Here is a 136,500-nt window from a genome sequence, read left to right as displayed (position 1 = left end):
TTAAAGAAAAGCAAAAAAAAAAAAAAAAGACAACGCAGAAAAAACATGCCGTGAAAACAGAGTGAAAATGCAAATGTAATAACTGACTCAAGCCCCCCCCCCCCCCCCCCCCGGCCTCCTCCTTCAGTTTTAAGACGGAGAAATAAGATGACGAAAGGGGCAATTTGTGGAGATAAAATTTACTTTTTGTGTCGCCAGCTGACGGGTCGGGCGCAGTCTTCAATCTACAGCAGGGAAGGAGACTCGTCGAGCAAACATGAGAGCGTCAAGGAAAGTGCACAAAATGAACGATGCAACCGTTGACTATGATGAAAGGTCATGGGATTGAAATAAAGTGAGGTAAACGACTGTTTATGGCCGAGATCACGGAAGACTGGTTGAGAACAAAAATGCATGCAGCTCCAACTCTGCCCCCATCCCATCTCTCACCCCCATTTTTCTTGGCCAATTATAATTGAAACGCAGGATAACCCTATACAGATTGATTTATATCACATTGATATCCATATCTCAGAGCTGAAAACATAGATTTAAAACTAAAAGATACAGTGCCATTAATTGAAATAGGCTTAATGACGGAAAATATTTTGCTTCAGTTATCGACAAAGTTGTCCCGAGCACATCGTTTCGTTCGAGATCAAAGCGGCGCTTTTCATCACCAGCTAGACAGGTGCAGGCCGGCGGCGCCTCAGGCAGAATCTTCAGCACAGTCGTTATATCGGAGGTAGACAAGCACAATCTTGGTAGTTTCCTTTTTAAATCCACAATTGTTCAGCATTTTCTGTAATCAATCTGCATTACAGCACAATTACTTCACTGGGAGATATTCCCTTCCCTTTTGAACATTATTATCGGAAGTTTCTAATCATTATTTTTCGTCCTTCAGCATTTTGCCTTATGTACTTGGACTCCATTTAATCTTTTGATTCAACATGAAGAATTACACATGTATAGACATCATTATGTAAAAGGCAAAATAAGTTTGTTCTATGTTATCACCACAAATTAGAGGAAATTTAGAAAGCGTTATTTTGAAAAAGAAAAGAAAAGGAAATATAATAAGATGGTTCGCTGACATTTTTGGTTAATAATGGAATATGTCTTACTCGAGTAGTATAAACATTCTGATCTGGTTTCACTTTACTTTACGACATAATTATTGACTATTGTCTGTCAGTTCCTTGTTCTAAATTGATAGATAGATAGATAGATAGATAGATAGATAGATAGAGAGAGATGGATAGATAGATATAGACAGCGTGAGATAGAGAGAGGAAGAGAGAGACATAGAGAGTTAGAATCACAAAACGTCGTATACACACTGCTAATACAGTAATACACGTGAATACATGTACACTCACATTTTTGTCATCTTCCCCTGTGTCTTCTGTCCTTAATATTCTTTACCACAATAAGAGAACATATATGTATATATATATATACAGAGAACCTCTGTCGAATATATAATATGATTATATATACATATATATATGTATATGTATATAAACATGTATATGCATATATATATATATATATATATATATATATATATATATAATCTACTATATATAAAATCATATTATATATTCGACAGAGGTTCTCTCAAAATGTCAGACACAAAGTGTGTTGGTAAACTGATGCAAAACTTTTGTTGACATGGCTAACAAATTAAACCTGTTTTATCGACCGTCACGATGACCGCCTACCACGCCACAGCCTAATGCAGTTTGATGTTTGGGTATGCCGTTTTACCTTTCGCCTTTCGTGTGACCGAAGGACGAACACTCGCGAGGGAGAGAGAGAGAGAGAGAGAGAGAGAGAAAGGGGGGGGGGATTTTGAATATCGAGAAAGATTTGGTGTAGAATTACACTGGTTGCTGAAAGCGCAAACTTCCTTTGGACCATTGCAAATTACGCCTCAAATAACCAGGGAAAGGAGGAACATTAACACAACGTTGCGGGGTACTTGTTGCACATGATCTTAAAGATAAAGAAGAAAGAAAGTTGTGAACTACAAAGTCACCATCCCTTATCTTGACAACCATGTAAACTGAGTTGAGAGATCTGTAGGCGACAAGACTTGCTCGTAGACGACTGCATACTGTTTTTTTTTTGTTTTTTTCGCCTTGTAATTTTAGAGTAATTCACAAATTTTACTAGCTATGCTTTTCTTGTGAATTCCCCTTTTCCATTTAGAGTTACAAAATAAGATTGTTTTGCTTACTTGCTTATTTATCTAAACACCAAAGTTGATGTCATTATGATATTGTATTCATGTTTTGTTGAAACTTATGTGATTCAAAGTTCCTTAAAATATTATGTACTCATGTAAGCTTTATATATATTGCTTTGTATTACTTATATGGAAATAAAATCATTTGAATTGCATTGAATTGAATTGAATTGAATTGAGTTGAATTGAACTCCTCTTAAGGACAGAAGCAACATATTGTGGTGCAGGGTTTAAAGAACATGGATTAAGAAAAGACATTTACGTGCAACACTAAGTAGGGAATTCCTTGCATACAGAAAGCCACTTTGAGTAAACTGTCGCAAAATCAAAAAGTCACTTGCCGCAGAAGGGGATTTATTTAGATATATTTATTTTGACCAGGTTTCTTTTTATTTTAAATGTAGGATTTGAAAGAGTGCATCAATGAGCCATCCGATGACGAAAAAAAAATGGGAGTTTTGATTTACATTTGATTGATGACGCACTCTATCAAAATCTGCAATAAAACCAAAATGGCTAAAAATATCACTAAATCCCTTTTGCGGGCATCCAGTGGATCAAGTGGAAATCTAAAGCGATATCGAGCTTGAAGCAGAGCTCATGAACAGCATCCCTCTCTTGAAACATATTTGAAACTCTGAAACTTTGATACTGGAGAGAGACATTTACATGTAGGCTACATCAAAACTTTTACAAGGACAGTATCACGGAGAAGCGGTTTTGTGAGAACATATTAATGTCTTAAGCTTCAGAATGAAAAACACCTTCATGCAGATTCGAAAATGGTAGTGAGGTTGTCATTTGTTGTTGTTGTTTTTTTCTTTTCTTTGTAGAAGCTAGACTGCTGCCTAGCATAAGCTCTAAATGTCACTTTCACTAAAGACGCCAGTTTTACAAAACACAAAATAACCACGTTATACCTGATACGTTTGAACGTTTCAAATTTACCAATGCATCATTCGCGCTCGTACTCGTCCCATTTCACTAACCTGCTTACCTCCAAGAACAGCATAGAGAAAACTATCGTCCTTACTCACATACTCACATACACATACACACACACACACACACACACACATACACATACACACATACACTCTCTCTCCACTGATATATATATATATATATATATATATATATATATATATATATAATTATATATATAATACTCAGTCTGTAAATCACGTAACAAAACGCAAACTGCCTCAAAATTTGTCTATCAAGAATAAACTTTTGGTGTTCAGCATACGTTTTCAGAGAGTTTTTCTGTTGATGCATATATAAGTTATATAACATATTTGAATATAATCACATTCAATTTATCCACTCTTTACGAATCAAAAACAAATCGTCCATACACTATTGCTGGAAACGAGCACTCACACTCCTACTGACTTCCATAATGAGAATTCCAATACAAAGGATATATAAACATCCGTCCTACAGTTTTATATTCCCCAGCCCTTCATCAACGTTCTTCCCTGCTCCCTGTCCTTTCTGAAGGGGCTCACAAATATTCCCCATCAGCAAACTCTTCATCATAGGTCCAACCTGTTTGCTTAGGCGAGAGTGCATAGAATAACACAGAGGCTAAAACACTCCATGTTTAAATACCTAAACATCTAGGTCACTTTTAGACTACTTTTAAAGTCGACTCGCAGTTTCATCGCTGTCATTTTAAATCAACGTGTTTATCATCATCAAAAAGCGGTAGTTTATTTTCATGCTGAACCTATAGATCAAATCGTAAGAGCCATGTTGTCAACAATTCCTATGTAAAGAATAACTGAGTAGATATGCAATAAGCGTCAACTTTGATGGACGATCTACATCGTAATGGCATCATTTCTTGTAATAAATATGACATGACATCCTGTAAATTAGAAAAGCTGTATATCATAAACACGATAAATATGGTATGGGTGCAGCGTTGTTCTTTTTTTCTCCACGCATATAGCTTTAAAGGACACCTGGCAACCAAATATTGGTTGATTTCTGCAAACCACAAATTCAGGAACTATTTAATTGAAATTCGTATCACTTTTTTTTTTTTTTTGGGGGGGGGTATTATTTTATTTGCACCATTTTTTGTTTTTGTTTTTGTTTTTCTCCTTGTTTCGGTCATTGTTGTGCCCGTGCTCCTCATCTTAATCTTTAACTCGATTTTAACTGGGACCTACGCTCAACAAGCTCGCTTTTAAGTAGGTTCCTTCATATTTCTTTAGCATTCATTCACAGATTCCAAACTTCATGGATCGACCACTATATGTTTTATATATTTGTAATATTTTATGTATGTCTCCAGCTGGATATCATGTATTTCATTTAATTTTGTTATATTTGATGTATTTTTTTCATTGAGAGATATGAAAATAAATTGATATTGAAATTGAAATAGAAATCAAATTCCACCCCCTTAAAAACTGTCTTGACTTTTGTGATATCACAATCTGTAGCCCTCTGAAATAAGCATAAAAATGATAAACTTAAGCACGTTACCTTGGCTGATAACTCACACTTGCAAAGCATGTCTCATCGAATTACAAATCAAAACTTTTCACTGCTTTGTAAAAATTCAACAGGATTGAATCCATGTGCCAAGAACAGACGTGTAGCTGCACTGTGCACCTGGTTATGACAAGGAGCATACCACTTGGTACTGTCATACTTATTTCTGCTGGCTTTAGTATTGATGATATCACCAATGGTAAGGATTTTTTTTTTTAGGGATGAAGATTAATTGGTGCAACAAATAAAGATATTAGATGAATGAACATTAATTTTGATTGATATGTTGATGAAACAATTCTTGAATTTGTAATGTGAAGACCTGTTCACTAGCAGAAATCATCATAGGATCTAAATACACAGGGCAGTCAGGGGACCTTTAAGGAAGTGATGTCCCCCATTACCGGATCTTGAAAGATTATTGGACAATGACAACGAGGATGGGGACTTTCGGTGGTATTTATGCGGTGAACGAGAACGAGTTACTCTCAGGAGACTTTCTTGCATTGCTCATTATTTATATACACGCATCAATTACAGGCATCTATCTTATGTTGTTTTTTTGTCCAGTTTAGTTGTAATCCCCTTGGCCTTACATACATACAAACACACGCAAGCACATATATGTTATGTATATGTATGTATATATGTATATATACATATAAAGAGAGAGAGAGAGAGGCCATGTCATTGCATGTTATGTTAAAAAATGTTTAAGTACAAATAAGAGGCACATCAGTTGACCTTTGGTTGAGTGTTAATATAGCTTAGAACATGCATCAGTTTAGAATAAAATATATTCGAGCAAACAGTTTTCTTCTTCATAGAGCTGAAGATGGTTTCATTTTAGCTTGCAGCAGCACGTTATAAATTCATATTGTGGATGATTTCGATTAAAAAAATAAATCAAGCAAATAATTTCAATTACCTCTCACAATAATATTCTGAGATTCTTCTCATTTTCATTTGCTCCTCCTCCACCTCCACTTCCATCTCCTTTTTGTCTCCACATATCATTGTTTTGGGGGAGAGAAGGGGAATTGTATGGGGACGGGTTCGACTGTCAAGAAATTCCATCATTTAGATTGTAGTCATCTAATTTGCATTCACGCCAGACCCTCGCGGGAAATTGCCTTCGACCGCCGAGTGGAATGGCGACAAAGCGAAGCCCGGGATATTCTATAGATCCTCTCTGCCTTCTTGAGCATTCACGAGAGGACTCGCTGTCCGACAGCAACCGCCAACGAACAAGGAACAACAGCTGTAACACCAATAGGAGCAACAAGAGGAGCAACAACATGGGAGCCATTTCATAAAAAGCTGTTTGCAATCCATTCTTGACAGGCCTCCACAATCACCAACAACTGACAGACACATAATTCACTTGTTTCCATATTGTAGTAAAATGCACTCAAACCACTTCCTCTCGCGCTTCTTATCATTCTCTCTTCTCTTTTCAATCGCTGTCCTCCTATTTTTTTTTTTGTCTCTTTGTATTTCTCCACTTATTTACTCAGAGCCTATGCATTTTGTTTTCCCTCGATGGTGGTCCCCTGTATTCCTTATCTATCATCGACAACAAGATTAATGACAACATTACTTGTCAGGCAAATATCTCCTTTGTAATATTTAGTATAAGTAATATTGTACCATGTATGTCATAGTTGTGCAGACAATATTATGTCATGTAATTTAAGTAGCACGGTATGCGTAATTTTGTTTGTGTTTGTAAATGCAAAAGCAAAGATGTAGATAACTTCAACCCAAAAGTTGCAATGGGACATATTACTGATAAAAATGTTAAAACGTTCCCGACTGATACACAGCTATGTCGTTCTCTGGCTTCAGCTGTTGCTACCATAGTAACTGCTATATGAAATTGAACCATAATATAGGTGACTCCAAAGATCTTTTGGACGGACGTGGAACCTCGAGTAGTTAAGATCTCTGAATACATGTTTGCTCTATGTAGTATCAGATAACAGGCTAAAGAGGAGCAAATTTATCCATAATAGTGAATATCTGCGAGAAGCACTGTCGGCCCTTTTCTCGACTACTCTCAATGCCCTATTTTTCATTTTTTTTTTTCGGGGGTCGGGACAATATTTTCTTTTCACATTTCAAACATTTCAGCATCTTTGGGCGCCTCCAGGTCTGTAACTCTTCCTCTCTCAATGAGACTGGTTTACTAAAGTGATCAGGAAATCACTTCAACAAACAACTGTCAGCCTTTGGTCATATACTGAAAATAGATCAAAATAGGTCGACTTAGATTCTGATCAATTCTGAAATACGTCAATGGAACATTTAATCCCTTAACATTATGTTTAAAAAAATGTCTTTAACTCTACGAGTACAGAATTGGAAAGGTACGTGACTCTGGGCAATGCCATTACTATATACTGAAGATAATGATAAACAGCAATGTAATAACAGATGTAGCGAAGCAGTCTTAAACCACTCCGCTGGGGGAAAGAAAATGTTTTTCGAAGGGGACTCTTGAGAAATAGGTAATGCCGAGACATTGAAGTGGATCTGACTCTTCCTCCTTTACGAGACAAAGGAGGAAAAGAAAGCAAACTCACAAACACTGAGTAAGAATGGAATTTCAATTGTTTTATCTGCACCGAATAAGGCTTCGTCTGTTGGAAAAGAAAAAAAAACCGTCCGCAACACAACAAAGCACTTCCGAATATTCTCTTCACGAATTAATGACAGCGGTCCGCAACGTTTCCTGTTGACGTTATAACATGTGATTTTGCTCGTGTCGTCAATCTGCAAAAATGTTGGGTGCATGCATGGGCCATCGCGTATACTCCTTAGAAGCGGTTGCTGCGGGATTTCGAATATGCCGCTCGGTTTTCTATGAGTCTATTATGGTTTGCATTGTTCTTGGTTGTTGGTTGTTTTTTGTTTGTTTGTTTGTTTATCTGATAGTTATAGTTAGCTAGTTTGTTTGTCTTTGTTATTATGTGTAACCACCCGTATAGATGGGAAATGATTATAGCTTCAATTACCCAAAAGTTATGGCACCTCACCCCATACAGCTTTGTGATCTCCATCGTCACGATATCAAATGTCGCCATGTTGGAAACTCTCAATCCGAGTAAGGAGCCCTGCCCCCGCATTTTACTTTTCCCTGATGTCTTTAGCTGTTGAGGAATTTCCGTTTCCCGGCAAATGCACGTCGCCTTTCCGTTTTAGCTTTGATTGTAAACATATCAAATACTACGTCATTTCAGAGTAAGATGTATTGGTATCTCTGGATTTAAATAAGAAAGAGTATAACACAAGACTCAAACAATACTATCCTTTCGTTACTCAAGGCAAGCAAGGTGAGTGGCAATGCCTAACTTAGGGCAATATCGGTGTACTTCGAGGATATCGCTATCAAATTTGCCAAATCCCTTGCCTTCGCTAACACATCGCTTACAGAAAAGAACTCTCGAACCTTTGAATGCAAAGTATCAATACCACTCCATTTAATTACGGAATGCGTCAATAGTCACACCGTGTGCATGTAGGTGATAATAATTCACCCCACGAGGTCTAAGAGTTATTGATGTAATTTCTCCTTGTCATTTTTCAGCATCAAGTGAACTAGCGTATGCCAAGAAAAGAAAGCACAGAAAAAAGAAAGATTTTCAACGCAAGATAAAAAAAAACAATAAAAGAGAAAAAGCAATACATCAATTAAACCATGAAAAGTCAAGATCACAGAATGCAAAATAAAAGTGGCAAAAACAAACGACAAAAATAACCTCTGTAAGGCGTCACTCAGAAAAGCTTTTATAGAAATTCTATTCAAATGACTCATGTACAACTACAAGCACTGGTTGTTGTACGGCAGCCGTTTTGATTTACACTTTTTGCTTCAAACAAAGTCGCTGTGACTGTATTATAGTAGCTGATTTTTCTCCCTCCAGATGCCTCTTCGATCTAAAATTACAGTAGTTCGGAAATATGTAATGATAATCAAGACTGAAAGAAATACAGCGCTTTATCTTGTCTTTCATAGGCCGCTTTCTTGTTTTTTAATTTAACTGAAATCAAACTACCAAAAAAAAAAAATGATTTCTATCTCAATGACGATAACATCATGATGCACAATGTGTTACAAAGTAAACTTATCTGCTCAGAACATACTAGTCAATCAAATTAAATGTTCTATATAGCTAGCCGGCAGGCAGAAGAAAACATCGGAACACGTGCCTCTTGTAATGTAAGGACGGTGTCTCAAAGAATTCAGAAGTTTCGCAGCATCACAATAGAGTCCTCGTTCAAGATAACTCTTTAAAGCCACATTGTGCTAAAGAATTATTTTCCGTCTTTTCTTTGTTGGAATATATCACCGTCTCTTGTCTACTGACAATGTCGTTACGTCGGTGGCACGACATTTCCTCCTGCGACAATTGATCCGGTCTTATTTTCTCCAAGGACTTAGGGTTATAATAGGGTTTTAGGTTTAGTGGATGTGAGGATTAGGATAAGGGTTATGGTTATGTTTATGGGTACAGTATTTATGTTTGGTTTTGTGTGAAGATATTTCATGACAGCAGTTGTCGCAGGAACACAGTAATGTAATAGAACCTGTTATGTCATCTTTATATCACAATCCAGTATCACTTTAAACTTAAATCACTTACACTTTAACGTTAAGCATTTACCCTTTCTATATGCGTCAAAATTGATTTCCTAGAACTCGATTTTGCCGTCCTGACGATTTTTCATTTTTCATCTTTTCCAAACAGCTCTTATGATATGTGTTAGCGTTTCACTGATACAGAAAGATGATCCTGAGTGTTCATGTGTGTATGTCCGTGTGTGCGTGTGTGCGTGCGTGTGTGCGCGCGTGCATGCGTGCGGGTGTGGGTGTGTAAGTGTGGGTGTGGATGTGTAGGTGTGTTCATGTCTATTTTTTTTATATGTATGTGTGTGCAATGTGCATCTATTTTCGTGGTCGTAAGTACCGTCTCGTATGTCGTTTTGAGCGAATGCGGAGGGAGCTACTGCATCGATCGCGTTAATTAGATTTGATTTAACATGGTTGCGCGAGGACCCATGATAGTTTGAGCTTGAATTCACCCCGGAGTCAGATGGGATATCAACTATCGGTAAACATTTGCAGTGGTCTAGTGTTTAAAGAAAAGAGTTCAACGTATAGTTGTCAGAAGAACTCTTCAAAATAAGATTTTAACTGCCATGTTGGTTTCACTTCACTTGACATTCTCAACTATCTCGGCAGTATTGCACAGCAAACCAACTCAAAAAGTTTCAGACGCAACTTTGGTTCGTTGAAAATATGATTTTCTTTTAACATCAATTTAATAATGTGCCCTGGGTTTCTCTTTTGTGTGTGTGTGTGTGTGTGTGTGTGTGTGTGTGTGTGTGTGTGTATGGTTCTTATAGATGGGTGGGTGGTAGTTTTCTATAGGTTTCCATTTTCTATGGTTCTTTAGAACGGAGAGGGAGGGGAGATGGAGGCGTGTCAGTCATTGTGTGGAGACAGATCCATACACCAACCAGCATCCAAAGAGACTATAATTGGATGAAAGTTAACCATCAAGATTAACTATTTTTCATGATCATAAACACTGCTATATAAACATTATAATTTTTTTTAGACAAATTCTTCTCCAGTCATATTTTCTGCCACAGATTTAGTTAAATCGAAAACTATTTGATCAAGTAATCAGCCATTTCTTTCGAGTCAATAAACATCAATTGTCATGGCAATGATCTCGAAAGAGCTCATCCTATTATAAGCATTCCTTTTCCTTATATTAGATGCTCTACATCTTCTATGCGTTTGAGTGTGTACAGTATGGGTAAAAGAATTGCAGAGACCCATCGAGACAGACAAAATTAAAAAATAAGGTAGCAGCAGTAATAAGATACAAATTGAACGTCTGATGCAAACAAGATATGATCATCGCAAATCTATGTTCTGGTTAATTTCAACAGATGTCGCCGATATATATATCCGCTGGTAACTATGGAAAATAAGAAACAAGTAAACCTCATTTTGATATTGGTACTGACGACTTGGGACCGTTCTTAGATCCCCTCGACGGAAAATATTGTCCCGCCTGTCGATATTCATCTCTTCTTACGTCCGGCAGTTAACTTCCTGGCGCGTCGCTCGTGGCGTCTTAAGCTCTACAGCTCAAGAGAACCAAAGAATGTATATAAAGAAAGAGAAATAGAGGGATTGATAAGGATAGATAGTCAGAGACAGTGAGGTACTCAGAGGGAGAGGAAAAAAGAGAGGGAGAGACGGAATATATAGAAGAGGGAGAGAAAATCAGAAGACAAAAGAGAGAGAGGGAAAGTTTGTGTTCGCACGTGTGTGTCAGAGACAGAAAGGAAAATATAGACAGTGATGGCAAAAAGGGGAAAAAGTATGGATAAGAAGGTAAACAGTCCATATCCGGTGTTTGCAGAGATGCTTTAAGGAAGAATGAGAGAGGGGAAAGGATGATTTCGAGAGAATGAAAAAGGAGAAGATGAATAGAGAGGAGGGGGGGGGGGTTGTTAGGGATGATTGATGAGAGATTGATTTCCTCTTGACTTTCTCACAGAGGAGAGCAATTAGTGTCTAAAATGGCACGTAACGTTTCGACCTTTTCGCAGGAATGTTTAAACATTTCAGGAACTGGAGCGTTTTCTTTCTCTTTTCGTTTGTTATTATTTTCACGACTTGCCGCCTCATGGTTTCGTCATTTGCCTTTGCATCTTAAATGAGTGCTGTGCTTAAATTTGCAATATTTTTTCCACATTTCTTTGTTTTCTCCTTATTCACCGTAAAATCGTCAAATAAGATACCCGTGAAAATGAGCAAAAGGATATGGGATTCCATCGGGATTCGAACCCGAGACCTCCGGAGTGTTCTTACCAGAAGCCCCTTAATTCTCAATGCTTGTGTGGTCAAAAGCTTGTATAAACCTGACATAAACCCGAAGGATAGAAATCAATTTAGGAATAATGCGAGGGATCACCGAAGTGATGCATTTAAATGCATTTGATATTATGTATATATTTTGGTCAGTTTCTCTTTGCTTGCATTCAAAATGATAACAAATTGCAATTGGAAAAATAAACTAAATCGAAACTAATGGACTGCCCTGCTCAGCTCGGCCTTCATCATTCATGGGCGTGCCGGTCTTCCGAGGGGTCAAACCTCAAGCAAAAAGTTACACTAGTTAATAGTTGACTGCAATCGTTAACTGGCATTCACACACACAAAAAATGCATATTGTGCTTTTGTGGACTATAAAAAAAAACCCATTTGATTTAGTTGATCGAAGCTCGCTTTGGATTAAATTACTGATAAGACTGAAGCACGGGATTATCAGAAAATTGTTGCGTGTAATAATCAAAATTTATAGCAACGCTCTATCTTGCATTTCGCAGCGAAAATTTGTGTGTCAAAAAATGCTGGTATTGACAGCACGATGCATTTCTTGAGTTCTTTTCCATTTTGTATACATGAGTGCTTGATCATGTCAAGAAGACGAGAAAAAACATCATACCTTGAAAAAAAAATCTTCCTCCATAACCCCTCCGTGTTGGTCAAACCAGCTTTTGTCGCATGAGCTAGCGGCACAGCGCCAAAGACATTATGGTCAACAAACAGCCAGTGACAACAACAAACACAAAAATGTGAAGACAGGGAAAAAGGACGCACACACACACACACACACATGAATTCAAACAACATATACTACATCACATTCGATTTCAGTGATTACTACGGGTCCTTCACACGCATGTACGATAGATTGATATCCTACACAATTAAGAGCTTGATATGCTTCTAGATGCAAGCAGTCACGACCGAGCATTTTGATCGAATGCTTGCATTTTTTTTTTACTCTTCCTCACACCGTCTTTGATGTATAGATTTGTCTTCCTCAATGGTTCGAAGGGAAAGTGCTTCGGAGGGCGTTGCTCTGCATTAAACTGAAAGAAGAAGTCGTTCTTTTCCTTATTCCCTCTTTTTTTCTGGTTGGGCAACGTAGTTCATTGTCGACTTTTTGCAAGACGTTTTAGTCAGCAGATCAAAACGGAGACAAACCGCCTTTGATTCAGTGAACATGTAGTCTACATTGGCTTCTGACGATAAAGATTAAAATAAATCTCTTTGTAAGGCCTTTGGGTGTCGTTTGATAGCGACAGTAACGAATTAGACACTTTAAAATTATCAACCATTGTTAATACATTGGCAGATTTGTCAGCAATGCTTATCATCTTTCCAAGCAATGCTAAACCATAGCGTAGATTAAACTGAGGAACAAGATACAACCAGATTCTTCCGTCGAAATGTTTTCCTCGTCACGTACGCCCATGATTTGTTTAATCATAGCTACTACTAAAACACTGATCAATTCAGTGCTTATTTACGTCGATGTTGGGCAATTTGTCAATCAGTTGCAATGAAAACACCTCGGCGGAAGAATTTCATGAATTTGAATAATTACGCAGTACCCGCTGCATGCTATGAGGATTAGAATCAACACTTGCTGTCGGGCGGAAGCTCGATGGTCTAGTGGAGATGACGCCTGTCCGGAGATCAGGAGGTCTTAGGTTCGAATCCTGCTCGAGTATGTACGCCCATGATTTTTTATCATGGCTACTACTAAAACACTGATCAATTCAGTGTTTATTTACGTCGATGACAGGGCACTTTGTCAATAAGTTGCAATGAAAATATCTCGACGGAAGAATTTCATGCATTTGAATAAGATACAACCAACTTCATGACTTAACAAGTGTAACTACCAGGACTACTCTTTCGAGTTGAAATGAAACTAAAATGGAAAAATAAAACCCGAATATGTATGTGTGTATGATATATATATATATATATATATATATATATATATATATATATATTTGTGTGTGTGTGTGTGTGTGTGTGTGTGTGTGTGTGTAACATATCTGCGTGTGAAGGGTTTTAATGCAGAAACAGATGAACGGTATCTTTATTTCTTTTTCAGTGTGACAAATTAAATCATCAAATAAAGAAAAAGAAAAACCCTTCTATGATACTGTACTTGTTGCATAACAAAAAAATAAATCTTTTGGAAGATATTCGAATTATCACATATACATTGGTACTTTCTTTTTTTAGCAGCTGTAATGTAAGATATGACAAACTGATGAAAATAGATATATGTTTTTGCATTTAAACTCTTCACACATATAAACTGTCTGAATATATAAATATGCATGATTATATAATTATATTTGTGTGTGTGTGTGTGTGGTGTGTGTAATATGATTACAAAAAATTATACAGATATAAAGCCAAAATAAGGGCGAATACAGAAATACAGAAGAGAGAGAGAGAGAGAGAGGAAAGGAAGATAGAGAGAGAGAAAAAAAAGGTCGCAATTGTTTTGGGGAACGTTTATAGAAAGGCATATCCACTTCTACTTTGACGAATCGTGGCATTTAGATTAAACTAGAAGGAGAACTTTTCATATTCCTTGCGTTCCGTGACATTTCCATGCAGTTTTCATGGATGAGAACTGAGAGTAAAATATTGATAACTTTGTCCGTCGTGGCGGCATAGAGAAAGGACTCCCATGCAAGCTAGTTGGTATTATACCTACTACGTATAGCCGACGAGGGGGGGGGGGAGCACTTTTGCAGAAGGCCGTCAGACAACCACAGCTCCTAGAGGCAAAAGAGGCACGTGTACAGTAGGCCTATAGCAAAACCCAAACAGCGAATTACTATCACCAATGGCGTAACCACCCAATTTATTCATGACGAATACGAACGCAGAGGCTTTCCCCTGTATTTTAGTTTGTCAGCGATTACTATGCAGATCTAAGCCTGACTGTGTGTGAGTTACAGAGTGTGCGATGATACACTGTAGGCCTATATAATTTTGTAACAACGGTAGCGGCAACGGGTAATTCGAACGTTGCATTTGATTTAGTTATTATGGAGTGAATATGCCGTAGTCAACGTTTTGATGACAACTTGCTTGAGTTCAGCTTGTTTCCCAGTTTGATGCTGTTGCGGTTGCGTCAGCAACATAATTACAGGGGACGGGGGAGGACGAATCAGTTGCAAACTCAATTTTTCATCATTTACATGGAAATATATCAATTAATGATTATCATTATGGGAATTTCAGGCTTTGGCGGCCATCTTTGTGTCTTCTTGAATATCTCAAAATTTTCAAAGAAATAAGAATTGCATCATTCAGATTCGGATTCAGCAACCTCAAAATAAGGGTAAAACCACCAAAAGAAATTTAGGCAACCGCTAAAACAAGATTCGGCCCAAAATCTGACTTTGGCACACAAACTACTAGTATAAGGATTGCATGAATAATCAATCATCACAGATACGTATCTCAGTGAATTTAAAAACCAACATACCTGTTGGAATAGATAATGACCTTTTCTGCTGATGTGCAAAGTGAAACTACGAACTGGCTTATTGTAATTGTATATCTAGAAATGCTTCTTCAGTGTAAGCATTGCTCTCCCAGAAGGCTTTGGCATCGTTGTCAGCGATTCTTTACACCTCTGTCTGTATATCCATAGCAACGAACCAAGATAGGGAATTCCGGAATCAGTGACCCTCACTTCCTCTGGTGTATAAATCCACCTGCTATAGACGCCTCCACGCACGAACGGGTTAATGATGACGTTTTGATTTCCTGAAAGTGGTGACAGCTTCGCGTATAAAGTTACCCCTAAATGAACAGCATCAAAACGTTATAAAGTGTGCGTGTCCTTGTGACCAGTGATTCGATGATTACACTCTCAAGTTGTGTACGGCGTGACTACTTTTACCTTTCCTTTCTAACTTAGAACATAGAGTTGTGTAACGAGTGATAATGTAATCGATCACGGTTAAGCGAAAAATGTGGCGAAGTGAACGACATTAGCGACATGCTCCTGTACGATAGTGAATATTTGTCAGAGTTCAGACATCACTCTTTTGTAAGAACTTGGGTAACAGGTATGTACATGCATGTATGTTTTTTTGGTATATATGTGTATGTATGATAACTGAATGAATATATACATATATATATATATATATATATATATGATTTTATAAAAGGGAATATGCAAACAGACATACTATTGTAAAAATTCATAACAAGTTATACAAATACGCGTATGCGTATAATATTTGCAGGCATTCTGTTATAAATCAGTGATTAGTTGACATTTTTACTTGAATTCCTTACTGGAAAATAGGCCTACAAATCAAGAAGCATTCCCAAACCAGGAGTTGATAATATAACATCATCGTTAAAGGTTAGCAAAACCATAAAAAGGGTATAGATGTAAACATGGACGATCGAGACAGCCCTCCTCCCACAATTTAAGAAACCTGCACTTTTGTTTTCATTTTATTTGGCGGGAACCGTGCTCAAGGACACGCCTGAGCCCATACAATACTGACTGACATGGAGGAAAACTCTCTCCTACAGCCAGTCACCAAATCAATGTAGGTCAATTATGTGGCGACATTTGTTTTCCCTACGTCTCTTAGGTTCATAACCGTTACCAGGCAAGTTGCCCCGCACGGAGAGTAAAATAAATCGATACTGGCCTGTCCCTTATGAAGCTGATCAGGAACCAAGTAATTATTGCGCAGGGGAGAATGGCGGTTCTATAGGCACGAACCCCCAGGGACGGTATTGTTTGCGTTTTATTGTATAGCGACAATATCCTAAGAGTTCATATCTGGGTTTTTTTTTTCATTTCTTTTATACAACCTGATGCTGATGAACATTTTCTGCATGGTTGTCTTGCGTTTAATTGTGTACTGTACCAACTTCGTGGGCACACTCGCTCATCTAAACTCTGATTTAATTCTTCATTCAATTCTGTGTGAAATGTAGGCCTAAAAGCCAGAGTAGACCACCCCCACCCGACATAAATCAAACGTTAATCATAAAAGGAGTGCTTTGGAGTGTGGCTGCTTGAGGACACTGATATAATTGCACTCGCGCATGTTTACGTTTGGTCTATCATAACCGATGGAATCAAGCCATTAAAGTATCTGGGCTTTATTTAGGAAAACATAGCTGACAGGGCATACTTTTTTTAGGTCTGAAATGTTGAAATCAAGTTTTTGATTGATTCGGTGAATAGCCCATATTCAGCGACGCCATCTTCCATGGGGTCCAGAATATCAAAATTACAAATGCAATACAATATAAAAATATGAAAAAATTGCATATTACAATTGGTCCATGCAAATTACAAAGGAAAAGATAGGGAAAAAGGAGGTACCATATAGGATTACAAATAATAGCCTGTATTACCTGAAATAATTACAAGTTACCTGTATTAATTGAAAACTTTAACGCCACCGAGACTATTTCCAGACTGCTGAAATATCGCCCAGATTTTGCATTTAGCGTATCTCTATTTGAAAAAAAAAAAAATATATATATATATTCACTCCAAATTCACCACGATTTCACTCTGAATTCACTCCTTTGTGAGTGAACGTTTTCACTCGTTTTATATGTATGTACATGTATATATATATATATATATATATATATATACATACATATATATATATAAACATATACATATATATATATATATATATATATATATATATATATATATTATTCGGCAATACAACATACTATCATTTCTGTTAGAACTACTTATCAATATCTACTCTAAATTTCACTTGCCTGATCAGATATTTTGGTATGGTATATTACTAATCCAAAGATCTGCTCTTATTTCAGCGATAAAGATGATGATCATGATCATGATCTTTACGATAATTACTTCTTTGTAACTGATTTCCAAATTGCTCTATACATCGTCGTAAATAAGCACTGAATTGATCAGTGTTTTGGTAGTTTCTTTTTGCCATTAAGCACTGATCAATTCAGTGTTGTTTTTACGTCGTTGTGTAAGGGCAATTTGTCAATCAGTTGAAATAAAAACAACTCGACGCAAGAATTTCATCAATTTGAATTAATTCCTTGCGTCACAAGATTGGGTGGGAGTCTTCCTCCCCCCCCCCCCCCCAGGTCTAGTAGACGAATCTTCTGTTTGAAAGACACACCCACCTCTCTCCCTCTCTTTCTTTCTGAGCATGCAGCGAGTAAACCCATCTCCCTTTGCTTGCCAGAAGATCTGGCGGCGTCTAAGCCGGGATCTTCTTTTAGACTTTCAAGCCAAGCGTAAACCCCAAACTGTCCCGGCCTCGATTCTCGATGACGGATAGGAAATAATCGCGGATATTTTTCTTTAAAATCCTTCCACCTGTTTGCCCATTGAGTGAAGCTTATTTCCGGATCGAGGTCGACTCTGTAGCACTTCATAGTTATTTCTAGTGTCCCTTCTATTTTCTTTTCTTGCCAGCACATTATCTCGAAAATAGCTGAATATGCGAGCTATTGTAGGTCCCCACATCACACTTTTCGTACAAAAGTATTAGAATGTGTAGGACGACTGAAAACAACTCCGTGATCGAGTTTCTGTTATAGAAGTGAGATTTACAAAATTGACTTTAGCGCACCAATTTCAAAGTCGCAATCACAGGGAGGGGATTCCCTGAGAACTTTAGCCAATGTTCCCTGCATTATGAGCTAAATCAATTTGAAAATACCCCGGCCAACCTACCCACCAACAAATAAACAAACAAACAATAGGCACACTCAATGACGAAATACAAATGACAATGGTCAAAATGATGAATTAGGGTGAAGAGCCTCACTATTATTTCTGTTTTTCATGTTATTGAAATGAGAGCATATGTCATTCTCATGAGCGAATCGATTTGAACCAACTTTTGGCAAAAACACAAAACGACTATTTTGTGGCAGTTGCTGATTATCGCGAAAAAAACAAACCAAAACAAAATTAAATTAGTCTTACACATAACGTCCTGCCCCCACTAAAAATTGTCCGTGTCGGTGATGATAGCTTACGTGAGCTTCTGCAGAGTGTTTTAGGCTCGGTTATTGTTGTCGTTGTTGTTGTTGTTGTTGTTGTTGTTGTTGTTGTTGTTGTTGTTGTTGCTAGTGTTTTTATTTCGATGGTCCATTCTCCAAGAGGGATGGACATTAATCACTTGTAAATTACTGAACCAGCGATTCATAGCAGATATCATTTGTACGGTTACTCTCAAAATGATATTAGATCATCGTGCTTGGAATACCAATTACTTTGCGTACGTGATGAGGCTTTTCAAAAGTTTATGGAATGACAGACAAATAAAATCTCAGCCTCAAAGGTCCAATGGACCTGATGAATGCATCCAAACATCCAAGTTTACCTTGTCATGAAGACTAATAAACTTTAGTAAAATTCCACGGGAAAAATTATCTGAAATATTATTTCGCATACACTAAGTTAACCTATATGACAAGCATCACCGAAGACATTGTTTAAGGGTATTGACATAATCAGCTTTCTACAGATTAGCATAATATTTATCAAGGAAAACCGCAGGGAAGTCAAACCACATGTTCGCTGTTGTCAAGTATTCTTAGTTTTTTTCTTTGTGGTGGCTAAACACCGAGGTCAAATATGGTAGAAGTAAGCACGGTGTAAGGATTTAACAGCGCATTGTAATTCCGCAACCATGACGACAAGAAAATAACAGTATGCATAAACTCGTCGATATTATATTGCATACACCGACTGTTTCCTGACTATCAAGAGAAGCTGAAAAATTTGCATTCGTCTCCTTCAATACAAAGATGAATAATGAAAATAAAGCGTTTACAACCTCACATCACAGGAAAAAAAATTTCTCCTTTAATTCTTTCTTATGTGTAAGATAAATCCCCCTTTTGATGGCGAGTGCGTTAAGGTTAAAGCTGTCAAAGAACAATTTTCTACATATGCCACGTCTTGTGGAAAAGAAGAAGATGACAGTACTTACACATAGGTATGATTGATCGCACAAGGCGTTTACTTTTGGTGTTAAATCTTAAAATTGGATTTTTGGTCATCACCATCGAGCTCCAGTACTGGGTAACAAAATCTGGTTTGTTTGTGTTGTTTTTCCCCTCTCACAATCTTCATTATATATGCCATTTACATTTGAAATTTCTTGTACAGTTAAGAGTGAAATTCCATCCTCTTCTTCCATCATTCATATCTGCAAGAGAGCATGTGTGTGCATTTACAAAACTTCTCGCAATTTTATGGTAAAGTCAACATGGTCAACCTGGAAAGTATCACTAAAAGTGTTCGGATCTATGTATTTGTTGGCACTCCGCTATAATTTGTTTTGATTGATATATTTGCCATATGATTACAATATATATACGATGCATTCCCTACTGACAAATAAAGAATATAGAGAGATGGACAGAAAAGCATCTTTTTTTATGATCTTGCAGGCAGCGATAGGTACAGAACTAACAACCACATGTAATTTCAATTTATTTTCCTTTTTCTCAATGGCAAGTACATCAAATATAACCAAATAGAATGGAACATGAAATCCACCTTGGATGCGCAAACAAATACTAATATCAAACAACTGGTCGGTGTTTTTCATTATATTGTACAACCATGTGGCTAACATGGCTAATGCAGGACAGAAGTCGTTACATTGCCTGAAGGGACGTCACATCAGGCAATATCAGGCAAGAATTTAACTAGCTGCCGAGGGGGCTAGAATAAAATGATGTGTATCTTTAGACCTTTGTAATAACAATTAAAAAAAGTTAATCTTTCCTTGTCTATCTTTGCAATATAATACTTCGACGGTCCCTTGGGAGTTATATTTTCCCCTCGATACAATATCTTCCCGAAGAGCGCATCGCTGAGGGAAAATATAATCTGTTAGGAAAAAATAGTTCCCGCGGGAAAGTGAAGTATTATTACACCTCTAAAAAGGCAGTGTTGTAAAATATTGTAATGGTAGTTTCATCAAACTTTAAATCAAGATTGAAATGTAGATGAATATGATAGGACCTACTTAAAAGCAAGCTTCTTAAGCGTACAGCTTCTTATGCGTAGATCCCTGAAGTGGTCGTGTATAGACACGGAGCACGAACGCAAGTGTGGAGCAAAGTAAAGAAAAGAACATGATAAAAGTAACAATCATTACTAGGGGGTATAAGCATATACTTTAAAAGAATAAAAGAGAAAAACATAAACCCCCATGCTGTTGCCAAATTCACTGTTGTTACGATTGCAACGCCGAAACAACTATTCGCCTGGAAAAAAGGTGACTTAATAAGATTGAGCCATTTTAGAAGTATTTTGTGCGTGGTGCTCAGAAAATGTAATGAAAGTATCATAGAAAAAAAAAGCGAAATATACGTAACATTCAAGAGCAATCTATCACTATCTATAAGGGAGTATTATCAGTTCTGATAAGATACGCGTTCAACGCTCACATCGCACTTATGCAGCGACGTTCCTACGTAAGGCAAGAGATCGGAAGATAGAAAATGATACTAGATAGTGTAAATGTATATAGAGGGGTAGAAGTGTAAAGGGATAATAAGACTGTGTGTTCATAAGATAATGTGATGGAACGAAAGTGCAATGACAAAGCACGTTTCGAAAACAATTCACAATTTCAGCGTTTATGGCATGTTATTTTCATATTATATAACTGGTAGTGTCTCAAGTAACATGTCAATTATTTAAATTCTTTTTTAAAACCCTCTACCGACTATGTGAAAAAAAAAATGGAGGAGGGCACGTGCGCCCACATTAAATTTAATCCCCTCCCCCTTTACGGAATTCCTGGATCCGCCCCTGCGATCAATTACGAATGCGGGTTCAAATACAGGCAATGACAGAGCTATTCATATACCGCGCATTAAGTGGCCTGTATTATGCCTGATAATAAAGTAAACCTTTAGCCATCTCATGTGAAAAAGGAAGAAGTTTTTTTTTTTTTTTTTTTTTTTTTTTTTTTGGTTGTCCATGATGGGTGCATGTTTTTCCCTCACTGCTCCTATAGTTGCACACCCCCATCCATAAGTCGAGCATCCAAAAGCCATCGTTACATCACGCAGGCAAGTTCGATTACACCGTGAAATGCTTGATATATAGCAATGAGGGTTAGGCGTAATGTAGCTGACCGATATTATATATATATATATATATATATATATATATATATATATATATATATACATGCATAAGTATATATGTGCATATATATGTATATACATTAATGTATATTGTAATGCAATTGTACTTTATTCTTCTGACTTTTATTTCGACATGCAATCATCATACGTGTAATGTCAACTTTAACTAACACATTTCCTTGAAACCAGTGGTTGATATTTCTCAGTAAACAAAGAAAACTATGATATCACATTTAAGTTTTAGTCGTTTACCCACCTCATCTCGTCATAGATACACTGATATGACTCGTTTTCTCTTGCCGTCAGTTTTTTTTTTCATTCTACAGCAAACCTACTTTGCTTTAAAAGTTCATTATCCACCAAAGAGCATCGTCCGAGATTTCATGATGCTATACAAAAAATCGGATACAAGCGATCTGTGATCCCCCCCCCCCCCCGGGCTCGGTATTGTGCTTGTGTTTGTGTGCACCTTTCTATACTTAAACCCCATTCAGTTCCACTAGAAAGGCATTCACCCACTCTCTTCATACTCAGGCATGTGTAAAGGGAAGTCTTTCATAGATATTTCATACAAGGAATAAAGTGAGAGAGAGGGTGAAAGTGTGTGTGTGTGTGTGTGTGTGTCTGTATGTCAGTGACTGAAAGCGAAGGGCACAGAGATAGAAAGGCGAGATAAAGTGATAGATAAGAACAGAGAGGAAGGGAGAGAGTAGGGAGAGAGAGAAAAAAAAGCAAATAGGTGAAGTACGCGGAGAGACAGAACAAGGTTAAGACCCAGATTTTATCAGAGTGGAGCAAACACTCTTTGCCAGATGAAAAGGAAATATGGGAAAAGTTCTAGACAGAGAGAAGATTGATGAAGATCGACGAGGAAAAAAGAAAAAGACTCAGAAATGAAGAAAGGAGAGACTGACGAAAATATATCAGGCGTATACATCAACAGGATTAAAGATATGGAGAAAAAACTTGAAAGTTCCTCATTGAACACATCGATTAAATAATTGAGCTTTCCCAAGGAAATGTCCTCATTCTGGTATATAGTTTCCATGCTGGTTCATTAAGGGAACCATTATTGCGGTTAATTGCAAGGTCTCTCATCTTGACCCATCTGCTTCCAAAAGGCCGCCAAAATTTGCGCATCTATCCGGGAAAGTGACAGAATGCAGTCACTACAACGGTCAAACGCTCTAACGACTTTGATGCATGGAAATAATCGGCCTGTTGAAAACGTGAACAGACCCCTTTAAAATTGAGATTATAATAAAAGAATACAGTCTGGGGGAGGAAAATATCCAAGAAAATTAGTGCGAGTTAGAGAGAAAAAAAGACACCCACGCTTACAAATGAATGCAAGACGTTTACTCGCAGTGTCAAATCGCGGTATGTATATATAAATGCAGTAATTTTGTTTTCAGGAAGATGTGGAGGACATCTCAACATAAAAACAAACAAGTAGACACACACACACAGAAATCAATTGAAATTAGCAAAATCTACGACAGGTTGTTTGCCTCTAAGAAATTAAATATGACATCTATCTATTACATTCAATCCCTCTCTCTGCTACGCATGAAAATTTCGAGTGTTCACCTACTGACTTATACTGCTATCTACTAAAGATATGAAGTTATTAGCGTTTGTCATCTCACAGACTATAAAGTCGGCAACTTGAGCGATAAAAAACACGCCAGGTCAAAGGTAGAAACCATAAACTCTGTCTTCTTTGAGTATTCTATGTCATATCTTTTCCTTTTTTATGTGAGGGTTCGATGTGTGTATGTGTGCGTGTGTGTGTTTGTGTGTATGACATTACGCGACAGGGTGTTAGCAGCAATAAATCAATAAATAATTGAACGATATCATTGTCATTGCTCGCAGGAGCTCTTCATTACTCACCGCACTGTTAATTTCATTGAGATCCACACAATCCACACGTTATCGTCTAGTTTATATATTGCAACAGCTGAAAACGCCGCAAAATAATTTTCTCGTACGTTTACGGCATCATTATGCCCTGAGTGTCACTAACACAAAAATTAGAGAAACGAAGTCATGCTCTTTAAGGTTCCATATGTTTCACTCGCTCTCCCATGGTATACTCTTTCCTTTTCTATACACTTCGGACCGAAACACTCACACAATTTCTGAAATCCTGACATGGGTCACCTTAATAGTCGAATAATTCCTATATTAATAGTGCATTTTGGGAGGTGTTTAGGGTGCTTCTTTTGAAGATACCCTGTTTGCTCAAGCACGCAATAACCATTTGGATATTGTGCTTTTCTCAACGTTTAGCGAGTCCGCCAATTATAAGCAATAAAGTCTGAGACAAGGTTGGGAAGCCTTTAGCAAATAATACATAACATTTTACAAGTCTGCTATCATCTATGAGGACACAATTAGTTACAACTGATCCAAAAAGCTCTCATATTTAGAGGTGACAGTCATAACGCTCTTCCAAGCATGGCAAGAACATAAGCATCATTGCTATAGAGCGACAGTTCCCTAAACATGTTAGGCGTTGCTCGTGTAATTCGAATGAAAATACATGTAGAATAAAAGATAATCTGAAGACGTACCTTTTTTTCTTGAGAATCATTTTCATGCTTTCATCAAAACCAGGCGACAAATCTAGTTTGATGCATGTGCTTGGAAAGTTTGTTGAGTTCACAGTGAATTGCCTTCTCAGACGTTTTCAGCACTAACCCTGAGATACGAAGATTGTACTGATGATGGCGGGTTTCCTTCTTCCTCTGCTTTCAGACGATGTTTATGTCGGAGGATGTTTGAGCAGGAAATCCGTCCTGATCCACAAACTGATCGTCAAAAATGACTGGAATGAGAAACGATGAAGAGCTTCACTGGAATAACACTTTAAATTAACTGTCAACATTTGCTGAGCGCCGTGATTTCCCGCCTATAGTTTCATCGCAGACGACTCCACAGGTTGCTTATGTGGGCGCGATACGAGCGCGTTTTTTTCACAGTATCGTCTGTCGCACCGATCGCATGTTTCTTCTGTTCAACCGTCTGCTAGCTACTGCTTGATGAGGCCCTCAAAATGTGTGCCTGCGTTCCTCTCTAGCTTCTCGCACAAGAATCACTTCTGACCCCCCCCCCCTTTTTTTTTTTTCCGGCGTAACGCCTTAGCTTTTATCGGAATATTTGTGGCGAGGAATAATCCGTCCTTCACTTTTTACATTGAACTGTACCTCCGTGTATTTATCTCTCTGCTGTGAAGCAAATAATATTCTGAAGAAACGAAGAGAAAAGAATGTGTGTCCACATCCAATCATCATATAACATGATATCTAAGCATTAAAAAACTTCAAAAAGAAAGCAGAAACAGCTTATTTTTATGTACCTGATGTACAACCCACCAAAAAAGAAACACCAACAACAGCATTAAATAGGTAATGCATTAAACGTTTGAAGACTTATTGACAGCAAAAACAAACAAACAAACAAACAAACAAACAAACAAACAAACAAACAAAAGACAGAAATTGAAATGACGGAATAAACTTTGTGAATGGATTTCCTGGGCTGAGACACATGCAATATGAATACACCTATATCTTTGGAATACGTTTAGCAGTGTCTTGTCTTGCTAAATAGAATATACGTAACGGTTAGACCCATGGGGCCTAAAGATCATCTCGTATTACACATCGAAATCTGATGTGCGTGTACTGTAACGAAGATAAAGGATTTAAAAGAAGAAAACTGTATTTCGACATTCTCTTTAAAACTAATGATCCTCTGTATCATAGTTCCGTTTTAAAACACGGGTAAGAAGAACGAATAGGGCGTCCAATGATAGACTAAATCTTTGCAAATAGTCGTACAATTTTCATTCCTGGTGGTGCGAGGAAAGACAACTCCATAACGCTCACATTGTTTTCCAGTTGCATTTGGAAATACGAAGCTCTCAAAGCTACCGACATGCCTACGGCTGCGGATGAATGGTAGGCCTACGTCTACGCCGCTGTGAATAATTGCTTCCAAACTGCAATTAATTAGGTTGCCCACCGGCTATTTCCACACGATATGACTACACAATTAAATGTGGCGTGATATCTATCTAGTGCTGCTGGCAGAGAAAAATAAGGACATACATCCACACAATAACTGCACACATCGTTACAAATCAATGTAGGTATATGAATTATACTGCGATATCTCACAAAAATTATATCAGTGTGGATAGGACTCTCTGTGCCCTTGATAGCTGAATAAAATAATGGTCACATTGACTAAGTGACCTATATAGGAACAATTAGGCCTACTTGGATATACAGCCACAACCGTCTGAGTTAGCTTATCAGATTTGAAAAGCGTTCTACCCACGACCTGTAGATGGGATGAATTTGAAAGAGACAAAGATTTGTTGGTAATTAAAGTGATCAAGGTTGCGTCTGTGTCAATGAACACAAATACACGTGGCACACAACACGCTATCATACACGCATAAATTATTGACACGAATGAGTGCATGTATACATGGATACATGTGTACACACACGATAGTAATATACATGAATAACATGTAATAATGAATGTACAGTGTGTCTATGATCTTCCCATTGAATGAATCAACATAGATTACGGCAAAAAAAAATACAAACAAACAAACAACAACCAAACAAAACAAAAAACGAATTCCACTTATATGACTAAGATCTTATTGCTCAATCACTGTCGTACATTAAATCAACCCTAGTGCAAGACACTAGTTTTAGCAGTTTTTTCTAGAACTTTTTTGTTTTGTTTTTGAAAAGCGTGATTAAGTATGTCTTGACAATAAAGGCCTCTCTCATTTCTTAAAACCCTTTGTACAAACTACACTGTCAACTCTTGTAACTTTTGAAAGGATGATGCTACTGCTTTGAAAGTTTTTATTAGTCATGAATAGAAAATGTTAATGGAGCATGCTTAATTTCAGCTTCATCTGATGTGTGCTTTCTTTCCAACATTAGGGGAGTCTTGTGTTGAGTTATACATCAAAATCAAAGTTTAAAGCCTGCTCTTTCAGAATCTGTTTAAGATTCAACTTTGATGAATAATTTCGGAGCTGGCAAAAGATACCTGCTATCGTCAGTTAAGGTTACCAAGGTAACACTTGTGTGCAAGTAGGATTCGCAAATAACATGACGTAACATTTAAAATGGAAACATCTTTGTGAAAAGGATAGTGAGTGAATTTCAAATAAGAGGAAATCGAGGAAGAGAGAGTGCGCGTGCGTGTGAGTAAGCCTATGTGTGTGTGTGTGTTTCTCTTTCATTTATTTACTTTTCCCCTCATTCAAATTTAAGTCGATATCCAATGAGACTATCAATGGTCCCTCAACACCAAGTTTTTATGACACTGAATAAAGTAAAGCGTTGTTATCGAGAGTAGGGCCTTAGTTGTGTTTATTTCGGTAGACAAATTGTTTGATTTTTATGTTTAACTCGAATGCATCTCTTTTGCAGTGGGTTATAAAGACCTGAGTTAGACTAGTCTTTGGCGAGAGGACCAAGAATCGACGATTTGAATGTAGTTTGGATAGAAGGTATTTCGACTGATTTTGTCAGCTATATGTAAGGATCTCTTTGATGAAAATTTCGAGGGTTTTAATCACGTGGGGTGGACAGTTACAAGACATCATTCTATGCCAGTGCGAACCAGTGTGCCCTGGAAGCAGGTGACACCTTTATTTTGTATGTCATTGTCCCGCTAATGACAAACCACTAGCAATCTTAATTTCAACTCGCAAGGGTATTCATATTGCCTGCACACGTAGCGGTGTGCAGCGTGCGCAGTATGCAAACTATTGAATCCTCATCAAGCTGTGGCCTCATCCTTGAATAGTCTGTACGTGCGCGTTTCTCTTTCTTTCTTCACCGCAGTCAGTCGTTCGTCGCATGGTACTCAGTGCATGCATTATGCATGTCTGGCGAAACTTGAGAGATTTGGTCATATGCCTGCAGGGGGTACCACGGACACGGCAGGCTGTTTTGAGTTTAGTGGCTGATAAAAGAGATCGCGACCAAAAAACAGTGCGGTTTCTATGGATATGGAGGCCTTACGGTTTCTTCCGCACGAAAATTGCAATAAATTTCTTGAGAGAGGGGGGAGGGGGAGGGGAAGCATGCTAGGGAAAGTAAGAAAGAGGCGTCTCGGGGAAAATACTGAGTTGGCCTAAATGCGCTCAAAACATAAAAGCGTTATTCTAGAAGGCCCGTTTTATTCTATTAATTCATCGGCATTATAATATGTGATCATCGTAACTATGAGGAGTCAGTGGGTCGTTAATGTTTGTCATCCTGTGATGTTTTTTACGAAGATAAATAAGAGATCTGTCTGTCCTCCCCTACTTCCAATCATATGGGACTTACATATGTACACACACAGAGTCACTGACACATATTATATATATATATATATATATATATATATATATATATATATATATATATATATATATATATATATATATATATATATATATATATATAATTATGTATTACACACATGTATATATGTATATAAATATACATATATATATATATATATATATATATATATATATATATATATATGTGTGTGTGTGTGTGTGTGTACACACACATGTATGTATATAAATATATATACATACATATATATGTATATATATATTATATATATATATATATATATATATATATATATATATATATCTATATATATAGGGCCTACAGTTTCCTTTTAATCACTATGATTCATTAGCAATTTATATTGAGTCAATATCATTAAAAGTGATACTTCCTGCGTGAATTTGAAGGGCCCTTCACAAAATTGTGGTACCATTTGCAGGATTAGGTCTGTCGTAGGCACATAAATCACGCTTGGACATGTTATATTATTCTGACCATATATTATATATGAATTTGAACACACTTGGATGTGTATACAGATGTCAGACAATATGTAGTTCAGATAATGTGGACATAAACGTTCATTATATGCATACTCGCTATTATAGATCTCTCGACAAAAGATAAACGTGGCCGAGAGCTCAAGAACAAAAGAACCCATATACATCTAATCGGCTTCCTTCCCCCCACCCCCACCCTCTCTCTCTCTAGTATAAAAGCCAGTTACTATTTACTATGGACTTAAAGGTACATGTACAAGAGATGCAAGAACAAAACAACAACAGCATAACAGGAACAAGAGCAGAAGCTTGACTTTTGCCAGATGGTGATAAATCATTTACTTTGCTATATATACAATCACAAAAAAAAAGAAGGAAACGGCAATTTCTGCAAAACACTGTAACATCACACGCCTCCCCAACATCTGAATTTGTATGAGAGTATTGAATACAACAAAGTTCAAATGTCACTTCACGCAACTTCTTAGGTTTCCGACTATAAGTGGGCTGTGCAACTATGACCCTGACGTAGGCTAGTAGACATCATATCTTTAAACGCGTGCACACAACAAATATGTCTTTAAGAAAAGCAATCGGGGCAAGCCTAAGTATATCGCATAGTGTAGGTGTCAAACACATCGTTAGCATCTACCTATGCTCCTGGGCCAGCTGACTAAAAAAAAAAAAAAGCCTGTAGTGCACACGGAAAAAAAAAAAATCAGACCACTACAAATCCATCAAACAAAACCAACTTTCAATAGCAGCACCTTACTGGCTGCATCACAGCTAAGATTATTGATATTTCATTAATCTGTCATGATTTAATACAACAATAAACTGACAATTCGCTTTCCACCACTAGCTCACCAAGAGAATATTCCATTTAGGTTCTATTTGCATAATTACACATAAAAATTTCATATTTATACATCTGTCATATCACAAAGTATTTACCACACACAAACATAAATGCCAAGCACATTATGGTGGAAAAGTATCATTCCATTGCTAATACATTTGATAACTTTTATGAATAGAACGGATGGGTACAACATTATGTATACAATCTTACATATTCAATACATCTCTGTGCTTGCATGAATTAATTAACTGTCTCCTCCCTCCCTATAACCAACAAACTAACTAACTCACTCTCATGTGGATATGTACATTAAAGGGCAAGTTAAAACCAAAGACAAAAACAGTCATTTTGGCTTCTAAGTTCAATGGTTGAGCTGCAGTTTAGTGTTTAGGGAAGAACATTTGTTATTACAATTGACATTTCTATGACTATTGCTTGTGGTCAATTTTTTCCTGACTGCTCTTTCGAATTTGGTTATGTTGACACTTGAGCAACTTCTGACATCATCAAAATTATGTGCTCCTACTCACATGCTTTTTCAAAACTTACATACAAATACACCCTAATCCTTCAGGATTTATCATTCCTGTCGTAAGCGCAGTTTTCCCTACGAATTCACAAATTTGTCTGGTTGCAAGAGACCAATCAAGAAGAGAAAAAGAAATTTTACAAATCTAGTCTGTACTACAATTAGGTTTCCTGAGAGTAGGAACAACATTTAGACAAGCAATGAAGCTGGTAGTACACTTACATTGGTATCATGCCGTTCTCTTCTAAATAAAGAGACTCTTTCTTTTCTGTATTTCAGCTCAATTTTGCTATAAACTTGAAACGCCTTGAAATGGGCATTGCCATAGGAACCTTAGCCTTAGCACCGATGACAGGTTAGTGAAAACAAAATGCTGAGAAGAAACGGTCAAATTGCTTTAGCGAGGCTCCCTAAAATCAATGAAATATACAGTGATATTCCATCATGTGGCTAAACATGCCCACGATCTCTGTACACATGGGGACACACGTGAATACTGCCTTGCTCAATGCGCAGCATATACACGGCGTAACACGGTCGTTTCCCTGTATTGTTTCATGAACAGCAAAGGGGAAATAATAATCATAGCACAAACCACAACTACTCCAGCCTACGGCCATTCTATCAAGCTACCTGCAAGGAAGCACAGTGGGCATTTTAAACACCACGATATACATAGTTTTTGACAGTGCCACCGTTCAAATCAAATCACCATGTCATAAAAGTAACCTGGTTCAGTTTGTGTTCCTACGTGTATGTGTATTTCTAATTCCACCTCTACAGTCCTATGCATGTATCTTCAATAATTCGAATAATAGCCTCAAGCCAAAATATGTCTCCACCATCTATGGCATGGATGTATGAAATAGTATTAGAGAGAGAGAGAGAGAGAGAGAGAGAAGAAAAAACAACAACAACAACATAAATCACACAAGAATCAAATACAAAAATTTTTAAAACCTATCCAAGGTCTGGCTGCTCATACGCTGCCTGAATAACAGATTCATATACATGTATCACCAAAACTGGCCATACCTGTCAGTACCACAAGCGAGAACAGGATGAGAAAATTTAGTCAGTGGCACGGAGAGTTACATACATGGCTGTTCATAACAATCATACAACACAGGAAATGTATAGAATTAAAACATTTGCTTGACTGCTCAGTACACAAAATCTTACATTAAAAAACAAACAAACCAATAACGACATTAACATATCTTTTTTTGAAATGGGGATAAAAAGTTTTGTAAACTCTACATTCTGGCAGAATAGAGAAATATTTACATTCTTGTCCCACTAAATAAATAATGTCAAACTGAATGACTATCTCAGTATGTTTAAAGAAATGAATGGCTACCACATCAAAATGTGCCCTCCACACTGCAAATGAAACCAAACTGATGTGTCAACACTACAGAATGCATGGGAAAAAAAAAAAAACACTGTAGAGGCAAGGTGGTACGACACTAATCCCTGATGTAGGAAACAAATATTTCAAGAATGGTAACACAAGTACACATACATCTGTCAGGACTATTTCACAATGTAACCAGTAGCCCTGAGCGGAACAGATGGGGGGACAGCGACTCAATTTGTGTGTCTCCATAAAAATCACAAGTTCCCAAATTCTTGCAAACTTTAAGCACTTAAAAATCACAGAAATGACAAGAGACAAATTGAATGTCACATCCAATACAGCATTTCTGGATCAAATGTCAATCCTCAAGTACGCATTACCTCTCCTTAGGGGATAGCTCCACTCAAGCCGCCACATTCTGGTAAACATTTGCCTAAACCAATGCCAATGAAATACCCCATGACACACCACATGAGAAGAGTTTGTTGTTATGGATTTAATTCCTCATTCAAAGGCTGCCCTGGCATTCTCAAACAGACGTCTTCCTCGACTAAAAATCGCTACTTTCTATATACTTGACCACAACAGCTCCACTGGTCAAGAAGAAACGTGTTTTCTTTGACTGGTAGCTTTTGACCAGCCATCAGTACAATCGTCCCTTTGACCCCTTTCTTCTTATTCAGAGATTTACAAACATTGCAACAATTCATAAGAAGTGTGTGCCTACCAGCACTGTCTGATGTACTGTAAATGTGAATATTTTTGCTCGAGTAATCATTCATGGTGGGCTGGGTAAGATGAATTTTGTGTGTTTTTAATTCTGCAGAATCTACAAACATTTAAAAGTGGTACATATCAAAAGCAAAATGTTTGTGTGCTTTTATTTTCGCAGTAGCTTCTGGTTGCGCAAAACACAAACATTCCCACTTTAACAGAACATGTTCTGCTCCCTGTGTTTGTGTAAAATACACAAAAACAGAGACCTCTCACATACTGTATTGTTCTTCTTCATAAAGACCGTCCTCATACATTACTCTTACATAACTGACACAAGAAGCTGGCCTTCAAGGTTTAGAGAAAGAGGGTAAACATTTAAGAAATGTCAGTGACTCCTCTGATAATTCTCATGCTTGAGGTTTCTGGAGCAAATGAGAAAGGTCAAAACTACAAGCACTGTCCACATGTTTATTTTTTGCACCGACGCAAAAATAATTTCCTGTTCGAGTGTTGCGGGTTTTTTTCCCCATTCATCCACATGTTTATTTTTGCACAGACACAAAAAAAATTTCCTGTTCGAGTGTTGTGGTTTTTTTTTTTTCCCCATTCATCCACATGTTTATTTTCGCACAGATGCAAAAACAATTTTCTGTTTGTTTTTTTTTTTTTCTCCTTTCATTTTAGATATGCTGGAATAGCAAATTTCCATATCAGCATGTGGATATCAAAAGGCACAAAAATCTACAACAAATGATAACCATGCAGCACCACCATAACCATGGTGTTACACAGCAAATCAAATGAATTCTCATAGATGGAGAATAGGGAAGTGGGAAGAGCAGCAGCTCAAGCCCATGGGTTGGAATAATTGCACCTCTGAAATATGATAACATAAATTGTGTAGTAAAAAAGTTTATAGTGTTGTCAGAGAGACATCCTTGATTTCAGACTTTCTTTTTTTCTCTGCAGCATTCTGCTCCTTCAGCCCGCATACTGCACTAAAAAACTGTACGAACATACTGCAGCATCCACGTAGACGTACCTCGAAAGCACAAACAAACAATCGTTACCATGTTTAAATCCCTGAATAGCCACCCTACTCCCTCTTAAACACACAAAAAAAAACAGACAATGCAACAAATCAACAATCACAAAAACCCTGCACAAGGAATTGTACACCATGTGCAGGCATCCATTAAAGAAGAAGAAGAAGGAAAAAAAAAGGATTTTCACTTCCATGTTAGCTACTGCACTGTATCCATGACTGCATACTCTCATGAAATAATTACAATAATCACACTGCATTCTCGGTTATGTACAAAGTTGTGCGTTTCATGACTTTCTGCTCACTCACGGAGAATGAACTTTTGCAGAATTATGTACAACGGGGGGAAAGTATTTGCAAACTAGAATAGATTTAGAACTCTTGCGTAAGGGGGAAACAGTTCCCGACACAATGTACAGCTTTTGTTGGGCGCAGGACATGATCAAAGACGGAGAAAGTATTTCACTAGACACACAGGTGAACACACAGCCAGACAGGTCAACTCACTTCACCAGTCCAGATAATATTTGCCCAAAAGGCGCGGTCAGACTGGCAAAAGATCGAGAAGTTTAAGATCGCGATCTTTAAGATCTTGAAGTTTTGCCAGTGTGACCGCAAACTTCCCGCGAAACTTCTTGATCTGTATGCAGGCGGTGCCTCCGAAGCGCAACGCCATTGTCATGTACAGATGTGTTTCGTTACGTCACAATCACTAGCCATTGGACGGCGCATTCTTGCTTGCGCATGTACTGATGGCCCAAACTTCGCGATCTTAAACTTCGCGATCTTTTGCCAGTCTGACCGCGCCTACAGTGAAAATTTAAGATCCCCTCGAGGACAATTCCCTGTATCATGGTGTGACTTCTTCCCTGTATCTAACTTTTGTTGAGACCAGTCAGCATATTCTTACCCAACCTCTGACGGCAGACTTAATAGGGATAACTATTATAAATGAACACTAATCTATTTATTACATTTTGGTTTCTTTACGTTTGTTTGTCTGTTTTTAAAAACTCCTTTGTGGAGTTGGGCTGGAGAGCTGCTTTTAATTCTGTGTACTTTTATAGACAGACAGTATTGGCTCTTTAGGCACATTTCACTTTACAAGTGTATGTGCACTTTGGTCAACTGCCTCGAAGATCACGTGGGGATACGTAGTTTAGCCAATCTACATAATTCCAGTCTACTGTTTTTAATAAACACTGGTTGTAGGATACTACATATCTCCTCTTCAATCTTGTAGTTATAGCTACAAAACTGCACCCAATACTCATCAGTTATCAAGTCTTCTTCTTGTATATATCATGTGATTTTATATAATTCATGAAGGAGCAAATTCTATTGTGGGGGAGAAACCCCATAATTTGGGAAGACACTTCACGCAGTTGCCAACAGTCAGCTAATATTCAACAGGCTCAAAGGCCACACAAGGCAGCAATGACGTAGTATTTCAATAAGGTTTAACATAGGGAGTTTTGGATAGCCATACATGTTAGCTAATATAGATGCACACACGATTTCAGTGTCTACCACCTCAAAAAAGAAACCAGAAGAAAAATCTACGACCTAAACACCTGCCATAAATAAATTCAGTTAACATTTATTGAAATAAATACATAGACGACATATCAACTTGTGATAATTTTCTTCCTCCTTTATCATTTTGGCCACATTTGCAAATATACTATCTACAGTTTTTTCTTTGTCTATGTACACAGCGCTATGTGGTGCTTGAATGTCTAATGTGTCAAGATGAATTTTGTTTCTTTGTTTGTTTTTAAAGCCTACAAATAAGGAGAAGAGATGAATGTGAGATTACCAAATGAGCAAAATTTCTTTCATGATTCCTTGATCTGCAAGACTGGGTTGCTTTGGGTGCTCTTCTCATGAAAAAAAAAAAATTAATGTCATCTGTCCCCATCAGAACACAATTAGTTTTTAGCATAGAAGACAGACAAGATTTTACTCTATCTCAAAATAGATAAAAAATATGCACTATGTCACTCATTTTGGTTCACGAATATGATGGCAAAATATGGTAACGAGCATGGCTTTCTTGAATGACTAGTCGTCTTTGTCGAAAAGCGCCAAGACGTCGCTGAGGGCTTTCTCGATGTTGTCACCGAATCTGTACGCATCCTGCAAGATACAAAAATGGAGAGGAAAGATTGCATTATCAGTGCTGCATTCTCAGATGTTTCATGAACATGCATGGCGTCACCACAGCGATAAATATCACTAGAGAACAGAAATTGCAAAATCCTGACCCAATGCATAGATTTTCAGTGTTATGCTGTCATACTGCTCAAGTTTACGACACTGTCGACTTTAGCTAAAAAAAGATGTCTTCATTCAGTTAAGCAGGACAATTTGACATTTGAGAGCTGTACAGCGGCCAAATACTTGAAAATTGTATCGGTAGAGAAATAAATTGGCATGCTCTTGTAAGAGCTTGCTATTTCAAGGCTAGAGTGCAATGAGCTTTTTTTTTTCATTTTCTGTTTGATTTTCAGCAAAGAAACTATTATCACTCTGAGAATCACTAGCTATGAAGATGTTGCTTTCTTGTGGGTCTCTTATCAATATTCTATATTTATAAACCACTAATAATTGTAACAAAGAGGTAATGCTTTCCAATAACCCGATGAGTCAAGGAAATATGCATATGTATATCAGTGTCACATCACTACAGTAACCCAAAAGACTTTCCCTTCAAATTTCTCCTTCATCTTCTTGTGCTTAAGACTACAGCACCAATGAATATTCAGAACATTCAGCACTATAAAAAACACCATAGTGATACTATAAAACATGCACACTAGTAATAATGGGCATAGTATTTATGTGCCCAGCATGCAATGAATTGGAATAGTGGATTCATTTTTTTTTCTTTGATTTTCTACTGGACAAAGTGAAGAATTCAGTGAGGCTCAAACCCATCACAAACTGATTGGTAGGCAGTACCTCAACTGTATGTCTGTACTTGATGGAAATGCTGCAACGAACAGGGAACACCTGAGCAGATGCATTTGATTTTTGCCACATCTCCATGTGTAGTTTAAGCAATGTTGCTGCCCCTCTGCTAAGCATGCCAGGCAAAATTGGCTCTGGCTTTTGCCTGATAAAGACAATTTGATTTTGTTGAAACTATAGATATCATATACTGACTACAGCCCACAGGTCAGTGTCACGGAAGAGTTACAAATCATATTATGATGCAACAGGGTCAGAAACTATGACAACAACCAGTAAACAACCAATCAGCTGTAAGCATTTAAGTCGATGATGTAATATCTGCAATTATTTTGACGTGAGTAACTGCAAACAACTTTCTTAACCCATTGAGGACGGACTGATTTCGCTACAACACGCATTTCCCATAGACACCTAGCCAAGTATACTCAGGACTCGTCCTCAATGGGTTAATAACCCCCTCCCCCCCCCCCCCCCCTTACAGACAACAACAGGATAGAGAACATAAGCTTACAGTGTGTGAAGAGCTCTTCTTGCAGGAGATGTGGAAGAAGATGAGGTTTTCTCCGGCGATGATGTATGACACTCCGTAGCCATCGTCGGCAACCTGCAGGGAAAAGACAGAGCGACACTAAATGATTTACTAGCACGACATTGTTTCACCATTTACCCCAATTAGCAACTCTATCCATGTTTGTCGTGTGTTTGTTTTTGCTTTTTTATATATCTTATGGACCTTGAAGGCCTGTAAGAAGTACTAAAGATGCAGTTCTGGTGGGAAATGTCCAAAATCAATTAGAGAAAGGGGCAATCCATTTTCCTCAGCAATATGTCAGGCACTGGGTTCTCCACAATATGTGAGAATGGTAACAAATAAATGTAAAAGAGATTCTAATAGGAATGTTTGTTCCTTATTCCAAGGATGTCCAATGTCAAGTTATTGCTTTTTGAATAGGAGGACAAACAACTGACTTCAAAAACACCCCATCAGCAATTTTTAGAGAAATTGTAACATACAATGTACACCATAATGCTGTGTTCATTGGACAATAAAAGGTATTGTATGTAGTTTTGGTCGAGACCTATCTTCAGGTTTCTAACTTCTTTTGGTGAGATAATGAGAATCTTCTTATGAAATATGAAAGTGGATGTAATGGAAAGAGGAATTCAATGTTTAAGATAATCATATGAGCACAGACATATCGATATGATATGACCATTAAAAAAAACACTAGGTACAGTTATTGACTCTTTCCCTAACAGACTTGAAAGCTATCCCTGATAACATCTGGACTACGTTACTGTTAAAATCATATAGTTAGCATCTGCTTTGACTTGAAAGAATGGTAAAAAACAAATGAAACAAGCAAACTTTGTTTTCTCATTTAAGGCATTGTTTATTTTGTAAATATCATGCATCTTGTCTTCACAACTTATTGTGTGATTATATTTATTTTGATATATTTAGAATATAAATATTGCTTTTTTAGCATGATATGTTTTGTACACTCATATTCTTTGTTGAAAATGACAATGAAAATGAATAAATGGAGTGAAATGAAATTAAATGTTTTGACAGGATGATTGAAACGGATTTGCCTACCGGTCCGAATCCTCCGCCAGCAGACAGGCATTCGGGGTTCTTGTTGACATCGACCCGGCCGGTCTGGGAGGGCGGGGTCTGGCTGGAAGAGAGGAGCCATGGCTCGCTGAGAACCTGAAGGAGAGATGAGAAAAAAAACGCAAGGTGTGAGCGGCAAAAATCAGTAACATCTTACATGCTACAACTGCATAGCGAAATGTAATGTGCCGAGGTTAGATTAGACATTTTCCTGTTTTCCCCCCTTCGTATTTCAGTCTTGTTTGTTCCAGTCCTCGTCCTGGTGAACATAAAGCTATCAGACGCTGTTCTCATGGTGTCTGGTCAGGCTAGACTATCAATATTTTCTATTGCTGCACACTATGGATGGCCTCCAAGTTTTGATATGGTCTATCACATGCCGTCTTGTTTTGTTGCCTTCACCCCGTTTTATTACAGCATACAAGGTTTCTCATTAGCACCGGGACTGTCGTAGCAAATTTCTGGACAGTTTGAAATTCTGACACGGCATCCACGGCAATCACGGCCTGTCACGTTTCCCTATCCCGTCTCACCGCATTGTTTCACGTCCATCCCGTTTTGTTCACGGTGGCCTGAAACGCAACTACTGTGGCTGTAATTCTTGAGTTACACTGGACTGTATACCAAACATGTCACAAAATCACATTGCCTCACATGAGACAGATATGGCAACTAAAAAAGAAGTGAAGCTTTTATGCTTAGCTGACTTCAGTAGTGCCAATTAAGTTGAACACCTTTTTGTATGTCCTCTTTTTATACCTGGTAAGAATATATCCAGACATTTTGGAAAAAAAAAATCACAAAACCCATACAGACATTACAAATTTAGATTGGCTAAAGGCCAGTCATATAATTGAGACAAGACAGAATCTACAAGGAACAGCCGAATTCTCTTCAAGACAAGCATTCCCATTTTTATAATCTTTTTCACTTTAACATACTTTGTAAATGTATTCTCCTCTAGAAGTGCCTTGCTCACTAGTGATGGCTAGACTGAAATTAAATTTTGACACTATTTTGTCTTAATTTGTTATATCATCATCATTGCTTTTTTTAAACATCATACAAGCTAGTATGATCAAGTCTGTGTTATGTGTTTGTGTGTGTGCAAGTGTGCTGGTCTGTTTGTGTGTGAGTTTGTGTGTGTGTGTGTGTGTGTGTGTGTGTGTGTGTGTGTGTGCGTGTGTTTGTACAAAATCAATCAGAAGGGCTATTACAAGGCAGCCACTGCTTTACTGCAGGGAGCAAATGACTCGAGCTCCCTCCTGAGAAGTGCACATACCTTGCTGAGGAAGGGTGAGTCAAGGTTGAGGTACTTGGAGACCACGTAGAGGCAGAAGAGGTGCCTGTCCACTCCCTTGCCGCACATAGCATCACGGTAACCGGCCACGTGTGCGCCCACGGCCTGTCTGAATTTGGCCAGTCTCTCCGCTTTCTGCCTCGTCATAAAAGAGCAAAATCAAGGTGAGAATTAGTCATAAAATTCCGTCTTATTTTGAGATACACAGTTGCCTGTGAATCTTTCTTTTCTTTCTTCCTCTGTCTTTCTGTCTGTCTGTCTGTCTGTCTCTAAAATCTATAGAATCTGACCTCTGTTAGACACATAGTTCCATTTACATTCAAGTGACCATAAAGCTTTGAAAAAAATGCACCAAATGTTTCCTGGCTGTCGCCATCATCTTACAAGACTGGTTTTATCATCTCACTTCCTCTTACTCTCACTGATGGTGTAATTTGCATTGCTTTCTCCACACCTTTCAGTATCACTGCTTTATTTGTCTTTGTTGACCAGAAAATATACAGTGCACTCCCGTTATACCGAACACGGTTATAACGAAATCCAATAACAACGAAGTAAAAATTCAGGCTGCAACATTATTCGTTTCATGTTCTTTATTGTTTATTTGTTCAGTTGTAACGAAATTTTGATATAACGAAAGAAAACTGCCTGTCCCAAGGACTTCATTACAACGGAGGTCTACTATATAAATATGTGGGAGCGCTGTGGTATAGTGGATACAATCCCAGACTCCCATTCGGAGGACCCTCAGGTTACTTAGAGGTCTTAAATCCTCAAGCAAAACATGTAATGGTGCATAGATTTAGAATGGTTCATGAAATGAATTTCTAAATATCTGCTATTTTATTTGACTAATTATGAGCAGAAAAGTACATAGACAACATAATACTTAGCAGCTTGAAGGCCAGATTCAAAGTCTTTGATGAAAAACTAGAAACAAAAAGAGAAAAGAATTGAGGGGCAAAAAATCCAGGGTGCATAAAATCTCACCGTGCTGTTGGGATCGTCCATTGCCCGCGCAAAGTCGCACGATTCCACAGTGCATGACCTCACGGTCTCTGTGCGTCCTTCGCGATACAGTCTGGTCATTGATGACTCGTAGGTCAGGCAGAATTTCTTGGCATCCTATAAAACCGTACACAGGAAGAAGGAAAACAAGGAAAAGTAGAAATTACGCGGTGCGTAATATATGTCCCCGCCGGAAGTAGCATTTAGTAGCAAAATGTACAATATAGGTAAAAAATCAAGGTCAAAGGTCAAAGAAGTCAAAGGTCAAAATTCTGTGTAGAAGTTTTGAAGCCCTCACCTAGTGCCATCACATAAAGGAAACAGAATCGAAATCGGGTTAGAAATGGCGAAGGAGTAGCATTTTGTAGCCAATGTACAATATAGGTCAAAAATCAAGGTCAGAGGTCAAAGAAGTCAAAGGTCAAAATTCTGTGTAGAAGTTTTGAAGCCCTCACCTAGTGCCATCACATAAAGCAAACGGAAGTGAAATCGGGTTAGAAATGGCGAAGGAGTAGCATTTTGTAGCAAAATGAACAATACAGGTCAAAAATCAAGGTCAAAGGTCAAAGAAGTCAAAGGTCAAAATTCTGTGTAGAAGTTTTGAAGCCCTCACCTAGTGCCATCACATAAAGCAAACGGAATCGAAATTGGGTTAAAAATGGCGAAGGAGTAGCATTTTATAGCAAAATGTACAATATAGGTCAAAAAATCAAGGTCAAAGGTCAAAGAAGTCAAAGGTCAAAATTCTGTGTAGAAGTTTTGAAGCCCTCACCTAGTGCCATCACATAAAGCAAACGGAATCGAAATCGGGTTAGAAATGGCGAAGGAGTAGCATTTTGTAGCGAAATGTACAATATAGGTCAAAGGTCAAGGTCAAAGGTCACGACTGAAATTCTGTGTAGAAGTTTCAAAGCTCCCATGTAGTGCTATCATATAAAGCAAACAGAATCAAAATTGGCTCATAAATGACAGAGAAGTAGCAAATTGAAGATTTTGATCACACACGGACGCACACACGGACGGACACACGGACGGACGGACGGACGGACGGACACACGGACACACGGACACACGGACACACACACGTACGGAGCCCGTTTCATAGTCCCCTGCTCGAACTCGTTCGGCGGGGACAACAAAAATAGGTACTGCAGACATGAGAAGAATACAATAAACGGTATCCACATTTCTGTTTGCTGGTACACATGTACCACAAACAGAGCAAATTAATTGTATATCTACATTCTTGTAAAACACACTACAAACAAGGCAGCACCTACTAAGATGTGATTCATGTGCTTTGCACTTGCCAAAGGCCTAAAAGATACAGTACAGACAATGCATGCCAACTGGATTTCAAGAACTACAGTGTATTCGGTAAGGACAAGTGAATATAGGGAGTTTTTGTCATGTATACACAAATCAGTGGATGTATCTTTCAGGTGAAAATGAGTAAATTGTAATTCAATCACCTGCTTAGTATTCAATGTGAATTTATGGTTAAAACCAAAGCCTTGTCCAATTTAACATTACCACTTGTTCACTAGGTAGGAAAGGTCAGAGAGCTGTTATGTTGCTTTTCAAGAAAAAAATATTATGTGTTCAACTTGGACATAGACGAGGGGAGTTTTGCAATGTATTTAAATTTGTGGATGCCTCTCTCTGGTGATACAGCAAATACTTGAAATTCTTGCAACTGTTTTGAACCTTTTGCAAATATCTTATCAAAAGCAGCACCTAATCCAATCTATATCTATTAGTTGTTGCCGAGTAGGACAAGACAAGACAAACTTTCTCGTTGCCAATGAAAATCTTTTGCTCTTGAGTTGCGCATATAATTTGCAACTTCCTTTAATATTGGAAAGCACTAAGACTTTATTTATTGCATACTGTAATAGTGAAAATTTTCAAGGCATAGCAATTTATGCCCACTTCGCACAACAAGAAACTAGCACTAAAATAAAATTGCTGGGATATTTTTGCTTGTAGCATGTAATATTATTTGATCTCTGATGCTGCAGAATCAAAAACACAAGAAATTCATGTACCCGACTAAGAGCAAAAAATTACTTATGCAAAAATGTCCATGTTTACAGAAGTCCTCAAGGAAAAAAAAAAAAATCTGAATTAATCTACATACATTAGGAAATGGAGGTCAACCAACTCTGATGCCCTCCTGATTCTAGCAGGATGCCAGTAAACTCACCCTGTAGTAAGCTAGCTGCATGGCAAGCTGGATGAATGCATCAGGACTGACTCTGCACTTCTTCATGGGGCCCTTGCCAAACTTGTTGTGGACTCGGACGTGAATCTGGACATCGTCCACCAGTTTCTTGGCCACCTGGTAGCTGTTGTCGATGATGTCGCTGAGCTGGGTAGGATAGAATGAAGAGAACAGATGTGAACATTGCATTAAAGGCAACACCGTTGATTCCTCATGAGGTACAAACACAGAGGGTACTCATATTAATGTGATCGCAATCCCTCTGCACGTACATGTGACTGGCCATGTGGTTCCAGCATTCGCTTGACTTCGGTTTACTCTACGAATTGTACATTTTCAATGTTAGCAGTATGGAGCTCTTGTCATTCATGACGGTAAATATGCAACTCCAGGAAATAACACAAGTCATTTGGTGCCAATAGTTTACTACAAGCTCTGAAATATTAATTCAAGGATAAGCCAACATGTTTTGGTCGGGTCAAGAGATATGGATGCATACTGAAGGTGAAATAATATTCTCAACTTTCACACTGTGTGGTGCGATACAAATCATCTTTACTGACATACACTGACTGAGAGACTGGCCTATTGTATAAGTTTTGTATGAAAACAACAATCTTCCTCAAATCTTCCCTGAGCTTTAACACAGGTAACCTCATGAATGTACAACTCAGCACACTGAAGACCTTGACTTAGATCTTTCACTGTCACCCACTCAAAGACGTACTATGAGTGATACGTAATGACACACTCAGTGTTTCAAGTCATACCAGAGTGATTCACAGGGCAATCATGACCCTACCTCACTAGGGATCTCCCACTCCAACCTCTGAGGGGGCTTGAGGACCCTGGATGACTCCCCCTTGGTATGGCCCTCTGGAGTGTATCCCATGACCAGCATGTCTTCCACGATGGCATCCTCAAAGGCATGTGAGTAGATCGGGGCATCCGCACTTTTGGGGGGAAACGGAAAGGGGGCCATGAGGAAAACAGAATGTATATATGAGAAACTTGTCTTTATGTATTTATGGGCACCACGCCTTACACACAAATTTAGGGATTGAACAAGACATTGTTCTGCACTGCAAGGGAAAGTCTGGAACATAGTCAAAGTGTGGAAGATATGACGAAGGTAAGTTAAGTTATTTGGCAGAGTAGAGTCTTTTTAAAAAACATTATTTTTTTAGTTCCTTTCTTCAATAATAATCTACATTAACTGCAATTTTACCTCCAATATCATTTTGGGCTCTCTCTCTCAATCTTGTAATAGTAACAAATGTCATTTGAAAGTGTCATATCATTTGAAAGTTGCCACAGCAATTGGATAAAGATAAAATCTCACAAAGTGGTATCTGTAAGTGGTACAACTTTACTTTTGAATACTGTTTTGTGAACAATAGATGTAGTGTTGATACGTCCCTTGATAATATCTGTGCAGTATCAGTGGGAGTCTACAAGATCTACCGAGGTGTTGCTGCTGGTGAACTTTGAACCAGCGACCTTATGGAAGCGTGCAGATGGTTCCCCAAGGAACCACACGGCCTCCTCACACTCATCAGGTACTCACAGCGAGTGCTCGGCATTCACACCCATGTGTCCGTTCTTGAAGATGATGAGGTTGAAGCACTTGTCAAACCACCTGTCGCATACGTTGCCGTGCAGGAGGGAAGCAGCATACCTATCCAATCGGCCATCAGCCTTGTCCTGGTAATGATAAAAGAGTCTGCTTTAACAAATATAATTCCAAACTCACACTCAAATCTATACACTTTATAGAATGTGTTAGTCTGATATTGTTGCAGGAGAGACGCTCAGTATTGCAATATTAGTTTGAAAAGGTAGGCAGATGAAAAAATAGGGAATGATATTTGGCAAGTTTCAACAGTGCACAGAAACTAGGGATATAATGTTTCATCAGTTCTTGTAGCAAATGACACTTCACAGCACTGTTAGCCACCAGGAATTAAATCTTAAGACTTTGACCTTTGGACAATTATCATCTGAAAAAAGTATTCCAATTATCATGTGCATGCTACATAATTAGATACATCTGCATACAATGCACTACATGCAAAGACACCACCATATGAGCATATAAACAAAGCAATTGAATATTCTCTGATGTGACATCTAAATCTAACAAAAATACACCACAAAGGTTTCCCTTGCATAATTTCATCAAATTCTAGGTAAAATAAACAGTAAACAATGCATAGAAAACACAAAAATAACAAGACAGACTTGTAGAGCCATATGAATAGAGGAACTGCTGTTTTTGCTGTGATTTACAAAAAAATATTAGAAAACAAACAAACAAACAAACAAACCTGCAAAACAAACATACATTTGAGTGAAAGATATTTCAATAGAAAGTCCAGACTTTCATGCAATATGATATTTGTAACATTAGTCTTTGGTAGGAATTGATTTTCCTTATGCCAATTTACCTTGCTTCTGAAAAAAAAAAAATAGTTATGGTCTAATTTGCAAAATGAGATAAATTTCTGTGAATTTGAAGAAAAAGGAGACCCATAACTAAATCCTTTAATATCAAAAGCAGAGGCCTAGAAGATCTCAAAATTCTTCGACCAACCTCTATCTACAGCATTTCTGTTTTTCCATACTAGTAACCCCTACTTTCTGAATTTCATATGCCGCTTAAAGGGATACTACAGTATTGGTGGAGATGAGAATTGGGCTTTTAACTTTTTGCGAGATACCAAGAAAACACTTATGATATAGTACAGAGCATACCATTTTAAGAGGAATTCAGAGTTTATTTGATGAAAATCGGGTTTGGAATGACTGAAACATCCAAAAACAAAGTAAAACAAAGCGATCGTAATAAAGTGTGGGTCCCACACTTTATTAGAATCGCTCTTTTTTTGGATATCTCAGCCATTTCAAAACCAATTTTCATCAAATAAACGTTGAATTCCTTATAGAATTACATGCTCTTTCATATTTCATAAGAGGTTTCTCATTATATCACCAAAAATGTTAGAAACCTGAAATTAGGTCTCAACCAAAACTGTACGATCCCTTTAAAAGAGAATGATTTCATGCCATGCACTGGTACAGAAATGATGAAGTATCTACATACATTGTATTAATCCTCCTAAATTCACTAGCATTCATCTACTGTCGGCACAGCCATGCCATGATAATGATGTGTTGTGCAGCACCAGCAAGCATGTCCCATTGCTAACTTGTTAAGTTTTTCTTTTCCTTCCTTCTTGAATATGAGAGTATGATGATAGGCAATACAACAAAAATTCTAAAAGTGGCCATTTTGTGGTCTGGTTTCGAGATTTCGTCAGAGCCTACAGAGTGTCAGGCATTTTTTTTTCTCTCTATACATGTTATGTGTCAGCGGAGAGGAGACTACAACTATGTGATGAAACAGACTTGCAAACACATTGTGAGTTAAATATTAGAAGCAAGACACCAATAATGGCTTGTTCTTTAAAAGAAAGAAAAACAACAAAGAAACAATGACAGAAAAGATCACAAAGAAATGAATAAATGCACTTTTTGAAGAAGCAAAGCGCAATAGATAACATTTAAAACAAAGCATTTGATTGAATTTTTTTTGCACGTACACAAGGACATTGCAACAAGACAATTCCCCAAATTCCACGCAAAATCTATAGCTACAGCTGTAGGAGCAACATAAGCGCAATTGAGAAATTTTATGCGAGTGTTACAAAGTCTGTTCCGATTTGGAAGAAATGAGCATATCAACTACATAGCTAGAAACAAAATTACACAGCTAAAAAGAAGACAAAACAACTGGAAGGTGACTTGCAGATACCTTTGATATGCAGGATTGATTCCACAGAATTATAATAATAAAAAAAAAATCACATAAAGTGAAGTCAAGTGGACATACAAGTATTGCATAATGTACATATGTAAGCCGTCATACTGGAGGGGAATACCAGATAGGTAATCTATGGGTCCCATATAAAAAGAAAGAAAGAAAGAAAAAAGGTCACGTGGGACTATGTCAAAATCTTATCCAGTTCACTGTCAAGGAATTTTCTAAACATTACAGAACAACAATCATACACTTCACAAACAGACGTGTGCACTCAGGCTCCATATACAGTGTGCATACAAATTCCTACACTTGCGCGAAGTACGGTTATGCATATAACTATTAGAGGCATACTACGGCAAAACACACTCTCATGCATTTCGAATTCAATGTATCTCTCGTCGGCACCAAGGGTCAAAGAGTAGTAAAGCTTTTAGCAATACGCACATTCCCAAAAAGAATACTTCTTCTTCTTCTTTTATATTTCTGTTCATCAGTTCATCCTGGATCGTGATTCAGATACACGTAATAATCTATAAAGCTGGTCTGACGGAACATTACATTACAAATCTCAATTTTCAGGGGGAAAACTTTTAGACTTAAACTGAAATGCTGTGTCTAACTGCTTATGAGTACCAGAAGATTATTTTAGAATTGCCTCCGTTCCACTTCTAGAAAATGGTTCGTTAGGATTGATACAGCTAATTCAAGCCTTTAAAGGACACAACAGAACAAAAAGAAATTGCCCTGACCGCCACTTCATTGAAGCATTTGCTATGGGTTCCTTACATTTCTCAAGCTTTGCATAATTAGTCATTTGAGGGTGTTGTTTATCCCTAAAAGGATTTTGTGTGTGTGTTCCTTTTTTATTTTAATCAAACAGGATCGAAAGTAATACATAGGCGCACACGAACTTTATGCAAAAAGACTATGAAAATAATACAAAAAGATCATAGACTTCTGATGGGAAACCAAAAGAACAAAAATACTGTAAAACATGATATATTCGCGGCATGAAATTTTCGCGAATTGGAGCTGACAGCCTTTTTCGCTGCATGAAATTTTCGCGAAGTGCCACTGGCGTTCAATGCATATATAGTGTAAACAAGAACTTTCGCGTGCATTTTAATTTCGCGAATCTTGGCGCTCGCGAAATTCGCGAAATTAAAGTGCACGCGAAAATTCCTCGTTTTACAGTAATGATGTATGAAAGTCAACTCTGCAACTACCTCCCTGCAAAGACCTCTAAATCTGAGCCCATGTTGATGAACCCGTCTACAAAGATGACTAAATCTGTGTCCATGTCAATGAACTTGTCTACAAAGACCACTAAATCTGAGCCAATGTCCATGAACCTGTCTACAAAGATGACTAAATCTGCGCCACTGTCAATGAACTTGTCTATAAAGACCACTTAATCTGTGCCCATGTCCATGAACCTGACAACAAAGGCCACCTGTCCAAGATGACTGCTTATTTTTTTGTCTTCCTTTGGTGGCAGGTACAGATGACTTAAAGTTTGAGGTATCTGGTACATGATTGCAGCAGAAAATGTGCAAATAAAATTTCTCCCATCTAGTGTAGCATTTGGCAAGCCATTAACATAACACACCATGGTAAATACTCTGTTATGAAGAAGTGATGATAGCAAGCTAATTATGTACTCTAAAAAAAAAAAAAGTACATACAGTGCCCAGATATTAATTTTTGGTTTCTTTTGCCACAGGAACAGCCACAGCCAAAAATAGATGAATAAAGAAGAAACATTTGAAATTCAAACACAAACAAAAATGCAATATATGAAAACAGCTCAACAATTTCACCAAACTGCATTTACAGCTACTGGTATACAGACTATATCAAACCAGATAAAACACTATAATATATAAACAAACGCAATAATAATGAACTTGCATGATAGCTTGCACACAATTTTGAAATACAAAAATTGTCATAAACTTACGTGAACATGTGGGAGGAAGAGTAAAGGGCAATGGATGTATTATTAATACCTGGTATAAACTCTTACGACTTTTCTTTTTTGATGGTCCAAGATGTGGAAAGGCATTTCTTAAATCGTATGATCACAATAAACATGATGTATGCCGAGTGCAGTGTACAACATGCATCCAGGAGAGTGAGAGAACTTAAGGAAACCAACTAATTGTGACTTTTTGCAACTACCTGTTTGCCTATGTGCTGCTTGCCTCATCCATGAACAAAATACATTTAAATCAGAGAACAAAACTGAATTTTCAAGCATTTAGTAAGATCGAGTATTTAGAGACGGTATAACATTAAATTCATTGGTGAAGATTATGGAGATACCCATGTTGTATGTGATATAAAGAGTGCTACAAATTCTTCTCAGCTCACTGAAAAAAATGCAATGTTTTTATTTCCTCCTCCTCATCACTGCCCCCTCCCTGAGCCCCCACCCCCCCCCCAAAAAAAAAACTACAAAAGATGTCGTATACAAGCATTGAGGACAGTGTCGTCTCAGACAGCACCAACAAGAATTTTTTTTATTACCATTGTTATTACTTATTCATAATTTGCTTTAGGTACACACATACATAATATGAACAACATAAAAGAAAGTCAGAACTTTCATGATTTTTTTCTTTAAAGTTATCCCTGGTTGTAAATCACAAATGATACACTCAGAAATACACACTGCAAGGTTAACAGGTTATTCCAGAATTAACACAAATTCACACCACTAAAACACCGAGACTCATGTATGCCATTCCGACAGGCTTCAACCGTAACTCCCTCCTTCAAATCATTGTATACGTACGACGTAGAAACAACAACACACACAATGTATGACATGCCAATGACGCCGTAATGTTACGAACGTCAAGAACGTGCCCATTTTGAGGAAAAAACACACACGAGGCATATCATTGACGACAACTTTACCTTTGTTGCAAACGGGTCTCCCTTGTACCATGCGGGTACCTTCTGATGCTTGAGGAACTCTCGCAGCGGCTCCTTCAGAGTCAACGAATGACCACAGAGGGAGCCATATCAAAATGAGTGGGGAGGATGAGTAGAAGATGAGTCAAGGCACGGTGAAGAGAGAAGATTAGATTGAGAGTGATTACCACGTGAGAAATTATGTGGGTTAATTGAGCGTAAACCCCTGAAAACAAAGCGGACATGGAAGTATGATTATATAAAACATTTTGCCTTCAGAGATTCACCGCTTTGATATGGAATGGAATGCAAAGCGGTACAACTATATCTCTACTAGGCCTTAAAATCTTGGTTTCTGTGACAATCTGAGGGAGCACTGAATCTTTATCAATTTGAGCATGCTCACTCTTCTCTAGAAACTCGGTGAATGAGAATATTCTGCAGAAAATTAGTTTTTACTTGATGCCGATGATTATTTTCCAAATGCACACTGTGGGAAAGAATAACTTGATGATTACGGTTATGATGTACTTAATTATACTCACCATTCTATATGTACAGCATATGAGGAACACATAGTCAACAAAAGCAAAACTGATTAAAAAAACAGAAGCTTATTGTGTTTTCATTTGTGGCTAAATGATAGACTGGTTTACTAAAATATTCAAGCTTGATGCTTAAATATCTTTAATGGGAAGGACAGTTCTTAACATATACAAAATCTTGTTCAAGCCTTGCCAAAACATAGCAATGACTGAGGCATGGAAACCGAATTTCAAGTATTAAAGTGCATAAAGAATACAAAAGTGCATAGAATAATTTGTTACAAGGTCCTCAGCGAGACATATCCATTAATTTGAATACATTAGTAAACCAGTCTACAATTTAAAAAAAAAGAAGAAGAAAATAAAAAATAAGCTACCAAGGCATACCTACAGGACATTTCACTTTGACCACATACACCAATGCAATGTGTAATGCAGGTCTGATCTACATTGTAACAGACACAACACTTCAAGTGATTGTGAAACAAATCAAGTTTGATACACCAGTAAATTTCCCCCAACTATCAGGTGAGAGATTTCATTGTTTAATAAAAAAACAAAAAAATTGAAATAAAATATAAGAAGTGACACACATACATGCCATGTATACAACACACAAAAACAAAAACAAAGCAGAACAGAAAGAAAGGGAATACTGCACACTGAGTTATGATTGTAACATAGACCACAAAGCTAATGACTCTGAAAAACACAAACAAACAAACATTTCATGTAAGAGGTGCTCGGGAGTACCAAAAGTATGCTTTCATGGCAAGTGATAAACACTACATACTGACCAAGGACTGGGCATACATTTCTCTTGTGGTCATCAGGTGGACACATACTTCCACATCTACTCTGAGAGCTGTGTATATGAATAAATGTTTTTACTGTTGTATTTTGTTTTGTTTTGCCTTGTTTTGGTCCCCCCCCCCCCCCCCCAAGATACATGTACATCACCAGAAGGGAAGTTGGCCTCATGTACAACAGTCTGGGGAAGGAAAGGGGTAGGTGGACGTGATTTCCCTAGCATTTTCATATGTCTTGCTCATATTTTCTCATCTGATGTGTGCCTCCAACTATAGGAAACTGAAACTACTACTACGCTTATCTAAGCCATTTCTATCTCTATAGAAAATATGTTTGGGAATGCACTGTACATTTAACTTTTTATGTGCTATGCTCCCAAGCTCAACTTATTTGATGGAGTGGGAGTTAACATCATTGATTTATGATTCACACGAGTAGATTGTTGTTTCCTTTTCAGTCATATGCTTTGCAGGGTACGTACTACATGGTCAGTATACCAGCTGGCAATCTTCATACCCAGAGGATTTATGCACACTTGTGGTGGTGCATCAATTGTGATCATTGGCAAATTTGACAGCATGTTAACATTCCCTGATGTTACCAAATAGACAGTTCGTGGCATACAGTGTAGTTACTTCAAAGCCCTAGCAGTCCACTAGGAGTGGGGGGAGGGGGGGGGGGGGGGAGGGGAGGGGGGCAAGGTCAACGATATCGGTGTTAAAATTAGACAGATTTTGTCACTGTGTGGATAAGCTTCCCCATAGCAATTGCCTATCTCTCTGTTTAACCCATTGAAGATGAGCCCCAAATATACTCGGGCAGGTGTCTATGGGAAATACGTGTTACAGCAATATTGCCTGTCCTCAATGGGTTAATGTGTACAGCTCTTGGGATACCAGTCAAGAATGGGAAATGAATGTCCAGTCCTAGTCAGCAATGTAGGAAAAAGAGGTTAAATCCCCTCTGCCCAAAGCGCACCCACGAGCTACTTTTTGAGAATTTCATTTGAGTGAGAAGCTTGCCGTCTGTCCGCGTGGTCTTGAGAGATCGTACGGAAACATATTAAAGCATATGACAAGATATTGCAATGGAGTAATAATAAAAAGATATATAAGAGGAACCAATGAATGAGAGGAAGAGATGCCTCGCCTCTGATCACTTACGATGTCGTATTCATGTTCCTCTTCATCCAGGACGACAACAAAGGCGGCTGTTTCTATGGCAGCAAGGGATGTCTTATTGATGCCCGTTGTGAAGAAGCGCTGGCGTGCTGCAGCCCATGGAATTCTGCGCAAAGCAAATGTTATAATGTAATCATGATCAGTGAAATTGCTGGTAATCAACTCTTTTTCTTAATCATCTACCTACTGTAAAAGTGGATATTTTCGCGCGACTAATTTTTCGCGCTTGGCCGTGTCAGAAGACTTTCGCATGTTTTTAATTCCGCGGAATCAAGACATCAAGTACTGGAACATATGGCATCCCAAAATATTCGCGTGCTTTTATTTTCGCGCTAGCTTCTTGTTGCGCGAAATGCGCGAAAATTTCAACACCGCGAAAATTTCCACTTTTACAGTATGTCACAGTTATCAGTCATTTCCACTGATTCATTTCAAATTACTCAGCAAAGGGGTGGGGTGGGGGAAATCAAAGAATGGATGTCAAAATAAAAACAGTGGACACACAATGCCACATCTGTGCCACAAACAAAAACAAGAGAGGATTTTAAAGAAATATAGAGTATTCGCTGATGATTTGTCAACTATAAGAGAGACAGAGAACAGTTCACAGGTTGACAGGAAAAATGTTTTATCTGCAACACAGTTGGCACAATGACAATAGCTATTCCTTAATCATTCTCATATCAACTCACATCAACAATTTCTTCTATCGAGATCATGTCTTCTACAGCAATCATTACTTTTTTCATAACCTAACACTACCAGCAATAATACCACAATCATCATAATAATCATCACTATCTATTACTCCAAGTTTATTACTAGCATCATCATAATCACAGCCATCATTACTATCATCTTAACCATCACCAACACCATCCCCCCAACACCACCATCACCACCACCACCACCACCGTCACAATCATCACCATCACTATCACTATCATCGCCATCGTCAGCATCATAATCACAATCACCACCGTCATCACAACCATCAAGCACCATCACCAATACACTGTATCATCATCATCACCATCATCATCACCCAACAACCCAACAACCCCCACCACCACCATCATCATCATCATCATCATCATAGTTATCATCGTCATCGTCATCATTGTCATCATCATCATCATCATCATCATCATCATCATCATCAACTCTACCTTTCTCCAGCTGTCAGCGAGGCAAGTCTCTTCTCTTTGGTGGCTTCTGATGTGTCATCCAGGATCTGCTGGTATTGCCTTTTGGAGGAAAGTTGAAAAATCAGATAATACTAGAAGACGACAACAAGCGAAAACCATCAACTGAGTGGCTTCTTTTCAATGTTATTGTCACATGCTGATAATTGATTGGCAATGAATAGCTATTATATGTCAGTCCATCTATGGGCTCAGATATCCCTGAAAAGTAATGAAAGTTAGCTTGAGAGGGGCGAATAACAAAGCAAATCCACATGAGATTACAAATCAAATCAAGAAGCAGACTTAATTTCAAAACAAAACAAAACAAAACAAAAATAATTTCAAAAAAGTGGTAGAGAAAAGGGAGCAGAGTAGAACTGTAAACAGTGAAAACTGTTGCAGCTGAAAGTCCCCTGGAAGTCGACACTTACTTTTCAAGTTCACATGGCTGAATCATGCTGCCATTGGATTGGATGATGATCTTGTAAAAGCGCCCTCTAGACATGGCCACGATGTGGTTGCTTGTTGCATGGTGAACCAGTCTAGAACCAAACAGAACACATTGGCATATCACTATAATGCTCCATCAGAGTTGAGTCAAATTTTACATAATTGTATATCTTTCAAGAGAGGGTTAGTTTTGGTTTAGATGGGGATTTAGGTTTTAACTGTTTGTGAGATGATTAGGAACCGCTTTTATGAAATGTGGGACCCCCTTTTACTAGGACCACTTTGTATTACTTTGTTTTTTATATCTCAGCCATTTCAAAACTAACCCATCAAATAAACACTTAACTCCTCTTAGAATGGTATGCTTGTTAATATTTCATAAAAGTGGTATCTAATTATCTCACAAAAATTTAAAGCCTGAATCCCCATCTCAACCAAAACCATGCCATCCCTTTAACCTCTCACACCCCACACACAAAGAAGAAAAGAAGTTTAATAGTACTGTCAAAATATCTCAAATTGGTAAGTGAAACATTTGTGCAGAAAATCAGCTTCCTACATCAAGTTGCTTTGACTGGCTTTAAATGAACCAATGCACAGAAGTTAACACAACAGTAATGCTGGCATTAAATGAATTATCTTTTCTCCTTTATTCAAGAATTCCCAAATCAGACACTTGTTGTACAAGTGAATTATATCACCACTTTGGAGTCTCAATTAATATCTCTTCAGCAAGATATGATTGTTACTAACAGATGTGTTAAGCATGCAGTATTTTCCAGGTAATAAACTATAAGTCAGTGCCATATGGTTAATATAACAAACAAAGCATGATGAGTCCATTATTTTCCAGTTTGAAGTATCTGTAGAAAACTTGTGTCTGAAAAAAAAAATATCACCAGGCAATAATACTGATTTTGTTAAAAAGTTTATTCTGTCAACCCAACCGGGAACAGACGGTGGCAAGACAAATTACACTTTTAAATGCCAGTGAGCACTTTTGGGTGTTCAGAGACATCTTTGTGATAGTTAGATCTGAGTCTGGTATGCAAAGTTATTCATTTGGCATGTTGTCATTAATAATGGAATGACAGGAATGCTACAATATCAATAGTACTGCTACATATCAAAACAGATGAAGTTTAATGCCATGGTGTCTGAGGCAAAGCATGTGAGGGGGGAAGAAGGATGGGGTAATTAACCCGACCACACCCACTTGTCGGTTTCCAGTCCAGGGATGCGGGTGGTGTTGAAGACTCTCTCATACTGCTGGGAGCACAGCGGCACGGCTCTCTGCACCATGATGGGCTTGATCAACTCGTGGTCAATCTTCTTGCGAAACTTGAGCAGCGCCACCGTCACATTGGCTGCGCGGGCCGCCTGGTAGAAGGTTGGCTTGAGGGCGATGCCATCCTGGGAAGAGAAAGAGGAAGAGGGGATGGCTGGTGTTCACATGCATTGAGTCGTAAAGCATCATCTAGATGTGATGTGCTTGCTGGCATTTTGCAAGAGACACATGGCTGCATTTTAACCCTAATCAGGTCGGGCCTTTTTTGGCTATGCTAAATCCAGGGGGAGGTAGATTCCCCCCCCCCCCCCCCCCCCCCCAACAATTTCAGGGTTAAGAATATGGACATTCTTCATAAGCCTTTGAATCTCAAAGATATTGTGTCACTTCAGTGAATCAGATGGACAGAGTTGGAAATACAGTAACAACGGTTCCACAATTTTGAAAAATGAGAATGTGCTACAGTTGTATTAAAATGTCTGAACACGCTCTAATGAGTTGTTGCTTAATGCACTGATGAACCCAGTATGGCATGAGATAATGTTTCTTGAAGGCCTGTACACAATAAAATATTATTGACTTTAATACTCAAAAGATTACAGAAATACTCATTCAGTGATGTAGATGACTGCATTTATCACACATCTATCCTCCGAAGATCTGAATAGAAATTCCCTATAAAATAACACACGTCCAGTCAGAACTTAGCAAAACGCCCTCACTCACCATGCCGTAGTAGTTGCTGTTGACCATGATGGGAGAGCGCCCCCGCAGGTAGACATACTCTTCCCACCAGTCGCTGACGTAGTTGGTCGACCACAGCCACTTGAGCTGGAGGTAGCGCTGCAGGCGGTGACCGATGGTGCTCTCAAACTCCTTTGCGAGTCTCTCCATGTCGGCATACTTTTCCGGTGGAAGGTAGCCCTTTACCGACCTCAAGTACTGAAGGAGAAAAAACAAAACAAAAACAGAGAAGTATGACTTCTTTGTCCAGCTTGGACTAGACAATAGCAAATATTTGCGCTGAGATAAAATGTATCTAGTACTACGAACCACGTGATACCCAAAGATTACAAATCACAGTAACAAAGCATGTGTGCTTCTACCATGGTAGGATGACATTGCAAATACCATGCAGTACCATGACAAATTGTTCTCCTGATACAAATCCTGGCTAAGAATTAGTTTGTCAAATATAGAATGTTCAACTTTCATCAATAATTTCCTGTAAACATATAGGGATAACATCTTCTTTTCATATGGCACAATGTGCCCTGTTGATACCATTTGCTGACTATTGCTAGTCACCGGAGGCAAACCATGAAGGCTTGGCATCATTCGCCCATTTTCCTTGTTCTGGTAGGTAGATGGACCACTTTACTGGGCAGGCACCTTGCTCTTTGTGATGAATGAATGAAGTGGGTTCTTTTACATGTGTGAGTCGTGAGTAAACTCACAAATGGACCTCCATCTAATGTCCTATCAGAGGGACAAAGTGTTTTTGCCTCTTCCTAAAGAGGATGGTGTGATTTCTCACAACATGGCTCAGCTTAGTCCACTGCCTGGACTGTTTTGTGTGATCATTTACCGCGCGCACACACCGCTACAGCACGCGTATGCCCCACCGTATGCTCGTGTATTAATTTGCCGCGCACGCACGCATCTCGACCTCCAAAACAGTCCAGTCTGGTTTGCCAAGTCTCCCCGAAATATTTCGGAAAAGATTGGCCCCACCCCCATCCCTCATTCATTTCGAGCATCCTGATTGGTCGATGAGATCGCGTCCAGCAGGCAATTTGTGGGATCGAAAAAAGTCGATCGATCTCTAATCTTGTAGTCTTATTGCAAACAGGTATATTGCATGTAGCAATATAACATACGTATTTTACGCCAATATTTGTATTAATCTCTACATATATTGATGGAATTTCAAAAATTATTTTTCTTTTTATTAAAAATTGCTCAAATTATATATCTTAGAGATCATAAGAGGAGAATGAAATTAGAACGTACATAAACCGTGCGTAAGATTAAGACTAACTTCTACTCGTTTCCATAACTGTTATAAATTAAATTATAAATATCACAATAACCAGCATTTTAAATCTATTTTTCGACAGAAAAAAAATATTTTAGAAATTACAAATAAAAAAATTGATAAATACATGTACGTGTAGAAAAGATATTCGCCCATTTAAAGCATCGTGACTTATCGTACATGTCAATTTCGAGGTGGCTTTTACTTCTCGATCGGGGATCCCCCGGATCGCGTGTACAGCATACAGCTTGTGCAACAAATGTGCTTTTCGTATTGATTCCGAGTCTTGCGTTTTCCGACCAAAATCTGTGCAGCATTTCAAGTATTTCCTCCAAACCTTGTTTACATGATCAATGGATGTCAACATTGATCAGCGTCTCCGCGTCGCTTGTCTGACAGTGATAATGAGAAGAGCATTCAATGCAATGTGCTACTGAGAAGCTTGGATTCGTTGACGGTTTCGGGGAGCAGCAGCAGAACCAGAAGTCACTTCTGAGAACTTAGAAGTCCCTACTACACGTAGAGTCTACTCGTTTCTCCGTGCGTGGTCATAGACTCATGATTTTGTTTATCTCCATGCCGACTGGTTTCGGCAATAGTGTGGTGTTCCAACTTCCAAGCTGCACCGTTGTGCGTTGATATTCTTCGCAAACTAGATCTACATGATGGACCAGACTCTCCGAAAGCTGTGGCTCTTGTCATGCCTTTGAAGTCTTTAATTTCGGACCAGATGAGCAGGGCTATGGATCTTGCTTGGCCTGCGTGACAAAGTCGAAGACTCAAGCGGCCTAGCGGTAAGCTAATCATTTAACGTTAGATCTATCCAGTTTCTACAAATGATTCGTCAAGGCAACTTTCATTACGTGTCTCTTGTCTTGAATTACAAACTGCATCCTGTAGGCCCCTAGTTGAACAACAAAAAAATGATTGTAAAACTAAATGTAGTTAAATGTCTGGCCTCTGGGCCGGGTAGGGTAAACACATGTCAGGCTTCTACTACAGTACTACTCTTGTGAGTGTTCCTAGGTGTACTGAGCTGAGTCAAATCCTGTGTAATTGTAATAGATTGTCAACACCGTAACTGCACTGGTTTAATTGTTTTGTACAGTACAGTAACTACTGTAACTTTCTCGCATACAAATGCAATTACACATAGGCCTACTGCCTTAGCTTAATCTGTGAGACACAGCCTGTGTCTCGTCGGCTTTGCTCCTCTACACAGACAGAGGAGCAATCGAGACACACGCTGAGGCCCACAGACTAATTCTTCATGTGCATGTACATTGAGAAAAAACTCAAATAGGAACATGCTTCAGTATGCAAATGTACTCATACTGAAAGGGGACAACTTTGCACAACAGGGAATGACACTAGAACCAGACAGGGTTTGCCTTTTGAACACTTTAATTCGGTCTTCGGTACCGAATTGTCAACATAGGTCCTCTGAGGACAGTCGCCATCTTTCGTTCTTCTTTCCGCCCTCTCTCGGCGTATCTGTTACAATCGTTTACACATTATGTTCCCTTACAATACTTGTTCATCTATAGATTAAAATTATGCAGTCTTATGGCTATGCGATATGCATTGAAGAGACTGCAGGCATTATTAAACTCACATGTGCAATGTAGAAAATGTTTTTTATTTTAATCTTACTGTTTTTTTTTTCTTATTTTTCAAATAGGGGGACTGCATCTGGAGACACCAAAGCATTTCGAGCAGTGTATGGAAAATTTGGTGAATTACGATCGGAACTCAAGTCGTCAGTCCCGCTGTTGCCCTGACAGCCACTGCAACCAGAGATGTGCGTAGCGGTATCATCGAAAACTTTGGTCTTCGCAATTATGTGTGGGTAAATCAGTTGCCGGACAAGCAAAATATAAAACATGTTGTCAAGTCTGCTGCAAGAGATTTAGATACAATGTTCAAGTGGCTGGCAGATGACTTGAAGATCCATGGTGCATGTTGTGAAAGGATGATAAGAAAAATGTGCAGTAATGTGTATGCGACCTTTATGGCACTGCTTCCAGAAGGTTGCCACAGGTATGTTAATAAGTTTATATGTACCACCAGAACATGGAAACTGATATCCAAAAGGAAATTGTTGACAGCATGTTAGCAACAGATGGTGAAATCAGAGTTCTGATAGCTACCATTGCATCTGGCCTGGGTGTTGACGTAAGCAACGTACACAGTACGGTTTTGTGTGGATGCCCAAGTGATCTAGACGATTATATCCACTTTTTAAAAGCACTCAATTTTCAGGACTTATCAGATATACTGGTAACATGAAGAATCATGTGCAGCTGTACAGCTGTACATCGTAGCTGAGATTTTCTTTTTTTTTTTTATGAAAAATGTCACGTATACACGTGTACATGTAGCTTAGCTTGTACCTTTGGGATTTGAAAATTGTTTTTTAGAGAATTCATATGATTGTTTTAAAACAAGAATCCACTGCGGGTGTTTTTCCTCCTTAAGGTTTGTAATGGTGAGTGGTTGGTACATTGGTTTCTGGTGTACCTGAATTTTTGCAGTTCCATGCTACATGTACAATAATTTTCTTTTTATCACTGCAATTACTGTACATTGCTCTTATTCATAGAAGCAAATACAATGTACATTTGTACACACCTACTTTTCATACTGTACTTTGTTTTTTAGGCGTGAATATTTTCATTTTCATTGGACATGTTGATGGGTACATATCATAATTACAAGTGATAAAATTATGGAAAAGTTGAAATATTTTAGTTCAAGGTTGTGTTTTTGTGATGTAGTGGATTACATGTACATGTACATGTACATACAGACCATGCCAAGTGGGGATGGGCTGTGTGTTTTGGGTGTTTGGGTGGGTGTTTGAAAATTGAACTGAAAATGCTGTTTGTCTGCACACGTATGTTCATCTATGCATACATGTACATACAAGTGTACAAATGTGTAGAGTGTGTTTTTGAGTTGTACAACTACCAAGAACTTGTTTACATATAATACTTTCTTTACATACAAAATCATTCATGAGAAGTACAGTATGTTCTTTGGCCCATTTTGATAAAACTAAAACTAGTTCTGTTAATGCACATGAACATTTGTACCTATAGTTTGAACTGTGTAGCAATGAATTTATTTTCTTTTTTGAAGTTCGAAGTTTTTTTTAAAACGAATTGCTGCAACAAATGGAAAAACAAAGATTTCGTTTCATAAAACCAAATCCTGTGTTTTTGATGTGTATGAGAGTCTACTACACATGGTAATCAGACTGAAACTATCAAATTATTTCTCTGACATCAAAATTCAGAGTCAAACAGTTTACAATGTATTTTGTTTGAAATAATGCACTGTTGTTGAACAATGATCATGAACTATCATGAATATACAGTAAATGTATTGTATATTACAGTACTGGTACATGTACATGTACAAATGAAAGTGTATAATGAAGGAATTTCAAGAGAATGGAGAAACAACTGAAATATGCCTAATATTTTATCAACTATAGAACATTTAACTTCAGTTCCTTATGAGTACTTGGTGGCACAGAATATCCAACTTTAAAGACACTTATAAAAATACACCTGAGGAATTATTTTGAATGTCCTTCCCAGAGTGACAACTTTTTGAACTCATTATTGACAGTTGGGAGTGGGATGCTAGCTTTGAAACTTCCTTGGTAGTTGGTACAACATTAACAGTTTTACCATCATGGCCAAATTTTTATAATGAAGGCTTAAAAAGTAATGTGATTAAAAAAATGTACAAGTTATACATATGCTCAAATTACACTACTCGTAGTCCATTTGTTTTCACTTTGCGGTCTGCTCTTACTGTACATGAAATTATGAAGACTACACAGTGTATTTAACAGTACATATATTGCACATAATGTACATGTACACTGTACATTGGACATTTCAAAGTACAATAGTGATAAATTGATGTATTTCCTGACCACACCTCAACACTGAAAAAAAAATCTAAACTTATTTACCAATAATCAGGTGCCATAAATGTGAAAAAAGTAAAGTCTACTCCACTGTACAGCTGTATGTACAAAGTACATATACAATGTTTTAATTTGGATGTGATTTGTAATAGGGGGTTTAATCAAATTGCTAACATGTGAGTGTGTGTGTGTGTGTGTGCATGTGTTTGTGTATGTTTGTGTGTGTGTATGTTTGTGTGTGTGTGTGTGTGTGCACATGCGTGTGTGTGTTTGTGTGTGTTGTGTGCATGGCCCACACATTTCCCAAGCATAATTTCACACTGATATCCCCCTTAAATGTTTGTGAATTAGAAAAAAACAAGTTGCTTTGTCAGACTGTCTTTTGATATGAATAGGCCTACTTATTTAATAATGTATATATACATGGAGCTACTATTTTGAGCAAATACAGGTATGGTTTGCCAAAAAAAAAAGGAAGATATATATTGTTATATATATATATATATATATATATGTAACCTTTATATGCATATGCAGAAGGGCAGTTCAACCAAAACTGTTCACTTGTAATGCCAGAGACAAATGGACCAATATCTGTCTTCATCTTGGTTTACTAAGTTTATCTTTACTATAGCCGCCGGAAGTGGGGGGGGGGGACAGCCGCCCCCCCCCCAATCCAAAAAGTGGGGGGCAAAACGCATTTTTGCCCCCCCCCCAAAAAAAAAGCCCCCCCCCCCAAAAAAAAAAAAAAAAAAGTAATAATAATAATGATAATAAAAATAAATGAATAAACAAAGAAAATAAAATAAATATGTATATATAATTATATGAATAAAAGGGAAAAAAATATGGCTACAAACGGCAGCTTTTGGACTGTAAAATGTCAAAATTTTCAAGCTCGCTCGCTTCGCTCGCTCGCATCCAGCAGTTGAGCCCGGTGCGCCTCCCCCTTAATTTCTAAAGCGAAAAACATAGCTACGACGACAGTTGTTGGACTCTAGAATGTCAAAATTTTCAAGCTCGCTCGCTTCGCTCGCTCGCATTGAATCGTTATGCCATTCTCCTAATGTTGCTGACAGTAATTGCCAGTAGTTGCGCCCGATGCCCCCACCCCTTCATTTCCAAAGCGAAAGATAAATATAGCTACAAACGGGAGTTTTTGGACTGTAAAATGTGAAAATTTTCAAGCTCGCTTGCTTCGCTCGCTCGCATTGAATCGTTATGCCATTCTCCTAATGTTGCTGACAGTAATTGCAAGTAGTTGCGCCCGATGCCCCCACCCCTTCATTTCCAAAGCGAAAGATAAATATAGCTACAAACGGGAGTTTTTGGACTGTAAAATGTGAAAATTTTCAAGCTCGCTCGCTTCGCTCGCTCGCATTGAATCGTTATGCCACTCTCCTAATGTTGCTGCCAGTAATTGCCAGCAGTTGCGTCCGATGCGCCGCCCCATTAATTTCCAAAGTGAAAGATAAAGCTAAAAACCCCAGTTTTGGGACTGTAGAATGTCAAAATTTTCAAGCTTGCTCGCTTCGCTCGCTCGCATTGAATCGTTATGCCACTCTCCTAATGTTGCTGCCAGTAATTGCCAGCAGTTGCGTCCGATGCCCCCCTTAATTTCCAAAGCGAAAGATATAGCTACAAACGGGAGTTTTTGGACTGTAAAATGTCAAAATTTTCAAGCTCGCTCGCTTCGCTCGCTCGCATTGAATTGTTATACCACTCTCCTAATGTTGCTGCCAGTAATTGCCAGCAGTTGCGTCTGATGCCCCCCCTTAAATTCCAAAGCGAAAGATAGAGCTACAAACGGGAGTTTTGGGACTGTAAAATGTCAAAATTCTCAAGCTCGCTCGCTTTGAATCGTTATGCCATTCTCCTAATGTTGCTGCCAGTAATTGCCAGCAGTTGCGCCCGATGCGCCGCCCCATTAATTTCCAAAGTGAAAGATAAAGCTAAAAACCCCAGTTTTGGGACTGTAGAATGTCAAAATTTCAAGCTTGCTCGCTTCGCTCGCTCGCATTGACTCGTTATGCCATTCTCCTAATGTTGCTGCCAATAATTGCCAGCAGTTGCGCCCGATGCGCCCACATTTATTTCAAAGCGAAATATGTAGCTACAATTAAAACTCCAGTTTTGGAACTGTAGAATATCAAAAATTTCAAGCTCGCTCCCTTCGCTCGCTCGCATTTTATTGTTATGCCATTCACCTTATGTTGCTGACAGTATATAATTTGTCGATTGTTTCACACCGTCATTCCATAATCCATGTAAGGAAAACTTACAATGTTCCTCAATGACTGCGTTGTTAAATGTATCACATTCCGTAATGTATTGTAGTCCCATTATTGCTCACGCACACACGCACAAGCATACAGACCGTCAAAATTACTTTATGGTTCCCCCCATGTTTCGACCCACCGTACGCCACTTTACATATATATATATATATATATATATATATATATAATGTGTGTGCGTGTGTGTGTGTGTATGTGTATATTGTGTAACATTGCATGGTCTAATCTTGAGCCCCCTCCAATGTTTGCCCCCCCCCCCCCCCCCCCCAATCCAAAACTGCTTCCGGCGCGCCTGATCATGAAGACTAACAAACAAAAAACTGAGTGACGGGGTATTCTTACAACAGGGATATTGGTCTGATTGTCTCTGTTACAGGAATTATCAAAGTGAATAGTGTCGGTCTAACTGCCCAGTAGGCCCTACATGAAGTGGTGATAAAACTATAAAAGTTGTACAAACTTAGCGCAATTCTTTAAATTAAGACTGCTCTCTAAAAAAGGCACCTTCTGGTTCCTTACATGTACTTCAAAACTTTGCACTACAAATTGTGTAATGTGGTTGTACCCTATCCCCTTCACCTCCACCACCCCTAATCAGAATATGCTTGATATCTTGTATACCATAGCTACGTAGCGGTTCATAGAACCTACATCTCACAGCCCTGAGCTTACATTACAAAATTACATTGTTATTTAGTGGGCCACAAGTGCCTATGTCAATTAAAGAATTTCTTTAATTTCTGAATATTTCATCATACAATATTATTAAGGAAGAATAATTGATGACAAAATTATTTCCCTTAATGAATATGATTGGCACAATCCCCCCCCCAAAAAAAAACATATTGATCCCCTTTACCAACAATAACATCGCCAAACAAATCTTCCAACTTTTCTTGAGGTCCACATCTCACGACCTTCACAGAGTTCTTTGCAGTTTTATGTAGTGTTTGGAAGTTAGAAGTGGCACATCACAAATCATACATCGGCGAGCTGGCGATTTGTAGCTCGCCATTTTCAATCTCAAGAATAATATTCAAGTCATCATCGAATCTGGGCACAACAAAGTCCAAAACACCACGTGAAAGTAGGTCGGACATGACTGCAACCATAACTTTCAGCCAGTCAAAAACGTTGCACGAATCAGCTGTTCAACAATGCATGGTACGGATCACTGAAGAACTGAGTACATGATTGTATCGCATTGCATTGTGATCAAAGAGTTCGCTCTTTGATTGTGATAATGTGTGTTGTGCAAAAATGCAGGCATCTCTGTGCACATAATTAGTAATTGTTGCAGATCGCACTGTATTCACGGTGCAATGCACACAGCTGGCTGTAGATCGGTCGATCCCACATAACTTTTCTGTGATCGATCCCTTAGTTTTCATGCATACGCAATGAGCTTGCGAGAGATAGGGCATTACGTAAGCATACCTAATATGAACTTTTGACCCTACGCACTGTCAAACCATTCTGGACGTTTTTTTCGGACAGGTTTGTTGGCATCGAGCTGTTACAGGGGATAGCGCGATAAGCTGTGGAGCGGCGCGTGGATGCGTAATGATAGAAAACGTCCAGAATCTGGACTAGGCTCAGCTAGACTTAGGACTCAAGCCTGGGTCATTTGGATTGGGAGGCAGACGTGCTACTGACTGAGCCAAATCACCGCCCTTTACAGAAAAGACATGTTACTCTGACAGAATGGCATGATTTTTTTTTTTAAAATTGTTGCAACCACGTAATTAAAAACCAAGGGGAGTATCACTAGTTTGTTGAGTGTGCATCGCTTTATGGAATAGATTTCTCTGGTTAATTTTCTAATTCTTTAATATAACCTACATACACACAATCATTTCTTTTACATCACATTTCAACTTTGTCAATTCTGGTGACCAGTTCACCATCAACTTAACATCATCTTGATGCTAGACACACGCACTCACCCTTCTCATGGTATCCTCCAGCTTTGGTAGGGGCAGATTGGGCAGAGATGCCTGGTAGCTGTAGAGGCTTGGGTGCCTAGCACAGAATACCCTCAGTAGCATCTGGTGGGGGGGGGGGGGGGGGGGGGGGGGGAGATAAATGAATCAGAGTGACAATGATTAGCTGTCTCACTTCCCTTGTTAGTATCATTACTCTTACCGTTCATTTGATTGCTTTACCTGATCTGTCAATTGCAGCAAGACCCTTTTTAACCCTTTGATTACTTTACCAGATCAACCGGTTTCAGTGACGCTCTTTCTTTCCTATCATTTCCTCACCTGGTCTACGACACAACATTGAAGTTTACACCGCTTCAGCGTGTCAAGTCCAGGAAACCACATTTCAGTGGTTTGTCGGGATATCCTTGTTCGAATGCAGAAGTTTCAAAAGCCTCTCAAATATCAAAACATTTACACATGTAATCAATCTATAAAATGGCTACAAATATGCACACATTGTAAGAATAATTTCCTGTCCTCTTCCCTTGTAAACAAAGCACATTTGTGTGATTTTTTTTCCTAAATTTTGTGGAGATTCAATGAATATAACCAGCTCTATTCTAAATAATCTCTCGCCATTACAAGACATGCAGCAAATTCAGACTTGCCAATCCACTAATGACAAGATGATGATATCTGCAGCAAATATCTCTGGATTTGATGGGTTGAACAGAATATACTCACATCACGGAGAGGGAGTACTGTTCGACTACCAACAACCACAAATTATACGAAACTACAATGAGAGTTACTACAACTAATACCACCACTACAACAAATACTACTACTTCCACTTCAACTTACTACAACAACCATCATGCCCAACACATCATCTACCATTTATAGCAACTTGTGGCACTACAGCACCTACTGCTGCTCAGTGGTGCTGCTTCATGTACTACTACTACTACTACTGCTACTTCTACAACCACTACTTCTACTACTACTACTACTACTATTACTACTGCTGCTGCTACATACTACGAATACATGTACTACTACTACTGCTACTTCTACAACCACTACTTCTACTACTACTACTACTATTATAAGATGTACTACTGCTGCTGCTGCTGCTACTACTACTATGAATACATGTACACCATACTACTACTACTAAGTACCACTACTACTACTATTACTACTACTACTACTACTACTACTACTACTACTACTACTACTACTACTACTACTACTACTACTACTATTACTACTACTATTAGTACTTCTGCTACTGCCATATAAGGGATGGGGACATTCAGAACAAAGACTCACCAGCCAAAGCTTCGTCCTTAACCTCATCTTGCCGTGCTCCTCGTACATGAATCCGCGGTAGGAGAGCAGCAGCTTCAGCGAGTACCGCAGCGTGTAGATGATGGCCAGCCAAAGGAGTGTGACGAAGATCAGGACGGCCAGGTAGCGGGTGGTGAATCCGCCGAGGAGGCTCCTAGGATCGATGGAACAAGTGATAGAGGAGAGAGTAAATACAGAGAACTCCCTCTATTGTATGATTAACATCATTACAGCAAAACTCCTGTTAAAACGGAGTAAAAATTCATGTCCCAAAACTATCATCTAGATATATCTTTGTATATTTTATTGTTTGGCTATAACAAAATTTCAATATAATGGAAGAATACTGCCTGTCCTGAAAACCTTGCAATAATTGGAGTCGCCTGTACAGAGATGGGAGAGGCACAATTGTGCAGAACATTAGAACATCGGCTGTTGATGACAATTTTGTTGTTTCTGTCACGTCAATTCAATTCAATTGACTAAGTGTGTGTAATTTTGAGGCCTTTCTCACACTTATTCACACAATGTTTTGTGTTTAACCTACTACACATACAGCTGCACTTCTTGGTTTTCAACCTGTGTATTCAAATCAAGTGTTAATCGTGTGTCACCGTAATCATCAAGTGTTAATCCTCCACTGCTTAAACATAGACTCGTGTTTTAAGTCCTCTTACATTTTTCAGAAAGTCTAAAAGAGGTGCTTGTGGCCATCTTTGTATACTTACACTGGAAGGAGACGGTCTCTCACAGTATCAATCATTCCCAACGATGGGTCCATGCGGGCCAGCGTGCATGCCATGACGGCGACTAAAACAGCTAGCCAGCTAGCTGGGCTTGCAGGGTAAGTGGTGGTCACCATATGCATCTGTGGGAAGAATGTGTATTGATTTTGACTTTCTGACCAACATCACCAATTAAAACCTACAGTATCTCCAAGGTACAATGGTAATTTTTTAGCAAAGCAAAGCAGAGCCAAAACAGAAGAACAAAGAGATTTGTTTGATTACTATTAAACCATAACAAATGTTTTACTTGAACAACTAAAATCCTGTATGCATAAAGTGCGACTTTTTTAATTTTGTGATGCAAAGTCACATATTAAAAAAATACATTGTGTGAATCATCATTTCTTTCAAATGGCAGGAAAAAAAAAAGAAAAAAAAAGAACAGAAAATAAGAGAGCTTCCTGGTATTTGTGATGCAAAGTCACATATAAAAAAAAATACATTGTGTGAATCATCATTTCTTTCAAATGGCAGGGAAAAAAAGAAAGAAAAAAGAACAGAAAATAAGAGAGCTTCCTGGTATAAAAAAGAAACTTCACTGGTACTGTATTTGCCCAACGGCATGACACGCCTAAAAATGCCCAAGTTTGGTGATGCTGCTGAAGGTAAGAACACATGGGACAAAGCGGGGGGAATTCCCCAAAAATATAGATTTTATCCATTGCTGCCCACTATGCACAAGCTAGGCAGACTCCTATATGAGTTGCCCTTTTCAACCAAGAGCTACATGTAGGCACTGAATGACTTTGTTCATGTGAACTCTAAGATGAAGGAAAAGTCAAGATCTCTTTTTGGAACAGACACAACTGTTAAAATCCTGTACATGTTTGCATTGTAGGGTGCATACTGTAGCATTAGAGCAAAGCATGGCAGTGCTGACCAGGATACATTTTTAATGTGACACAATTGAGAACAATAATCACAGAATGTCACACAAGACTTTGGATTAAAGGGCCACAACGAGAAAGAGAAAATGAATAAAACAGAGCTGCTTTTCGCATGCTATTTCAATATTTTCTCTGCAATCTCAGTAGGGCAGGCAGTGTTCAAAAGGAATTTGTGTCTTCTTTAAATCACTATCCTTTTTACCATTCAACATTCATGAGCTTTTGCGCTTTATCATTAAAAATAGCATCCTATCATACAATTTTCCCAATGCCTAAAGAAGTTTGGCAGCACTTTGAAAAAAACTGATTGTTGTGTAACACGCAACAGATGATTAAATATTGAGAACAAAGTACCTTCATAAAAACAGGATTGTCTCGCTGGTACCAAATGTCTTCTGATTCATTGCATTGCTTGTAACTGCAGCATATACCCTAGCTTTTCAACGAAACATTCATTTAAGTGGAATATACAAGGTTGGCTAAATTTACTGGTTGTAAGCACTACTAGATTGAACTCTGGTGTGGGATGAAAATTCGCACACATGCACACAACCTCTCCTCTCCGGAGGCCTGGCGTCACACCCACCTGAAACCTCCTGAGCTTCTCGGCCCATGATCGCTTGCCGCTCTCGAAGATGGCCTTGAGGACTTCATGGTTGACATTGAGGTCGATGCCCTCGGGGGTGACCGTGAACTGGAAGGCGACGGCCGCGTGCGCTTCAGCCATGATGGGGCGGATGGACTGATTCACAAGCTTGGGGAAGAAATCTGGCCAGAGAAAAAAGTGAGAAAAAATTTAGGGGGATGTGACAAAGAGACTTGTTTGAAATGAAACACATTCAACATGGGTAAACTTCACTGCACTTGGAGAGGAGCTCGAGCTACTTTAAAAAAAAAAAAAGCCACACTTGAGTGACATTTGGTAATTCCTATCTTATCTAATATGACAATATAGAGCACTGTATACAGAAGGGAGGTATCACTAAACATTCTTGTATATCAGGTACAGTACTTACACTTTGTAGATACAACTGTACAGCATCAAATACTGCAAGAACATCCACCAAGAAACTGATCGGTAATATCACATGGAAGTAAAAGTATTACAGTTAAACTAATTCTGTAACTTTTAAACATTGCATATTTACCCTATGAATTGCATCATATGGTAAACAGGGAAAAGATATTTCCTAACGGTCATGTGCTCATAATAAAGGGAGACAAAACATCAAAGCATAGCTCAAGCTACATGTACCTCTTTAATTTTGGCCATAACAACCGTCCTCTCGAAATGACTTGCTATAATGACACACAACTCTCGTCAATGGTTTCCGAAGCACCAAACCAAAATAGCTCATTAAGTCACAGTTTAAAATGTAGCTGAATAGCCCGGCATCACAACATGCGCCATCCATTATTACATCGTGCATTTACTCCAGATCTGAACCATGGCAAAGTGCCAACATTCTTCATCCTGTTGCTGTATACTATCATTTTATCAGCGCTCCTTTCTGGTCAAGACCAGACAATGCGCTAAATCTGATGTTCAAGCACATTAATGCAGCTTTGACAAAGCACTGAACATCAGTCAATCATGTCTTATCTCCAAGCAGTTATCTGAATGCATACATGAGATAACTTCAATGTATGTACAGTACTTCCTCATTGTGTAATGAATGAAGAACGTAAGATTACAAAGGCTGATAGGATTTGCCGCAGCCGAATTCCTGTGTTTGTCCTCTCCTCATTCACAGAAATGATTGACAAAAAAACAAAAACAAATATATTAATGTAGGTCAAGTTCAGTATTACCTTACACGTAGGCTCATTTCTGCTGTTGACTATCACTATGTACAGTATGTAATTAATCATCAAGGAATAATAATGTGCATGCAACGTTCTGTGTATTTCACTGTTCGAGGGTACTCTGATTAATTGCTGCCATTTCCCTCTTTAGGGCGAAAATGCACATATACAAACCTACATTGGAAATGTGTCTTCTTTCTTGCCCTTTGTTAATAATCAACACAAATTCACAATCTCCGGCCAAAAGCAACTGACATGTTAATTTCACACACATGTTCAAACACATAATACATGCATACATTACTATACACATGTGCTGTATGTGACACTAAAAACTTTTTCTCTAGTAATGGCACTGCAAGTTAGTTTATTTCATTTCTCAAAAAACTAGAAATGTCGCTACAGCGACTGGTTATACCCCCGCCGAACAACATTTCATAAGCTTGGTCAAAACAACATTTCATAAGCTTTGGTCAAAAAACTGAGGAAGTAGTTAAATCCGCAAGATCTTTCCTTGATCTTCTGCCATTACTATGCCGTTACCATGGCAACGTACTTTCGGGTACTGTCGAAAAATGCATCTTGCACATCTACAACCAAAGGCACACATCTGTACCAAGTTTCATGGAAATTGGGCAAAAACTGAGGAAGTAGTTTGCAACACAAAATTTTCCATCATTTTGGCTCATAATATATGAGCTGTTACCATGGCAACATACTTTTTGTCACTGTCAAGAAATGTGTCATGCTGACCTATATCCTAAGACAAACATTCAATATGAATTCCATGAGAATTGGAAGAACACTGATGAAGCAGTTTTGCCATGAAGCATTTTGCCCTATATTTTACCAATAACATGCCGTTACCATGGCAACGCACTTTTTGCCACTGCGGAAATATGTGTCTTGCACATTAACATATTCAGATGAACATCTGTACCTAATTTCATAAAATTGATCAAACACTGTGGGAGGAGTTCGCGACGCAAGATTTGTACCCATTTTTGCCCATAATATGCCGTTACCATGGCAACGTACTTTTGGGTACTGTCAAAAAATACGTCTTGCACATCTACAACCCAAGGCACACATCTGTGCCAAGTTTTATGGGAATCGGTTGAAAACTGAGGAAGTAGTTCGCGACACAAGATTTGCAACGGACCGACCGCCCGACCGACCGCCCGACCGTCCGCTGATTCCTATATACCCCCTTCAAACTTCGTTTGGCGGGGGTATAAAAATCCCCTGATTTACTGCTCTTCGTTGAACTGATTTCATTTCAATTTTGAACAGCTAAATATTGTACCTTTACCCATTACACACAGTTTTTATCCATTCCGCAACTACAGCACTTGCAAAGGGGTTATCCTTTAGTCTTGGATCATATACAGATACATAATATCTCTTTAAAGTTTCAAAGGGGGGGGGGGGTGAGACAAACTTGAGTGTGTGTGTGTGGGGGGGGGGTAGGGGTGGGTGGTAATGATTAGTACTCTGCAAATGCCCTCGAAAGTAGAAACTGTAGGATTAATTGAGCCTTACTAAAGGAATCATATAGAATTACTTTAATAACTCATTACGGTATAATCCCCCCCCCCCCAAAAAAAAAAAAAAAAGATAAATAAATAAATGAAATAAAATAAAATAAAATAAAAAATAAAATAAAACACAACAAAATAAATAAAATAAATAAAATAAATGAATAAATAAATAAAAATCCATCTGTGACATAAGTACTAAGATACAAGCTAAAACAACAACAAAAGGCATCTCCTAGAGTTTGAAAATGACAAACAGAAAGTTCAAGATGGCAGAAAAAGAGAATGAGATAGAAAGATAGAGAGAGAGAGAGAGAGAGAGAGAGAGAGGAAGAAGACAGAGGTGAAGAAAAAGAGAAAAAAGAAAGGGAAGATAAAAGGATCTATATAGAAAGATATACAGAGAAAGACAGACAGACAGACAGAAAATGAGTCCAAGACATACACTGTAGAGACAGGGAAGAGTCAAAGGCTGTGTTTATCATCTCCCCCCTGTTTAAACAGCTTTCAAAAGCCGTTTCCAAAGCCCTTTAGAAACGGCTTCCAAAATAGTTGCGTTTATCAACTCTTCGCGAACACGATAACTGGCCTGTTACTGCACAGCTGCATTGCACAATTCGACTCGAGGAGAAGAGGTCATATACGACGTGCAATGATCGTAACTGCAGTACAAAGCCATTTCAAAACAGCTTTGCGTTTATCTCGCTTCAAAAGGCTTCTAGAAACAGGTTTCTGGAAACCTGTTTAGGAAACCTGTTTCGGAAAGCACAAATGCAGCTTTCAAAAAGGCTTTCCGAAAAGGCTTTCAAAACAGCTTTGCATTTATCATCTCGTAAAAATTCCCTAAAAGCCGTTTGGAAAACCTGTTTCTGCCGAGAAAAAGAGTTGATAAACGCACCCAAAGTCAGAGGGAACCACACACTAAGGGACTGTGGGGGTGGGGTGGGGGATGTTACCATTGATACATACTTTAACCCTCTAACCACCCTCCCCACATCAAAAAAAAAAAGAAAGAAAGAAGAAGTTGTATGTACATTGTAGAAACAAATACTTTAAAACAGATCTTACAGCTAACAAACTCTACTGTACTGCCTATAAGCATAGGTAGACTACAAAGTACTGTAGAAAATGTACGCCAAATATTTCTCAAGGTTTCTGTTTTTGCGAATTTTGCGAGTCAGGTGCTATTCATGAATTTAGAGACAAGCGAAAATATTTACTCTGATCCCAACATGAATGCTATGTGCACAATAATGATTATAGCTAGGCCTATTGACAGTGAGGGAGAAATAAAATTATTTTTTTGAAATGCACTAGGGTGCGTACATGTACATTGTGTGCAAGTGCATGTGTGTGTGTTTGTTTTTGTGTATGGATGTTTAAAATGCATTTTAAATACAGTGCAACTTTGAACAGGAAAAGGGTTGAATTTAATCAAAGATACAGTTCGGAGAAAAACCTACTTTGTACAGTGTAAACATTGTGACCAACTACCACTGTACATTAATCACCAATTTAAAAAAAATGAGACAGTCTATGTCTATTACGTATACTTATGACTTCATTGCTGAGAAACCAACACCACACTGTTATGCCAGAGCTACCAAGTTTCACGCATTCTGCATGAGACTCAAGCATTTACAATTTGTAGGGGCCATCTCACGATCTCACGCATGGCACCCATTTTTCTCACGCATCGGGCAAAGTCTGCCACTTGGGCCTATAATAATGAGCATATCTCAAAAGATTAAAGTGATAGTTGCAATTGAAGGTATATTTCCCTTTTGTCTTCCAAAATAAGTAAAAAATAGTCACTTTTAAAGTATGCACCTGATCGCACCATTAAGAGCTAAAAATTGAAAAAGCTCCCTACCGTGGGAGGCCACAGGGGGGAAAAACCCCTCCCACACCCTTGCTCGCACGCACATTCGCATGCCGAGATGCCGAGTCATGAAAATCTCACTCATAAAATTTTTTTGAACTTGGCATCCCTGTTATGCCTAGGCCTACTCTGTACAAACACTACAGCTAAAAGTTATTTGAAATATCATTGTACAGAAAACAGTTTCCTGCAACTATACTTTTGTATTATTGCTGCTGCTGTGTCCATGTAATGTCTGTGGTATTTTAACATGGTACATGTAGTCTGTTGAAGATTAATTAAAGGACAAGTCCACCTTCATAAACATGAGGATTGAGAGAATGCAGCAATATTAGTAGAACACATCAGTGAAAGTTTGAGGAAAATTGGACAATCCGTTCAAAAGTTACGAATATTTTAAGTATCTGCACAGTCACTGCTGGAAGAGAAGACTACTACAGTGCATGATGTCACATGCATACAACTATATAAGGAAAATAAAAAGAGAATTTCACAAAACTTTACTTCTTGAATAAAGTGCACAGTTCTTCGACTTGCTACTGACGTATGTTAAGGGTAATATTAGTCCCCCTGCCTTCTGAAAGAGAGAAGTCGAGTGTTCTTTTGTTACGGGAGAAAAATGGAAATATGTTGAATTTTCTTTATTCTTTCTTTATATCGTCTTACTCATGTGACATCACAAGCTATAGTAGTCTTTTCATCCAGCCGTGACTGAGCAGAAACTTCAAAAATTCATAACTTTTTAACGGATTGTGCGATTTTGCTCAAACTCTTACTGATGTGGTCAACTAATATTGCTGCATTCACTCAACCCACATGTCTATGAAGGTGAACTTGTCCTTTAACAACACACACACACATACATAATTGTACACCCAAACATTTTCTATCATAGTACCTGTGAGAACTAATTCAATCACTTTGCAAGAGCACTGAGATGATGTCCAAGAGTACAATATGTGCATATCATGTGATCTGCAGTGTTGGCCCATATTCGGGAAGGTCATCTATCGTTTGACCACGGTTTACACTTTTATAGTCCATGGACTGAACACCTCCCTGGAAGTATCTTTGACATGCACATGTACACGAGTGTATCGATCAACACACGATTGTTATTGGATCAATGGATGTCTGTCAGCAGACACAATCTGCCACATGCATATCCGCAGTTCAGAAATTTGCATAAACCATGGTCTAAATTTAAACGACTTTCATGAATATGGTTACTTGTGACCATTTGATGCAATGTACGGTATACATCGTGTACATATGTGACCTGCTACAACAAAAGGATCTTAAAGTCGCTGACGGCTGAGGCAAGAAATCGAGATTGAAGTCACATCATCAAAATTGGTCCACAACAATCAGATTTCTATTTCTGGCATAATTTTGTAGACTAATGTTTTGTCTATCATCTGCCAAAATTTCAAAGCCGAATGATGAAAGGAAAGGCAAAAAATCAGCGTTTTTCTGGGCCATGATTTTCCGACTTTCAATGTAACAGAGACGTGTCCAAAGATTTGGATTTAGCGCCACAGCTAGACTCCGCCCCTACAACTGTAGCAACGCGGGAATTATCTTATTGGTCAGTGTGTGGTATCCTGATTACTGATTTGTCGTGCGTAGACCGCTGGTGTTAAGCTTGAATGAACATCGCGGAGGTCTCTAGGAGCATGCCTTCGATAATCAAGCGGTGAAAACTGTCTCGCCTCCACTTGATCATGATAGCGTCGGAAGGAAAACTTTGAAGGCGTTTTTCTCAAAACTCTGATTTCCTCAACCAATTGACATGCGCCAATAAAATCATTGGTATTTCCGCAATCGATTACTTTTATGAGTTGTGCTATATATGAAATTAAGTAGAAGAGTAAGGGAATGATGTCATGCCATTCTCAGAAAATTGTCCTCCCCCGACTTTCGGATCCTTTTGTTGTACCGGGTCACATATGTATCTAAAAGGATTTTAGTGCCCTGCACTGTACGTATATTCTTGTCTATTTGTGACCCACATCACAATTCAAGTGCTTCCAGTTCCTGCATTGTATAGTCTTGCAATCTACAGTACATCTGGAAAAGATTAAGAGTGATTAGTTCGTGTAAATTCAACACTGGCACTGTAAGGTGGCACGTTGGTCAGTCTCCCTGGTCAGTCACCGCCTTCAGTATACTACAGTAGATCTTTAGGTACCAGTAAACCCTGCAATCAAGTTAATGGCAGGTCTTACAAAAGCTTCTAGGATCTGAGACAACTCGCTAGGCATGTGAAGGTCAGTACAATGACAGGCTCTCTGCGCTATCTGTTTTGCAAGCTGACATTTCACTACAGTGCATTTCTTCTATTCACCGGCACACTTGGCGTCACGCCAGAAGATCAGCGCAACCGACTTTAAAGGTCTACTGACATCTTTGTGTGGGGACAGACATCCCGGGCCCCCAAACAAAATGATTGATTCCCTATTAAAGCTATACAAAGTTACAATGTATAGGCCTAAGCCTCCTATGTACGATTGTTAGTGTGTGCTTCACTAGTAATGTTATGTTGTTGTTTTGGGGTTGGGTTTTTTGTTTTTTGTTTTGTTTGTTTGTTTGTTTGTTTGTTTGTTTGTTTTGTTGTTTGTTTGTTTTTTTTTTTGGGGGGGGGGGGATTCATGCACTGATAGATACAGGAATGCCAAAAGGTACACAGCAACCTACAGCACATACCAAAATGTGATATACTGATTACTGTAATCATTCCATCATTAGGCCTACTGTATTTATGCATTTAAACCGCTCAAAGAATTGTTCTTAATTTCAGTGCTGTTCTATGTTGAGTCAGCTGGACCAACCAAAAGTACTGAACCTAAATAGAAATGTGGACTTCAGATCAGATAAATGTTGATAATGTGCGTGCTGTCCTAAATGTGTACAATGTATGTACTGTACACAAAGTATAACAGATAAACAAAGAGTGTAATTGCAATATGTATTTAAAGCATGCTAAGTTACACAACTGCTAAATTTCAGTCACATAATCTACAATGTGTACACTGTATCTTCTGTTATCTCAGACACAGCCGATAAGACAAAGTTTCTCCGCCCATATCAAACAAGTTAATGATAGTCATTGAACAGAAGTTCATTACCAGAGGTAATACAACCCTGTGTATGGAATCTAAAGCTGCAGCGAACAAGAAAGTATAATGATTACAGTACTAGTATCAAGTGTCACTTAATAGGGAAGTGGGTGTCAAAGAGTTTGAACCTATCTCTACCGACTTAGGAGACACAGAATCTGTGTGCTCGAAGGACATCAACATTGTCAACCCCAGAAAAAAAAAGGAAATAAAAAATTGACAACCACAGCTGTACCTGAGCATTGCTTTTGCTTGTTCAGCAAATCATTGCAGAGAAAGTATGTGTAGCACCCAACTCATGAAATTCATAAGAATGAAAACTCAGTGAAATACATAAATTTGGCATCCGACAGAGACTTAAAAAGAAAGGAAAGCAGAACTAAATGTATAATTACCCATCATGATCACAAGTACAAATTGTAACAAAAAACCTGTAGAAGCTAATGACTGTTGCAGTACATCTGATCGCTCCCAATTTCTGTGAAGGGCTGTTGTAAACTGACAATCATTTTCAGAAGTCCTATACACTGTGCATTAGAGCAATATGTCCTTCCTTTCAGGCAGAGTTTGATGAAATGATGCAATTACTCACCAGATGGCATATATATGCTACAAACTCATCGCAAATAAAAATGACAAAATCTTAGTTCATTTCTTCTACTTATAGTTTCAAACTTCCTGAAATGCCGCAATACTAGCTAAGGAAAACATACATGTGATAAAATTCACTTATGATCCTCTTTTCTTTTAGGGGATAGACCCATGGCACTGGTGGTCTTGCCTACGGATGTGGCTAGAGCGTGTCTGCTGACATACATCACATGTACATATTAGGAAACTGGGAGAAATTCAGGAAGTTGTAGGCTGACAGGCTTTTTTTATGAAAGTATAGATATTAGATAAGGATACAATGTACACCTACACATGTCTGGTATACTGTAATCTGAAAACCTTGTCACCAGAAAATCTACCAGCACACAGAACATCGTTTTGCCAGCTACACATACAAGCATGCAATTTTGGTACACACGTGGTACAGTACACGGGGTGTACACAAACAAACACACACACACACACACACACGAACAAATATGAAAATTGAAGACAACAATATAATTTGATGATAAAAAGATAAATGACAATCAAATACTTGTGTGTCTTTACCACCATCAAGGAAGTTATGTTTTGCTGGTGCTAGTTTGTCTGTTTCTCTGTTTGATTGTTGGTAAATTAGCAAAATACAATTTGTAACTCAAAATATTGTGAATGAATTTGAATGAAATTTTCAGGAAAAGTTAACAATTAAGGAACAGATGAGGCCCTTGTTGTACAGGGCCCCATTTTTTTTTCTCTCTCTTCTTTCTTTAAAACACAACATGATTACATTTTGATGGTGTTCAGGATCACCCTCTAGATCCAGGAATGCTTAGAAATTTTTGAAGGATATTCTAATAATATCATTGGGATATACATTGTAGGGCTGCTTGGTGGGAGTTTGAGCTCTCCAAGTACTTTTCTAATTACCTCCGCCAAGGGAGAAGGTTATGTTTTTATTGGCATTGGTTTGTTTGTTTGTTTGTTTGTTTGTTTGTTGGTTGGTTGGTTGGTTGGTTTGTCTGTGTGCAAAATAAGTCAAAAACTTGGGAATGGCTTGCAATGGATAAAACTGGAATACAGGAAAGGATGAGAATATGACACAAGGAGCAGATGATTAAATTTTGGAAGTGATCTGGGAATTTTTATGGATTATATGAACTCAAGGATTTTCAATATTTTGGCAGGTACATGTAGGGTCAATGAACTTGGGAGTTCAAGCTGCTCATTTTTTTAAAGGTTTGCATACACCCACTGAAGTGCGTGCTCTGGTTTCTGCAAGGGCGAGGTGCGCCGTGCAGCTGGAAGTTGATGACATAATGAAAGGCTGCTATACTGGGAAATTGGGCAGTCTTCAGCATGCATACGTACTGTATGGGTGGAAATCACTGAATCTCTATGGAAGAAGAAGATCAGTGGTGGAAATGAGCTGCTTGGCGGAGGTCTGCGCTCTCAGAGTGCTTTTCTAGTCTAGCTTGTACAGTAAGTATGACATAGAATAATAAAAGCAATGGAACCTTCTGCAGATGAAAACAAGAGCTCAAAGTACAACATATTTTTAGGCAAAAAGTAAGCATAACAAAATACTGAATACTGCATAGTTTTTGTCCATTCATGTTTTTGATTGGTTCACAATATATTATACAAGCATGCTCAGTTCTGTTTTTCTCTATACATAAATTCTTTGCCAGTATACATACATTGTATGTGTACATCTTTATCTGTTAACTATCATTTACCCTTTGCACAGTCTAAAGAAAGTCCTTATTCATTGTGTTATGTTTTGTTGGGGGGAAAGAAAAGAATAAAAATAAAATGAATTGAATTGAATTGACCGTTACAGACAGCAAACTAGCATTGCAATACTTTGCATAAAACATAGTGTACATGTACATCATGCATATTAGATTCAATAGTCATCACTTGGGGTTATTGGAATGCCATAGTACAATTGTACATCATATCAAACACAGAATAGCATTAGGTACACTACAAATCAGTATCGGAATGTTATCAGCATCACTTTTATATTACTCACCACTGCTTCAAGCTTCACTTACAGATACACAGAGTAAATTTTTGCTATTTTGTTTTACAATTTAAATTAAAACTGACAACCTTCCTTATTAAAACTACATGCAGGTATTAACTGCGCTACAGCCGGAACACTGATAACAGCTAGGATGTGCATTGCTAGATTACACTGTTGTATGTTAGTATGATCTCACCCCAGCTACTGGCCCCACAAGAAAAGAGAGACTTGCTGAAAATGACTTCCTTTCACAAGTTTCACTTTTAGTCTTGATCCACTTTCCCCTGTGTGAACACTTGGTGGAAAACATCATGCTAAACGGCTGCTTGTGTAACCAGCTCCAGGATATTGTCCATTCATAGACAACAGTTATCAGTTTTTGGATTGCGATGCACAAAATTTGGTTCATTCGCTGCCGTTCACGCATGACCAAAAACTCTCACTTCGCTGCAAGCAAAGCACGTTAAATTTCGGAACTGTCCATGTTGATGACAGAAGGATGATTATGTGCACCTTTATGATATGTATCATGGGCTAAAAGGGGCAGGTTAGATCGTGGGGTAAAAGAAAAATATCGTACATTTTTTTTTTTTTTTTTGCTTGCTGTTCCTACACAGTGTGAGGCATTTTATCATGAGGGTTTCCACGAAAATTGTCTGATTTTTACATTGCAATGAAAAGCACAAAAGCATTTTTTTTTTTGATTTAAATTTTGCATTGCATTGGAAAAAAAAAAATCATTTGTCCAACCTGCTGGTTTTGTGTGTGCGTAAAAAGGGTCTATTGTATGGACTACACATTGTATGCCCCCCCCCCCCCCCCCCCATGCCTTTCACTGAGGATTTGGAGTCTCATAACAGGGGAAGTTCTGAAAATAGAAGCAGCCAATACATCCTGGAGACCTGGCAAGGTTGAAAAAAAAAAATCAAATTCTACTTGACATTCTACTTGAAGGTGAAGCAAACTACCTGATAGAATTAAAACATTGGAAACTGGTTTTATTTCTTTTGTTTCAACATGATCCTTTGTTATTTCTGGTCATTTTGTCTTCTGTAGATAGTGCAAAATTGCTTCTTGGTATCTCATTTTTGTTTTGTTTTTTTGTTTTAATTCTCTTTTGGTATAACAAGTACACGTACATGCCAATTGTAAATATCCAACAGGAAGTGAATTATGACGTTGAAAAAGAGAAAATTCAGCAGAGCTGCTTCTCATTCTCACTGCACACATTGTGTGGTACATGTGGACACTACTATCGCAGAATCTATGAACTCCCAGAATTTCCTGAAGAGAAGTCTCCCAACAGTCAGTTGCTGTGACATTGTCACTGACTTTCATCCTTTCGCTGTTCGATAAGAGGGCACACTGACTTGCGTACCCCTTTTATTCAACCCTGTTAGCATGCCTGACTTCCACCCTGGACAATATCAAGTGACACAGCTACAGGCAGTAACATTAGTAGTCTCTGTTCCAGGCTACACGTACGTGTATTAAATGGCATTTTTTTTAACCCGTTAAGGACTAGTCCCGAGTATACTCGGGCAAGTGTCCATGGAAAATGCGTGTTGTAGCAAAATCAGTTTCCTCCTCAATGGGTTTGTTCTATCTAATCACAGTATTGGCAGTGGGAGAGGCACCAATTGCATTTTTGTTGGGCAAAAACAGCAAATGGTAAATTTTGCAATTAATTCTCATTTCAGAAAAGTTCATAAATGATACTTGAGAGGATGCTGTACAGGTAGGATAGGAAACTGTTCAACTTGCATCATGATATCACTTCACAAAAACAAAGTCAAGCTTTCAGGATTTCTAGTGTTTTGATGCTTTCTTAGAAGGAAAGTTTATCACAGGCACACACAAAGGCAGCCAACTTCATTTGTTTGTTTGTTTGTTTTTTTTTTTTCCTTTGGGGTTTATTGAAGGGGGAACAAAAGGAAAACATTCTTTTAATTTCTTTGTAAAAAAAAATATTTTTATTTTTTATTTTCTCAGGGAGAACAAGCACTTTTTCCTAGATAGAAAGAAACAAAAATAAAGGACCTCTTTGGTTTCCGATACTAGGCTCAGACAGGGTGGGGTTTCAGGTTAAATAAATGTAAGAACTGACACATGCTGTTCTAAAACTAAATACCATTTTGTTTGAAATAATCTGGTAGATATTGAAACTGCTCAAGAGAAGAAAGGGACCCCTAGCCTCGAACAGCCTTTCCTTTGCATATGAAACACACACAAGTTGGAGATGGCACCAACATATTGTACTGTATATCATTTCACTTCAACAAAAAAGCATGCAACCAAACAAATCTCGTCATTACTTCATAACAAAAGTATTCAAATGGTCTCCTGATCATTGACCAAAGAGCATGAATATAATTCACAATCTAGAATACTACAGGGCATTTCTGTGAATCATGTGAATTTTACAGTGACTATTAAAACCCCAATGACAATGTACCTACTGCAGTTACAGAGTATCCGAAAGGAACTTACTATTTGCCATCTTGACATCCGATTCAGTCAAAAGAGCAACAAATGCACAGATCCTCTTAAAAGTGATGTGTTTGCTGACATATACCAAGCTGTGATATCCAAGGAGGGGAAGCAGTCCTTGATGCAATGTTGGAGAAATCTTTAGGGGCAATCAAGTGCTGGTTTTGATGGATTCACTGCAGAACTTTCTTCCTGTCTCTTCAAGAATATTTTTCCACCAAAATGGTCCTACAATATTAACAACTTTACAGCTCTGTAGCTTTGTGATATTGTGCAGCATGTACGACTGTACAATGTACTCTCACTAAACAAATCCACAACTGCCTATGTACTGTAAAAGTTACAAGTGTAATGAACCACAAATGCACAGCAGACAGTGGTCCCACCCAGAAGATATCAATTCCATCAGCACTTGACGGGACTGCTGTGATAATCCATTAAAGTACTGCATTCATCATATGGCCACAAAATTAGCCCATGTGTTGTTATTTTTAACTAAATTTTATAAGTATCCAGTTTAAAGAAGAGGAAATGTAACTCCACGATGACAAATTCGCTAAAGCTCTAGGGGCAATTTTCCCCAGTCTGAAAGCCAGCGTCCATATGGCAGGCCGATGGAATTTCAAGCACTGTTAACAAAGCCAGCTTAACTCCTTCCGGAAGAAAGGCCAAGTTTTTGAAAGACGGCTTGAAAGTCAAATGCAATGAAGATGGCAACTCAAATTTCCGTTGCAATGCAAATTCCAACAAACATCACTGAAATGCAGGCACTTTTAGAAATAAAACAGGAGGAACTGTTGAAATTAGCTTCCTCAAAATGCACATAACATGCATCTCAATACTTTACTAGATATCATCTTTTATTCTAGAACTATTGTACACTCCATTGTATGTGCAGGCTGACAGACAAAGTGTCCAAAATCCTATGGATACCTGGAAGGAGACTTGTGTGAAACGTAATACATGTACTTCCAAACTGTTTAAGTGGTAGAAGAGTCAAAGTAAAAACTTCATCATGAATAAATCATGAGGCTACTGGCCAATCACATCCTGCCTTTCACGCTTGACTGAACACAAGACAAGCTGCGCTGAATTTGCTTCGCGGAAACCGAACGTGTGAGACGCGCACACACACTCACTTACATGTGCACACACAAAATAAAAATTCTATTTAATTTGTCAGTGGGTAGCTTCATACACTGTACTGTACCAGCAGGTCTTCGTTGTATACCCCTACATCTGACAGGAAGGAAACAATAATTTTTGTAGTCCTTGAGAAAGGATGGGGGTGGGGGCAAAAAAATAAATGGGATAAGATTGTACATTAAACTACTGTCCCCATAAATTCAAAAATAAACTCTCTTGACAGCTTACAAAGCTTACAATCTCAGTTTTTTTTTTTTTATTGATTCGTCACTTAATCTACAAACAAATTCATTCATTATTGTTAAACATTTTGTTCATTTGTATGTTTATGAACCATAAATGTGACATTTCTGTCAACTAGAATATAATGCAATAGTATAATGACTCTATATGATATTTTTGAATATGATCTACATTATAAACGGTAGGTGAAGAAAATTGCCAACATGACTATTTGAAAAAAAAAAAAATATTGGTATGCCCATCTCCAGTTCCACTGGAGGTTTCTTCTCTCAACAACATTCGCTATTAAAATGTACACTGTAGAAAAGTTCACACAGCCACCAGTATTTACTGTAATTTGAATTACGATGCAAAAACCATTTTTTTCCCCTTTCATGATCGGCAAATCACTATCAGCATACCACTATCAAATGTGCAATGTTTCTGAAATAGTTGTGATTATTTGCGTGCACGAACAATGTGCAAAATGGTACTGCTTTTTCATATCTCTGTTTGTTTGTTTGTTTTTTTTTTTTATATCCCACAATAAAAGGCGGGTGTGAGACACTTTCGAACAGATAAGGTCAAAGTCAGGTCAAACTCCAAGACTCATGCATATGTGCAGTTTAGCCTTGCTCAAACTGGTGCATTTTTTTTCTCATGTACTGTACATTGTACACTGTACCTGTACTTGTGAAGCAGAGCGTATAAAAAGCGTGTATTGAATTGCCATTCAAATCATGCTTTTTCAGTGTTTGTGACTGCGCCTAATGATGAATTGTTTCAAAGAATCGACAGCAATGCTTCAAAGTCCCTTAAAGGAGAATGAATCCCAAATATGCAGCAATATTAGAAGAGCATATCAGCGACGTTTTAGGAAAATCAGACAGTACGTTCAATCGTGAACTTTTGAATGTGGCGCAGCCATCTGTCACGGGATGAGAAGACTTCAACATTTTGTAATGTCACGTCTGAACATCAATAAAACATAGCCGTAACAACTATAAACAAGTTGAGGGAGCGTGTACTTCTCATGAAAAATTACATCTTGTGGAATTCTCTTTTTAAATACTTTCTTTATCTCATTGTACATATGTGACATCACAAACTGTAGTAGTCTTCTAAATCCAATCCAGAGATGGCTACACTAACACTAAAAATTCAGAGCTTTTCAACAGATTGTCTGAGTTTTCTCATACTTTTATGATCCCATCAAACAGAAAACAGACTTTGAAGGCAAGCAGCCTACACTGTGAACACAACATCAATACAGGTACAGTTGTACATTGTAAGAAAGTGTAAGATTTCTTTTCTGTATCCACTACCCCCTCCTCCCCCTCCTCCCCCCCCCCCCCAAAAAAAAAGGAAAGAAATTAACTGACTCCATAAGCAGCTCAAACCTTGAAGGAATAATAAAAATGTCACACTCATGAGAACCCGCGATAAACAAAAATGATTATCAAACCAAGACAGCTTAACTTTACAATTTCACATGAATTTAAGTTAGCTACAAGTTATACATTGTAGGATAATATGACTGCCAAGATAGCAGAGCCCTACAGGAAATGATTTTCCAAATTACAAAAAACATGGAAATACATGGATTGTACTTGTGGTGAAGCTTGACCACTGTGAGTGCTGAATTACATTTTACTTCCAATAAATCAACCTGTCTCATTTAGGCATCTCACAATATGCATGCACAGAGAGTTATACAGTATGTAGTGTACAGTTCTGAGTTCTCCATCAGCCATGAACACAGCTAGTACAGTATACTTTATCATCAAGGGAAGTACCGTGTAAGTAGCCAGCCCCTTCTGTTTTTCACTTGAAATTTGTGTGGATGTTCACAATGTACAGTATGAAACCAGGGTCACTGTATGCAGCACGCTGCATTTCCGGATTTTATCATCAAGTGGCGTTTACTATCAAATAAAGCAACGAGACATATCTTTGCTGATAAGTACCATTCTAACGATAAGGGCGACTTCACCTTAACTCAGCTGAAGCTGTCGTTTATTGTGAGGTATAATGAAATGGTGATATGGATCCTAATTAAATGATTGGCTGAGAGCTGTATCACATAACCCATCTTTAATTTTGCTGAAGGCCCAACTTTACTTTTCAGTGCCACTCAGGCAATAGTTTACTAATGATCACTTGCCTGCACTCAGCTGCATTGCTTGTGTATTTGAAATTAGTATGCATTAAAATTGTTTAAAAGTGTGTGGTTACAAGAGTGTAGGTGAGCTTTGTGCAGGTGTTGACCTGGGAATCTTGCAAAATGGCTGCCTTGGAATTTATCATGTCATTTTATAACACAATTAATGCACATTTAATACTTAGTTAGGCATTACTAAAGTTATCCACTCTCCATATCATTTGAATTGTCCACAACATATTCGGCTTTGCCTTGTGTGTTTCAGACTGTTCCAAAGTTACAATCAAGCAGATAATTTACACTAATGTCATGTGCAATATAATGCATTATTTGTGTGATATGTTGGATACTGTATAATATTTTCCAGATCACAACTACTGTCAACAAAACTACATAGTATATTGGCAAGGAACACAAACTCTGGAGAGCATGTACATGGTTATTTCCAATGAAATTCACTCTGAAAATTAATGGACTTTCTGTCATGCAGGCAGACACAATGCAAAGTAGCGACATGAACTACCAGCATTGAATCTTTATCCCTTCAGAGTGTACCAGTAAGATTATGCTACTAAAATTACCAGTAGATCTGGTGTCAGAAAGGTACTCTGTGTTACAAAGTCACTTTGAACATGTATACAGAGTGTATGATGGCTTTTGGTCTCTTTTTTCAACTACCCTCCACACGCCCAAACTCTTGCTGTATGTGAAACAAATTGCAACAACAACAACAACAAAAGAAAGCCATACATGTAAATGAAAATTCCCCTCCCCCCCAAAAAAAAGTATATATATACAGTATATAATAAAATATAATATAATTAATTAATAATCAAAATGAGATGATGAGGAGCAATTTATGATTTAAAACAACTCTATACTTTACAAAGCAATTGCCACACTGGTGCTCCAGAGATGTAATTTGTCCACGCTCTACAAGGTATCTCTGAAATTTACTAATAGCCCACAAAGAAATACAAGTCTACCACTGGTAAAAGAATCGTCATAAATCTTGATCTTTTTATGGATAGTACATGTATATACTCCAAGCACTGGTTTAATACTGAGATAAAGTGCATGTTGTCAAAAAAATAATAATAATAATCTCTATAAATCCTTCAGGAGATGGGTAAAGTCCTACATGTAATGTCCTGGAAAGATATCACTTTGTGAAATTTTGTTTTATACTCCCTTTACTGCTCTGCTCACTGTGACATCATACGCTGTGGTAGACTTCTCATTAATGGACAGGGCAGCACATGGAATTAAACAAACCTTTGAAAATTCATACATTTTAAATTGTCCCACTTTGTATGTTTTTAAATGGTTCACTATCTCTTTGCCTTCACTGATACATGCATACATGTACACCTGTATGTGGAATACACTTGTATACAGTGTACCACTATTAAACCAGTGAAAATTTGAGCAAAGAAAATGGGATTCTCTTGGGATTCAACTGGAGACCTCCAGATCACCGACTGAGCTATAAAAAGTCCTATTCATAGTGCAGTGTTCGTCCCAGACACCCTTAATTCTCAATGCTCATGACCGTGGTCAGAAGCTTTTCTAGTGCGTGTGTATGTACAATGCAACACACACACGTTATCCTGACGTAAACCCGAAGCATGTCAATCAAGTTGATTTAAAATTAATAACAAAGTGGAGGAAGATTCATCTGTTCTGTTTGCCTAAAATGCTAAAATGCACCATAAATTCTGAACTCAGGAAGTCTATAAGTTGTCTTAACTTTGTATATTTGAATTTTAAAAAAAAAAATTACGGGGGGGGGGGGGGGGGCGAAGAAGTAATGTATACTCAGTACTGACTAATTGTCTAGCGTAAAGTCTTCCTTTACCGACACTACGACCGTCAATACCGGTACATATAATGCATAGATTACAAAATGAGGCATCTTAATATCTTTTCCTCCTATCCACACTTATCTGATGTATTATCAATCAAGCAAACACCCTCCTGGCACTGACATCTCGCGACGAACTTTGATACTATTTAAGATCAAGCAGTGGACACACACATTCCTGAGTAAAGTGTGCACATTTGTGTACATGGAGATTACTGTCTAGCCTTGGCAGAAAGTAACCTTCACGGGATGTGTACACACTAACACCTGTCCGAGTGAACATGATTCAAGTTGACATTGGCACAGGTGCGGATCGAGGCACAGTAAGTTTTGAAGGTAAAAGAGTTGACAGAAATTACTCGTCCTGTAAAGAACCCAGCAGCATGGGGAAACAGGGGTGATCCCCTTAAATCAATCTTAATTTGTCGCCAACTGGAGTACATTTAGGCTGCATTTATCCAAAAAATTTCTGAGGCAGAATTACGATCCTAAATGCATTTGAGGCATTTTCAGAGGTTAGATAAACGCAACCGTGTTTTGAAACGCGTTTAGAAACGCCGTTTTCAAACGCCTTTCAAAGGGCGTTTTGAAACATGTTTGAGACCACGCAATGCCATTTTGACACACATTTATATCTCAAGGTCAAATCCCAGCTGTTTCCGGTTGTGTTCTCTACACACTGTTTGTGTGTGACTGAGGAGGCATGTTTGGTGGTATGCAGTTGACCTTTACTTCCCAGTTCAAACTGCGCAAAGCAGCTGTGTAGTGACACCACTCGAATCGCGATTGTATGATGGTTAGATAAACGCGGCACACCCCGAGAATCGCGTTCCAAATCACATTTGCAAACGCCGTTCCAAATGCATTTTGAAATGTGATTCTCTCTCTCAAGTTAGATAAACGCAGCCTACATGTAACCACCAAGAGTGCACATCCCTGGGGTGGATCCAGGAATTTGATAAAGAGGGGGTGCCTTTTTAGAGGGGGCGTGCGCCCCCATTTTTTCTTTAATTTTTTTGTTTTAACAAGAAATAAAGGGAGGCATGCCCACTGCGCTACCCCCTGGATCCGCCACTGCATCCACACATACAGTATGTCCCCAACACATTGTAAATATGCATCAAAGTGTACTCTCATTGGTAATGGTCAACTCCTGTTGAAATTCTTCTGCTGTGTGTACTGGTGTACATAAAATTTGTATATATATACATGTAGATCAGTAAATAAAGCTGTACAATGTACATAATTTGTCACAAAGATTATTGAATGTATTTGAGCCAGGCAAGCCTTCCTACTCTGTGATGTCCCACACTACCAGTTCCCTCTTCACGCACCGAAAAGTGATAGATCAACCTTGCATTTGACTTGACTTTAAAGGGACTGTACAGTACTGGTTGAGGTGGAGATTCAACTTTATAACACTCCTAAGTGAGATAATAAGAAACCTCTTATGAAATATGAAAGGGCATGTTATTTTAGGAAGGATTCAACGTTTATTTGATGAAAATTGGTTTTCAAATGGCTGAGATATCCAAAAAAGTGATAATGATAAAAGACTACAGGCCACGCCTTTAATTAGGATCTCTTTGTTTCACCTTGTTTTTGGATATCTCAGCCATTTCAAAACCAATTTTCATCAAATAAACTTTTGATACCCCTTAGAATTGCAAGCTCTTTGACATCTCATAGAGTGTATGGAACAATATTACACTGACAGAGTACTTGATAATTAGAATCTGAATGAGAAAGTTATGGAACTGCAGTTTTGGCCCATTTCTCATAACATACAGCTTTATAAAACAGAGTGACAACCACCTTTAATACAAACAGGATGAGGTGACAATATCACTGCTTCATAAGTCTCCCTTCCCAAATTCTCTTTTTCAAACCAGAATTAAAATACAGAACTTGCATCCTTTGCATCATATCACTGTAATACATGTATGTCATATTCAAATTCATGAAATGAATGACCTATTATGTTTAATCGTACTGTACATGTATGGTGATGGCAATGGTGACTTGAAGGGAGTACAAAGTGTCACAATTGGTACATCATGGAATACTATACATACTTCTTGTTTTGTATAACCTGTTGGCAAAACTGAATGAGACAAAATAATCACCTCTGATAATTGTTATGTGGTTGTCACTTTTATACAGCACTATGTACAAATGTATGATTGTACATGTACACTGTGTACAACCTGTAGATGTAACTGTTCCATGAGAACATGTATACATGCACACAAGTTTAAATGTAAAATTTTATCATTCAACTTCTTTTCTGACTTTTAAAGTACTTCTGCCATAGTTTGTTTGATTATACTCTATCTGCAAAGTCACTTGAATATTGAGTTGCATCGCACATATATACTAAACTTCTGAGATCAATAAATACTGTACATCAATTCAAAGAGAAAAATCCTTGCTTACTTGTAAAGAAAGAAAAAAATAATAGAACCCACCCCCCCCCCTAAATTTTACAAGGACTCTGATTTACTGGGGGACTTTGTACAGGAAGAATTGTAATGGTCTTTACTTCTGTTGAGGCACCACATATATAACAGTAATTGTTTGACTTGGCATTGATCAAACACTTTATGGCTACTTTACAGGACTTCATGTTCATTTTGTACATGTACCTGACCCCTGGTGTAATCAGCAGTTGTGACTGACCAGGGGCGGATCCAGGAATTCCGTAAAGGGGGGGGGGGGGAATATTTCTGGTGCTACAATGTACTTCTGGGTTTCATCTCATTTTTTTCTTTTTATATCTTTTGTTCTAACAACAAATAAAGAGGGCATGCACCGGGCTCTGGATTCGCCACTGCTGACCATTGTAAAGATTAGAATTTAAAGGGTCAAAAGGGTAAAAAAGGTTAATGCAAATCATTGGGTTAACAAATCTACGATTTCGCATCTACAGTGTACATAGTAGATGGGAAAGCAATTAACTTACACACAATGGCTTGTCATAATTATGCCATGAATTACGGCTTAAAGTTGCGAAGTGATTGCAATATCTACCAGGAGATGAAACCCAAATACCTAAATGTGGATGGAGTAAAAGCACCAATGCTAATAGCAAAATTTTAGTAAATTCAGACCATCCATTGCAGCGCTTTGAATTTCGAAAGTTTTAGTGCAGCCATCGCTGGATGAGAAGACTACACTGTGCTACAGTTTGCGACATCACATAATTATGATATATAGAGAAAATAAAAAAAAAGAATCCCACAAAATCTCCTTTTCATTAAAGTACATGTATACATTGAATAGACTTTCCCCCTGCTTTCTGAAATAGGTAAGTGAAAATACGTTAAATGAACCCTTCCAGGCAAAATAATTCCCTGACAAACCCCAGTACTGTATATTCCCAGCCCACCCGGGTAAAATAGGTGAATTCTTTTTCCCAACCCACTCAGCTCCCCCCCCCCCCCAAAAAAAAAAGTAGCTAAAATCATTAATCTGTGACCAACTTTGATGCAAGTCCCAACCCTTCCCTGGTACCCAGCCAGGGGTAGGGACTGCAATTGACATACATACATGTGCATAAATTCACATGCATTGTATATTAATACATTGTATTGTACATTCTCCTGCTTTGCTAGTTTGCCCTAGAATTTGTAGTATAGTACAAGACTATTAGTATTAAGTACAGTGTACTGACCATTATGCATAGTTGCACAGTAACAACTCTCTGAGATATCTAGAATATAACCACACTTGATGATGTACAAGTGTACATGCACGTGTTCACTGTACAGTACACACCTGTCCTTTATGGCCTCATAATTAACTTTCACCACTACACTGCGACCAAGGTGCGTCTCTCACAATACTATTTTGACAAGTCAATTTTAACACTGCTCACATCCTGACAATACATATCTATGATCTAGATTCTACGCTATAACATAATAGGCTATAGCTCTGTGAGTCTGTATTGTGCTCATGCTCGCTCACCCTTTCAAATGCTGTAGAACCTTATTAAAAAGTTTGGGAATTTGCACTACTCTGGCTTCGATAGATCCGGTGTATCATTCGTACTGCAAACATTACTTTATACTTGTTAGGTCTAATTACAGCCTCAAGAACACTATTAACATTAGTATTAACAATCTAACATGTCCACAGTCATGAAATTGTGTAACATTAACAAGTTAGTGTTGCAAATCAGATTTGTTTATCTGACTTTACCTAGCTAAAACAAAGACCTCCTTCAGCCATCTCCATGGCGCATGCATGATCTCTCAACACGGCTCCAAAAAGATAATGACAATGACAGACTTGCCATGCATTTCATGCTTGCAAGGTCGTTTTCTCTTCAAGGAACTTTAGAACACCTCAAGCCCAAAACAGAGGAGCCAAAACAGGGCAACAACAACAGGGGCCAGGGGCGGGAGCGCAGGCAAAGCAAGGAGCCATGGCCGATGGCCCATGCCAGCGCAAGTACAGCCGCTCCACAGGCCATCGGCCACGACAGGGGGTGGCCTTCGCACGCCGGTTCATCTCTACTCGCAGCGCTGCGACCGCGACCGGCGTATAAAGCAGCATGACGCAGCTCTGTTGTTTCATGTTTGATGGCTGAAATGGACTTTAAAACACACTTAAACTGATAGATGTCACTAAATCATGCAATTCACATGCAAAGTAAAATACTCACCGGTAGTTTTGCTTTTGTAAATGTAATTTTTGTTGGATGTTTCCTTCTCCGGCGTACCGGTTTAACTTTCTTGCTCTAGCTCACGTGGCGCTAGTGCGCGTGCGTCGCATAGCAAAACGTCATTGATATTTGGGATGTTCTATTACGTGGGGGCTCGAAGTATACTTGTGCTCTTTATTTCGTATCTATGTTTATTCAAGAAGAAAATTATGAAGTATTAAGCATTGAAATCCCAAGGAAAACTAAATACAATATCATGCTTTCTCAGTTTAGGAAAATTGTAGGATTTTTGACAAAATATGACGCTACTCCCTATAATTATGCTTTGTTTACACCCCTTTTGTAATAATAGTACACTCGAAGGCGTGTAGGAGGCCAAACATAGATCGGAGCCTCAGAATCGATTTTCACAATATGAAAGCAATCGTCCTTGTGGTGACTTTCATCTCGCTCTACACACGGAGTATATGGGGAGTTTCATAACAAGGCTCTCTGCGCGAATGACTCATGTATTTTATAGTTGAAGCGGAAGAGACAAGTTTCTGTAATGTGCTTCGCACATACCTAGTACAAGTACATTCGCATCGAACTCAACCATAACACAGCCTAGAGTGACCTATATATACCTGAAGCTGTATGAATATAATCTCCGGCGATTTTACAGCAATCTTCAAGAGGAAATTTCCCAAAGCATTATTAGTAAATTTAGCGAGTACAGATCGATTCGTTGGCATGTAGGCACGCCGCATGGAGAGATAAAAATAGTCAGTTAAAAATTGAGTTAGGGCCTACTTAGTATACCTGATCCACATTTCAAGCTCTAAAAGGGAAATCTCCAAATAATGTGGCATTCGATAATGAAAAGACATAAAGATATATTAGGATTTTTGAATAAAGAAGATAAGTTTTAATTTTTTTCTAGGACAGCAAAAGAGCACTTGACGTATTAAGCTCCTCGATCCGAGAGAAGTGGAGAATATATGTATTTGCAATACCTATTTAAGTCTATAGGCCTACGTGTAGGAACAAGTCAACTGTGAACTTGACATAATGTCGGTTTGTAAAATTCTTTTAATTTCTTTTTTTTTGGTATCTTCTATACTGAGTCTATGGTCACGTGGATCCCATTAAGTGAGGAGTGTAAAAAGAATCTAAATTCAAACTCTTGATCAAAATTAGGGAATGGTCACTGAAATTAAACGATACTTCGTACATCGTGTCTACATACTTGTCATTCAAATTTAATAACATAAATAACAAGCAGGATGACGAGGAATTATCTTGAGTTTCGATTTGATGATAATGATAATGAAAAGATTCTTATAGACTGGCGCTCATTCTACCTAAAAAGATACTCATGGCGCTGTGGAACATAATTACAGTTGTATGTTACAACAGAGCATCATATATAGAAGATAATATAAGAACAGTATAGCAAACAAACAATATACATAAATCTACAATTATGTACAATTATTGTCAATTTGAATTTAAAAGGTAGGTTTTGAGGTTCTTTTTGAAAGCATCAATAGAAGGTGCTTGTCGTAGAGATATTGGATGGTCAGTGTTCCAAAGTTTTGGACCCATGTATATCATGAGAAAGTACCGGATCCCCAAATAATGCAAAGCTTCCGTATATTTCTCCCAAGTAGAGGAGTCCGAGAAATTTGTGGGGGAAAACCGTAGTCAGTGTTTGGGTTTCCCCGACGAACTAGAATATTCTGCATTCCGCTTTTATTTGTTAAATATGACGAAAATGTTATTGATGAATTGTGCGGATGAAAATAGTATTGAATATGCCAGTATATATGAATATATAACTTGTGATCCATTACTATTTTTACCATGTTTTTTATTTCATTAATTTATCATCTATTTCGTGTGAATGTGCGTGAGTGTGCGTGAATGTGCGTGTGTGTGCGTGTGTGTGTGTGTGTGTGTGTGTGTGTGTGTGTGTGTGTGAGTTTGTTTCTCTCTCGTGTGTGTGCGCACGTGTGTGTGTGTATGTTTGCATGACTGTGGATGGGAGGTGGGAAGTCCCACCTCCTTGAAGTGAAGTCGAGTTGACGCGGATAACGAATATTCACTATTTGTTTTTAATACATCACCTAATATCAATGAGTCTGGTCCAGAATTAAGATCTGAATTATAGTACAGTAATGGAAATCATTATAGGAAACCAAAGCCTAAACATGAATGTTTTGAACTAATGCAGCAATATATAACACATTAATGAAAGCTGAGGAAAATCGGGAAAAATTGATTCAAAAGTTATTATTATTATTTTTTTGATAAATAGATTTGGTGCCGTTATTGCTGGATACAAGGAGACTATACTGCACTTTAAGAGTCATTGTGGATAATATACAGAAAATTCCACATAATTATTACTTTTTACTTTTCTATAGCATAGGCCTAATGAAAGAGCACTTGACTTACCTCTTTCAGGTAGCAGGGGGAATAAAAGTTATGATCTTTAGCTATACGGTCACGGCTTAATAGAATGTGTACTTTTCATGAAAAATGAAATTTCAAATTCTGTTTATATTTTCCTCATATTGTTGTCCAAAACTGACGTCATGAACTGTAGTGCACTTCTTATCCAGCAATGACGCCACCGAAATTTAAGAATTCACAACTTTTGATTTGACAGTCCGATTTTCCTCAGACTACATAATTATCACTGACGTGTTCTACTTAAATTGCTATTGTCACTCAGTCCACGTTTATATTAGTTGGGTTTTGGTTTCCTAATTTCTCAAGAAAGGCATGGTAGGAAGCGATCGGATGAAATATGTTCTCGAGAGCGCGCTGCAAAAGTGTTAATACATGCACATTGTGATGTCAGACTGTCAGTGGCTATGTTGCCAGAGTTTGCATAATAATAAGTATGCTTTCTGGCATAATTTTATACGCTTGAGCATCTAGCATCATGCTAGGCATAATTTGTAATATGTTTTTAGCATAATTCTAGCATACTTGTTACAGAAAGGACAAGTCTAGGCGTTTTGTGTACTGTGGTACTTTTTTTTTTTGGTGGGGTGGGGGGGGGGTTGGTTTGTTCGTTTGTCAGCTGATTTCACCGCCGATTTTGACAATAAAAAGTTGATGCGAGGACGATTGGGCGCCATATGCGATTGGGCATCACATTATTTATTCTATATTCATTTCTTTTTTTCGTCCACCGATTAGGCTCCACAATTTGTAGCACAGAGGATTTTTTTTTTTTTTTTTTTTTTTTGCTTGCCAGCTGATTAGGTACCACAATTGGTTGACATGATGTGACATAATTTCATCAGTTGGAATTTAGCATAATTTTAGACCGCGGCGTCAAGCACAATCCAATTTTTTAACGCTGGTCACACTGCGATGGTCAGTTGAGTGCAATGACTCAAAATTGCCAGTTTGATTATTTAGAGTGTGATGATATCATAATAATGACAAGTATGAATTAATGATACGGATTGAGTGAATGCAGCAGCATTAGAAGAACACGAAAGTGAATTCTAAGGAAAAAATGAACAATTCGTTTGAAATTTTCGGTGCCGCCATCGCTTGAATGAAAAGAATATAACAACATTATAAGACTATATCAGTAGTAATTGTAAGTGAATCAATAGTTATTGTTCATGAATGACGTATGTTCGGCCAGCTATCATTCCAAACTGCTCTTCAAGAAATGCACGCTTAACAGCAAATATTCCGTGGAGAAAAAAAAAAGTCGACCATTACAGCAAGAATCTGGGATTTGTGATCATCTATTTATTATGCATAATTAGCATCATTAATGGTCGTTATTGAACGTCCATATTATTTTTCTGTTACTTTGCTTTTCATTTTGAATCATGCTCTTTAACAAAGGAGATTAGGTAACGGGCATGATACCTGGTAAGTCTAGTCAGGGTTCCATCTACATCTGTAGTGACCTGAGGATGCCCTCGAGCACAAGCCAAAACCAGCAGCAGCAAATTGACGAAGCAGCTATAGCGCCCCCAACGTATACTGTTAGGACAATTTAGCCATGTTATTATTACCGGCAATGGCTTGTGTCTCGTGTATCCTTACGCACTCAAGAAACGAAATGACGGTAGCAGTAAATAAGCAGGTCGGAGTTGTGCACATTACATTAGTACAAATGGCATTTCTATTTTACTCAACTGTTTAGATACTTCATTCGTTTTCAAAACGGTGTAATGCACAAGCTTGCCCGATGGAACATTATCCATGGAATTTCTCAATATGCTAAAAACAAAGGTTGAACTTGCGTAGACCTGTGACCGGTGATAGTCCATCAATCAAAACATTGGGGAATCATCCATTTCCTTATTTTACATCGAATGCGTTAAAAAACTTTTTTTTATCAATATTGTCAAATACAAGGCTTGCTGTCAAGTGTTGACATGTGTATGTGTACGAATGACATTTGGTGGTACAATTTGTTGGGCGTGCGTTGTCTTCTCGTTATATGATTGTTTAACGATATGAATTGATGAATGTATACCTTGACTTATATTTTTTCGTTTTGTTCGGTGGAAATGAAGTCAATTATAAACAGAACTTGCACATGGAAACATTATGTCACAGACGCTTATTTGGTGAATCTAAAAACCAGCATACCTGCAGGTACAAATGACCTTTTTATGCTCATGCGCAAAGCGGAACCCGGATCTGGCTTATAACAATAATAAATGACAACGTCAGCTGTTCAATTATTTCCGGTATTGTTGTTATTATCATTATCGTTGTTATTGTCGTTAGCATTGTCATTATATTCTAGTCGGCATTTCCGAAGAACAATACAATAATTAGGCCTATATATTATAAAAAATCAGGCATCTGATATGGTTTCCTGAGCTGTCGGGCGGGAGAAAAAAAAGTAAAGGAGAATTATGGCCCTTGAGCATTCCCAGCAAAGCACATCAGGGAATGTCTGAAACATTTTTAAAAAATCATAAATCACAATGTAAATCAATATAACAACTAAAATGAATTAAAAGTCGAGTTGAGCATATCCAGCCTGTCAATCTCTGTAATTGAAAAAAGTGATTCGTTAAAAAAAAAAAATGAAAAAGATAATATGCCCTCAATCTCAAATAAGTTCAGACATGTTTGTGTTTCCAGTTATTGAACTTGAGTATTCTGACAAAAAGAAATCTAAAACATGAAACATTTTCTATTCTCAAAATACTATTCAGAGTTATTTTATCATTTTCTTTCGCCAGTGTGCGCCTAACCCGCGCCTGCGTTCATTATACCTCAATAATTTTGCAATGACACGTATATAATGACGTATAGAATGTCCGAAACAGTTCAAATCAATCATGAAACAAATTAAACGCATGTTTGGAGCATAAAAGATAATTTATGATTAGTACATTGCAATACAGACGCAAATTAATGAAACACGAGATGTAAGCTAAGCAGATATTCAAGACAGCATTGGATGTCACGGCGTTGAATGTATCCTAATATTCGTGGGACATGCGTCAAAACAGTTCCGTAAAATGTTTATAGGAGCTCATTTTCATGAGAGAGGGCAGGAGAAACAGATAGGCCTAGAAAATGAAGAGTAAATGCGAATCATGTTCGTGTCAATACAAACACACGCGCACAGAATTACAGACAGAAGCACAGATTGTATACACGTACGTGCTATTCAACTACACAATATGCTTTTATCATGCAAAGGAACTGGAAAAACATTACATTGATGTAAAGGCCCTGTTACACCTTTCCGGGTAAGCTACGCGGGCTTGTTGCCAGTTAGGATTTTCCAGCACGCAGGAAAATTTTCTGCGGGGGGACAAGGATGTTGGCGAGTTCCGTACTTGCTTCTTACCTGCTAGAGGCGTGCTATGTACCTGCTACTTGCGTGTATTCCGTGTGACCTGCGTGAGAGCTTTGAAATCGATCCATTTTCAGCTACGAGTGACATACGGGGACTGCGAAGTACCTGCGTTGGAGTTGCCTTCGAGGTGCTGCCGGTAAGGGCCTTCTATACTGGTGTTCTGCGTGTGCTTCAGAGGGCAAACCCCCGCGACTCACCCGGAACGAGTTTTGAGCATGCTCAAGGCCTTGTCACACCGTGTCTGGGGAAGCCTTGCGGGTTGACTTGCGGGAAAAAAAAAAAAAAATTGGTTATCCGTACCTCCCAGCAGTTGGTCCGCACCTGACAGTAGGCCTACCTAGCGCGTATCTCACCCGTTGTACTTGCCCGGAGGTGCGCACGCAAGTCCGATTTACCCGCAGCCAAGTTTTGAGCATGGCCAAAACTTTTTCCGGGTGAGTTGCGGGGATTCCCCGCAGAGGTCCATGCAAAACGCCAGTAGGAGGCCCTTAGTGGCGGTACCTCGCAGGCAACTCCCACGCAGGTACTTCGTAGCTGTAACGTAGGTACTTTGCAGTCCCCGTATGCGGCCAAGATAATGACATTGTCTGGGACTTCTGCCTTTCTTTCAGAGGAATTCCGTCACTGAGTTGTCAGCCCCCACGCGCCTGGCACGCAGGTCACACGGAATACCCGCAAGTAGACCTTAAGTAGAACGCGTCCAGCAAGTAAGACACATACAAAACTCGCCCAAATCCTTGAACGCCCTGAGAAATTGTCCAGTATGCTGGAAAATCCTCACACGCATCAAACCCGCGTGTCTTGCCCGGAAAGATGTGACAGGGCCTATACTTGGCTGCGGGTAATTACATAGAAATATTGCGTGCGCAACTCCGGGTGACTACGGGTGAGACACGTGCTAGGTGCTGTCATGTGCGGGTCATGTGCGGGGACCTCCGAGATTGTTCATTGCAAGTCGCACGCAAGGCTTGCCCGGAAAGGTGTGATACGGCCTTAAAACGCTGTCCGCATGCGTGCAAACTGATATTATATTCATGTGTAGATGATTGCTATCAGTTCTTGTACTTGCGGGGGTTGGGATGGTGGTAAAGCAAAGAAACCCTGAATAAATCGAAACTAAAAGAAAATTTCTTGATACGTGATGGTGTGCCCCCAGACTTACCGACAGCTGTGGGAGTGATGTGTCTTATTTTGTTCTTTACTTTCATTGAACAAGCACGAAAACAAAATAGTATCATTAACCCTTTGACCGTCACAAAAATGAAAACAAAAACAGATTAATAACGCCGAAGATTTGAGAAGCTATGAGCGATGTTGAATCAAAGTGAAGAAAACAGTCGCAGTTATTACTCGGTGAATATGATTGAGGACGGGACTTACAGTTGCAAGGAGTCACACATACACATACATACACACGCAGAGAAACCCCAGTAAATGTAGCTATATCAAGTAATATCAAAGTATATTCCCTGATAGCCATAAATTTCGATTGTATGGAGAAAGGCAATTTCTGCTCCAGACTTCCTGATGTTGCTGCAAAAATTCTTCTGTAAACAAGTTTTCTTCCTCAGAATAAATTACGTCAACACTATGAACTAACTCTACTCCAGATAATATTCAATGCTGTTTCCTTGACGGCACGTATGCAGACTCGACGAGTTTAGCTTTCGAGCACTCAGTGCTTAAGAGTTTCGCTCCATCCAAAGATATTTGAAACCTGGACTCTTGAGTCCATTATGTTTGTCACGATATCGGACAATCTCGATTAAGAAGATGAATACAACGGCAGAGACAGAGCTCAAGGCACCTTGAAAATAGGTGAGGACCAAAAGCATTTTTCTCGTGCGTCCACTTTCTTATTGGCAACCTTGTTACTGCAGTGTTTTCTGAAAACTGAGCACGCGATTGTGTCACGGCATCGACTACTTTGACTACAAAATTTATCCGTGCCGTCGTAAATGTTAGTGTTCATATATTCTGTCGATGTTCTTGGATCATGTTTCTGATACTATGCATTTCCCGCTTAATGCTTTGGACAAAGTTTCATGTGGAACAGCAATGAGGTGTAGAATGTGTCATTTCTATTAGCGTGGTGCTCCTTAAAACACTATACTCTTGACGTATACACTAAGAACCGGAAATTGCGATGGATAAAATCATTTGATTAGTCTGCAGAAAGAACAACCGGCCATGAACATGGCTAGGTGTGTATGACACTATGAGCTATGCAGGATGGTGACTAAATTAGCTCCGATCGCCGAACAATGTTACAGAGCATTCTACTGGACCTCTCACCCAATGACAAAAGTCAACCGAGAGAATAACAGGCTCATATGATAATCATTATGATGCTTTCTGTTTTGGAATTGTGATCGGTTGTGACATAATTGGTTCTACGACGTTACAGTCAGTACCTATTCGACTTTGTCCCTTTCTGTGACTCTGTATATACCCTTATCATCAAGGCAGCGAGGCTATTGAAACTACATGTATATGCGCTTCAATCTCTGTCTTTCTGTGTTCTGTGGTAAATAGCCCATCAATCAACTAATCATCACCTGGTATTCATGAACAGTTAGGGATGTATACGAATGATACTGGAAGGGAAATGGGACACCCACAGCGGAATTCGACGGACAAAATTGATATAGGGCATCTGGAATCCAGTCGTCAAATTGCCGTTTTCATCCATGACCACCACCCATTTAGTGTCTTGTCCACAGATTGAATGTATACGTGGCATCATCAGACATTAAAGTAATACTACGATCTTACAAGCTACTTTGCATCACGAGCATATTCTGCTTTGGATGTATCACGACAAGAATGAACACGTGAGCCATAGCACTCCTATATGCCCACTTCCGTCGTCGGCCTCACTTACTTTTCCGGGGAAGACACGGAACACCATAAAAATCGTCTGTGATAACAGTTCAATTTTGTCGACTTCTTAATATTTGCATCCCCTTTGATTTTATGTTAAATGAGAGAATTGGTCTCAATACCGCTTCGCCATCTGCCTGTCTCTTCCTAAACTCTCCCAATTTCTCAAAACCTGTGTATTTTTTTTTTTCAAAATACGAAAACATGTTCCTTAATGTTCACGTATGGTTGTGGTGAAACGACACTATTTCTAACTCCTCATATGTTAGTTTGAATGTTTATGAGAAAGTGATTAATACACATCACCTCCCCTTTTCCCCACTTACATTTACGTACGAGGAATTACTTTGTTTCTTTAGGTGTGTTCTAAGGTGTGTATTTCTTTTTTTCTTTCTTCTCTTTTTTATTCTTTCTTTCTTTCCTTCTTTCCTTTCCTCTCTTTTTTCATTCGAGGTCAAAGTCAGATTGTAGAGAGTTTAGAAATACCAGGAAATAATACTGACCGGATGGTGTTACACTATATGTACATTCTCATTTAATGTAACATGCAGTTGGTTTTTATAACACAGGAGACAGGAGGCAAGTACAGCTGTCCAGGTACGCGTTGGGGAAGACATCAAAAGTGCGTTCTGAAAGTGTTCTGCCTGGGTATTCCCCAGATCTACTATCAGGGACCATAGGGAAGCCTTGATCGTCGATACTCGCGTTACCATCCTTTCACTAAACGCCAATGATAAAGTAGGTTTTGATGGCGTGACTAGAGCCTAACGTTTTAGAGTGGCTGAACGTATTCTTAGATGCAATGATTGTAAAAACTGTAATCACTGGTTTCATATTATTGTTCTTTTTTGTTTCTTTAGTGTGTACATGATGCCATGCAGAGATTCCCGTAAAGTACTATGAAATTTTATTCTCTTCGGAGTCTTTGGCGACATGACTACTGGAGATCTTTTCGCATGAACACACATGTTCTGCAGAAGTCTTACATATTCCACCGCCACATTTATCATACATTCAGTAACTCCCCCCTCCCCCACCCTCCATACTTCCCATTTGCTTCATTCGCTCAGCTTGCTCATCGATACAAGGAAGTAAGGTTCGGATGACAGTGCTGATTCGACGAAAGGAAAACTGTTGATCCAGGGAAGAAGAAGAAAAATCCTTGTGTGAATCCTGTCGATCTTCTTATAATCTACTCATTCTCATCTTACTACAAATCTTCCGATATGTAGCAGTGTTTTTCATACCGATCATCAGACAGGTGACATGTGGTCTGAAGAGGATGTAATGGGATAGGTCACATAAGTTATGTGACTGCACTGTCTACATACCCATGGCTTCAGAGGTGTCAGTCTGCTGGACAAATGTCATCCGAATGCGGTTTTGTGCACTGTATTTCCAATCGCCATCGATACTCTTCCGAAAACTAGAACATGGATGCGCAGCATTTCAGCATCCTACTGGCGGCATTCGTACCACTTGCCCTCTGCATCGTCGTTAGTAACCTTGGCGTTATTGCGTCTGTGTATTCGGAGGGTCGGCTCCACACGCCACCAAATTTCATCTTGGCCAGTCTGGCACTGGCTGACTTCCTCAAGGGTAGCGTAGCGGTTACCTGTGAGCTCTACGCTGACGCCAAAGTCAACGAAACGGACTGTCAGACGGAAATTTACATTTTGGCGCCATCTTACCTACTGAGCGCGGTGTCAGTGATGCATCAGATTGTCGTCACCGTAGAGAGACTCATCGCAATATGCTGCTCGCTGCGGTATCAGGAATTTGTGACGAAAACGCGCACAATTGCCACACTTGTGACGGTCTGGTTAGTTGGAGTCTGTGTGACTTGTGGATACCTCTACGTTTGGATCACGAGTATAAACGAATCGCCTGCCAATAAGAAAGAGAAGAATGGCTATTGTGGGGGTGGAGCTTACCTGTATTCTAAGACAGAGAAGATCAAACAGTTTGAAATTTTTATCGCCGTTATTGTACCCGCCATCCTCATATTTCTCGCCACGTCGAACTTGTATATGTGGCGCGTAGCTAAAAGACAGGTCAATCAGATTAAAAGCCACTTTCGCGCCATGAACATCGGGAGGAAAAGAAAACGAAAACGACTTCGGAACATCCAAGCTACCTACACGGTACTCATGATTGTTGGGTGCTTCGTTATCTCATGGACGCCGTACACTGTGTATGTCATTTACGGTGTGCTCTGGTCGAGGGAAGAACTTGGAAACACAGGAATTCTTATCATGAACCAGACAGCATTTTTCTTCATAGCGCTGAATTCCGCTGCTAATCCTGTGATATACGGCTGGAAAAACAACTTTTTGCGACAAAAGCTGAAAGATTTGATCTGCCGTCGTTGTTACAAGCAGCAGGTGCACCTAAAAAGAGGGGATGAACAACAGAACATTGCAATGACAAAGACACAAAGAGATGAGAATGGCAGCCGCGATCAAAGTGAAGGAGCGTCAAAACTAGACTATGAACAAACTGAGAGTAGAGCAAGCCTCTCCAATATAAGCTTACATTCTGTCAGAACGGACAAACAGTTGAAATAGTCTTGAATAATTCAAGTGTCAAATGTCCGAAAGTGAAGTTGCTTGCTTAATGCTTTGGTTACCTGCTATGGAAGGTAGATTAAACACTTCCAGAATTAGAGATACTGGGTTTAAGTAGTCATGAAACTAAAACTCATGCTGGAACATTGAGTGATATGAATTTGATATGGAATCGGCATTTAATAGATTATATTTTATGGCAGCCAGAAGTATTGTCACATTCTGCAAAGTGAAAGCTCTCTTCACGTGGCATAATATACGTAGGCCCTACTCTAATGTTACATTGCCTGGAATGTGGTTATCATGACAATTCAAATTTGATTGCAATTTTGTGTACTAGAATCCAATTTGGGACGTGGTAAGGGTTTGTTTTTTTTTTTTTTTACAATATCTAAATTTGATATTGCTTTGACCACACGCAGGCAAACAAAATTCATTTGTCATGTTTATTGTGAACAAGAATAATAGAAAAAAAAAAGTGAAACACACCAGGATTCAAGACGGTGATGCTGCATGGACTTACACTTAATTTCTGAGCATGGATTAAACTATTTACGGATCCTTAAAGGTCCTATTTACCTTTGGGAGCACTGATTTTAAAAATTTTCAAGATATCAAATTTGATGCATATGTGTAGGTCTGTTGTATTACAAAACATCCTACCATATAAGATTTTTGCAATAAAGCCTAAAATATAAGGAGATATCAGTGTTTTTCTCAACCATAACTGTAGACGGTTTAGTGTGGAAGCATTCCTATTATAACTATTGTTTACATTTTGTGTATTTAACAATACTTAACGTCGATTATATGGATTCAAATTTTTACAGTGGTTGTTTCTGTCCCTAACTCACATTCTAGAACCATTTTAAAGCACTAATCCTGGGTTTTTGTTTCATCTGCAAATGGTAAATTATGCCTTTAAAAGATAATTGAATTTTCTTTCTATGCAAGCTGCGGAAACTCGCCTGTAGCACGTACTGCATGTACTTTGGTACATTAATTACGGTAGTGCTAAACGGATTGCTGTGTTAGTGTAAGACTAGATCGCGATATGATCGATCCAATCAAACATACACGTATTATACCATATGGATTATTATACGCGATTACACGGCGAATTATGAACGACTAGTCGGGGTTGAACCTATTCACGTATTAAATAAGCACAAGCGATCTGCTTTGATTGACAGTTAACTAGCTTTACGATACATGTTCATCTTGATGAATATATGGTGGCCATCGTCATCACGCCAGAGCCATCTATACACAGATTTTGGCCAACTCAGCTTCAGCTAATAAGCCAGTTCGGGGCTCCACTTTGAGCATGAGCAGAAAAAGGTCATCTGTACCGGCAGAGCATGTTGTTTTTTTTATTCACTGAGATAAGCATCTATGATGTAATGATTATTCAAGTGAATATTAGGAGTGGTGCTTGCCAGCACATCCACCTGACAGCAAAAGTGGTATTAGACAATATCAATAGAAAAAGATTGTTAATACATTTAATGCAAAATAATGAAATGGATGCTTTCCAAAGTGCTAATTGGTGGATTATTCTGGTCACCTGGTCTACACAAGTTCATTCTTTGTTTGAACATGACTGATGAATTCCATAAATTGTTACGTCGGGTAAGCTGAAATACCTTCTCTAGCTTGAAAACTCGTGGAGTGCCTAATCAACTGAGAAAGAAGAAGGTCATTTGTACCGATGTATCCATGAGCTAACCTCGAACTGGCTTATAGCAACAGGGCGTGTATTCCTTTGTCACCTGCTTGCCCTCTTGCTACCTTTTTGAGCCGAGTTGGCGAGACTCTATGTATAGATGGCACTGTATCAAACAGCGCCCTCTCAGGTTCCGGTTCTTGTGCTTTTAAACGGAACAGTATCAATGTGTATTATTAGAAAAGCTCCACTTGTTTTCAGGAAAAGTGCTGCGGTAGCAGTTACCATCTGGAGATTAAATAAGGTGATATCATCGCAGCTCAAATCTCCAAAATGTTGATAGAATCTATACACACTATGTTCTGATGACGTCATAGCTGCTCATTCTCCAAAATAGATTATACAAGTATACGCAAATCTTCAGAGAAGGAGGTCATGGCGTCTCAAATCGTCTATTGGCTTGTAACGCAGAATGTTCAGATGATGTCACGGCAGCTCAATCTTCAACACGGTCGGTACACAAATCTTTAGATGATGCCATGGCAGTTCAAATCGCTTATTGGTTTGTTGAAGATGATGTCATGGCAGCTCAAATCGCTTATTGGTTAGTACACAATTTTTTAGATGATATCATGGCTGCTCGAATTGCCTATTGGTCTGTATGCAAGTCTTAACTTAATTTTCTTCGGGAGAAAGGAGATTATTATTACATCTATCTCAGCGAATTAATCTTAGATTGTAACACACACTGTACAGACAAATTAATGGAATAGCAACTGAAGTTTTGACAAAAAGAGATTTTGCACTTTTACACCGAAACCAATACGAGAGGCATGAGGCCATGATGGCCATCTTTGCCACATCTGATTCACAAATAAGTTTGACGTCACTTATCATCAGGATAATCAGTGTCTATACGCTGTTCATATTTTATCATTGGAAAATTGAGCAAGGAAAATGGCAATGGAATCCAATTTTCTTTACACAATTTTCAAATAATAAATCATATTCATTTCTGGTCAGTTTTATTCTGTTCACGTCTATTCATATCTTAGTACATGAATATTCCACATTGTGATTGTTCAGCAGCTCAGTCTTGAAACAGGCACGCTAATTGCTGATTGATTTTATCTTTCTTGATATGTTTTCAAGTATTATTTGATTGTATAATTCCTTAATTATTATTATTATTTTTTTTTTTTGGGGGGGGGGGAGGCTATGTAGTTTGCAGAGCTCCCTAATGCATGAACTCGTTCCATAACCGGAGGATTACCTAAAGCTATAACAACGACTGAAAAATTAAATCGTTCTATAAATGACGGACTTCTACATCAACTGAACATCCCAGATCTGAAACTGTGACAAGGTCACATGCATGATATCCCATTCTCATGTTTAGCCCATTGTTTGTTTTTCATACATTGTTGATTCTGTTTGTTGAATTGGCACAGGAAATCCCATGGCACTGTACGTACTGTCCAAAATCCCTGGCATAGAAAGGATTAAAAATTTTCTTCTTATTAACCCAGATGGTGGAGTGCGGAGTTTCACTCAAGGGTACTCGAACACATTTATAATCTTACGTGTATGCATCTATGTCACTACACGCTTTAAGATGTTTTCCACTCACCATTAGTCGATACTGAGAGTAGTTCCCACACTTATATAGGTGGAGATCGTAATTAATATTACCCAATTAAAACACACAATGAAAGCAAGAGTGAAGTGTATACTGTACATCCACTCTCATCAGACACTCAAACTTCTTAAACCTAAATTTAAGTGCTTAAGTTGAATTTTCGATCAGATGGTTTATAATTCAGCCCCCAGTTTCAGTTGGCTAACGGGCAGAAAACGTTAATAGATCATTCATACCAATAGGCATTTTGGTTTTAAATTCATTGAGATAAGTATCCGTGGGGTAATGATCATTTGCTTTTTTTTTTTTATAGATGGCGCTTACCAACGCATCCAGCCGAGATCAAGCCTGTGTTTTTGTTTATTATATTGATGAAAAGTGTGTTAAGGCATTCAATTACAAACAATGAAATGATGGACCATTCTTGTTATCTGGTCTTCGCAATCCATTCTTGCAATCTTGTTTTAACATAGATAATTGTTATATCATACGTCGGGCAAATCTATAATGCATTATATCGCTTTGAAAACGACCAAAGCACCTTTCCAAGTGTGAAAGAAAGAAAGGTCATCGGTATGCCGATGTGCACATGAGCTAATAAGTCAGTTCGGAGTTCCACTCTGCGTTGTATGAGCAGGAAAAAAGGACATTTCAATTTGTATACCATCAGGCATGTTGATTTTTAAATTCACTGGGATAGGCATCTGTAATGTAATGAATATTCATGCAATCCTTATAATTGCTGCTAGCCAGCGCATCCACCTGACAGGAAAAGTGGAATTTGGCAATATCACTAGAAAGAGATTGTTAATACATTCAATGCAAAATAATGTCATGTTTTATCGACGGATCATTCTGGTCATCTGGTTTACTCAAATCTATTCTTTGTTTGAACAAAATAGATGAATTGCATCAAAATAATGTTACGTAAATCTTATGCATTATGTGGCTTTGAAAACGAGTGAAGTGCCCTTAACAGACTGAGAAAAAAGAAAGCTCATTCGTATATGATACCAATGTGCCATGAGCTAACTCCGAACTGGCTTATTGCGAAGTGGCTTATTGGCTATAAGTGTTAGTGGGAGTTCTTTGCACGAGTATTGTTTCAGTCTAGCGCCACCACTGTTTTGACGTTGCAAATGAGAAACAAACGTTGATAACTATAGAACACGGACAGTACTGTTTCATGCTAAGGTCGATTGTATCGCTACGTTATGCTGTTATGTTACTGTTATGCCTATGATCGTCTTTTTGAACTTTTTTGCTTTTCCTCGCTATCTCTCGATGTTTCAATATCTTCAGCTGAAGTGGGCATGCAACTGTTCAATCGTTCAATTTCGAGTGTTTTCTGTGTTACTGTGAAATTGTCAAACGCGATGAATAGAGTAACATGGTATGTCAGAATATTAAAGAGAACTTTTATGAAAGGAAATGATTATTAATGTGGGTATGTCTTCTTGACCGCCATGATTCTATTGTATAGAAAGAAAAAAGGCTCTACTATGACTTTGGATTATTTCCGCGTATCTATGTTAGAATTCAAGCTTTCTCTTCTCATGTTGTAAAGATATATATATATATATATATATACATGTATATATATATATATATATATATATATATATATATATATATATAAATATAAATACATGTATATATATATATGTATATATATATATATATATATATATATATATATATACATACATACATATAAATATAGCAATAATAATGTCACAACAGAGAAATGCATTAAATGCCAATCTTGATTTTATTGAATAATCCGAATTTTCGAGGATCCTTCCTCTTCATCAGGGATGACAGTGCGAATTTCGCACTGTATATGTATATATATATATATATATATATATATATATATATAATTTGAACGTAAATCCAGCATGATGGATTTTCATTGGTCCCAGGGGATAAACATAAAATCTACTGACATTGAATCAACAGCTGACTTATAACGTCCGAATAACTCAACCTTCAATTTTTTTGTTGTTATCTCTAGACACATCTGTTTGAGTACCAGCATAATCCTAAATGTGTCCGGAGAAAAATGTGAAACAAGATTTTGTGGAAAGCAAGTAAATGACAGATATTTATGTACGTTATATTATGATGACCATTTGTGGCTTGTTATCATCTGTACAGTCCGGAAAGGCAAAGACAATATCTAATTTCCTGATCCACAAGAACAAACAACAACCCAATTTTTTGATCCGGGCGATTCATAATTATGAAAACAACAAACAACAACCCGAACCGATTCACCCTATCTCATCTGTGTCAATGAGTGAAATGTGCACAAATTTCACACACACAGACCTTTAGACAGGGAATTAACGTAGCATGCAGAGGGTTAATATACGACAGTTCCCTTTCCGGCAGACGGCCTCCTAATGCCATCCTAATTAACTCCGCGACTAGCAGTTAACTGCGGCATCGAAGTCCTGATATGACAATCGTAACGACATTAATTACCCGGTAATAGCCGTTTCAAAACAAACTTGCATTGAAGACAGCTGCCTGTAAGCTGACCTTTTCATGTGTCCTTGTGGGATTCGATGTTAGTAGGCACATGCTTTGCTTGTCCATGTTTTCTACTTTGAAAACAACAACAGCAACAAAAACAACAATAAACAAATAAATCTTAGTTGCGTGCATGGTCCTTCATCCTAAACCATTGCTTTCTGGTACTGTATAAATACGAAGCTATAATTAGAAAAGAAGTATAGAAAAAGGTACTGTTTATTACATCGAAAAGGGTATCAAACAGTGAAAATCGGATTTTGGGCGTTTGGTTTCCCCACGGGCAGCAGGATCAGGGGAATGATTCTATGGAGTGGAATGATTCCTGTATCCTGTCTGTCACACCACATTTTTTTTTTCTGTATGCTCAGAATGTTTCTTCCTACAAGCAAATATCACAGCGGGAGGCTCAGTTGGCAAAATTTCATCTTTGCTTATTGTCGTTTTTCGTTGAGCCCCACAATGTATCATATACACTGTCTCCATATCTAATAATGACAAAGTGATGATGATGATGATAATAATAATGATAATGATGATGATGATGATGATGATGATGACAATGATAATAATAATAGTAATAATAATAATAATAATAATAATGATAATAATGATAATAATAACAATAGCAATAATAGTGGTGATGATGATGATGGTGATGATTACTATTATCATCATTCTTATTATATAAACATGTGATTTATGTAATATTTATACAGCAGTAATATTGTACTTGTATACCGAAAAGTAAAAGATCTATATACAGAAGTTAGAAAATATTTCGATCTAGTGATAATTTTATTCTTTTTCTTAGACGGGAGATGACAACAACAAACGCTTCAAGCAAGTCTTGGTCAGCAACCCTGCATAGCCAGATTACATTCGTCAATAGTGCGGGCTCGGGCGGAGCCAAGTTAAAGTTCTTGCTGAAGTGCATCCTTTACTTGTTCTGAACCTGATCAAGGCTACCATTCTTTGCTGAAGTGAAGAGCGAGAGAAAAGAGAGGAGATGATGATGATGAAGAAGAAGAAGAAGAAGAAGAAGAAGAAGAAGAAGAAGAAGAAATGGAGAGGAGGAGGGAGGAGAGGGAGAGAGTAACATGCATGGGGAGGGGAAGAGATGAAAGTTGCGGGAACAATAGAGTCAAGATTCAATCGTTGATAATTATGAGTAATAGCTCTGTCAGAGTCACTTGTCATCACCCCTCCACACCCCCCCCCCCTCATCCAGTACGTGTCCAAAGGTAGGTACAAATCCCCTACTCCTTCTGGGAAAAGAAAGGGCATTTCAAGAAATCCTCTGTTTCCCAGAATCAAAAGCCCGAAACGACGGAAGTGTTTGTCAATGTTTCAGTGGTGACGTCATTAATAGCCTAGTCATTGACCTCGACAAAAATAGGTCATTGACAATGACGCAAACCATCTTGAATAACAGGACACTCTAACTTATACTAGAATGACGTTTGCAGATGCCACCAAACTACGATGGGTCCACACTGACACAACCCACTCATGTGAAACAGAAAGAACGCCGTCCTCAAATATTCATTCGGGTACCCTTCATTACGTATGTACATACAGACAATATAACTGCTGGGATCTCACTAATAATTATTACCTTGAGTTCATCTCTCTCCAGTAGTTCCGATTTAAATTCGAAAAGACAAAATTACATATACGATTCATACGCATTACGTTACATAGTATGATCTCGTTTGCAGTGAAGCTAAGACTAGCTAGCATATACGCTGTGTTAGAAGATACAAGCCCTGACACAAGACCGAAATCCTCCGAGAAAATAGGTAATGTGAATGAGAATTCAAGACAAACATGAAACCGAGACATAGAGCCATGAGTTTTCCGGGACCTCCCTCCCGCCCCTCCCCCCCCCCCCCCCCCCCCAACCACCGTGGTCTCGTGATCAATACATCTATTTTCAGATTCCCATAAGGCGCCGTAATTAGATTAGTAGCCGACATTCAAAATTATGGCGCCTTTCCTTAGATTTGAGGCGCTCTACCCTCGTTTTCTGATAGTTTCTCACCTTTGACAGTTTCAAATGCTGCTGCACTTATCTCTCTTTGACTTTAAAATTGAGTGAGAATCTAATGTCGTTTTAAAATATTGCCATTTAAAGTTATAGATACTAAATATCTAATAGAGAGATCGCGATTAGACACAGAGCAGAAAGAGGAAGAACAAGTACCATTTGAACGTCATTGTGACTGCTAATTCATTAATTATATGAGTTTGGGCTTGTTTTACTTTTCCAAAAGGTAAGCAGTTAAATTCTTAAAGTCAAGAAAGAATAGGGCCGGCTTGCAGTTTCCTTCCTTTTGCAATGAGCAGAAGATGAATAGCCTTAAGTCACTGGTACTGCTGCTATGGACTCGAACCTCCCACCTCGAGACTTTGACTCTGTGGTCTTATCAGCTAAGCCACAATAAGACATCTTACAAGAGTAACAGGTGGTTATATGACTCTCATTGGCGTCATTTTCCTTTAGCCTTGTACGAAATAATTTCAAATAATGACCCCGTATATGACCTCGCATGAAGGTATTGACTGTGTCTTGTAAAGATATTACATCACACATTTTTGTTCACAGAAAACTAGCGACATTTCATGATAAAAAAAAAATAGTTATATATGAATATAGAGTATACGAATCGATCATAAGAATTTTTGGTTTTATCCCCCAATCAGATCAAAAAGGCAATAGCAATGTACAAGGTCAGTATACAAAGTAACAGAGAGGGAGGATTGAGCATGCAGGTGCAATAAAAAATTTCATTGTCCTTCCTTGGGGACGTTCATTTATGGAAAAGAATCATGACACAACGTGTAAAGTATTTGAGGAAACAATCTCATGGAGAACTGTCGGTGTACGGACATCTGGTTAATTGATTCATGAACAGTTTGGATGGTGGAAACATTCATAACTAGTTGCCTTCCATCAATCTGTATTCACTGAGCTTTGATTGTTTGACGTCTATTGAGGGTAACCTTCCCTTTGAAGGGGGATTCTATTTCAAGTCAACCTCAACCATGTTGATCATATCGCCGCGTGTATGTGTATGATCCGAGTTCATGTTCGCAGTGTCGGAATGAATTCTGACCAGGAGTCAGCTGGGGTAGAGGAAGCCCCGTCTCTCGGTGAGCGATTGTGGCGAGGGCTCGGTTCCTGCCCAGTGAGTCAGCGAGCATAAAAGTGCGGTAGACTACCCTGGTATCATCTCATCGGAGGTGGGGCTTGTACGCTGGGAAGGGGAGAGAAAAAGAGAAATGTAATCTTTATTGTTGTCTATGTTGTGTGCATCTTTTTTATATATATTATTTTTGCATTATCACTGCAACAGGTGTTTGATGGGGGTTGGCTGTAGGGAAAAACGAGAACCTCTTGGTGACCCCCCGACAGTAACATCATCCCTATAATTATATCATTTTGCTCCCTCGTAATTCGATGAGTGTTTCGCGTTGGAGCGATGCGGCGCTATAAGTTTCGTTCTTCTTGGAGATCCTGTCTCTCTGAGTTTTTCGAAGATTTCTTTCTTCAGGTATGTGATCCCCAAAGGAAGTGTGTTATTCTATAAATGTTCTGTCTCAGAGAGAGAGAGAGAGAGAGAGAGAGGTGGGGAAGAGAAGGAAGAAGAAGAAGAAATTTACCAAACTTTCAAAAAAAAAAATCGAAGGTGAAGGGCTCGAGTTACTGCTGCCTCTGGGTATAAGAACAGGCGGAAGGCCCTCAATCTATTGTCTTGACGGTCCCCAGGACTAAACGAATTCTAACTTCAGAAAATGACTCACGGACTTAATGGAAAAGAGGGCACATTATTTCGAACGGTAACCCATTATTTTGCGCCTACGTGCAATGTATTCGATTCAACACATACTAAAAAACGCCATGAGTGTTTCAGTTGGAATAGAAGATACAATGTATCACATTTCATCCGTGCGAATACGAAGAGGCTTAATCAGCTATAGATCAATGAATTCCAGATTTTCATCGGCAAGCCTGCGTGAGCCGAATTTACTGAGAAGAGATGAAAAAAGAAACCTTTATCTCTCTGCATTTTGTGTTTAACTATATTTGATTCCACACGCATTCAATATACATTGTTATATTTGTAGTTGTAAGTCATGAATGGAGTGTAATAAATGAAATAAAATATTCATAATCTCGCGTATTCCGTAAGGAATTGTGAGCTTGCATTGATAGCGGTTGCACTGCAAGGACAATAAAAGATATTGGTCAAAAATGGTCATTATTGTAACTTAAAGGGGTAAGGGATTGGAGGTGGTAAATCACAGGCCAAAGGATTTTAAAACAGCTTGTGTACAAACCAAAGAAAGAGAATTGTAAATGTGTCAGATACCCCGAGATAAAGTTATTTTGAATCATTATTTTGATTAATGAAAGACAACAAAGTAAAAATATTGATTTAAAGCAGGGAGGTAAAAGAGATGCAGTTTCATATCGGTGAGTCAAACATTATTGTGTCTTTTAGGTATCAAGAACTGCGGATACAGTCCTGAGGCTGTGTCGTCACTAGCGTGTAATACAAGACTTCTCTTTTTTTTTCATGAAATGTAACTGATTTCAACATTCCTGGTGGAAAAAATACTTCCTTGATGGTTCTTTTCGGGGTATTTCCGTATAATAATTATTATTATAAGAACATCTTCAAAAATATAGTCGCGCAAATGTTCTTATTCCAATGCAAACACGAAACAGCCGAACGTCATGGGCAAAGCATCAAGATCACTCATCAAATAGTTTGAACACTGCCTTCCACGCACTTCCGGGGGACAACAAGCCGCAAATTGACACCCACAGGGGCGCTAAACAAGCAACTGATGGCTGAGTGCAAATTTGGTATGGATCATACACTAATCAGAATCAATTTGCGCCAGTCACGCTAGGACACCGGTGATAATGATGACCACCTGCCCACACTGTCCGGTTTAATTGAAGGTGAACTTTAGTTAGTGTTATAGGCGGCTCCTCTGAGAGGTATGCTTTTCTGTGCATATCATATACATCGACATTCTTTCACACGGAGAACAATGACGGAAAACATAGAGTGAAAGTGATTGGGTTTTCAAAAATTGATTTTTATCATCCCGATAAAGCGATAAATGCTCTTCACACTGTGACTTTCTATAGTCATGTATAACTTAGCTGCGTCTGCATTTAATTTTGCACATAACCGAATCATTAGCAAACGAAGTTACGATATCAGTTGTCAGTGGTGAAAGATTTGACATCTGTTTAATGTGTAGAATTAACCCTAAAATAATGTAATACAGCAGCAGCAGAGCAGCCATGGAATTGATGTAATATCGTAAAAGTTGAAATATCAGACAAGTATAATTGTCGTTGTTCTACGTAATTATGTGATGACACCTGAAACAGAAACGGCATCAGTGGTTGTCGAAGTAACTATAGTAGTAAAGTAAGTGATAGTAGATGCGGTGCGATGGTAGTAGCAGCGGTTTATCAGTTCCTGTGGTAGTTATAGCACTGGCAGTTGCAGAGCAAATTGAAAAAAAAAGTTACTTCAGTTGAGCAGCAGCACTTATGTACCTCAGTAACAGTGTACCACAATAATGTGAAAAATGGGGTCAACAAGATCGGCGGTAGACAGTTAGAGTATCGGTAGCCTTCAAAGTCGGGCATGATATGAAAGTTACAGTAAAAATTGAGAGAATCAAGAGAGTGTGCAGGCGGATATATTTATTGGAGGTCGATGTATCAGTGAGCAAGGACAACTTATACCTGGCAAGCTTACCTGAGTGTTTTGCGTATTATTAGTTGTATATCTACAAGCTTATAGTATCGCAGCGATTAATGTCTGGCAAATAAGGCTTAAGACTCAAGGGAGTAAGGCCGTGAAATCAAGGATGAGGAGGAAACGAATTTATAAAGATGAGACGGGGACAAGGTGTCGGCGGATGAGGACAACAATTAACTGGCATTAAGGCTCTTGGTTATTTCTAGACTTAATACCAAGCAGGATGTAAGGAATTAGCAAAGGAGTGACCGAGGAAGGCAAACACTGAAGAAGATATTGTCAAACATGGAGGAGCCAAGCCGAGAGGGGGACTGACGAATTGCATTAATTGTCGTGTGATGGAGTTTATATCTCTCGGGGATTTTTATAGGATGGTCACAGGGAAGCTCGACAGCCTAAAACACTGTAAAAGGAGACTAAATAAAGTAACATCGTGGTAGCCCACATTAGCCCTTTTTGTGACTCACTTTTATCCCGCCCCAAGGATATTCCGAGCTGTGGCTGATTGTAACAAGCTCCTTATACTTTGGCACGCGCGTTTCCTTCTATTTACCTTCAACGTCACGGCATCCACAAACAACCGGTCATAATCTACGTATGACGTCATAATTGTTATGTCATACCTGACCCTTGTTTTTCAAAAACATTTATGAATAACTTGTTTGTGAAGTTGTATCAAAACAGTTTAAGTGACCCTTATTTTCAAAGAATTTTGTAAGATAGAAATCTATTTATTGTCGCTCAAAGATAATCTTTTTTTTTTCCCACAGGTTCTTATTCGCTGCATCTAATAACTTGTAGTGGCGGATCCAGAGGGGGGCGCAACCGGCGCACGCCCCCCCCCTTTATTTTTCGTTAAAAACAAAAGAAATAAAAAGAAAAAAACATGAAATGAAACCCAGAAGTGGCACCAGAAATATTAGTCACGTCCCCCCCCCCCCCTTTTACAGAATTCCTGGATCCGCCCCTGACTTGTTTCTTTCTTTTTTCAGTCGATACGCAGATTGCCTACTAGTAATTTTGATGCACTGTGATGATGTTGATATGACAGAAGGGACATAAGTCAATAACAAAACAAAAAAAAATAAGAGACATTCATAATCATCACGTATTTCCCATTCTGTTAACCCTTGTATATTTCTGAACTCTTTATACGAAGCAAACGGTAGCTGCAGCGACACCTTCCTAAGACGTGATGTGTATATAATTATCTTTTGCACTGAAATGACAGTGATCATAGGCCTATCAATTTCTAAATTTCTAACACTCTATTTAAAGAATACTCCTAACGTACTTTGATACAACGAAAAAAATGATAGATGGATAAATGAGGGGGACGGGGAAGAAAGGGGAGGGGTTGAAGGGGAAGAGAGGTGAAATACCACTTTGATGAAGCCATTGAAACATGAGGTAGGACAAAATAAAAATAATGAGCGGAAGTGGGGAAAATAATGTGAAGGGTAACTGTGCCAACTTGTTTGTAAGCAAATCACCCAAAATAGGTTCCCATTGACGAGTTTAAAAGACGGGCATGTTGATCATCTGACTGTAAGGTCTATGTTTTTAAGTCCAAAGGAAAAAAAAAAAGTTTTCGCGCAATCAAAATTAAAGAGGATCCGCAGGAATGACATCACAGAGGCCTGACCAAGATGGCTGATTAAGATGCGCGTAAACGACACCTTATCTCAGACAGCATACTTAAATCTGCTATTACCGATTTGCAACCTGCATGTGCAAAGTCAATGGTATTACGAGGCAGTGGTTCTGACAGGGTCAAAGGTCATAATCTTTTCATCATTACATAGTCCAGTTTCATACACTCTAAACGACGTATCCCGTTTTCTAAAAGATGTATCCCGTTTTGTCACTTTGTGTGTCAGTGTTTCTGTGTTTGTGGGGGGGGGGGGAGGGGTAGTTGTTTTTACTCTTGCAGCAACTGGATTATCTCTTATGTCAATGGTATCTCATAAATGTTGGTCTAAAGGGAGTGATGGGAGTATTCAAGAGAGAATAACACATCTCGGAAATCGGTTGTCACGGCCGTGTCTTTAACTTCTGACATGCGAATGACTGTGCAAACCACTAATGGAGTTGGGTGGGGTGTGGGAGGGAGGGGAGGGGTTATTACGTGCTTAGATAAGAAAGAGTTTTCTGACTTATTCATTGCTCCAGCAGTATAATGCACGTTTTATGATGGTAAGGGCCTCCTTAAGCTCTTTGCTGTTTGTCTGTGATATTGCTGATTCATGGTGAGCGTTAATTACAGCTAGAATACCTCCCTTCATTATCTGTAAGTAGAAACTCTTGCCTCTCCGTATTGTAACATTGCGACATATTTTGAAATGGGCTAATGTTGAAATCATATACAGAACTACGCTGATTCCATCATGCTTTCGAAAAAAAAACACGAAATTTTTTACTACATTTTGACCCTCCGAACTTTTTTATTAATTCATCTTCTTTATGATAGATATGAACTGTCTTATAAACACAGTAATGTCAAAGATAAGTTTGGTTGTTTTGTTCGTCTGTTTGTCTGTCTGTTTCCATTTTTTTTAAAGAGAGTTTTTAACTATTGGTATTTCAAATTCCTCCCTCACTTTCTCTCTAATGCCTGCAAACTGTCCATGTTCCAGACCCACCTTCCGCATGCACAAATTTGATTACGCATGCCATAGAGAAGCTGAAGTAGCTAAGAGGATAAAACTGCGGATTCTCAATCATGATGTCTTGACTTACGGAGTCCCATGTCTGGTTGTGCCCCTAGATAGGCTAGCTACTCTACTCTCCATTCAATCATACTTTATATCCACTGAGGGTAATACATAAATGTAATATTTGGCAATTGTATTGTTTTAGCAAAAAAATACAATAATTATGATAAATCTGTAAAAAGCATATCATAAAGTATCGTACAAAAATCATGTATGAATATAATGTAATGTGTATGTGGATATGAATGAACATGATAATGAATGAATCACTAGCATACTTTGCAGGGATAGAAATAAACTGTATAGTAACAGAAAGAGTATAATATACAAAAAAGCAGAGCTTGTAAAACGTTGATCATTCGATAAACAATATGCAAGCAAATAAAAAATTCATGCAAAGTACATTATGAGTATTTGATTTTCATGTTACCAAGTTTACAATTAACAAAAGATACTGTTGGGGAACATTCGACTTACGCTCAGTCTAGGAAAGGGGGCATCCCGGTAGCAATTGCTTATCATATTACAGTGTAGTACTTTAGCAATGACTGACAGATGATGTCGCTGGAAGGATCTTGGGTCGGGGGTGTTTTTGTGAGCTTATCCAAGGACTCTGATGAAAATTGTGGAAGAAATATGTTATAAGATATATGGAACATCATTATTACGATATCCAATTGGCCACATAAGTAAATGATTACGGTATCATGAATTAACACAAGTCAACATGCATGAAACTTTTCAAAGCATACTTTTTTCAGGGTGAATGTTTGCGCTCATATTCAAAGCTCAGAGGCAATTATTGAGTTGACGAGTGGATGCGAGTCTGAAAGTGTGTAAGGCATGCAGTGCCTACACGTTTGCATTTAACATACGTAATATCAATGTAACATATTCTTGGCTGAGAACCTCGCAGGTGAATGAATCAATAAAATTTAAGCAATCCAAATATCCTGCTGGTTCTCAGGTAACGAATTACATCAACAATGAGAGGTGACACCATAATATCAAATAACAAAATTCTTTATTTATACAGGTCATCCGTATATGTAATGTTCTGAAGTGGCCTGCTTCACAAAGGAATTTACACATAAGTTCAAAACTGTATACCTACTCGTAAAAGGAAAACCATGGCAAATACATCAACAAAGACATCTCTAAACACAGCTCTATTGGAAATAGTGAAGTATTGATATTCAGGAATAAAGGAAGGAAAATATAAAGCCAAACCAGAAAATGCATCTTTACGTTTGTCAGTATGCCAACACTTTGTTGAGCAGAGATCCCCCGCCCCTCTATTCGTCTTTTCGGTAAATAAATAAAATATAATTATTCATACAGTGACCACAAGGCTGATGGAAGAATAATACATATTAGAAGGATATCTTGGCCGTGTAAGTTGCGTATAGTACGAGAGCTCAATTCAACTCAATTCATTTATTATATTCCACTAATGGGGTGCAATACTCTCGTCAGCAAAAGGCTGGTTTTCAGAGGGGTCCACACAGGTTAAAAATACAAACAATTTGCATACAATATTACAAACATAAACTTATGCAAAGAACAAACAAACAAACAATATATATATATATATATATATATATATATATATATATATATATATATATAAACATGTATATATTATATAAACACCGTGGCAAGATTGTTTTCTTCACACAAAAGAAGAAAAAGTAACGAAAAAACAACAACAAAGTCTTAAAATACGACATAAACAGAAACAAGGGCATGTGCGAATGAATTTTGTATGTGAATTTTACAGCTGAAAGCTGTGAGCATCAGCTCACGATCATAATGCTCGGGAGAGAATGTTGCTTCGGTTTTGCGGTTTTCCCAAACACTTATGGCATGCAGTAGTCGTCAGAATGGCGGACGGTTCGAGCGCCGAGAATAGATTTGACCGCTGATGGTCCGAGAGAACCAATGACTATGCCCTCGCTCTACATCTGGTACGTCATGTCCACTCACTGTGCTCGAACTTGGCAGTCATTATTTAATGGAATTATACTTGTACTCCCCTTTTCTCTGGCGAACAGGCGTGTGCCAATAAAGATGATGTGTCATCAAAAAATAGGCATGAGGGCTCGTCATTCTCATGGACTGTCATCATTATTTCTTTGATTTAGAATAAAAAATCCAAACATGATCACGTACATCTTTTCCTGAGCGCTCTTGTTTGCTCCCCCCACCCCCCGTTTTCAAGTTCTGATTCGTCAGTGTTTCATGAGTATCCCATTACTGTCATCATGTCGGCGTGTGAACTATATTCCGAGGACAAGAAGGGGAGACAGAGCCAAAGAATTTGATAAATTTCTCTTTCGTCAATCATTGTCGACAAGTTGTAAAGAAAATATGAGAGAAAAAATAAAGGTGTCGATGTAATATATTATTTTTTTCTTCCAGGACAATGGCAATTACCAACATTATCGGAAACGTTAATGATACTTATGACAGGGCTCAACGCTAAATTTTTTTTTTGTCCGGTGACCCATATTGGCCATTAAAATCGTTAAATCTGAAATGTTGGTTGTCCGAACAAGATAAATATGTTGTGACCCGAAAAAAGACTAAAACTCCATTTTGAATCATAGTTGCCTGATCAGACCAAGAAAAAATAAATTTGGTGGCCCGACACCAATTTATTTAGTGGCCCCGGGCCATCTGGCCATCGCTAATGTCGAGCCCTACTTAAAAAGATAGTAGTCAACTATCCCCTCAAGTAAAAGTTTTTGAATGATTCGGTCTGATCAGAACTTTAATCTGAGAACATTGAGTAAGAAATCATGTTTGTCGATCCAATGACAGTGAAGTTAACATTAAAGCATAGACACCACAGCTAATCCAGCAACAGCTTGTTACCGGTGTTTATTGAGGCTTTAATTCCACACGGATGAATGGACAGAATCTATCAAAGTCATTCATAGAACGATTTCGGTTAGTCAAAGATTATACACGAACAACTTGTGTTAAGAGAGCGCAATGCGACTTCAACTTCATGTGTGGCTTTCTACCTGAAATAACACAAGGCATTTGATAAATGTATCAGATACAAAGCTTAATACTTAGATTGGAAAATAAAACGTAAGTACATTGAATTGTCTGCGGAAATTTGCCTTGATTTAATCGTGAAAACTTTTTTTGACGACTCGACTATGAAATGACATGAAAATGAGAGAACCCAGAGCGGTCGATTAACCCGCCACGAGATGGCGTTCTATCCGGCAAAATTTTTGACGGAAGCACAATGCCGCAGAGAATTAGGTGCTCGGAATTCCGCGCTGTATCTTCCCTTTGATGAGCCATTTTCCGAGGAATTAGTGGAAATCCCGAAGAAAAGGTTAATCTTTTACGGACTCCACCGCCCTCGAGCTTACAGCAGAAACTGCTCTGTTCCCCAAAGGTCTGTCAGTGAGGGCTGTGCACGCGATTGAGAGGAAATCAAATTTGACGGGCAGGGAAAAGACGGGGGAAAAGACCGAGAGAAGAAGGAGGGGGCAATGTTACATACGTTTCAACGTTGTGCCCCATTAAAGGAAACCAAACCCCAAAGAGGTATGTGAATTGAGTGATAGCAGCAATATTTAAGAACACATCAGAGAAAGTTTGAGGAAAATCGGACAGTCGATGCAAAAGATATTAATTTTTAAAGTTTTGGTGTTGTAATGACTGGATAAGGAGACTACTAGACTTCCTGACATCACGTGCGGACAACAATAGCTTATAACAAAAATATAAAGAGAATTCCACGAAAATTAATTTGTTAATGAAATTTAATCATTCCATCAACTTGATACTGACAGTTATTATGTTAAGGGTAGTAATTATTCCCCTTGCTTTCTAAAAACGGTTAGTCAAGTGCTCTTTCATTACTCTAGGCAGTCCTAGGGAAGTGAAAGCATGTTGAATTTTCTTTACATTGTTGTCCACACATGATGTCACGAACTCAAGTCGTCTCCTTATCCAGTGGTTCCAACCAACAAAACTTCTATATTTCATAATCTTGCATCAATTGTCCGATTTTCCTCGAACTTTCGCTGATATATTCTACTATAATGCTGCTGCTGCTTTCACTCAATCCATATTTCTCTCTGGGTTTTGGTTTCCTTTAAAGTCGACGATCTCACAAGAGGCCTTAGACGGAGGCTAGCTGTACATGTATTGGAAACACTTTGCAAGGTTTGGCACCCTCGTGTCCGCTGCACGACGTGCCCCGCCTTACCTTGCCTAGACTATTCAGCGCGATATTAGAATGGGCAACGAGTGCGTCAAACGGTTGATATAGTACGTATCAACAATATCTTAGCGGAGATTGATTATGTAATTACACTTTACACACATCCGTGTAAAATGAGCATATCATGCTTGTAGGAAACCACGAACGTTTGGTGTGCGTCTGCGTGCGGGAAGGTTTGCTGTTTCAATCAACAACTACGTTAATTTTTTGATGATTTTGTTCTTCCCATTTTATGCAAAGCGTTGCCAATCTGCAATGCATAACAACTCGGGTTATCATTTGATTTGAAAGTATGTTATGAGTACAACAAAAATAAGAAATAAAAAAAAGATGATTAAATCGTTCTCGAAGCAGTCGGGCATTCAGATTCAAGTTGATTTATTTCATTTCCAACAAACAAATAATTAGGAACACAATGAAATGTTCGTATATACAGATGTCAGGAAATCAGTACAACAAATCCATGAACATGATGACGTGTAATAAATACGCAGGAAAATTATCAACAAAGATACAAATATATGTTGTATCATTATGGTAAAGACAGAAAAAAAATTGCTGGGAATGGAGGGGACCTCTAAAAAGCAGAGTTTGTAGTGTGCAGTCCCCTTCTGAGGGGAAAAAAGAAAAAGGGCAAATTACATTACCATAGCAGATATAAAAAAAGCAGACAAACTAATCTTCGACTAAAGCCCGAATGCCCAAATCAAACTTAACGAATATTTCAATACGTACCTTAAAGGACAAGTTCACCTTCATAAACATAAGGATTGAGAAAATGCAACAATATTAGTAGAACACATCAGTGAAAGTTTGAGGAAAATTGGACAATCGATGCAAAAGTTATGAATTTTTTTTAATTTTTGTGTTGGAACCGCTGGATGAGGAGACTACTACAGCTTGTGAGTCATATGCGTACAACAGTACAAAGAAAATATAAAAGAAAATTCAACATATTTTCACTTTTTTCGCATAATAAAAGAGCAATTGACTTGCCTCTTTCTAAAGGCAGAGGGAATAATATTACCCATAACATTTATCGGTAACGAGTCAGGGGAATGTGTACTTTTTTCAAAAGATGGAATTTTGTGAAATTCTCTTTATATTTTCCTTATATTGTTGTACGCATGTGACATCTAAGTTATTCATACACTGCAGTAGTCTTCTCATCCAGCGGGTACTGCAAAAAAACTTCAAAAATTCATAACTTTTGAACGGATTGTCTGATTTTCCTCTAACTTTCAATGATGTGTTCTACTAATATTGCTACATTCTCTCAATCCTTATGTTTATGAAGGTGAACTTGTCCTTTAAAGGGATTGTACAGTTATGGTTGAGACCTAATTTCAGGTTTCTAACATTTTTAGGTGATATAATGAGAAACCTCTTATAAAATGTGAAATAGCATGTAATTTTATGAGGAATTCAACGTTTATTTGATGAAAATTGGTTTTGAAATGGCTGAGATATCAAAAAAGAATTATGATTCTAATAAAGTGTGGGACCCACACTTTATTAGGATCGCTTTGTTTTACTTTGTTTTTTGATGTTTCAGTCATTCCAAACCCGATTTTCATCAAGTAAACTTTGAATTCCTCTTAAAATGGTATGTTCTGTACTATATCATAAGTGTTTTCTTGGTATCTCGCAAAAAGTTAAAAACCTAATTCTCATCTCCACCAAAACTGTACTATCCCTTTAACATTATACATTATTACATTATACAACGTCAGAATGTTGACCATTAACATTTCATTTTCTATTAACCTTCGCTGTCAACCAAAATGATACGGACTTCCGTATTGCCTTTATCAAAATTCTCCTTCTTCCTTGAGATCGAACTTAAAAAATCCCATCAACAAGAACACGGCCACTCTTTCTAGAATCTAAATGATCATATTATTTTCCAGGAGACAAGGTCACGCTTATCAGCTTATTATCTTTCGTAGTATTTGATCAGATAAGATTATTCTGCCACCCCTGTGAGAGGAAAAAAAAAAAACAGAACCAAACCCGGTAGACACACATGTCATCAGTTTTAAGGAGGGTTCTTCGGTGATCATGGTAATAGCCAACATTTGCCAAAAGCGAAGTGTGTGAATATCTTTAATTAAAGGACTACATTTCCTCCTTGGATTACTACGATCAGGGCCTCTCTGCTACGATCGAGATCTCTACTGGCAGCTCATGATAGTTCTACTTTAAAATACCATATCTGATCGCTCTGAATTGCTCCGAATGAGGTTGGCAAGAGGGATAAGGGGAGTTAAAAATAGCCTGAAGTCTGAAGAAGTTGCCAGGATATACCCCACATCTGCTCGGCAGCATCTTGCTAACAGATTTCAACAATGCGACTTTTAAATATATATATTTATCATGCGTACAAGTGTATAAAAGATATCCTCTGCATTCTCAAAGTTATGAAAGTTATACGATTAAACAGTGAAGTGTAGATTTGACCCAATATAATCATAGTGGCGTAAGAAAGATATACTACAAGTTATTTTTTAACATTAAGAATAATTTCATATCAGTTTTTATCTGAAGCCTGTGCAGTTTTAAGTCCATGTTAAATCTATCACGATGAATTACTTATTCAGAATCATACTCGTTTAGATTGAGTCTGTCAAATCACTTGGAAAACCTACAGGCACATTACTATAAATATCGCTGACCTGTGCTACGTATTTTGGGTGAAGTTATTTGTTAAGTCCCTTCTCGTCTATACTAAAGAATAGGTATTCCAGACCAGGGAGTAGAACTTTTTCTAACCACCCCTTTTTCCCGCATATCGAAATGTCCGGAAAATTTGCGCACAGATGTAGATAACGCGTAATGTCCATGATAATGTATGTCATTCATTCATTTATTCATTCTTTCATTCATTCATTCATTTATTCATTCATTTATTCATTCATTCATTCATTCTTTCATTAATTCATTCATTTATTCATTCATTCATTCATTCATTCATTCATCCCTTTATTCATTCATTAATCCATTCAATTATTCATTCATTTGTTCATTCATTCATTCGTTCAGTCAGTCAGTTATGAGTAAGTTAATCAATCAGCCAGTCAGTCCGTCTTTCTGTCAGTTAGTCAATCAGTCTGTCAGTCAGTTAGTCAATCAGTCATCCAGTCAGTCAGTCAGTCTATCTGTCAGTTAGTCAATGGTCAATCAGTCTGTCAGTCAGTTAGTCAATAATCAGTTACTCAATCAGTCAGTCAGTCAATCAGTCTGTCAGTTAGTCAGTCAGTCAGGAAGTCAGTTAGTCTGTCATTTATACATCAAATAAATCAATTTTCGATCATCTATGTTTAGAAAACGATAGTAAGCACTCATGGAGTAAAATGTGACCAAAAGGATGTTTATAAAGTAATAATAGTCTATCAATAAATGCATAAGGGTTGATAAGCGCACACGTTCAATTCGGTCCACTCTTTTTGCCTCTCTTCAATTTTACTGTTGTATGAAAATACGTAAAGCTTGAAATTCTTTTACTCATGGTATGGAATTTCACTTTAATGATGACATCTAGGCACTTCAGTCAAACCATCCGGCGATTTGACCCCAAGTGAAGATGTATGATTCACTGCAAAATTCAATAAGAAGAACCTGTTTCTGTTGCGAGTCATACTTCTGGGAGTTCCTTAAATAATATCTGATATTTTGTCTGAAAGTTCACCCTCTCTCTCTCTCTTTCTTTTTCTATCTCTCTCATTTTCTTTCTTGCTCTCTTTTCTCTCTCTCCAATGCTCTTTTCATTCAATTGATCACTGCCCCGCATGGTGGGTTCGAACATTCTCTCTCGGTGAGACAGGCATTAGATTTCCGTGTTTCTATTTCGGGCTTATTAACGATGGGGCCCTTGCATGCCATTAATTGCCTTTTATCCCTGTGAAGTAAATACAGAGGTCGTTTCATTCTTACCTATCCAACATTCGCTAGGTAAGAAAAAAAAAAATAAATATTTTGATTTGCAGTGTATCAGGTTAAAGAGACTTCTTAACTTTTTGATGGGCTAAATCTTTTTCGAAATTTTGCCGTCTAAACTGTAAAAGTGGTGCAAACAGGCACTTGAATTATGTAACATTTATCGATATAATGTAAACAATTCTCACCAACTAATTTGATTTAATTCAATTTGATTTGATTTAATCTTGATAAATTTTTAATGCTATATTTCTAATAACCGTTTGAATACTCATGCGTACAAAAATTGCAATCCAGGAAATTCATTGTGAACTGAAATTCAACAAATGTCAGGTCTTTTATAATATGAATCTAAATGCAATAAATGTCTTCTATGACCATGTTTGTAAGTTGGTTCCCGAAATAGTTTGTTCATTGTGATTCTACAGTATACGGAAGAAAATGAGTTTGATGAATTCGATAACTTACAGGTTTTATTTTTTTTCCTTACTAGCTTTTACATTTCTTTTCAATCTCATTATTTGTTAAAGCCTCATTGTTTTAAAGCCTCACTCTAATGCAATAAAGACATTTTGTTAGAACAGCAGCTCAGCTTATTCAAACTGAAAACAAAGGATCAGGAAAGACATAAGACGTAATAAGGTCTTTTAAGCCAGTCTGCTTGTTGTGTCTTTTGTGTGTGATTCTGACAGATAGACCCAAACTTTAATCTTCAAGAAGCGCTGCAGACGCTACAGATACCAACAGTTTTCCGTACATACATGTAGTGTATCATACCGGCATATGAAATGGTATATGCACCCTACCCAGGATTTAATGGCCGGCTTATATCTGGCTCCTTTATTTGCCATTACAGATGTCAATGGTTAGAGTACGCTCTTTTAAAGATACAATAAATCTTGTCTGCGTGCTTGTTGTATGATTATGAATATTCCTTATGGCTTTTACACACGCTTGGTTGAAAAAAATTGTGATAAACACAGACAGACAGACAGACAGACAGACACACAGAGACATTTTGGAGAAATGTTCTTTTCTGGCGAGGCAAATTCTCTCCTTCCCGTTTTAATGAGTAAGCCGGTAACATTTAGGAAACATGGCTGTAATCCTTATCGAAAGAAAGAGATTAAACTTTGCTCAGTCGTTCATGCTAATCCTATCAGGCGCGCGCGATGTATCATAATGATTGATTCTGCTCCAGTTTAGCCCTCTATTTTCAGGACGGGAACGGCTTTAAATTCTAATCCTTTCGTCTACATTATCAAGACGTGGATGCGCCCTGCATGTTTTATAGGAGGTACCATGGGTTCAATAATTCGGTTAAAATCTCGGTATATTACAACATTGCAACATATCGATATGTGGAGCTCTTATAACTCTTTCTGTTCTATTCGATAGCTATTTGGTGTATTATAGTCTTGACTATGAACAGGTTCAAACTGGTTCAAATACAACCTGCACAGGATGATCATTAATACGTATTCATAGACTCAGTCGCCTCACTATGATTTGGCAAATATAAACCTAAGGGGTCATATTGCCAAACTTTGTTTTGCATTATATTTCCCATATTCTGAAGAAACTTTAAATATCAAAATGTTGGGTTATCAATGAATTATAAAGGCATGGACACGACTTTATTACGATAGTACCAATATCATTTCTTCTCCCATTTCGCTACAAGATCGTTCCGGAAATGACGTCACTAAAGGTCACTTAAAGAGGCACATGAGGCCTGAGACCCAACTTTTCTCTTTCTTTTATCATCACTTTCCGATCCTCCATACCAAGGGCTACATGGAAACAGTAAGGAATGTTAGGTGCCGATCGGGTGCAGGTTGACCCCACCTTAATAGCCCATGGCATACAAACGGTGAAAATCTGAACAGAAAGAACCTTTTGTGATCCATTTCTTCAGTGTGACTTCCGTTTATTTCTCGAGAACGGAAATTGAAGACAAGAAGTTAATGACTCAGCTTAGTTGAGCTAAAGTTGATGAGATGAGCAAAGACGTTTGATATTTGACAACCCAAGCGTTCCTGATGTGGTCAGGATATTTCAGGAAATAATATGGTAGAGCGACTAATTTTGGAGGGATAAAGGAAAGAAGATGAAAGATGATTGATATGACGTCATGGGATCACGTGGTGGCTTGACGGGGCGTTGCGTTTGAGTGAGGAAAACCACATAGCCACGATACTCATCTGCGACGGGCAACTGACGGTAGTTGTACTTTGTCAGATGCTGGGATATACGCGGCCTGCCGCCTAACATCACCAGTAATTAAAAGCTTTTTGCATAGATTTTGCGTATTAAGTCTCGGCTGCGGGTTGTAATGTTCATAAACTTCTGCTCTTTAGTATAGACAAATTTGACAAATCTTTGCCCAATCTTCCCATGACACAATTAATGTACTCCCTGCAATGACGTGTCAATAAAAAATTAACACATTATTGCAAAGACGAATCTCAAGCCGCTGGAAACCCATTGACTCACCCAGACATTGACGAAGGAAATCATTCGAGTTATTGTAACCCGTCATCATTTTGCTAGGATGTGTCTAAAGCTCATAAGTTGAGAAATCTTCAATATGAGGTTATTTGGTCGGAATCAAGATATTTTATACTTTTGACAAAATCGAAAGTTTGATACTTGAATTGCCTCATGTCCAAATTTCATAAAAGTTATAAACTTTCAGCATTTTTTTTTTGTTTGGTTAACATGAAAAATTTCCTCTGGGCTTTGAAATCCATAATTGAATGTCTCTCTACAATAGAAACTTCCAGACTTCAAAGCCGATATTTCAAAAACAACTATTACGTCATTCTCCTACTACTTTTTCGAGATAGTTTCTTTGAAAAAAAAAAACACCCCAAAACAAAAGGTGTGTGTCATTAAAAGTCCGGAGATTCTGCGTGCAACCACTGCCACATTTCGAATTTGATGTTATACAACATATTCAGACTGCACTAACCTAACAAATTTTCAATTTTCTTTCCCTTTCCCATGTATTTCAAAACTCGAAGCTTGCTTGCTATATTTGCTGGTCTCTTTCAAAGGGAAAATGGAAAGTGTTTTATACCAACCTTTAGTTCTTGCAATCTTCCAATGCTTGAAATGATTTAAAAACTTTGTCTGCATTTCTTTCCGCATTTTGCATCCCATTTGAGAGGCAAGAGAATTCTATCCATCTTATTAAATGATTGTCTTGACTATGTTCTGTATGATACGGATTTTAGATATAGAAGGATAGAAACAGAGTTATATGAACATATATATATATATAATACATATCTTCAAATTACTCTCTGTTTCTATCCTTGTATATCTAAAATGTATATACACTACGAGCCTGTCGCAAGTAGATGAATATACCACCATGCTCAGGGAATAAGTTTGTAACACAGATATATCTTTTTCCTTTGTTGTGAGATCAGTCAATAATCATGTTGATTCAACATATCAGATTTGATACTGAAGTTGACTGCATCAGGCCTGTACGCAAACAAAATCAACAATCTTCACATGATGCTATAACTATTTGTAAAAGGAGGCCTGGTAGGACAATACGAGACTTCCCTATGATCAAAGCGAGCCGCTCAGTCAACTATTTTGGTCTTATGCACCTCTCATGATTGTAGCAGTTTGAATATTATCTACGCAAATGACAAAGTGATATGAATGATTACAACATGTTTGTTTTTTCTCAAACAATGTACAGCACAATGAAGGATGATTAATTTGGTTGTTGTGCCTTGAGAAAGCGGAAATTAAAATTTCTAGTGTAAATATCAAGAAAAGGATGACCAAGCATGTACGTAAATGTTAAGCTCGAAAAAGGCAGGATATATAATGTAATTATACACACACACAAACACACACACATACACACCCACACACACACACACACACACACATATATATATATATATATATATATATATATATATATATATATACATATATATATATATATATATATATATATATATATATATACATATATATATATATATATATATATATATATATGCACAAACACACACACACTGGTACAATACTGTTCTGAGTAAGGCCCACATCCATATTCCACTTTTCTAAAACTGATTTCATGAAAATATAACCCTTTCAAAATTAGGAGCCATTCAAGAAAATCATACGAAAAGATAACCATTACAACCAGTTGTATTATTTGGTGGCATAGAAGACTACAAAGCTTAATCCGATTGCACGTCGACACAGAAAAATATTAAAAAGATAGAAATATATCTTATTTCATCTTTTCGAGAAAAACAAGCCGGTTTTGTACCTAAGCCATCAAATCCCTGATTGTAATATCTTAAATTCTAAATACATAACACACACATCAAACCCCCGGCACCGACTCAGCAAATGCATAAATTTGCAAAGTTAAAACAGATACACACAATATTATAGGCAGATTGTTACAACGGTACAACACGTTTATTAGTCATCAAAATTGGCATAGTATTCCAAAAATAAAAGAATATTTATAGTAACACAATTGAATAGCTATTTGTATTCTATACACATAACAAAATCATATTAAAGGCCTTCCTGTTAACATATTTCCTTCATGAGAAAATCTCTAAAACATTTCCTTCTCCAATATTGAAAAGAAAAACAAAATCAACTTGATAGTCCCAATTTCCTGTAGAATCTTTGCGACTCGATCTCAAGAGGATGGTCTGTGCACAGTGTGCATAGGCTAATGAAGAGAGTTAATGGAATCATGTCAGCGACAGTCTTTGATCAGAATGTAAAATATTCTTTTCCACTGCAGCAGAGATGACGAATACAAAACATGAGAAAAAATCATCTTAAAATCTCTGATTGTTCCTGATATAAGCACTGACATAAAACCAGTTAGGCGCCAAAGCTTATGGGAGCACTGGGTAACCGTAGCCGTAGTTTCGTCTCCTGTTGTCCATGTAGTTGCCACGCTTTTTGTAGGCCTGGGGGGCTCCAACATTACGGTTGCGACCTCGTTTTGAGTTATCAATCTTCCTCTCGTGTAGTGCACCGAAGCCAAGGTAATCCGATAGGCGAATTGGCCGTGGCTCTTGCTGGAAGAGAACCTGTGGCGCCATGGTCTGGGGACCACTGGTGCCGGTGATAGGTGGCATGGCGGTGCTGTTGAAGTCAGTGGTGTTCGTTGTTGGTGCTTCGGTGGCCTCCAGGAGGGAGTATTCGCAGATGAACGGCAGAGGCTCGTCGGCCATTTCCGAGATCCAGAAGGGGCTGACTTCGAGACCGTAACCAAACAACCTGGTGACCTGGGGTGTGAAGACCTCACTCACGAACATCATGGCTGCACCACCTTGCCTGATCAGCGGTTCTCCGTAGTACGGCTCCCAAGCGGTGTACAGTACTGGGTCACCGTTCACCCACTCGTACTGCATGGTGGTTGCGTTGAAGAAGAGACCGATCCATATCTCAAGAGGGTCTATACTTGGGATCCAATTAAAGACGAATTCATGCTCCGGCTGGTCGTTGATGACGAGAAGATGCGCGTCTGGGTGGAGGGACTGACAGTGACGATTAGCCAAGTGGAAGCTCATTCCTTCAAGACGAGTGCGGAAGCGAGTTGCGGGATCGTAGTACTCGCCTTGGGTTAGTCTATTAATGGGATCGAGAAGACAAGAATACAAACGAGTAAACAGTAAGATGAATTAAGCTACCAGCTCATCATTTCTAAAGCTTTTTTTTTATACACATACAATCATACATGTCAAGGCCCATATTCGTATAAATCAAATGTTTGGAATGTCGGCGTGTTATATCTTGTATAAAATTGTGACACTACCTAACTTTACCGTTTAGATCACAACAGATCTTGACATATCTAATGTAACTTGACATACAATTATCTGCATGTCTCATTGTGCTTTCCAAGTTGATTCTTCCATGTTGGACATTAGATAAATATGCCACACTAGTCGACAAACATTTGATTGCATTGTATTAGACTTATTAAGGATACTTGATTTTTCGAGGCATTACAGAGCTCATAATAATCACTATATGACAAAACGAGGAGTATGCATAAAAATTATATATAGATCGTGAATAGTAACGCAACGTCGGTCAGCCAAATCGCAGATTGTTAAATAGTTCATCAATTTGCACAAAGATTATTCCACATTCATGATATAAGAATGACTCGATATTGCGGACCTATATCAAAAGAAAGTGAAATTACTGCGCACAGAAATTCAATATCCATTTTGGCTGAAATAAATGTTTTGTCTTTTTGAATGACAAAACGAAACTCTCGCAGTGTACGTCCCTGCAATCCAATTACATGCTGACTTATCATGTTGTGTCTTTTCGTCTGTACATAGGTGTAACCAAATTATTGAATACTTCAAAAATGCATCATATATTTACCATATGAAAATAGTTGTCCGGAAACAATTGCAAAAAAAAAAGGCGTGATGTGATGCTGATGTTAGTAAAGTAAATAGCGACGGAGATAATGAAGATAAAAACATCTATAAGTGTCTATTTTGTTCAGCTCATGTTTACACGTTACGGGAAGATGATCAGCACTGAAAAATGAGGATAAAGATGATCTGGACCTTTTTTTTTTTTTTTTTTAGTAGGGGCTTAAGATGGTGCAGAAAAAAATTAAGAAAATACATATGTCTGCTCATGAAGTATTTCGTGATTTTGTTATGTACGGAACGAAAGGAATCACTAGAGGTCAACATTCATTTGGATCGCAGGGACTATCAAAAATAAAATTGCAGGAGTGCCACATACTTCAAGTACGTAGTTTCTTAGGATATAGTCTGTGTTTCAAAGGAGAACATTTTGTCAAAAACGATTACGTGCACATATCCATAAAGTAGCGCCGTTTCCAAGACATACGTTTCAAGCGCTAATACGGAGCACACAATCAAAGTTTGGCCACACATGGGAAAGAGAATGCAGAGTTACCGCGTTGCTGAAATTCGGGGGAGGAAAATTGATAGAACTCAGGACATACTTTCTCTTACATACAGCAAATATAACTAATGATAACTGCACAGCAACATACTCGAAATGTTAACATTTGCGTCTTTCGTTTAATTGGAACGGAGAACGAAATCTTAAACGTCTTCTTTATTTCTTTCAGGAGGAGTTCTACAAAAGGGGAAAAGAATCTGATCCATCTCTACCATCTTATTTTTTTAAAAATTCTAACAATCATATCAACACACTATGTAGACAATGAGTAAATACAATTAACTTTTTTTAAACAAATAGAGCAAGTAAGGGTGATGGCCAGTAGATCCACAATTACATATTATATGTCTTTTTGCTTTTGATTATGAAAAGGGACTAAACAAGATAGAAATCGTTATAGATCTGCCCGAAGCGGATTTATCTCGTAGAATCCCGATTATCATATTACTTTATATTATTCTTTTTTTCAACGACACAAATCAAAAACAGAAACAGCTAAATAGTAAAATTCTATATGAGGTTGGACAGCACTGCATGGTATTTGGGTTTTCTTTGTGACGAGGTCTCGACGTTAATGCATATAGGGACTCCAAACATGATTATGTCCTAATTATGTCTAATTTGAGTCAGTGCACAAGCCCTCCCGTGTGTCTGGTCGGCGGACCACAAATGATAGAACAACGTGTTTTCAGTGCCGTTTTCTGAACGATCTGCACTTCACTAAATTCGGGCGTAAGTGTAATCTTCAGAAATTGATTGAACTGAAATACGCAGAAGCATGCAAAATGTACTTTTTTTTTTTATTCAGGAGTGCCCAAATTGCCTTAAGAGTGGGTAACTAAAGTTAGAAGATAAATTCTGAACCATCAACAAGCGTTCACTCTTACATTTTCTTTCTCTCTTCCGCTGGATGGCTGTTTTCCGCCGCTTTTCGCTTTTTCGCGAATTGCATGAAGAAAGAAAGAAAGGTTCTCATTTACCTCTGTCAAAGCAGTTACGCCTACTTGTATTATTGATCAGATTTGTATTTAACATACAGCACAAAATATTTATGAAGAATCCCGACAGGAACAAATTCTTTCTTCTAAAACTCAGTAGACGAGACCTCAAGTTCACATGCTCATTTATGGTGAAATAATACTTACCTGTAGCAGCTGCCATTGAAATATGTGAAGTAATCTTGGCACGACGTTTCCCCTGCGTGCATATGGGCACTGGCAAGACAGCAGAGGGCTAGGAGCCCGGCAAGAAGAAGGCACTTCATCGTTCCACAAGTCAGCGAAACTTTTACAGCTTTAAGCTATCCAAGTTACTTAAGATCCAACGCAGAAGGCAAACAAAATTATCTCTGTTCTAGTGCTACTCACGGATGCAGACTGTCTGCAGAGAAAGTCAGAACGAGCCTTTTTATACGCCGCAACTCGGGAAACCCCCACTTTCCTCTAGGCTTTCAAACCAGGCGCTATGTCCTCACCAGACAACTGTTTATGGCTGAAAGTTAAGTCTTCTGAAGTGCAATTGAAGCGAAACGTCTCAGACAGGGTGTACGGGATCTTACGCGCGTCAGCAAGGCTCACGTCTTGGTGACTCATTGTGGTCCTTCCTTTCTTGGTTACTCTCCAACTTAAGCATGCTCGTTTCAAACACGTGACCATTAACTCGGTTTGATGACTTCCGATGACCATAATCGAATAATAGGCCGTCTAACAAAAGTCAAATTGTGCATCACAGATGACACAGAAAAATGAGAGGCAATTATCAACCTATAAATTCCTTATCCCACTTTATCCAAGTTCATCAAAAACATAGTCAATCAAAAGTCTTAGGAAAAAGGTACAATCTGTATATCAAAACTCAATACGGTGTTTTCCAGAAGTGTTTAAAAACATTAAAAAATAAACAAATAAACAAATGATGATTCCCGTACGATTTTCATTTTATCTTACTCTACCTAATTAAAAAAAAAACTTTATGATTCAATGGTTTCGTCAAATCGTTTAATTACTTTTTTCCTTTCTTTTCACTTTATTTGATATTTAACAACGCTCTTGCATATAAGGTATGATTATAATATAACATTGTAGATATCAATGAAACCAATAACTTAGGTACAGGAATTAATTAGGGTATTTATACAAAAAGAAATTGACCTAATGATAAAAAACTAGCAAACACCCTTTTTCTATAGATTCTTTCTTCCTTTCATGATTTGGGGGTTGCTTAGGATACAAAGCCACAGGATAGGTTATGATTGAGAAGGATGAGCATAAAGTCAACACGGTGTACCACGAATCGGAACTTCATCACAACACTTATTTTATGTGTAATCCTGGGCCCCGTTTCATACAACTTGTTATCAGTGACAAGTTGTCATAGTCGTGACAAGTTACTGAAATCCTTGCATCTGACTGGCTGAGAGCAAATTTGTCATAAATGTGTGGCAGTTGTCACTGATAACAGGTTTATGAAACGGGGCCCTGGGTGTAGAGTACTCTACAATCCGATGAAAAAAACCAACCACATAAACTCATGTGTGGAAATGCTAAACAAGTTGATATTGATCGAAATGATATGACATCATAGATATCTTATTTGTAAACGTGGCGTAACACGTAGGAGGTGAAGCTATATGCTAATCAGCCACCAGTGAGCAATCTTCCGGCACAAAGGATCGGTCTTTCCTGAAAAACAGGCGGCACTTGAAAGGGACTGAAGGAGTCATTGTTTAGGGCCTGTTGATTTAAACAGCCAAACGATAAGACAAGGGCCGTGGTGGTAGGTTAGCAATTGTTTGCAATAATAATTGAACACTTCCTCATTAAATGCATGCCCTTCCTATAACGATCCCCGTTTAAGCGTTGACTTTGTATTAAATCTGACTTCAAGAGGCAGCGTCATCCAGTGCTTAGATGTAAAATATGTTTAATGCCTTGATGTTATTTATTTTGGTGAAGATTTATTTGTGAATACACGGCAGCAATGATTTAGAAAAATACAGGGTAATCATCATTTTGTTATTCTATAATACTGATTCCATGCCCAATGATTCATTCAGTTGACGTGATTATCTCTGTCTTGGCACTAGATTTGTCAATTTTTCTACGATCTTGGGAACTTTTCTAAATTTTATATTTTACAAGAATGATTTCGATATCATTATTTTCACTGCTGAGTGGTAAGTCTGTGCGACTCTCTGTCTTAGACAAATGAAGTGCAATGTTTTTTTTTCTGAACACTGCTAAATACAAGTTATGTTGTCTTACGCAATATTCCACCAGGCTTTGGATTTTCTTTTTCAAATATTCTTTGGAATTAATTCAGTCACGATCAACTGAAATGCTCCATCGAAGGCTGAATCGGTAAAGGAGAGGCTATTTTTCGAGAAATCAAACTAAAATTGGGACATACTGACATAATCACTCGCAAATCATTTTGGAATCTCTTCTATATGCTGCATCACGGATACTCAATAAGCCATATATCTTACACATTCCTTGATAATTGCCTGATTTGTCATTTTTGTTCCCAACATGTTTCTTTTGCACATTGTGTGCATTTGCGAAAATGCTTCTACTGGCCATCCAATAATTGAAGATGATTTTTTCATTTCATCAGATGTTCTTTTTTTCATTAATTCACTTTCAACTGCCTGCTTCAAACGTTTTCAAAGCTTGGAAACGAAACTGTACCCACCAAAATGTGAGGTAGCCCAGCTTGAAGTTTTTATTGCAGCTTTCAGAATTGACAAATTTCTCTATCTTCAAGTTAGTAAAGTGTTAAGCAGAAAACATGATAAAAATCATGGGCATATATACTCAGGCAGGAATCGAATCTACGACCTCCAGATCATCGGACAGGACCTTGTTCTTATCCACTAAAGCAGAGAGCTTCCGCTCGAGAGCCAGTGCTGGTTCTAATCCTTGTAACATGCAGTGGGTACTCCGTAATCATTCAACTTCATGAAATTCATGGGCTGAGTTGTTCTTATTGCAACAGTTTCACAAACTGCGTCACATCGACGTAAATAAGCACAGAAAAAGCAACGGAATGATACGCCATACATCATGCCTCCCTACTGGACAAAACTCTTTTTTTTTTCATGACATTAAGGTGACAGCTGTGGTGCTCGATTTTCTTTCTTTCTTGCACAATCACAACTCAAATTCCAATCACATCCGTTTTGACTATATATCAAATACAAAGGAACCACTAAAAAACCTCATTACACTCTATATGCGACTGTCACATGGGCGATCTTTTTTTGTTGTTGTTATTTACTCTGCTACTTTGACACGTAGACATTCAAATTGAAACAATCAAGTAGATTTAAATCAACACTTTTAATAATCGAGTTTTGGTTGCTGGTACAAGG

The 136,500-nt window shown here is 38.2% G+C and overlaps 3 protein-coding genes across 3 annotated transcripts; 1 reads left to right on the top strand and 2 right to left on the bottom strand.

Annotated features, from left to right (window-relative positions):
- Window positions 1-31,093: 31,093 nt before the first annotated feature.
- LOC139709371 (carnitine O-palmitoyltransferase 1, liver isoform-like) lies at window positions 31,094-91,403 on the bottom strand. The gene is made up of 19 exons (XM_071621332.1): window positions 91,319-91,403; window positions 68,382-68,563; window positions 66,849-66,988; window positions 66,103-66,274; window positions 64,789-64,890; window positions 55,291-55,506; window positions 54,493-54,689; window positions 53,258-53,368; window positions 52,809-52,886; window positions 51,622-51,745; window positions 49,107-49,178; window positions 43,929-44,059; window positions 43,164-43,314; window positions 42,344-42,508; window positions 40,120-40,254; window positions 39,112-39,264; window positions 37,812-37,925; window positions 36,723-36,815; window positions 31,094-35,374 (listed from the first exon to the last, which is right to left on the bottom strand). Exons 2-19 carry the CDS (start codon window positions 68,520-68,522, stop codon window positions 35,300-35,302), a joined length of 2,370 nt encoding a protein of 789 aa, XP_071477433.1. The 5' UTR covers window positions 68,523-68,563; window positions 91,319-91,403; the 3' UTR covers window positions 31,094-35,299.
- Window positions 91,404-101,482: 10,079 nt separating this feature from the next.
- LOC139709254 (trace amine-associated receptor 1-like) lies at window positions 101,483-102,616 on the top strand. Its single transcript, XM_071621208.1, has one exon. The coding sequence runs from the start codon at window positions 101,483-101,485 to the stop codon at window positions 102,614-102,616; it is 1,134 nt and encodes a 377-aa protein (XP_071477309.1).
- Window positions 102,617-130,057: 27,441 nt separating this feature from the next.
- On the bottom strand, window positions 130,058-133,493 carry LOC139709243 (30 kDa spicule matrix protein-like). The gene is made up of 2 exons (XM_071621198.1): window positions 133,274-133,493; window positions 130,058-130,796 (listed from the first exon to the last, which is right to left on the bottom strand). Exons 1-2 carry the CDS (start codon window positions 133,390-133,392, stop codon window positions 130,058-130,060), a joined length of 858 nt encoding a protein of 285 aa, XP_071477299.1. The 5' UTR covers window positions 133,393-133,493.
- Between the last annotated feature and the right edge of the window lie 3,007 nt (window positions 133,494-136,500).

This window comes from Diadema antillarum, unplaced genomic scaffold (assembly GCF_040938485.1).
Source record: "Diadema antillarum isolate AM-2024a unplaced genomic scaffold, OU_Dant_1.0 scf00000037, whole genome shotgun sequence".
Lineage (NCBI taxonomy): Eukaryota > Metazoa > Echinodermata > Echinoidea > Diadematoida > Diadematidae > Diadema > Diadema antillarum.
Note: the sequence above shows the minus strand (reverse complement) of the source record. Positions and strands in the feature narration are given on the sequence as shown.

Excerpts from the sequence above, each read along its gene's own strand:
- LOC139709254 (XM_071621208.1), top strand. The coding sequence starts at position 101,483 with ATGGATGCGCAGCATTTCAGCATCCTACTGGCGGCATTCGTACCACTT.
- LOC139709371 (XM_071621332.1), bottom strand. The coding sequence starts at position 68,522 with ATGGCTGAAGCGCACGCGGCCGTCGCCTTCCAGTTCACGGTCACCCCC. Across the intron at positions 54,690-55,290 it reads ACAGCAACTACTACGGCATG|GATGGCATCGCCCTCAAGCC; the intron begins GTGAGTGAGGGC and ends TTCTCTTCCCAG. Across the intron at positions 37,926-39,111 it reads ACTCACCCTTCCTCAGCAAG|GTTCTCAGCGAGCCATGGCT; the intron begins GTATGTGCACTT and ends TCTCTCCTTCAG.
- LOC139709243 (XM_071621198.1), bottom strand. The coding sequence starts at position 133,392 with ATGAAGTGCCTTCTTCTTGCCGGGCTCCTAGCCCTCTGCTGTCTTGCC. Across the intron at positions 130,797-133,273 it reads TTCAATGGCAGCTGCTACAG|ACTAACCCAAGGCGAGTACT; the intron begins GTAAGTATTATT and ends TCCCATTAATAG.